Source organism: Brienomyrus brachyistius, chromosome 13, assembly GCF_023856365.1.
Source record: "Brienomyrus brachyistius isolate T26 chromosome 13, BBRACH_0.4, whole genome shotgun sequence".
NCBI lineage: Eukaryota > Metazoa > Chordata > Actinopteri > Osteoglossiformes > Mormyridae > Brienomyrus > Brienomyrus brachyistius.
In genome coordinates, this window is record NC_064545.1 from 14346566 (window position 1) to 14490744 (window position 144179).

The 144179-nt window shown below is 45.0% G+C and overlaps 3 protein-coding genes across 9 annotated transcripts; all 3 read left to right on the forward strand.

Annotated features, from left to right (window-relative positions):
* The first annotated feature begins 3762 nt into the window (after window positions 1-3762).
* On the forward strand, window positions 3763-6356 carry LOC125706802 (uncharacterized). The gene is made up of 5 exons (XM_048973636.1): window positions 3763-3776; window positions 3922-3966; window positions 5038-5349; window positions 5539-5601; window positions 5665-6356. The coding sequence occupies exons 1-5, from the start codon at window positions 3763-3765 to the stop codon at window positions 6218-6220; spliced, it is 990 nt and encodes a 329-aa protein (XP_048829593.1). The 3' UTR covers window positions 6221-6356.
* Window positions 6357-7226: 870 nt separating this feature from the next.
* Window positions 7227-55670, forward strand: LOC125705937 (myocyte-specific enhancer factor 2A-like). 4 transcript variants are annotated; one of them, XM_048972311.1, is made up of 9 exons: window positions 7227-7429; window positions 14913-15116; window positions 38680-38781; window positions 38870-39004; window positions 40029-40245; window positions 47133-47317; window positions 51207-51333; window positions 51466-51592; window positions 51958-55670. In XM_048972311.1, exons 1-9 carry the CDS (start codon window positions 7376-7378, stop codon window positions 52289-52291), a joined length of 1485 nt encoding a protein of 494 aa, XP_048828268.1. In that variant the 5' UTR covers window positions 7227-7375; the 3' UTR covers window positions 52292-55670. The 4 variants fall into 4 exon arrangements, with proteins under 4 accessions (XP_048828268.1, XP_048828270.1, XP_048828269.1 ...); XM_048972313.1 differs by lacking the exon at window positions 38870-39004 and having other exon boundaries at window positions 38680-38802; XM_048972312.1 differs by lacking the exon at window positions 38680-38781 and having other exon boundaries at window positions 7228-7429.
* A 1372-nt stretch (window positions 55671-57042) lies between these two features.
* LOC125706014 (multiple C2 and transmembrane domain-containing protein 2-like) lies at window positions 57043-116600 on the forward strand. 4 transcript variants are annotated; one of them, XM_048972437.1, is made up of 24 exons: window positions 57043-57180; window positions 62435-62543; window positions 66112-66536; window positions 71646-71705; window positions 72241-72349; window positions 77851-77993; window positions 78256-78332; window positions 78464-78578; window positions 78694-78732; window positions 81830-81997; window positions 82150-82280; window positions 82451-82637; window positions 84021-84114; window positions 84213-84315; window positions 84527-84629; window positions 85117-85218; window positions 85926-86000; window positions 87180-87299; window positions 99049-99162; window positions 99849-99890; window positions 104030-104139; window positions 104390-104499; window positions 110343-110440; window positions 115666-116600. In XM_048972437.1, exons 3-24 carry the CDS (start codon window positions 66150-66152, stop codon window positions 115732-115734), a joined length of 2556 nt encoding a protein of 851 aa, XP_048828394.1. In that variant the 5' UTR covers window positions 57043-57180; window positions 62435-62543; window positions 66112-66149; the 3' UTR covers window positions 115735-116600. The 4 variants fall into 4 exon arrangements, with proteins under 4 accessions (XP_048828394.1, XP_048828393.1, XP_048828395.1 ...); XM_048972436.1 differs by lacking the exon at window positions 62435-62543; XM_048972438.1 differs by lacking the exon at window positions 62435-62543 and having other exon boundaries at window positions 71649-71705.
* Window positions 116601-144179: the final 27579 nt, after the last annotated feature.

A 144179-nucleotide genomic window follows, 5' to 3' on the forward strand; every position in this document is an offset into this window, starting at 1 on the left:
CACTACAGCTCAGGTTGCAGTTCAGAATGTGGCCATTCCATTTTCCATTAGTTTTGATGGGCATTTTTGCAGTAGCTCCATAGCCTGGAATTGTTGTGTGTGAGAACGGGCAGGGCTTCAGTTAGTCTATCTTAGTGAGCCGCCACGCACGTATTCTTCTGGTTTGTTAGGTGCCTGTGATTTGCCATTTGCCAGCTGTTTCGTGCTTCTCCAATCAGGGCTTATCTGCTCTTTGAGGTGCCCTGTAATTTTAACTGTGAGCGAGCTAGCGGATTGGCAGGACCAGAACCAATCACAAACCACCAATCACCTCCCCTTTCTGGCTGATGATATTGATACCTTTGATACTGAACTGTAAATCACTACTTTTGACAACAGTGCTGGTATGGGGTCGGTGTTAATTTTGACATTGTGTTTTGAGGTTATTACTGAATCTTTATTACTCAATCTTTACTTGCCAAGTGCAGAGAAGTACAAGGAATTTAGTTCTGGTCTGAGTTTTCTGACGAAAATGCAATTTAATTGTAGAAAAAAAAATGTAATCTAGTTTTAGTCAGCAAAAATGACAAGATATTGAGTCAACTGAATTTACTTTTGATTTAGTTGACCAAATCTACAGTACATGCAGTCAGTGAAACCGGTTTAGTCATAGTCTAATACATCATTTTCACATATATTTGAAAATTTCACTTAATTTTCTGTACAAACACACACACACACACACACACACACACACATACAATGATGCACCTACTTCCTTCTGCTCTAGAAACATCAGTAAAGCAGTTACTGTGGGATTAGGTTTGAACATGTGATCTTTAAGGACACATTTGCAAAGGTTGTAATATAAAACCTTGCACTAATTCAAAAATCACTTTATATAAATTTAACTAATAAATAAAAACATACTTTAGTCGGAAGCAAATTGCTTGCATATGATTTGTATTAAAAGAAAAAACACCACTGCATATAACATAAATACAGAAAATTCAAATCCTCTCTCAGAAACTTAAACGCACATCAAACTAGTGAAAACCAACTGGGGTGTGTGTATGCACCTAGTTCAGTTCATGTCAGTGTTCTATTTTAACACATTAAAAGCAAAAAAATCTAATATTTTTTTCTATTTTCATCATGCTTTTAATTTGTGATTTTTTTTTTCTTCCCTCCCTTGCCATTCTGTACAGCTTGGGTCTTTTGTTTTGCATCAAATGTGAAATTTACCCATATTTTCTTTTCTACCTTAAGCCATCCATGGTCCCAACCAGGTTTGGGTGGTTTGTGATATTTCATACCATCATACTTTCCTGAGATATTGTATGGTGCCCCACGATAAGTTTCCCAAGCCTAGCACTGACGTAACAAGTTTACAGACAGACTTTACAGACAGAACTGCATGGTTTTTGTGCTTGAAGCCGTTGATCTAAACATTATTCAATCATGCATGACTACAGTCAGCAATAAAGATACTGCTTCTGATTGGATTGTTTTCCCAATTCATCTCTTCCTGACATTTGTCTTGGCTTTCATCAATGAATAAAAACAGTACATTTCTTCAGTTTTTGGCATCATGAGTTATTTTTTATCTTGTTTTTTGTCATTTAATAATCTCTCACAGATTTCTAATCATAATTTTTGTTGACATAATGAACACTGGATTGGGGTATTTAATACCACTGTTGGTTATGATAATAAGCAGCCTCATACATTTTTACCACCTCAGAGGACCCGGAGTAATTGAAAGTTAGACTTGCTTTACAAACAGAACAAATAAGCTGGAACAGTATGTTTTACATGTTTCAGTTTTACATGTTTTACACCGTGACCCCTTTGGGGTGAAAAGCGACAGATTTTGGGCAGTCAGCTGCTGTCTTTACGATCTCTCTGACTTTGCCAGCATCAGTTGTGTTGTTTCCAGCTAGTGTGCAAAACCATGCCTTGCAGATAACTTATTTAATGACTCAAATTGCACTCCGTAAGGAAGTTATTTATTTAGGTTCATGCAGCCTTCTGAACACCACTAAATGATTAGCTCAGGATAAATAACGTGAAGAAGTACTGTGATGAATACTGCACTAAGCACGGGTGGAAAGTGTCCGTTTTAAATGAGGAGCAGAGAAATAGAAGCCTGCATCATATTCATAGCTCTGTTCTGATGTGGTTTTAAGGAAATTCGTCTTGGGTTTTATGTGGTCGGAGTTTCCTATCGCTGATAGACTTGCTGCCAACCTACATGCATCCATCTCAATAATATTTGTTAGAAATCATTGTTTCAGGGGAGCAACTCGTACACCACGGGGCCTGAAAGACAGATGCTCTATCTCTAGTCTGATAAGTGGAAAATATCATTACAGCATCCAGTTTGTGAAACTTCAAAAATTTCAGCTGCCACACTAACACTTTACATTTTACAGTATTTAATGATGCCGACTTGGGCAACCGCTGTAGAGCGTATACTTCTTTGTCCTACTTTATTGTTGCTTCTTGTTCCCATACACATTTTCATCACCAAATATGAAGGTTCTAGCAATAGGGTTGCTATAGAGGAAACATTTTCCTGGGCTCAGAAAGCAGGAGACTATGAACAAAGTACTAGCATGCCACGTTCCGTGTCTTGCACCGGTGTAAAGGGCTTGGATCCAGGTCGATCTCTGCTATCAGGCCACGTTTCCTTCTCATGCACAGGTATAAAGGCCTTGTATCCAGGTCAGTCTCTGCTAGCAGGCCATGTTTCCTTCTCCTACACCACTATAAAGGGCTTGGATCCAGGTCGATCTCTGCTAGCAGGCCACGGTTCCTTCTTTTGCACCAGTGGAAAGGGCTTGGATACCGGTCGATCTCTGCTAGCAGGCCACGTTTCCTTCTCCTGCACTGCTGTAAATGGCTTGGATCTAGGTTGATCTCTGCTAGCAGGCCACGTTTCATTCTCCTGCACTGCTGTAAATGGCTTGGATCCAGTTCGATCTCTGCTAGCAGGCCACGTTTCCTTCTCCTGCACTGCTGTAAATGGCTTGGATCCAGTTCGATCTCTGCTAGCAGGCCACGTTTCCTTCTCCTGCACTGCTGTAAATGGCTTGGATCCAGTTCGATCTCTGCTAGCAGGCCACGTTTCCTTCTCCTGCACTGCTGTAAATGGCTTGGATCTAGGTTGATCTCTGCTAGCAGGCCACGTTTCATTCTCCTGCACTGCTGTAAATGGCTTGGATCCAGTTCGATCTCTGCTAGCAGGCCACGTTTCCTTCTCCTGCACTGCTGTAAATGGCTTGGATCCAGTTCGATCTCTGCTAGCAGGCCACGTTTCCTTCTCCTGCACTGCTGTAAATGGCTTGGATCCAGTTCGATCTCTGCTAGCAGGCCACGTTTCCTTCTCCTGCACTGCTGTAAATGGCTTGGATCTAGGTTGATCTCTGATAGCAGGCCACGTTTTCTTCTCCTGCACTGCTGTAAATGGCTTGGATCTAGGTTGATCTCTGCTAGCAGGCCACGTTTCATTCTCCTGCACTGCTGTAAATGGCTTGGATCCAGTTCGATCTCTGCTAGCAGGCCACGTTTCATTCTCCTGCACTGCTGTAACTGGCTTGGATCCAGGTCGGTCTCTGCTAGCAGGCCACGTTTCCTTCTCCTGCACTGCTGTAAATGGCTTGGATCCAGTTCGATCTCTGCTAGCAGGCCACGATTCCTTCTCCTGCACTGCTGTAAAGGGTCTGGACACAGGTCGATCTCTGCTAGCAGGCCACGATTCCTTCTCCTGCACTGCTGTAAATGGCTTGGATCCAGTTCGATCTCTGCTAGCAGACCACGTTTCCTTCTCCTGCACTGCTGTAAAGGGTCTGGACCCAGGTCGATCTCTACTAGCAGGCCACGTTTCCTTCTCTTGCACCAGTGGAAAGGGCTTGGATCCAGGTCGATCTCTGTTAGCAGGCCACGTTTCCTTCTCCTGCACTGCTGTAAAGGGCTTGGATCCAGGTCGATCTCTACTAGCAGGCCACGTTTCCTTCTCCTGCACTGCTGTAAATGGCTTGGATCTAGGTTGATCTCTGATAGCAGGCCACGTTTTCTTCTCTTGCACTGCTGTAAATGGCTTGGATCCAGTTCGATCTCTGCTAGCAGGCCACGTTTCATTCTCCTGCACTGCTGTAAATGGCTTGGATCCAGTTCGATCTCTGCTAGCAGGCCACGTTTCATTCTCCTGCACTGCTGTAAATGGCTTGGATCCAGTTCGATCTCTGCTAGCAGGCCACGTTTCCTTCTCCTGCACTGCTGTAAATGGCTTGGATCCAGTTCGATCTCTGCTAGCAGGCCACGTTTCCTTCTCCTGCACTGCTGTAAATGGCTTGGATCCAGTTCGATCTCTGCTAGCAGGCCACGTTTCCTTCTCCTGCATTGCTGTAAATGGCTTGGATCTAGGTTGATCTCTGCTAGCAGGCCACGTTTCCTTCTCCTGCACCGGTATAAAGGGTCTGGACACAGGTCGATCTCTACTAGCAGACCACGTTTCCTTCTCCTGCACCAGTGGAAAGGGCTTGGATCCAGTTCGATCTCTGCTAGTAGGCCACGTTTCCTTCTCCTGCAATGCTGTAAAGGGTTTGGACCCAGTTCGATCTCTGCTAGCAGACCACGTTTCCTTCTCCTGCACCAGTGGAAAGGGCTTGGATCCAGTTCGATCTCTGCTAGTAGGCCACGTTTCCTTCTCCTGCACTGCTGTAAATGGCTTGGATCCAGTTCGATCTCTGCTAGCAGACCACGTTTCCTTCTCCTGCACTGCTGTAAAGGGTCTGGACCCAGGTCGATCTCTACTAGCAGGCCACGTTTCCTTCTCTTGCACCAGTGGAAAGGGCTTGGATCCAGGTCGATCTCTGCTAGCAGGCCACGTTTCCTTCTCTTGCACCAGTAGAAAGGGCTTGAATCCAGGTCGATCTCTGCTAGCAGGCCACGTTTCCTTCTCCTGCACTGCTGTAAAGGGCTTGGATCCAGGTCGATCTCTACTAGCAGGCCACGTTTCCTTCTCTTTCACCAGTGGAAAGGGCTTGGATCCAGGTCGATCTCTGCTAGCAGGCCACGTTTCCTTCTCCTGCACTGCTGTAAAGGGCTTGGATCCAGGTCGATCTCTGCTAGCAGGCCATGTTTCCTTCTGCACCGGTATAAAGGGCTTGGATCCAGGTCGATCTCTACTAGCAGGCCACATTTCCTTCTCCTGCACTGCTGTAAAGGGCTTGGATCCAGTTCGATATCTACTAGCAGGCCACGTTTCCTTCTCCTGCACTGCTGTAAAGGGCTTGGATCCAGGTCGATCTCTGCTAGCTGGCCACGTTTCCTTCTCTTTCACCAGTGGAAAGGGCTTGGATCCAGGTCGATCTTTGCTAGCAGGCCACGTTTCCTTCTCCTGCACTGCTGTAAAGGGCTTGGATCCAGGTCGATCTCTACTAGCAGGCCACGTTTCCTTCTCTTTCACCAGTGGAAAGGGCTTGGATCCAGGTCGATCTCTGCTAGCAGGCCACGTTTCCTTTTCCTGCACTGCTGTAAAGGGCTTGGATCCAGGTCGATCTCTGCTAGCAGGCCACGTTTCCTTCTCCTGCACTGCTGTAAAGGGCTTGGATCCAGGTCGATCTCTGCTAGCAGGCCACGTTTCCTTCTCCTGCGCTGCTGTAAAGGGCTTGGATCCAGGTCGATCTCTGCTAGCAGGCCATGTTTCCTTCTGCACCGGTATAAAGGGCTTGGATCCAGGTCGATATCTACTAGCAGGCCACGTTTCCTTCTCCTGCACTGCTGTAAAGGGCTTGGATCCAGGTCGATCTCTGCTAGCAGGCCACGTTTCCTTCTCCTGCACTGCTGTAAAGGGCTTGGATCCAGGTCGATCTCTGCTAGCAGGCCATGTTTCCTTCTGCACCGGTATAAAGGGCTTGGATCCAGGTCGATCTCTACTAGCAGGCCACGTTTCCTTCTCCTGTACCGGTGTAAAGGGCTTGGATCCAGTTTGATTTCTGCTAGTAGGCCACGATTCCTTCTCCTGTACCGGTGTAAAAGGCTTCGATCCAGGTTGATCTCTGATAGCAGGCCACCTTTCCTTCTCCTGCAATGGTGGCAAGGGCTTGGATCCAGGTCGATCTCTGTTAGCAGGCCACATTTCCTTCTCTTGCACCGGTGTAAATGGCTTGGATTCAGGTTGATCTCTGCTGAAGCTTCCCTCTTTAGCTTGCCTTATGTGGATGGATTATTATAAACACTGAAGGCGTGGGGAAGCACCTTTTTACATAGTGCTCCTGCAGGCCTTCTGCTTCCCTGTCTATGTTGAAGGGTGATGGTAGATTTTATTGATCCACTTGTACCAGCCAGCGTGTGATGAATTCCCCCTCCACTGCCATCCACTGGAATGGTGAACGTGTAAGGGATGGGAGTGGGGTGGGTGTAGGTGATTTCTGGGGGACTGCTTATGAGAGTGTTTATGGGCTTGAACCATCATTGACAGTTACACCCACACTCTCACACTATGAACAATTTAGTCACAGCAGTTTCCCTAACAATTTACTCCTGGACTGCGGGGAGGACCCTTCCAACGATGGGGAGAGTTTACAAAGGGCACACCCTGACCTAGGGGCACCCCCCAGCCCTGGAGGTGTGCAGTACAGCAGCACAGAAGGTATGAATAAGAGAAAGTACTGTAGTACAGCACAGAGACAGTACTGCAGTATTGTATTCTATAGAGTATATACAGTGCAAAGTTTCCTAGTCACTTTAAGGTCAGAAATATTACCGTTTCACAGTCTTGCTGTTTTTATGTATCTCTTGCTCTTTTGGGATTTATCCTAAATTTACTGTGCTTTGTTCTCAGTGCTCGAACTTTGCATGAATGAATACTTTGTTTTACCGGAAAGGCCGTAACTTTGCTTGATGAATAGTGCTGTGAATCACATGTGGCTCGTCTCTCTGTGCCAGGACGTTTATGACTTAAAAGTGGGATAACGTCATTATTGCCTTGACAGAAGTGGGAATTGCATGCTGGGTCAGCCGAGCGTGATGAGTACCTAGAGGTGGGTGAATGGTACCCAAAAGCAAAACCAGCAAAGACAAGGACACTGAGGGAGAAGTGGACCATGGGGGAAGTGGTGGGGAAGCAGCGGGAGTTATGAGGAGCAAGGAGAAGTAGGGGGGTTAACAGCCTTCTTTAACAGGGAGGAGGAAGAGGAGCAGAGCTGCAGAGGCTGAGCCCCCTGGCCTGCGCACACATCACAGCGCTCCTTCCCTCTGTCTTCCAGGTCAGGCCAGGAGACGCGGGACAGCACAGCGGGGTGGACAATGTGCTAGAGGGGAGACGGAAGGCAAGCTCTGGTGTTTTCCTGATTTATTCTGGGAAGTCAGAGACCACAGGAACGGCAAGATGGGACGGAAGAAGATCCAGATCACGCGGATCATGGATGAGCGGAACCGACAGGTAGGCATTGCCCTTCCTGCACAATCATGACATGGATTCCAAACTTATGTGTGTGTGAAGTTTATGATCTGTTATGGATGTATGTATACAGTTGGTAGCTAGTATGTAGTTATTCTAGTCTGCCAGAGCATGTTCAGTGTTTTATGATGCTGGAATTATATTTTGAAATAGAACCACATTTGAGATGTATTACTACAACACCTTCAGATTGAAAAAGTCATTTTCAGTTACCATGGTGAATAATGCTTCTTGGCCATTGGACGGGCACGGCAGGGGGTGGGACACTGCAGAGCTGTTTGCAAGGTGATGGCCTTGGGGGGCAGGGAAGGGCCACTGAACTGTCCTCTGCAGCCCTAATCTCAGCACTACGAGCAAGTAGCTGCTGTCTCCCGAGCGTGTCTGAGCGAAACTGGCCTGGGGGACCTTCCAGAAGGGGGCTTCCCAATAGGCCCCCAAGGTCCACCTGTAACTGTAGCCCCCACCAGTCTGGAATATACCTAGGGTGGGCGCAGCTCATGGGTGGAACACGGCTGTAACTTTGTGAAACTTTTTAGCCATTTTTATCAAATGTCCAATGATTTATATCTATTACAGTAGCCATTTATACAGCTGATATTAAACTAGAACAAGTCTGCCTGGTACATAGTTCCAGGGGATCAACAGCTCTCCTGGGGTTCAGAGCAGTAGCTTTGAGGCTGTAAATCCTTCCCCACTATTTTTATACATGTGTGTGGCTGTAGGTGGTCCCCAGGTCTGTCCCCTAAGTCGTCTTTAAGTTGAATTTGTAGGAAAGTCAAAAGAATAATAAAAGTACATAATAGTAATAATAATACAGTAATAATAAAAGTACCTATATGTATCACTGTACTGCACCTCCAGCCGACGAACTGCTGAAGCTGCCTAGTATTTTCTCGAGCTTGACATACGTCAAACCATGTATTTAACCTGAATGTCTAATATGCTAGGTTTCATGGCAGTCCGTTTAGTAATTATGAGTTGCCCATAAGTCAGACGTTCTTAACATGAGGACTGCCTGTTTAGTATTACAGGATTTTGTTGTAGCTCTTCAGTGGTATCCTTTTGTACTCGGTTTCACTTAAAGTCCAAGCCCAAGTTCCATTAGGAGAATGCTGAGTTACACCTTCTCAAAACATTATTAGCACTTTGTGCTGTCTCGTCTTGTGCGAAGGGCTAATTGAAGCCGTCTTCACTCCCCAGGCTGCAGCGACTTTAGTAACGATGCCCCACACTTCTTAACCATCTCCCCAACACAATTCCTCATGCTGTCTATTGCCATGTAGATGCCAGTTTCCCCCAAGTGAGAAAACTAATCTGCACGTTGGGCCAATTATCAGTGTCGTGTCAGCGTAGCACTGGTTGCCTGCTGAGTGAGTGAGAGCCCTATGCTTGCAGTCCAAACTCGCTTACTCAGTTCTGCACTGACCTGTGACATCAGTACAGATTGACTGCTGGTGGCGGCTGACAACTGAGAAGGATTAATCTAAAAGAAAGGAAAAAAAAAAAACGACATCACTCAAGGGCGCATAGTTCACATCTCACAGGAATTTGGTGTGAATTACAAGATTATATGGTCTTGCAGGAAGAGATTAAAGGTATCACAAGCTAAAAAGATGAGTCCATTTCAGTTTTACATGCACGTGTTGTCCCACACGCGCTCACATGCACAGGTACATCCGAACATAGATGCAGAGTTAAGCACTGCATGCATGGTGAATTTTCAGAACCTTACTGTATTGCCTACGCAGATTCGTCTACTGATCTTCACCTTGATCAAAGTCACAACTTGGAGCCGGCAGGGCAGAAGCACACTTCCTGTTCAGGGGATATTTTTTATTTGTTTTTCTCTGCTGTCTGGCCTGCCTCTGTGTCAGTCATTAACTGTCAGAGGTGCTCTCCTCGCAAACAAAGGCCGGCTCTATGGCGGACAGTCTAGCAGAAGCTGTGGTACATTTGTCTACGACCAGCTCAAGACGAGCTCTCTGGGATGCGCCGGCGGCCCAGGGGAGTAGGAATTAGCATATCCTCTCCGTTCGAACGACAATTAGAAGCTTTATCTCCACGCCAGTGCCTCAGGTGTTTTGTACTGGCAGCGCTAAATGAAAGATCGCTTTAAGTGGGCTAATTAAATACTGTGGCATCGCGGCGCTCTGTGCTGGGATGTCGTCCTTCTTGCAGCTTTACTTTGATGAAGCTGTTGACCTTCCTTTTCAAATATGCATGAGAGAACTGGGGCACAGCTTTGAAATTTGTAAACAGTGTTTGAAAGGCCCACTGCAGGTACCTCCCCATTCTTTAACATTGAAGGCATGCATACAAAAAATATTTTTTTCTGTGCTTAAATTAAACACATTATACCATTGTAAAGAAAATAAATGTGTCTTTTAACAAGGTGAGTTAAAAATATATTGTAGAACAGTTCTACAAAAGAAATGTATGACACCACTGCACCGAGGCCTTGTATCAGTCTCCTGTTACATATGTGACATGTTGGTTTTATTTCAGACTAATGGTGAGAAAATGATTGTTACAGCAAGCTTAATTTCCGCAGTCATTTATCTGTAGGGGCAGCTTACAATTTTCCCTTCATAAAACTGACTTATTGGGGAGGGTTCATGCACTCACTGGTCATGGTTGGTAAAAGGCCTACAGCCTTGGATGAATATTATTTTAATGTTTACTTTCAGCAGGCTAACGTCAGATCCCTCAGAGCCGGAGAGTCCCTTGGTTTTCCCTTCTGCTTCTGACATGCTCATTTTACAGAAGCTAGGAGAAACAAGCAAACAGTGATAATGCCCTCAGTCACAGGGCCGCCCACATCCCCATCCCTATCCATATCCCTGTCTCTGTCCACATCCCTGTCCCCATCCCTATCCAGATCCCCATCTCTGTCCACATCCCTGTCCCCATCCCTATCAAGATCCCCGTCTCTGTCCACATCCCTGTCCCCATCCCTATCCAGACACAGTGGGGGGACCCATTTTTTGCAATTTATTCTTGTGGCGGACGGTTTTGGTGCGAGACTAGACTTGTGGAACTTTTTTTTTTTTTTTTTTACTGTCAGAAGGATTGTAAATAAAGTGTCATTATTGTTATTGTTATTACCAAGTGTGAATTGAAAAGTGTTTGGTAATATGGTGATGGACAAACAGAAATGCACATGGTTAATCACCATATTAAGAGGGAGATGTGTAGATGGAAGAGCAGGGTGAACCATAGACTAAACCATTTCTGTTGGATCTGAGATTAAAACTCGCTGTTTTTTCCCAGACATGACTGTCAATATGTGAGTGCATTCAGGTCCCCAATCGCAAGATTGTGTTTCAGTATATAGTTACATTTGCTAAAACCTAAAGTTCCTGGACTATGGCTCAGCCTTATATTGTCCTTATATGTTACATTGTTTTAAAATCATTTCCTAAGCTCTCTAGATTTTTTCCCTTCTGGATTTAAAATGATGGCGCCACTGGAATTGCTTTCTAACCCTGCAAGAGTACAGGCTAATCAGTCATATCTGTGCAGAATTCATATGTATGGGTATGTCTGAAATCAAGCATGGAGGGGGCATGGAAACCATCTCCGATAAAGCAGGAAGGACTGTGTGTATGTGTACAGCAGCAGGAAGGACGCGCTGCCTTGCAGAACTCACTGAGCACCCGGCCTGACATGCTAATTACTAACCAGTGTCCGTGTCAACGGGAAAATGGCACCAGACAACAGCATTGCCCTAGAAGGCATTCTCTGCTTCTGTACAAGATCACGCTGATACTGGGTCCTGTAATTACAGTCATTAACAATGACGTATACCTGTCTCATTTAGGGAAAAACTGCCATGGGCTTTCTGTGCTACGAATATTTTTAGATGATTCTCGAGCGAAATTAGCCTTAATTATTGCAGTGCGTGCACTGCCCCTGCATGTTCTGCATGGCTGACCTGGGAAGCGGCTGCGTTGCATAAGCGGTTACTCTCGAAATCGTGGGAAGCGCGGCTGGAGACGTCGTCAGCCCGGCCACCCCATTAGCTACAGTAGCTAGAGCCATTTATTTGGTGCTAGTCTCCATGGGTGGAGTTGGTATAATTGGATTCTGGGAGGTGTACTCAAGGTTTCTTGGAGAGGACACGAGGGGGTGGATGCTTGAGGAGCCTCTGGCGGTGGGTTACTGGGAGAGCTGCCAGTGCTCATGCTGGAGAGCCCATGTGCTGCAGTAAGAGCTGCATGGATAACTCAGTCTAGTTGATACTTTTTCACTCGATTCTGAAAGCTGGATGTCAGAGTTTGAGCAGCTATAGCTGGGTATAGAATGCATGTTTCACACTGTGGTGACTGGCTGACCTGAGGTGATGGGAGAGCTTAGCTCTCTGTTGGTAGCGGAATGCCGGAGGCCAGGAAGACGAACAGTCACAGCTAGTAAGAGTTAAACAAAAAAAAACATGAAACAAACAAATGAAACTGATGCAGATGATGGTCAGACCGGTGCCAGGAAGTGGGGGTGCACAGTCCTGTTAGATCCGAAGGGTGTCTGCAAGTGTGTGACTTGTACAATGCAGACTGTAGAAGTCAGACACAGAAGCAGCTCTCTGAAGGCCATATTTCATGCATCTTTGATAAAAAAAAAAAAAAAAAAACTGAGGGAGTTGCTTATACACGGAAGATTCTTGAAAGGCAGTTATGATGGAGTCCTGCAGGCCGTGGTATTGGGTGGGCGGCTGCTTGTGATGTTGCAGATGACTCAGATTAAACCTGTATTGGAAAATATAGGATACATAAATCTGTAAAAGACAGATGCATTTGTGTTTGTTACAATTAGAGATCCTAGCTGGATTATTTTACCGAGGAGCATCCCATGAGGATCCCAGATTTTTTGCGCTGTCTCACTGTTGTCGAAGGCATATTGATTCTGATACACCAGCTCAGTATCACCACAGAAGAATGTTTAAATTATGGTGACTATGTAATTCCAAGAAATGACCTGGAGCAATCACCCATTGCTTTCAAGGAAAACATCATAAACTGAATTGAGATGCACAGCTCACTGGATGGAGAACCAGTGGGACTTCTTCAGTGGAAATGTGAGAACATTTTCCATAACAATATACAATAACACACAAGTAGGGCAACAAGGTGAATGATTGAATGAATGTTTCATTTATATAGCACTTTTCAAACACCCAAAGCGCTTTACAGAACCACTGGGGAGCCACCTGAAACACCCTCACTGTGTAGCACCCACATGGATGATGTAGTTAACATGCTTATGACTGTTGGGAAGAAGCTGTTCTGAGTCTTGAAGCACGTGCCCTGATGGACCTATGGTGTTTTCTGGAGAGAAGATGAAGGCTTAAGAGAGAAATGAGATTGAGGCTTTTGGAAGTTTGGAGGAACTTCTGAGGCTGGTATGTGAGCCTAGAGAAGGATCAAATGGGAGAGTGTCACTGACCGTCTTCCTGGTCATTCTCTTTGTCTGTCTGTCTGTCCTCCTGTCTGCCTGTCTGTCTGCCTGGTCACCCCGTCTGTCTGTCTGTCTGTCTGCCTGTCTGTCTGCCTGGTCACCCCATCTGTCTGCCTGGTCACCCTGTCTGTCTGTCTGTCCTCCTGTCTGTCTGCCTGTCTGTCTGCCTCGTCACCCCGTCTGTCTGTCTGTCTGCCTGTCTGTCTGCCTGGTCACCCCGTCTGTCTGTCTGTCTGCCTGTCTGTCTGCCTGGTCACCCCGTCTGTCTGTCTGTCTGCCTGTCTGTCTGCCTGGTCACCCCGTCTGTCTGTCTGTCCGCCTGTCTGTCTGCCTGGTCACCCCGTCTGTCTGTCTGTCTGCCTGTCTGTCTGCCTGGTCACCCCGTCTGTCTGTCTGTCCTCCTGTCTGTCTGCCTGGTCACCCCGTCTGTCTGTCTGCCTGTCTGTCTGCCTGGTCACCCCGTCTGTCTGTCTGTCCTCCTGTCTGTCTGCCTGCCTGTCTGCCTGGTCACCCCGTCTGTCTGTCTGCCTGGTATTTTATGCTTGTACATTTTCCCAGGAATAATTATAAATTAAGATTTTCTATTGTTCTTGGGCTGGAACATTTAAGCAAAACACAATTGAATTCAGAGAGCCAGTTGAGCACAGGTCACAAATTATGTTCATTTTTAATGTTTTGCTGCTGAAATTTGAAGAGCCAATATGCCTTGAATCTGCAAATGTGATTGTCTTCTTTTGTTGAATTTTTTTATAGGACACGGGAAAATAAATCATTGATGTATTTGGATATTTTATGATAGAACTAGCTCATATTTAGTAGGTAACATTGGAGTTCAAATAAGATTTTATTACTAATAGTGCTGGCTGTGACTAATCACATATCATCTGACTAGGTTAGTAGAATTGCCAGTGTGGAATATTGACACATTAAATTATCAATGACCTGAAATGCAACATTTACTGGAAATAATTTCAGTCGGTAGATATTAGGGAGTGTATGGTAGGCACATCTATACTTTTCTTGACATGATCAAAAGTGGACTGTTTATGAACTATTCATTTGAGTTAACCATTATTTCTTTAGAGAAGGATAATGAGAATGACTGACTGTGAATGCATTTGAAGCAGACACTGCTACAGCGATCTTCATAAAGGCTGTGTAGCCCTCTGCTTGAAGGTGACTGGGCTCGGTTACGTTTCTTCCCAACTGGCTGCCCTTGTTTTCGCAGCACAGGGACAGGATTCTAATGGTGCTCCTGATGCCCTAAAGACACACTGCTGTGCATGTATGTGACTTTCTAGTGGCAGGATGCTCAAGACACAGTAGAGCAGGTCTGTTTGGCGTGCTAAAGGCAGGCTGCAAAGTGCGTGTTTGACATTGTGAAGGTAGGGAATAGAGTGTGTGTTTGACATGCTGAAGGAGGGGTGCTAAGCATGCATTTGGCTGCGACGATGCCGAGCGTGCCAGTGTCTGAGAGGCAGCTGGGTCCCAGTGACAAGACCAGCAGCTCCCCAGATCACATTCAGTTACAGTCACGCGCTACGCTTACCAAGCAGCTTCTGGTGTGTCCCAGGGTCGACCCCTTGCCTGCTAGCGACTGACACAGACAGGCTGGCGGGCGGGCGGGCGGGGGGGGGGGGGGGCGTGGAACAGCCGTGACAGAGGGTGAGAAAGAGCTGCTTTAGGTGAGGAAAACGCCGCACTTCTAGAGTCGACATGCGCGGGCGGCTTCAGCCCAAAGCTGTGAGAATTGGTGTTGAAAGTACATTTTAATCACTTTTTCAGCTTGTTTTAACTTCAGTTAATCTGCTTAGGTTTATCCCTAGGGCCTGTGCTGAAAATAGACACGTGCCGTTTAAACCATGGTGCAGTTTTCCAAACATACTGTCACTTCTGCCTGTTCAGTGACATTCTATAGAATTCCACGGCAATAACTCCTCAAGCATGAAAGCGGCAATTCTTTGTCACACGTTATTGAGGCTGCTGGTTTCCATTCTTGGCGCATGTCTTGCAGGTAACGTTCACGAAGAGGAAGTTCGGGCTGATGAAGAAGGCCTACGAGCTGAGCGTGCTCTGTGACTGTGAAATAGCACTCATCATTTTCAACAGCTCCAACAAGCTGTTTCAGTACGCCAGCACCGACATGGACAAAGTACTGCTGAAGTACACAGAGTACAACGAGCCACATGAGAGCAGAACCAACTCTGACATTGTGGAGGTGAGTCGGCTGCTGCATAGTCTGACACGGAACCAGCACAGACGCCCTATTAAATCTGAGTAGACAAGTATAGGTCACACTGCATGTACACATGCAGGTCTTATGGAAGACCTTGATTGTTTTCTTTTCCTGGGTAACACTTGGGAGAGGAAGGATAGAGCTCTCTATGCATGGATATTGCCAAAGCTTTTCACTTTCCCCTTTCATCTGACATGTCAATAATCAGGGGCAAATGCTGAGAATTGTTGCTCTGAAGAAACATCCACGTTTAGCATTTTGAGGTCGAACTCATCTCCTGGAGTTAAGCTCTCACCCATCTTACTGAAGTTTGTTATTCACCAGACATTTTGGAGGAATATGCAGAAATCTTGTGTCCCCTCATTAGGGCTCTCGCGATACAAGAGCGATACCGCGATACTGACAAGCAACCACCACAACTGACACGTTCGTTTTTTTTTCCTTTTGTGATCAGGCTATCACCAGTAGTCCCGGAAATTGGTCAAAAATGTCAAAAAACACTGTTTTATTTTTTAAATAATTAAGTCTGACAATGATTGCATAATGAAAATATAAATGTTTCCATCATTCTTAAAACATTTTCTGATTATAATACCATTAGAATGAAATATATTTAAAATACTTCATCATGGATAGCAGTCAAAATGTGCACTTTATTTACATGAATAACAAAACACCGGCTAACATCGGTGTCCGTACCTCCGTAAGGGTCCGATGATCAATATCTGTAACAATCCTTTTATTCAAACAACAAGTTAAATTGGGCAAACAAAAACAACCCCCCCCACTTATTCCTTGTCGGTGATGGCATGCGTGTGTAACACACTTATTACATGGACACTGACGAGCGTTAGTGTGTGGAATTAACTTTACAAATTATGATATTAAGCCAGAAGTGGAATGCAGAAGGAAAAACTACAATTAAACGCAGGTAAAGTATTTTTTGACACTTTCTATCCAGTCTGTTTGCTGATCACCAGGCTACTGAAAAGTCCAAAGGAAAACCCAAAATCATCTTGGGCAGCGCAAAAATTTTAGTTACTTGTATGGATAGAAAGAAATACTGTAACACTTTTAGAAATCAGGTGTCCTGTTAACATTTTGTGACTGTTAGTGTTTAAACCAGTCCTTATGAATTTAGTGTATGTGGTTCAAGAGTAAATACATATTTTATTTTGGGTAGGTCCTATTTTTTTGTATGTTTTTTAAATTGGGGTATTTGTCAAGTTTGGGATGTGTAATTGGAAAGAAGAAAAAAAAAATGGCAAAAATATTTCACACAGCAATTGAGCCCAAATCAGCACGACAGCCCTCCCTCCTTGTCTGTTTATCTGACGCGGCACTTTTGGCACAGTCAATTGCTAAAGGACAAGTCGCTGATCCCACCTAGTCACTGCATGTCTGATGTCTGCAGAGACCGATAACTTCATGCTGGCTTCAGTCCAGCAACTGATGAAATGCTAAATCTACGGCTTAGCAGCTCTCCTGTAATGGTTGTGCTTGCAAGCTGGAAACCATGGAAACCAGCTTCCTCCAGTTCCTCTTTTGTAACGTCCAGTGCCTCGTAACTCGAACTGGAACACGCTTAGATGAAATCCTTAGGATATTCTTATGTGCTTTTGTTTAGAGCCGTCTGCAACAAATTTCCACATCAGTACCCCCCCCTCAATCCATGCATAGATGCCTAGTTTGACCTTTTCTCTAAAAATCTATGTTATTCAGCAATTAGTGCCATTAGCTTGAATTTTGCACTTGCATCTGTGGGCAGCATAATTGTTTGTGAGTATTTCAGACTAGAGTCTGTTGTTGGTACACAATAATAATGCACTTTGATTCATTTTCAGTGTTCCAGATCGGAGATTAACATTTAGCATGACTTTTCAAACCAAGAATCACGATCCATTGAATTTATTGACTGATAACTGGTCCTTGGACTTGAAACCTAATTTGATCTCTGTTGCCTTCGGCCCTTCAGCCACTAAGAGATGAAGGCACAGCCGGAGGTTCTGTGTATTCCCTGAAACATTTCGGGGGCCTTTGTCCTCTTCTCTGACTAAAATGAAAAGCAAACACATTCTGGCTGATTCTGAAATAACAATATATGGTTGTATTTGCTTTTAAAGCTGATATTCAGATGTGATTTAAACACAGGCTCTGTGTTTTAAGTTGAACCTAAATATTTTTATTAATGTCAGACTCATGAACAGCTAATCTGCAGTTTGACCTTGTTTTGAATCATATTTACCTGTAGTATCTAATTTTATCTGAGGAGACAACAATGTGGTGTGCAAACACACCCCCAAGGCCACATGAATGTTCTCCCAGAGCGAGCTGTCGCCTAGCTGTTTTCAAAACTACACTAAAACTAGAATGCTAATGTAGCGGTGCTTATTCTAAAGCTGCCTCGCTGGATCAGTGCACCCTTCGTCCAGGACCTGGGCTACGCCTTCCTCGTATGAAAAAGGCCTGGATTGTAAGTTAATTTTATTAAATAGAAGGCCAGGCTCTTTCCTCTCTTTATAACTTATGGAATTGTGGCATCACCTTTGTTTTATCGTTGGTAGTTTTATTCATTTTTACATTTGGATGTGTTTGAGAGAATTCATCTTAAAATCCTTACTCAAGGATATAGCACACCAGATTTGTGTTCCACCTGAGTCAGTCTTCTTGTGACTGAATATTATAGGTAAGAAACTATGGTGCTTATGAACGAAGTGGTGAATTTCTGAAGGAAACGTATGAGAAAGGTATCAGTAAATGCCTAGTTAAAGCATGCGCACCTCTTTAATGTAAAAAGCGCGGCTTTTAGATTAAGTATAGGAAGGAGAGTTAGGCTAATTACAGGCAGCCCCCACGTTAAGAGTATCCGGCTTTCGGACGCTGACCCTAACCCGGCTCTCGGACGCTGACCCTAACCCAAGTCATTCTTATGAACAGACCTCCATAAAGCCTGTTATGTAAAAAATTTGAGCAGAATACAATAGTTTGTAGTGATTCACTACTTTGTGACACTCATGAAAACATCGTGCGGCTTCAGCGGTTCATTGACTCGAGGTTCAGTACTGTAACATATGTAGTCACTTTTATCATTACTGTATAACAACAACAATAATAATAATTTTATTTTAGTATTATTCTTCAGATTTACCTACAAATTGGACTTAAAGATAGACTTAATGAATGGATCTCATTCTTAATATACAGATTGTCACAGACTTCATGATATTTGTGTTGTTTTCACCAGAATAGGACATTTAAAATAAACATTTTTTTTTCGGAGGGAGGGCAGCTTAAAAATGTGGGCATTTTACAAAATGCAGCTGTGAAAGTCGCGATGGTGCCGATGCCGTGGGGAAGCAGACCGTCTGTAGCCACTCCCACTTTATTTGATTTTGGATGAGCGCCTTCATTTAAAAATCAAATTGGTCTCTGCCAGGTATCGTGACAGCGTTACGCAGCAGTACCTAGTTACATAACGTTGTGTATGTATGTATGTTGTGAACAACAGTGCTGTTTGTGTCGGAGACGGAAATGGAAATTAAATGAAACAAATAAAAATAAATGGCTCGGATTAGGATATTGGCCTAAACTGGGTGCTCAGGGCGACACCACGTTCACCCCGTGACCATCTGCAGAAATAGTCCAACATGGCGGTCGGGTTTGGTGGGATGGGGGGGTACCCATCCCAGTGGCGGGTGCTGGGATTGGAAATCCACCCCTGAAACACAGCTGGCAGGAGTTGGGCACCAACAGAGTTGGCCTACTGCTTTCCATTATGCACCCTTCTGTCACCTGGAGAAGTGGCAGCGTGCCCGACCTGCTGTGTCACTAATCCTGCTTTGAATACCGGCACAGAGATTCCAGTGCTGCCCCCAACAGCCCAGTGCTCCTGGGTGCCAGTCTGGGTGCCCCCCCAATTCATCTGGGATGCTGCATTGTGCTGTCTGCTGAAGTGCACCCGCTGCCCCATGCTGCGTGCCCGCAGCCCTCTGCCAGTAACTCTTGCTGTTCTAACCTTTCCATGAAATGTAGTGATGCGAACCATCTGGTCTCAAAAGAAGAGCAGGAGCCTGCCTACTCCATCACTCAGCTCGCACTGAGCGAATCGCACGGACGGGGAATTCTGAGGGAACATGCTTTTTCTCTCACGCCTCAGAGAGAAAAAAGGAAGAATGATCTCATCTGATCCTCTCTAAACTTGCTGTTTAGTCTCTTAAAAAAATGTCTGTGACATATGTGATGAGTCAAAAAAACATAGTTTTTCTCATTCATGCAGCCAGTGAGTTTCCTAGAGCAACTCAGGGTTAAGTAGCTTGTTAAAGTTAGTCCAGGGAAACCAGTAAAGTTAGTAGGGAAATGGGCCTTGGATGGGAGGCGGGGCGGACAGCAGGTCTCCATGATCGTGGAGAGTCTCTCCTGTGCTGTCAGCTGGTGCGGGTCCACAAAGCGACAAGCTTAACGTGGTTCTGGTCATGGCCATGCACGCTTCCTGGGTCTGGAGGCCCAGATAATCCGTTGCCAGGAACTAAGGAGCAGAACCTTTCAGTTTGTTAAAAAGCAAACTGAAATTTGATTTTAAAAAAAAAAGTCTGAAATAAAAAAGAAAAAAGTACCACAATGCAGCCAGTGGTTTTGGCATTAACTGGATTTAATGTCAACTGCAAAAGGAAAAAAACAATAAATCTCCTGTCAGTAATTACAGTGATGTCATTCTACCTGGGAAATAATGTGTCTGAGTGATAACTTAAGGGTGTACATACTCGCAATGCCCAGTCTGTACTGAACTGGCACGTCTGACCCCCAAAGTACAGCTTGTTTGACTAGTGTGATCGCTGTATACTGTGCTGGGGCGCAGTGCACTTAACCAGGCCCAGGCCCGGATAGTCAATACTCAGGCACGGTACATATCCAGTGAGCACAGAACTCGGACATGATGCCAATGATGCGACTGGCACATCCATGTGCAAACGTACACTCTGTTAACTTGACTAGAAGGAACCAGTTAGGTAGATTGTACAGATCGGGAAGCGACAAACATATAGCAAGCACTGCAGCAAAGGGATCGTTTCGATCTATGGCAGAAGTGCAGTGTTTGCTGGAAATTTGGACTGATGACAACTGGAACAACTGGATGCAACACACAAAAACACCTGAGATATTTGGTAAAATATGGAACTGTCTTATGTGCAGCACGATTAAATGAAATGCATATTCAATAAACGTATTAGAGTACCATGTGTCATTGCACCCAGAACAACTCCAAATAAGCCACAAAATAAGGACATTAATCTTGAAATCCATTGTGCTGTATGATAGCGCTTTTCTTCCTATGTTTACTTCAGCACAAAAAAGTTGCATGATGATAAAAGCGTGCTTGGGCCAGGATCATTAAAGTTCAGTGTGAGCCCAGACCAGTGGGGGAGGGGGGAAATCGTGCTCGGACGTGGTACAAGGCAGCCGAGCCTAGTGTGAGTACGCCCTTATTCCTGCATAATTTTTGTAATCATACCAACCCCCCCCAAGTGTGCTGTTGCACAAATGCCGTTTGTTTGCGTCTTCATGGGCTTTTCTCACTGATCCTTATAATATGGCTGCCATCTTTGCCAGCATTTTGATACTTTGATACGTACATTTAACCTGTGCAAAGTCCTAGTGTCTAACGTAATGCTGAGACGGGTAACTTTATTAAATGAATGACTCTTTTTCTTTCTCTGAAGACAGAGGTGTTTCTTTATTCAAATCTGTATCTGCAATGTTATTTAAATAGTATATCCAAAAGTTGCAAATAGCATGACCAGTATGTAAACAAGGCAACCTCTTGGTTTAAAGGTCTTTTCATGTAAAATGGGTTCTGCCATGCCTCTCCTGTATGCCAAACAAATCGGGGCCTGATGCAGGCAAATTAAGCTTTTGGTAATGACAGGCAAAGACGACACAAGGCATTGTCCTTCTTTCGTGTGGTTTTGAAATACAAGCATATTTTACAGACTCCCGGCTCGACTATCAAAACAAGTACAAAGCTATTATAAATTTAAAGATCCACATCTGTGTTTTTCTCCAAGAAAACCCAAATGAGAACACACAACAAGGTATGTTTTATTCTAAAGTAATAGTTGAGCAAGTCTTTTTTTTGTCAATTAGTGTTACAGGGCATGTTTCATTTAGTATAAAAAAAGTTATTATAACCGGTTTGAGCTCCAGTACGTATGAATAAGTGTTTGTAGGATATAGCTGTTGGGAGCCCTATTTAAAGAAGTGAGCATTTCCTTTTATAATTCATAGATGTTGGTATTTTCCACTGTGGTTATCGGTTGAGGCTCTCCCTGTTGCTTTCGACTTGTGCCCTGGGGTTGTGCCACGTGTTTACGTGTGAGCCGACATAACCCGTGTACAGTAAGCGATTTGTAATGCGAGCCTTACAGTAGATAGGCTGTCGAAGGGCTGAGTTTAGCGGGGTAGGCGGCTCTTACCTAGGGAGGGAGATTTTACTGATAAATTGTGGGGAAAACAGGTGCCTTGACTTTGTGGTGAGTAGCCCACTCTGACACGTCGATGGTGCCGCTGTCGCGCTCTCACAAAGTGGCCTGTCAGCAGGTGAAGGAGCAAGATTCCATGCAGTACTGACTCTGACATTGTATCCTAGGGCGTGGTTCTGTACTTCAGTTATTCTCGCAGAAAAAGGAAAGGGATTTTCCCACAAACACAACATGCTAGATTTACCTGAAATTAGGTGTCTCATAAATAAACAGGTAACACAAAAACTGCCAGAGTGATGCAAATTCAGATGCAGGGCTCTTCCTGGTGGGTTTCTACATGCCACAGATAGTTGGCGAGCAGCTCGATCGCATGTATATGCCACAGGTTGGCTGCATGCTGCCCTGCATTACTCTTCTTGGCCTTTATTTCCTGGGGTCATTTAATACAGTTAAAAATTTCTGTGTTATAACTGTTACACAGGAAAGTAAACATTTTTGAAATACCAAGAGAGTAGCCAGCACCAGTTACACACTCACATTACACAGACTACTGTATCTCTGTCTGTATGTCTCTCTGTGTGTGTCTGTACGTCTCTGTGTGTGATCATGTGTATGTGTGTGTCTCTCTGTGATTGTGCTATATATACTGAGGACCCAGTTAGCACAGACCTATGCAGTGCTGCCCAGTTTCAGTGCTACACATCGTTCAGATTAAAAGGAAGTACAAGGCCAGCAGACGGACAGAGCCTGACACTCAGTGCTCCCTGAGGTCTAAGGACCTTTGTCTCTTTGCCCCCTAACAAACAAATTGGCATCACTGCCACTTTTTCCAGTGCTTTGGCAGATTGTGGTCATAAATGTCATGCTTTGTGCCAGTGTATTTTCAGTGAAGTTTAGAGCACTTCACAAAAGAAAATGCCTTCAAAACTGGGGGGTGGGCGGACTCTGAATGTCAACTGAAATAGTGCAGCAAATCAGGACATTCGCTCTCTTAATGAATGCAAATTAAGCACATCTGCCGCTATGAGCGAGTCGCCCAGACTGGCCAATTAGCGTGATTGATCAATTATACTTGTCAGAATGATGGGAAGAACGGCAACGTGAGTGTAGCACTGAGCTCCACAGTCCTCGTCAGCAGCCTGTACTCCTGTTAAATCACAAATACTGAAAGCGTTTCCCTCAGCAGTCCAAGATGGAAGACGTGGAGTTCCTAAATGATTTTTTTGCAAGAACATAAATGATTTAATTTTCAAGAATATAAAAGGGATACTAAAAGTGTTTACACTGACATATTTCTAGGAAGCCTAACCACCTGGGTGAAAATGAAAGGTGGGTAATTTACCATTAAAGTGGATTATCCTGACCTTTAATGTAAGTGGCAGTGCTGATATTTGATTTGCACAACAGCTGCACACATCAGGCAAACCTCAGAACCTGCCAATCTTCTGCTGAAGCTCACTATACTGCCATATTTAATCTTAACAATTAACACCATATTTATTCAGTGCTCTGGTTCTGTTTTTCTGTAATTTCTTTACTGTCAGTCTCATGTCCGCATTAAATAATTATTTTTCTATCCGGTCCCCCTCCACTACAGTTAGCCTCAGTCCGTCAGTCTGTCTGAGTTTATAATAGCTGATGTAAAAATTTGATAAGCTGTTCTTTGTCATGCATGCAGAATAGTCTCTTGATTGTGATATTGTTCATGTAACCCAGTTGGCTTCACCGGTTAAGTAAGCAAAGCTGACCTATATCGAATAACACGTAATGTAAGAGCCGATGCATCAGCTTTCAGATTTGGGTGATGCTGATATGAATGGTCTTAATGAGCCTGACTGCCACATTGATGGTCACGCATAGATTCTTGTGATTGCCTGTTGCCTTTCTTCAGTCTGCTGTTTTTCTTGGTGGTGCTTAATCACTTCAGTAACGACACTGGCCAATCCAGTGATGCGCGCATCTGATGGCGCATGTCATTTTCGGTAGGACAGCTGGCCTCACGCCGGCGCCCTTTCACCTGCTCAGCTGGCGTGCGCTGCTCTGCAGCGCCCCCCATCTGCAGAGCAGTGCTTAGCTCTCTCGTATCTAGCTTCTCCAACTTCGGCTGTCAACCAGCTGACGAATGAACTAGCAAGAGGATGACTGGCAGCACCGCTTGTGTTTGAAGTGAGCAGACGACAGGAGAAGGTCTGACTTATACTGGAAGGAGGCCTGCACTGGTTATGCTGATTCTAGGCTGACAGGGGTCCCATTTCCCTTCCTGTTCCAGTAAATCCTCATTTATCCTTTGGAAAGGCTGAGTGGTGTGCGCAGGGTCAAAGGGCTATTTTATGCTAGTCAGCATAGACACACTTATTTCACCAGGTAGTAAATTTATTTTTGCTATTTCACTTGTATATTTTCTCACATTGAATGTTTTGATTCACTGGATGCTCTTTTGCTTCTCAGTGGTGTGTGTGTGTGTGTGTGTTTGTGCGGCCTCTGCTGTGTCTCCTAGGTTTCCTCTAGGAACTGCACTTTACTCCTGTAGCCTGAAGATGAGCAATTAGGGTAATTTGTGTCTCTCTTCATACCGGAGTATGATGGTGTGCGTCTTGCCGTGGTCTGGTATCACATCCAGCTGTATCCCAGCCTAATGCCCCGTGCTAATAGGCATATCAGAGACCCTGACCAGGACAGGTGCTTAGAAGACAGAATCATCCAAAACACAGAGAAATTAGGTCATTGATGGTATTAGTCTGGGGTGGGAAAATTCATACCTTGAGAGCTGTTAAGTAATTATTCTTGTTCATAGCTGTTCATCGAATTAATTTGCGTAATTTATGTCCTCAACTAATATATTTAGTTTCATGTTCTATTCTTCAGTCTTCTACTAAATCTGAAGTAGTTGGACGTGTATTAGCATGAAGTCTAAAATAAAACTTCTTTGTTGTATCTTGTTATAAGATTCTTATTGAAATCTAAATAAATTTGGTTAAATGATTTGACTTTTATTTGTTTAATATCATGACATGTATTCCTCAGTTGTTTCTCAAAGTTTTATTTTACAAAAATTTTTATATATAACTTAATTTGAATCGGTTAAGGGGGCGGCAGGTGGTGGTGCAGTGGTTGGCATTGTTGCCTCACACCTCTGGGACCCGGGTTCAAGTCTCCGCCTGGGTCACCTGTGTGTGGAGTTTGCATGTTCTCCCCATGTCGTCGTGGGGTTTCCTCCAGGTACTCTGGTTTCCCCTCACAGTCCAAAGACATGCTGAGGCTAATTGAAGTTGCCTAATTGCCCATAGGAGTACATGTGTGAGTAACTGTTGTGTGAGTGTGCCCTGCGATGGGCTGGCCCCCCATCCTGGGTTGTTCCCTGCCTCGTGCCCATTGCTTCCGGGATAGGCTCCGGACCCCCCGCGACCCCCCAGTAGGATAAGCAGTTTGTAAAATGGATGGATGGATGAGTCAGTTAATCAAGCTAATAGCTGAATTAGCATCTTAATTCTGAGCTCAGTGTATCCACCAGTCTGTGAAGCCTGGACTTGCCCACCAGTGGTGTAGCTTACAAGACACATGCCGTCTTGATCCAGGTGATGTAATTAACTGATCCAGCTCTTAAACTGTGAAAATCATACAATTTTTTAGTTCAAGTTCAGTACGATTAGGTTTCACATTACTTTGTAATAAATTACAATCCAAGGTGTTTGCCCTCACATTAGCAATCTGAGTTTTCCTGGATTTGAAAGTTAGTAGTAGGAAATTTGGTGGCTAACATTTTACGGTGCTGTTGATAATCACATACAATAGAGAATCGGTTTCAAATGATTTGTAAATATTTTACTGCGTAGTGATTCTCTTCGTTGGCGTCACATTTGCAATGTCGGGTGAGCTGCTCGTGCCTGAAATGCTTGCAGCAGCTTGTTCTGTGAAGCACTTTGGCCGGTTCTGGTCCTGGTTCCAGCCCAGCTCTGGAATGGGTCTTACCTTACCATTTGTGACCGTGTATTATTGACCCAGGTAAGAATAGAAGTGTCACTTTTGTCTTATTAGACGAAAATAATCATGGCTCTCTTCGTGAGTGTCTGAGAATGCAGTCTGGCTTATAACAGTTGCTTGACTTTTTTGGGGATTTTTAATTTTGGGAATTAAATATGGGCTGGTGGGGTAATTAGGACACTCCGATCTGATGAAGATCTGTTGAGAAATATACTTGCCTTTTTTCTTGTCTGAGGTCATTTCAATGTTGACGGTCTGTTTTGTCATCTGTATATAAAACACTTCTTTGGAAGGGTGATTGCAGATTGGGATTCTCCTTTTAAATTTTTTTTAGTGTTTTTGTCTGCTGAATATATAGTATGTACCGTTTCTGTAGGGAATGTAGTATATACAGCATGTGACTCAGTGGGCTATGCCTCTGTGCCTGTGATCGGAAGTCGCCAGTGTGAGTTTGGCCTTGGCATACGTGTGGGCTCTTGGGCAGGGTCCTTAACCCGCAGCCCTCTGGGTGCTGCTATGGGTGACTGCCCTTCACAGCCAACTTGCTCTCACCTACAGAGAGCAAATTGTGGGGGGGGGGGTGGGAGCGAATTTTCCCACAGGAATTAATAAAGTCTCTTCTTATTATTTATTTATTTTATTTTATTTAGGTCTGCGTGTCATATCTATAAGAAGGGCTGTGACAAGTTCAGGCGTTTTCCTTTCGTTTATCCAAGGAAGGCATCATGGGAGACCTCCTTTTAGCTACGGTAACCTGCCAAAAATCCTACCTTTTGTAAGTTTGCAAGCAGAAGTAGCTGGATTTGCTCCTAGAGAAGAAGGAAAAATTCCACTCCACTCACAGGATTGTCATCGTGACAGTTTGACTGTCTATCTACTGAGAGAGATTTTTTTTTATCATTTATAATACGTCCGCTGACATTGTAAGCATATACGTAACAGTGTTCAGCGCACTGAGACGTGTGTGTGCGCTGCTCCTGTACGTGTCTGGATGGAGGCCATGTATCGTAGCTGTATGGAGAGTGAAGCTCTTCACTGCAGGAAAGGTCAGTGCTGGGATTACCTCGCTCTATCGGTCCACACGATCAAAACAAACACCCAACCGCAAGTGTGCTATCTATGTTTGGAGGAAAACATCGTCGTAAGCTTCTACTAAAAATAAAGCACTACGAATGTATACATTGACAACAGATACAGTCATGCTATCTTTCTAGGGCAGGGAGAGCTCTTTAATAACCCCTTCCCTTCCCTTGGCAGGCAGTGATAAGCTCTGGGTTTTTGCCATTTGCACACCGAAGAAAATCCATCTTTGGAAAAGGGAAAAGCCAGGAAGACTTTGACAGTTGCCTTTGACTAAGGATATATGTGATGCCTAATTATAGTTTTGAGGTTATAGTTTTAGTGTTTGGAGCAAGGTTGGCAGCTCCTCAACACGGGAAGTCACCAGAGATCCAGACTCATTCGCAGATGGGAGACGTTCAGTCTCTCTAATTTATCTCGTTAGTACAGAATTTGCCATTGCAGAAGCCATTTCTTCATTGACTGTCCTTGGGCCGGCTGGAAGCTCTGAGCGGGGGGAGGGGGTGACGGCATACAACTGATGGGGGGGTTTGTCGCTGCAAGAATTCCCCGTTCTCCACGTCTCCGGTGGTGCTGTGCAGAGGATATGTGGGCGCAGCACAGTAACATGATGGGCATGCAGCGTGCGAGCAAGGGAGAGTCACAGCTGTCAGCTTTACAAAGCACAGCGAAACTCACAAAAACACACAAGGAGCAGATATAGCAGAAAGCCGCAGAAAACCTATGTAGAGAGAAGAGTTTCACTTCCATCAGCGATGCTAGTAAACGGCCCCTCCGCTCTGCCCTCTCTGGTGGTGACATAGATTAGATTTGAATATAAAATTTAATACCTTCTTTCACTTGGAGGTGATTTGATTCCACATTGGTGTTCTGTGTGCCACAGCTTGCTTTTTCAGGTCCTGCTGTTTTAGCCATGCACATTTAAATAGTGTTTCGTTTCTTTAAGCCAGTATCACTGGAGGACTTGGAGGATGTTTCCATTTTTTATGGAAGTGGGTGATGTTTCTTTAATGGCTTCATACTGTTGCAAAATAAAAAAATCTTGTACTTGTCTTATCTGTGCATGAGGTTCAACGGGCACTTTAGGGGGATGTTACTGTAACATTGTAACAAGCTCCTCTTCGCTTCGGAGATCCACTGTCCAAAGTAAAACCCAGCTTCACACACATCCTTATTCATTTTCATCTTTTGTTCTTTTTTACATCATACATTTAAATTGGTAATTTCTTCCGTCTACGGTATTATTGTATTATGGTTTCTATGGAAACAAGTGTTTTCCTACACCAGTAAACAATCAGTACGAAGAAAACAGATTGCTTAAAATAGCAACAGGGCAGGAAAGGATACTTAGTCTTATTCTGCATTGAAGACCCAGTTACTGTTAGCTGACAAACCATATCAAATGTGGGATTACTACAATGCTTTTATTGTTCATTTTATTTTTAGTTGTATATTTTAAAAAAATCCATGTCACAAGCAGACCTGAAAGTGTACAGGTGTGTGCAGAGATGTGCTGTAAAAATCTGTTTCTCTGCCGATTCAATTAGATGGGAATAAATGCATCTTCTTGTGTTTGACGAGAGCTCCATCCTCTTCGCTGTGTGTGGGATACGGTCCAGCAAACTCCCTGGTTACCTAGCTACCTCATGTTTCATTGACGTAAATTCTTTTTGTCCACAACTTCGGGTTCTTCGTTTTAAAAGCTGGTTCCTTTCAATGGGGTAGAATAGGCAAAGCATCCCAGCCTCCTTGCGTTCAGTAAACAGTACTTCTCAATGACATTAATGAGGGAGATATTCCTATCTCAAGTGCTTATTCATAACAGAGTCTGGTGTTATGTGTTCGAGCTGAGCTCTCATTAAAAGGCGTAATGGAGGAGATGCTTTACAAATATGTGTTTGTTAACCAGCTAATTTAATTTTAGTGTAATATGTTCCTGCGATAGGCTGGCCCCCCATCCTGGGTTGTTCCCTGCCTCGTGCCCATTGCTTCCGCGATGGCCTCCGGACCCCCCGTGACCCAGTAGGATAAGCGGTTTGGAAGATGGATGGATGGATGGATGTAATATGTTCGTTATTCTCCTCTTTCTTTTTTCCTGTCATATTTTTCTGTGGGAAAAAAAAGTTGTTTTCCACTAAAACTTTTTCTGTGCTTGGAGGTTATAGCAGAAGTACAGCCTAAGTTTGGCTCTGGCTCGATGTGGGCCTGCCTGTTTTTGGTACATTCTCAGCTTGTCACACAGCTGCCATCTTTGCTATGGTGTAAATCTGGTTTTGTTGGGAACGTGATCTCTAGGTTCGGGGGGGTGGGGGGTGGGTGGGGGTGAATGTCGAGCACCTCAGCCCATTTTGCAGCTCGGAAAAGCTCAGATGTGTTTTGATGCCTTTGCACCTGAACGTGTTATAGTGACAGTCCATTAGTTTTGAAATTTTCATGCCTGGGTTTTTAGTGAGCCAGCAGCGCTTCATTTATTATTAAAAGAACAAGGCAAAGTTAGTGAAGCTTAGTTTGCTGTTTTTTTTAATTATTGTGGGATCGGCTGCCAAAGGGAGCTGTTTGGAGCACCTCTCGCCGTAAGGTGTAAACCCTGGTGGCGGGGAGCATTTTCTGCATGCTACATGTGTGTCGTCCGCTGTCTGAGTGTGTGGTCTGCCTGGGGACCCTCTTGCAGTATCATCATCCAGTCATATGGACCTGTTATTTCTGTGAAACCTGACCTCAGTTGGTGCTGAGGTCCACTCCTGGTAACTGCATGTTTCCTCGATGCCTTTTCACTTCAGCCTTAGCCGGTTTTCAGTCGCAGGCAAGTCCCTCTGACTCCAGTCTGTCTCTGATGGATACTTTTCTCTCTCTTGGGCCCCAGAAGGAAACCAGCATGACAACTGAGAAACATAATTTACTCCGAATCAATAACAGCAGGATTTAAATAATCTACAAGCATCGCAATTTCTCCAACACTAACTAATCCATTGTTCTGGAGTTTATTCTCATGTTTCTGCTTGGAATTTCCTTGGGATGATACAACCATGACAACCACAAACACTATCATTGACATAGATGGATGTGATCATAATTTCTTTTTTTTGTGTATTAGCAGAGAATGAAAATTTCGGAATGAAAATGTGAATGCCTTTCTTACAGTTTGGATTAACATTCTTTTGTGACCCGTGTAATTGCTTTACACAGAAGACATTTTCGTATAAAGTCCACCGCTAATGTGCTTTGGAAAAAAAAGCACCTTGGAATTATTTGAAACGGTAATTAATTTAGCTGTAACTTTAAAGCATCAGAAAAGAAAAAGAGAGGAAAAAAACACGAGTGTATCACTTGAAGTCGTATTTGCCCATTTTAGCACTGAAGCATGTTTAACCTCCGATTTGCATGCTACTATTTTCTGTTGTATCTATTTACTGATGAAGCTACGATCAGCAACAGTTTTTATTAAGCAAAGAGTTATGTTTTCCGTCTGTGGCCGAGAGAGGGGCCTTTATTCAGATTATAAAAATGGAGGGAGGAAACAACTTGCAGTTCCAGTCGGTTGGGTTCCTGAATCGAGGTACCTACATTCATTCCCTTACCCAAGGATGTGTCGAGATGGTCTCCCCAAGCACGTACGGTGAGCAGAACCAGCAGATCAGCAAGGGTTCCACCTCAATTCATCCTGTCTTGGTGATTATTTCATTGTGGAATGCTGAAATAAAACTGCTCAAATGTGTGGGTGATTCTGTGGGTGGACAAGTTTGAGCTGAATTGGAAATGACTAAATTGAGGGTGAAAATAAGAAGAAATAAAATGTTCAGACTTTCAGTGGTCTCCTGCCTGCCATCTTTGCAAAATGGTTGGATACAGGTATAAAATTCATGTTTTAGGACAGATAAACATGAATCCTAAAACATGTCCATGTAAAATAAATAATATTTTAACATGTTGTGTGTAATTTACACTGATGTATATTATATGGGGTTTTGGTTTTTGGTCAAATTGTATTTTTAATTATATACAGGCATAGATTTATTGACAGGCTATATCTTATGTATTGTTTACGTTTTTTTCTGACTTGTTGAAAGTTACTCGTAAGCAGTACTTTTAGGCCCAGTAGAGTTAAGGGTCTTGTTTTTCGGTTTCAATTGTCCAACTAAAATGGATCATAAGCTGACCTATTTCGGTATGAACTATATTCTATATAGAGCTTCTATTCTTGATGTTTGATGTTGAATTGATGCCTTTCGCACGGAGCGATCACCATGACCTTGTCTTTTTGTCTGCGTCTCATGTTCAGTCTCATTTTCTCGACATCTTGTTGGTGGGAGGCGTAGTATTGCTGGGAATTTAGGCGCTTGTCCACATTGGTAATGGTCGATCGGCGAAGAGGGTCCCTGTTAAATCCTTCCTTGTCAGTCGTCCACCTCTGTCTACGTCCTGGGGCGGCAAGTCACTTTCTCAAAGCTAAACCGGTGTCAGATCACGGGCAGAACACTGCTGTCACGCCATGCCTACCCAGTGGCACATGAGACATGGGTGTGACGGTGGTGAGAGGGGGCGTCACATGACACCCATGCCATTGGCTGCCCGCAAACTGATGAGAGCAGGGTGTCCATGTACCAAGCCCTCCCTGGCCCCGGCGGAACCCTTAATTGTCCTCATACATATTTTAGCGGGGCACGAGGACAGGCCGTGGGCGTACGGTTTCGGGAACCTTGGCTCCCGTGACAGTTAAGACTGCGTTTCCATGGCTTAGAAAATGTGGTTTCCCTTCTGTAACTTGGTACCTGGTCTAATGCACCTTCAGTCAGATGTTTCTGAGGCTCACAATCACAGTAGCGGCAGCCACTCTTGGACTTCCACTCACTGTTCTTCTGTCTCCCAGTCTAGTCCCTTAACCACTATGTCTGTGTCCGCGCAGTAATGGTGACGCTTTTAATTTGGCTGTTCTAAGGTTTTTTATTTCACATCACGTAACAAGTAAAGCATAACATGGGGAAGAGTATATGGTGAACACAAGCAGCACCCAGCTTTGTTTTTGGCAGTATGGAGGGCATGTGGAAGCCGCTCTCTCTCTCTCTCTCTCTCTCTCTTGCAGTCGCTCCCATTAAGGCCGATGTGGAAATGTGACATTCAGGTGACTCCTGCTTCTCCACCTGTGTTCTCATATTCCCAGCTTGCAGGTGTCTGAAAATACCCAGAGCTCCTGATTGAAAGTGTGTCCGGCTAAGAGCTTCGTCACGCTCGTCATTTAGAAAAGCATATTTTTATCAGCTGCTGGGTGAGGCCGCTACACACCGTGGCATGATGGATTCACAGTAGGCGGGTTGAAGGGCTGTATTAATCAGAGTGACAATCTAGGCCACCATTGACTAGCAATTATCTTTAGTATATCAGTCTGAATATGGCCGGCCTGCGACCTGCCAGCTGCCTGGCTTTTTCTTGAAGGCGGCGTGGAGCCGTTGGCAGGTGACCGGTTTGGATGGGCTCTCTGTGGCATCTTATGTCGGCTGACTTGGGTTTAGAGCCCGTCTGTCTGCCGATGGCTTTGCGGCGGATATACCAGCAGGCTGTGATGGGATTTCTCATCTTCCCTACTCCTCAGATAATTAACACTTCCGTGTGTCTTCTGCTTCCAGAAAAGGAAATATTCTGTTGCATATGTTTCCGCGTCTTTGTACAATCATTTCAAAACATTTGCCCATCACCAGGAAACATGGGATTCAGCATCACTTGTTTTAAGTTCTATATTCAAGTTTCATGATTAAAGAACATCAGCATTATATGCAGGGTGACGTGTCTCAGTGTCAGCAACATGGATTTTTCAGAGAAAATGGCGCAGAGATTATATGAGTCACAGCTGATGAACTCTCTACATTTCTGTTCATGAATTATATGGTGGGAACATGAAGTGGTTACAGTCCTGTTCTCTGTAAGCGAGAAGGCGGGGGACCCATGTGACTCGCATTCGAGTGCGGCTGCAGTCTTGCATGTAGGAGCCCATGACCCAGCAGGGAGCCGCTGCTCTTGCACTAAATGAGTTGTCTCCTCAAAGGCTGCAGAGCAGACGGCATTTCCGGCCTGAGGTGTTTGTCTCCACTCACAGGAGCTCCTTGATAAGCATGTTAAATGACTGGGCCTGAATAGACTGCAGCATGTAATTGGCAGCCCAGCACCAGCCCCATAGGGGGCGACATGACACTTGCTCAGGTGCCAATCCATCATGAAATAACCATAGAACAAGGAAACTGTCTGTCTTTTTTTAATTATTTGAGATGGAAATATTTTTACCCTAGTTAGTATTAAAATCACATTATAGATACATTATAGTTTTGTAAATGTATGATGCATGATTTCTTCCAGAATAGGCAGCAGCTGAGAGACGGCACACGTTATTCCCATGTTTTGATTGGTGTCACGGTGTGTGTCACTTCAAACATGCCTGCTCCCCTGCCCCGCTGGGCCATGTCATTTCCTCATGCGCTGCTGCCCTGACATCGCCTCCTGTTCTGCCTGCACAGGGCCTGCCTGCACCCCAATGTTCGCCGCCTCCACAGAGGAGCGGGGCTCCCCGCAGAGCGTGGTCCATGCTCTATCTTGGCCTTCGCAATCACGCCTTGTCCTGCTTCTTTCTGCATATATCTACTTTTATTTCCAGCAAGAGGGCACTCGTTGCCAGCTACTTTGGAACTTCCTGTGTGAATGCATGCATAGATCATGTGGGTAAAAGCTTTTGTTGTGACGTGTGATGCTTCTCCTCAGCGTACAGAATGTTTCCAGTGCTTCCAGTTGGCTGAAAGTGCTTCTCCTGGCTCTGCGGGCAGTTTATGCAATAATGCTGAGCATACACTATTTTTACCTTGTAATGCCATATCTAGGACAATCTCTGTCAGTTTAGCTTTCAGTTTAAAAGGCAACAAAAGCTTGTTTTCTGCATTTACAGTATGCAAATGTAATGGTGTCCTTCTGAAATTTTGACTTATTTTGCTATTTGAATGTGTAGCCACACTCTAGCAAAAAAAGTTCAGATGGAGTGGTAGAAATTACATTAATCTGAACGTGGTGAAAGGTCATGCGACTATCACAATGAGTGTTATATCAGCTCAAATGGACAACAGAGTTGGCAATATAGGCACAGTGTTGGTCCCATGTCAGTGCCACTCAGTGTCATTCAGCTGTTGTATCCTCTCCTGCGGCAAGTCTCACCACAGCTGGTGTAACTGACCCTCAAGATCCTGTAAATTGGCACTGGGTCTGAGTTGATCCCACACATGGTCGTTTTGAGAAATATTGGGGGACCAGGCTGGCCATAGGATTATGTATTGAATAGTGTTGTCTTGTTGAAAGACTGTGCCAGAGTGTTGTCTCAGGTGGGGTAAGACATGCAGACGCAGGATGACATTGATGCAGCACTGTGCCTTTAGGGTCCCCTGACTCACTACCAGAGATGACCTGAAGTCATACCCTATGGCTCCCCACACCATGAAGTCATACCCTATGGCTCCCCACACCATGATGCCAGGAGTAACGCTGGTCTGTCAATCCACAACATCAGCAGGACTGGTCCTTTCCCCTCGGTGCTGCCATACACACATGACGGTCATCCGTGGTAATGCAGAACCGAGATTCATCACTGAACATGGTACGACGCCACTTGTCAACAGGCCATGGCTCCCAGTTACAGCACCACTCCAAACTCTGCTGTCTCTGCGCTGGTGTTAATGGCAGCCTATGCATGGGATGGTGAACCCGTAGTCTGGCTGTTGCCAGTCGTCGAGACGACATAGTGCAGGATGACACGAGGTGTTGTAGAGAGTCCAATACCTGTATCCGGAAGGCAGGCACATATGTCATGGGGTTCTTAAAGCTTGGCATACAATACGGTGATCCTCCCTTGGTGTGGTCTGTCTTGGGTGACCGGAACCTTCACCACATGTGTAGGTGCCCTCATGTGCCCATTGGTTCCAAAATCGGGCGACTGTGACATTTGCATGCCCCATATGCTAAGCAATTGCTCGATACGACCACCTGGTCTCATGCAAACCCACAACGCGACCCATATCAAACTCTGTCAAGTGCTGGTAATGCTGTCTAATGCATCAATGAGGCATCCTCTGTGTCTGGTGACTAGATGTGCCAGCTCCTTGCAAATCAAATTTTTTACATACCCATCATTGGTTTGTACATGTACAAAAATACATCCAAATCAGACCATTACTTCTGGGTGCTTAATTTTTTTTTGTAACTGAGTATATATATTTTTTTGTTCCAGGGTTGTGCTCATGGCTGAGTTATTTACAAAGCAACAGTTCTGTAGTTGAGGAATGAATGTTACCCAAAGGCTGACAGGGTGTAGCAGTCCTCGTGTTCAAGTACTTACCTGAATTAGTGCAGTAAAATAACCATCTTTATAAATGGCTCCAGAACTGTAAATTGCTTTGGGTATCATAAGCTCAGCAATTCAAATGCATTTCTACTTGGAGAAGGGGTAGTAAATACAGGAATCTTATGAAGCCCACCTGGGTTGATAAATGATGAATGGGGCAGTTGTGAATGATGATTGAGTGGGGATGTCTATTGTAATACAGGAGAGGATGACAGGATGTTTTCATTGTAGTAATGGAGAGGATGACTGATTGTGAATGTTGTAAGGAAGTGGATGACTGACTGTGCATGTTGTAGTTGTAGGAAAGGAGAGGATGACTACTTGAGAATGTCATTGTTGGTGTAATGTGGAAGATGACTGACTGAGTGTCTTGTAGTAAAGGAGAGGATGACTGAGCATGTCATAGTATTAAGGGAGAGGATTAACACTATAGTACAGTACAGTGTCAAATCCTATCAGTAGTGCTATGTAAGTCTGAGAGATAGTGGAGAAAGCCTCCTCTCCCACTACCCTCCCTGGGCTTTGTTAGCTTGTTAACAGATTATGGAATTATGCTTGTTACTCCTCCCACAGGTCCACTCCCCACCCACTTCATTCCCCCTGACAAACAAACACGCACACACAGTACAAACACACACACACACACACACAGGTTTGTAATTCTATCTTTTTGGGGGCTCTCCATTCATTTCCCGGGGGGATTCTCTAATCCCAGCACGACAACCTTAACCCCTACCTAGCTCTAACCTTAACCATAAGTAACTTAATAAAATACAAGACTTTTGGCATTTATAGTTTTTTGATTGCTGTCACAGATTTTTACAAAATTGAGTTTCCCCTTGCGGGGACTGAAAAAATGATCCTCATAACATCAAAATAACAGGTTTTTATCACATTGTGGGAACATTTGACAGGCGTGCTCGTCACAATTGCCGATTTCCTCTTCTGCAGTTTGATTCCTTAGGAAAACAGCTGTCAGTGCTGCTAGGAAATGTGAAATCCGAGCTTTGTAAGTTTGATTTTTCGATCTAAAGGGGTAGACGTACAGCAGTCTACACAAAAGCAGAAGAAATACCAGAATGTTTGCAGTAGGCTGGATGTGACCCTAAATATTACGGTGTAGATCTGTATGCCGCGCCACACAAGCTGTCAGATATACCAGCTGTAGCAGTGCTGACATATCACTGTTAGGAAGCAAGTGGGGGGTGGGGTCACGACCACTGACCTTCAGGCTCTGGCACGCAACTCCTTCTATGGCTGAGGGGAGGTACAGTGCGGCCTGATTGGCCAACGTGGTGCGCGTGTGGCTGACAGGTGCTGCAGAGAGGGACACCTGTTTTGCCATGTGCTGATTTACTGATCCGTTTAGGGGGCGCCGCAGGCAGTGTCTGTGGGAGACTTCACAGTCGCCAAGGCGCTTAAGTGGAGCAGAGCTTCACTCGCTCCTTGACCCTCAGTCTTTAAATGCAAAGGAGCACTTTTTAGGGGGTATTTATTACATATGATTCATATCACATGGGGATTTCTCAGTAACGGGACTGTGACCTGTACACCGCGGTTCAGTTAATATTTTCTTCTGATTGCCATCATTGGACTATGTGGCTGCATTTCATCAGGCAGCTTATTTGAACTGTGAAGTCGATGTGTGTTATACATGCTTTTATTCTTACTGAAATAGAACTGAATGTGCTAGAAAGCAGCAGAGTTGCCTTCACTTAGCAAATGTTTTTATCCAAAGCGATTTTTTTTTTTTTCTTTCTTTTTTTTTTTCTTTTTTTTTTGAGGGAAAGTTGGGTCAGACAGTCCCTGGAGCAGTCGTGGGCTATAAGGGCCTGGCTCAGGAGCCTGACGCTGATACAGACAGTCCCTGCAGCAGTCGTGGGCTATAAGGGCCTGGCTCAGGAGCCTGACGCTGACACAGACAGTCCCTGCGGCAGTCGTGGGCTATAAGGGCCTGGCTCAGGAGCCTGACGCTGACACAGACAGTCCCTGCGGCAGTCGTGGGCTATAAGGGCCTGGCTCAGGAGCCTGACGCTGATACAGACAGTCCCTGCGGCAGTTGTGGGCTATAAGGGCCTGGCTCAGGAGCCTGACGCTGATACAGACAGTCCCTGCGGCAGTCGTGGGCTATAAGGGCCTGGCTCAGGAGCCTGACGCTGATACAGACAGTCCCTGCGGCAGTCGTGGGCTATAAGTAAATATGGCGTCCTGACCATAATGACACTGTCCTGACACGGGATGCACATGCATTTGGCGTTTTTTCTGTTGTAGCATTGCTGAAAGAAGTTTGGCTTTTGCAGCTTCTATTTTCTGTGAGCTTGTCTGCCGTCTCTTACTCTCTTCACTTCTGTACCATCCTGGCCGCTTGGCTTCCCTGGGGGTCGCCTGTGGCAAAGCCCCCCCTTACCAGTCTTCCCCTGCCCCCCCCTTCCGGCCGCTCAAACAACTCAGATAATGGGCAGGTTGGAGCTCTAATTTGTAGTTGCAACCCACTTCGCTGAACCTTGGCAGGTGACGTGCACGGTTCCACAGTAAACAAGGGGGTTGTTAGGACCTGAAGTAAAGACGAGCTTTCAGTAAACAGGAAATAGCCCACAGGAAATAGCCCACAAAGGCATTTTCGCAGAAGGAGAAATAAAAGTACAGCAAAGCAGACTGGTGTGTGTATGAAAATATACTGTCGACATGGTCTTACATTTATCACCAGAGAGATTTTCTTCAATGGAAATCAGCCTGAAATCTTTGCAGAAAATGGGGACGCTTGCTAATATTATGTTGGGTGTACGCACATGTGCCTATTCTATTATAGGCTGGTACGTTAAATCTTTATGTACTTATTGCGAAAGTAAAGTTTGCTTGAACTCTGGACTTTTACTATTAAAATTGTGTTCTTTTCTATATCCATACATTTTCTTTTTATTCGTCGATTAAATAAAACTAGGATCAAATGGCCATTCTGGGTTTGCTTCCCAGTGTGGTTACAGCGGCTGCTTGGGAAGCAGATGTTATGAAGTCATGCAGATCGGATGCGAGCAGCTTATGGGACATGGCAGAAAGCGGCGATAGGCGGGTTGTGCATGTCACAGGCACCGTCATGCTCACGGCCGTGGAGCCCATTGGTACAGAGAAGGCAGACTTCACTTGTTCTCCAGCTATCCAGAGAAGGGCAGTGAGCCTGAAAATTCTTGGGGCATGGTGACAAAACGGCCGAGGAAACGTCTGGAATCTGCTCCTAAGCAGCTCCATAGTGTGACATCATCTGTAACGACAGAGCTTCAGATCCTTGATTACAAATGAAATGCATTCCTGTGTGTAATGTTTACCTCCAGTCATGTCAGACCAGATAACAGTCTCTGCTTTTCATATCCAACATTTTGCTGCATTAATACAGATGCAATAATACGGCCAGCTGTATACGAGTTATCAGCAATACACATTTCAATTGTTAAGACTGTGAAGGTTGTGTTTACAAAGATTACGATTTTTTTGGTCAAGCTGTTTTTATTTTCAGGTGCAAACAAGTCAAAGTTAGAATGAAGCCTTTATGGTCTCATTTATGACTCTCATTTTCAGAGCTGATGCTGTCAGTTCTGGGCTGTGTTTTATGTGCCTATGTGTGAGATCTTCGATTTTATTGCAGAAATTAAGAAACAAGGGCCACAGTGACTGTGCCAGCCCTGAACCCGATGACTGTTTTGGGCACAGCCCCTTCGTGGACGACCGTTCAGGCAAAGACAGTGATGTAATGTTCACGCGCTGTGCTGTAAGTACTGTCTCCCCTCGGGCCCGCTTTGTGTTGATTGGCTCTTCTATGTTGATGTCCACCACAGGCGCTAAACAAGAAAGAGCACAGAGGCTGCGATAGCCCGGACCCAGACGCCTCCTATGTCCTCACCCCCCACACTGAAGAAAAGTATAAAAAAATTAATGAGGAGTTTGATAATATGATGAGAAATCATAAAATCGTAAGTAATTGCCACGTTCTTGCTTGGTTTTGTGGAAAAAAGGATTTCACCTTTTTTCCGTTCTAACAACCCCCTCCCCCCCCCCCCACACACACGCACACTCATATATAAACACACCCATTATCTGGAAAAGGCCCCGTCAGTTTAAAATAGGTCTCTGTTTAATTCTTTTGTCAGTTTTTCATTCTGCCCACCCCTAGTAAGATCACGCTGTCCTTAAGACCTCACTTCGCCTCCTGGCTGGTCACTAACACCATCCCCCCTTGGGTTACATACATGCCACTCTGCAGAACATCAGCCTCCTGGCAGACAAGTGATGGCCGCATTTCCCTTGAGGTGGTCATCTGCTTGCATAAATGTTAGCGGCCGTCTGCGTGCCACTGAGTCCCACTGAATCTCAATGTGGTCGACAGCCATGATGGTCCCACACTAAGCTGAGCTGTTTCCGCACTCCGGAAGCCCCCCATAGCCCCCATTAATGCACTAATGAAGGCACTAACTTGCTAGCTCTGCACCTCTCCGGAGCCACTGACCCAGGCTTTGGTCGTCAGCACTGTGGTGGTAGGATGCTGGGAGTCAGGGAGGTCCTACAGAAACACCAGCCAGTGCTGATTGCCACAGAGTGCCTGCCTGCATGGCCTGCGTGCGGTGCGGCTTATTTCTCAGGAGTGGCCTGCAGAGGAGAGCAGGCCTGGGGGGGTCGCCGAATCGCCACTGTTCTTCAGCCAGCAGCCGTTTGGTGTGAGGCTCTCCCAAGGTCACAAACACCCCCCACCCCCATCGTTTAGTAAGAGGCGCTGCGGTCCGGGTATCTCTCCCTGCTGCTGAAAGGTCCCAAACCCGCCGTCTTCACACGGAGCCTCTGTTTGTCTCTGCCATGTTGGATTCCTAACAGATTCCTGGTTTTCCCGTCCGCCTGCGATGGCGGCCACGTGACTGGCAGGAGCCAATTGGGTGGCTGCTACCGGCCTTCACTGATGCCCTCCGTGTCTCTCCCCCCCCCCACCCTGCCCCCACCCTCCAGCCGGCTCCCCTGCCCCAGCAGAGCTTCTCCATGCACGTGGCCGTACCAGTGAGCAGCCCCAGTGGCCTGCCCTACAGCCCCGGCAGCACCCTGGGGGCCCCCGCCCCCCCGGTCCCTCTCAGCGACGCCGGCATGCTCTCACCCCCTCCGGGGTCCATGCACCGCAACATGGGGTCCCCCGGAGGCCCCCAGCGTCCCCCCAGCACAGGCAGTGCAGGTCAGTGCCAGCTCTGAGCTGGGCTCCATATTACCCTCCTCACTTGTTATGACAGCATGTGCTCAGAGTGGAAGTTACGGGCAGTGGCTTGCTCTGAAGAGAAGCGCATGGCGTGTTTGTTTGTGAGATGAGTGTCACACTTCACACCTTTGCGAGCGTCCCTGCCCACTAGCGGATGCAAGATAATTGAGCAAAACCACAAAGTGGCCTGCGATGGGAGCAGATGTCTGGGTGCACAAGGCTGGTCTGACACGGTGGCCTATGTGGTGGGCTTCCGCAGGCAGCGTGCACTCGGGGTAGAGCGCGCCCTCAGCAGGGCGTCCGTTGTGAAGGCTCTGTAAGTCTTTCGATAAGCAGTGTGAACACGTTACCCACCAAGCCATTCATAAAGTGAGTTTGCTGTAGTCTAGTGTGTGCTCTTGAAAGAATGGTTTTCTTTTTACAAGTTGTGATCCTGCTGTTTTAGAATGGAGATCACAAACACCTTATGAGAGCACAGAGTCGAAACATGGGAGTGGTTACTAGTCTTCATCACACCTGGATCCTATGAACTCATTTGAACGGTTCAGTTTTTAACATCTCCAAATTTAGCTTTAAACTCGAGTGCATTCACATGCTGATTCATGCTGTCTTAAAGACTGAGATGTTACCGCAAACTATAGCACGTAATTGACGGCTGTGACCGCCTTGGCTTTCTGCGGTAATGGCTGCTTGTTTGTGCCTTTTCATGCTTGTGGAAAATGTCACGAGATAGAAGTGGAAAGTGTCTTTCTCTCTTCGTTTTGCTCTCAGTGAAACTCGTAGAGTTTTCTGCTTCTTTACGAAACAGTCTGCTGGTTTTCCCAGCTCACCATCTCACCATCTCTAACCACAGCAGAATCCAAAGACAGACTTTGCACATCTGCCTGTTTCACTGAAAGTAGATAATGAATGTTTATTGTCTACAAAATATTTGCTTCCAGTGCCAGCTTTTCAGCAATGCCTGACAGAATATTTAGATTTAACTAGAAATATCATATCACATATATAAAATTTGAATAACGTTGTTACATATTCTGATTTACAAATGGCTGGAAATAAAAGGCATGTGAAAATCATTTAATAAATAGCTGCATTTTATATTTTAGTTATTCATAGCAGTCATTTTCTGGAACCTTCTTTTTCTGTAGTTCTCAGAATGATTTCCAGTTTTAATTTTACCTCCAGAAGCCTTGAGGTGCGTTCAAGTCGGGTCTCTGTGACTGTTACAGCGACTGTGCACTTAGCTGTATTGTCCGGTGGTGGCTTGTGGGAGGCACTTGGGTCTGCCTGTCTGTAGAAGGGGATCCTGTGAAAACCCAGACATCATATGTAATCCTAACGCAAGATAAATATTACTAATGGGAGGCTCATTCTAGGCAAAGAAGCAGGCAAATCACATAAAGTTCGAAACGTAAAGTTTTAAAGAAATGTGAGCCATGGAACTCGGAGATGCAAGGCTGCAGAGTAGTAATATTTACAGTATATTCATAGCTTGTAGTATGTTTTGAAGCTCATTGGCAAGGTGGACTCAGTTATCTCCAGTACCTCTGGAATTAGTGAGTTCTGAGGTGGGGTTAATTGAAGGGAATAATTAAGCTAGCTTCTTTTGAGCGGATGGGGCACACTCTCACGTGCATTGACATCATCACGGTGGGGGGAAATGGGGCAGCTGTTGATGGCTCCATTATGTGTACATGCAGAGGAACACAAGGTCGCCCCAAAGGTTATATGTCCGCCTTATCGGTAACTGACATCATCATCATACGTGTTAGCCTTCAGGTCATCGGGCTAAAGTCCTGTGGGATGATTTATACCTCAGGTCAGCAGGGAAAACTTTTCAGATGACTGTTGGATATAGTTCTAAAAGCCTGTTGCCATATTTAAACAGTTAGTCAAGAGCAACGCTGTAATGCAGTGCTGCAGATGACGTGGAAACTGTGAGCAAGAAGCTCGGAAGTGACTTTTAATCTTTGTTTCTCATCTGCTTTTCATTCAGCGCTGGGCTCATGTTTGTGCTAGAAGAAGAAAACATTTCTGGCCTCTTGTTTTAATTGGTTCTTCAAGGTCAGAATTCTGTTTTGCCAGACATTGTGATTGGTTCTTATCTCAGATTTTATTTATACTAGACATTAAAGACCTAACTGGGAAATCTCTCTAGACTTTTTTTTCTTGCGACACATTGTATAGTAAATAATTGGAGCATTTCTTTAAGTGTGATCTCTCTCTCCTCTCCCCCATAAGTGTGGTCTCTCTCTCTCCTCTCCCCTGTAAGTGTGGTCTCTCTCCCCCGTTATCATTTGGACATTTCCTTCCCTCAGTTGACAGAGTACACCCTGGTCAGGATGTCTGTCCATCACAGGGCACATATAGAAAATCATGGGCAATTTAGATGCTAATTAGCCTTGCAAGAATACTAGGAGGAAATCCACACCACATAGGGAGACTATGCAAGATCCAGACACACAGCAGAGGCTGGACTCGAAATCCCCCCCCGCATCCCCCAGCATTAGCCACTGAGCCCCCAGCTGCTGCTGTTGGCTGCCTCCTGTTCTCTGCACCCTCCGTGACAGAGCCCCCATCTGCCGATTTTGGGTCTCTGTACTTCTGCTCCACTTTGATTTCCTCTACTCATGTGGTCATCCATCCATCCATCCATCCATCCACCCTTTCTCTAAATGTCAGTCTTGATACTGTGAGGCCACAATGTTTACAATAACTTTAAAAGAAAAGTGTTTTATAGTGATAAAATTCTTGGTGGGATTTGGCGGCAATTTTAGTTTTCAAAATAGTTTGCATGTCCAGTACGTCAATTTGCATGAGGATGTTTTGGTAAACGGTGGCCTGTATATCCGACGGAGGCCGTATTGCATTGTAATGGAGCTGAGAAATTCCTGCCGCCTGGTCACGTCACAGCACAGCACATTACTCACGCGTTTGTGGGGATGCTGGTGTAAACCAACCTACTGCGCTGCAAGTCACATAAAAGTACAGTGCATACAATTACCTACAGTACATAATACTTAACAATAATAAACAAGTATGTTGCTGGTTTATGTATTTACTGTACTTTTTATTGGCATTTAGGCTACACCATATAGCCCAGGTGTGTAGTAAGCTGTACCACCTAGGTTTGTGTAAGTACAAGCTGATGTTCGCACAAGGACACAATCACTTCACAAAGCGTTTCTCAGATCGTGTCCCCGTTGTTAAGCGTCGCATGACTGTATATTAATTTCAACCTAAAACCCCAGCCATATCGGCAAGTAGCTCAGCTGAAGGCTTTCTCTCCCATCTGAGTCTGGCATGGCCCTCCTGCCTTCCCGGCTGCTGTGGACGTCACGGAGACGCTGGCGCCCGACGGCGGCGCCGCCCGCACGTTATGAATGGCAGTAGAGTCTGAGCACAAGCTCCTGCATTCTCTTATGTAAGCAGCCAGGGAGCTGAGCACATTTGCTCATTAATATTGAAGAGTCGCAAGCTCTTGAACAGCAATTACACCAGCTATTTATATACCAAAATAAGCTCATTTTGGGCGCTCTGGGACGACAGGCTTTGAGCTGTACATGTGCCCAAGCTGTAGAGGGCGTCTGGAACAGCAGCACGGTCAATTAAATCCATTTTCTTTAAGGGGCTCTCTGAGTAAAATGTGGATGTAGGTGCTGGAGGAGCTACTGAGTAGTTTGTCTGTGCCCAGGTCTCACATTTATTTCTGAGCTTTGCCAGCCGAAACCAAACTTAAGCTCCCCTTTGAGCAGTCAAACTATTAAAGCTATAAACATTTGAAAACATTTAAAACTCATAAATGAAGGAAATCATTGGGCATTTTCATGTGTCACTTTTCCTTTGTATCCAAAGTAATGGAATTTTAATCCAAGCTTTATCATTCCAAGATGTGTGATGCATTCCAGCAAAAATACTTTTTTTTTCCTTTCTTATTAGAAAGACTGTTTTTGTTTTACAAGAACAAAATGTCTGTGTTGTTAAACCATTTTATTATGTAACACTCTTTCAAAAGAGCTTTTAATTATTTACAGCTCTGTTTTAAAAATGTATAGTGTTTTAATGGAAGGCCCATCCTCATGGACCCCTCTGGTCAGGATTCACTCAGAAACCAAAAAAAAAGAAAAAATACTCTAATTCATCTGTGCAAAGATCAGTAAGTGTTACTGTCTTGTGAGGCTGGTTCACTTCAGGTTAATAGAAATTCAGGGTGAGACCAAGCCAGGCCATCTGCAGGAGGTCACAGAGCTGGTTCTTGGGGAGGCCCATGCACCCATGCCACCTTCTCCCTGCTTGACTCTGACGTCCTTGACGACACCCATTGCCCTCCATAGCAGTACTTCCCACCCTGGTCTTTAGGGGCCTCCAAATAGTCCATGTTTTAGCTCAGATGGTCAGACAAAAACATGGACTTTATTGGGGTCCCCAATGGCCGCTTTGAGATACGCTGATTGCTCTATGTACAGGGGTGGACTTTTCAAAGATGGCTGCCAGCAGGCACTCACCGCTCAGCTGCGTGGCTGAATGGTAAAGCTCAGCTGTGATGCGGGTTCTGTGTGGAGTATGTGAGCAGCAGAGGCCCCCCGCTTCCTGCCCGAAGCGCTTGTGCTCTTTTTACCAGATGCATACCTTTGCTGAGAGCAGAGGTGCTGCTCTGCCAGGCGCTGGCTGCCTGCCTTCCGTCTGAAGAGCCATGTACGTACTCTGGCTTGGGTAATATCTCCCCAAACACCCCTTTTCCAATGAAAACATAACAGTTTTCTTATTTTACTATTTTTTTCTTAATACGACCCAACATGCCTTTAGTCCATAACGTTGTGTTTGTTTGGACTGAAATGGTTCCATTGGTCAGCCCCTCGTAATTTGATGCATCACTCTTCAGGAATGTCGTGTGGCATTTTGACCAGATTACATATGACATTGGACTCCTCTGTTTTTATGCATGTGTAAAACACAGCTCCATCTAACATTTAATATGTAGTCTGCCTGTAGCAAAAAAGTCATATCCTTGACAAATGTCCCTTAACTTTCCACTGTAATACTCAGCTTTCTAAATGGATAATATGCTTCTTGCCATCTTCTGACACCAACAGAATAATAATTACTTCAAAGATACTCAACAGATGCATGAAAACTGTGAATCATTAACCTGCCCAATATATTGTCATGCTTAAGGAATCTGTATGTAAAGCTAAATGACAAGAGTACACTCAACTCTAAGCAGTGTCTTAAATCTTATCACTTTACTGTCCAAAGTCTATTTTAATACTCCAACTGCACTTTCTTCTAAAAACTGATTTCCAGCACATTATATACTTTTCATTACCGAAAAGAGAGTTCCAGTGTACGGAATTTGAAATTTAATCCCAAATATTGATTCTTCTGTTATTGTTTGCAGGCGTCTGACTTTTAATGACGCTTCATAATGCACTCCATCTGATTTTACTCTTTAACAGTTAGAAGCCTGTGAAACATTTCTGTTTCGGATGTTGAGTTATGCTGTGTGGAACTGAAACAACTCCAAATGCTCTGTGTTATGCCCATTTAGCTTGCATCATTGAGTATTATTACAGAGTAATTTTATTAGTATAGACTCAGAGCTGCAGTTGTTGCCCTCTGTGCATTTGAACGGCTGCCTGGTGCCTTTAGGAATGTGTGTAGCTTTTGGATGCCTGTTTGTTTTTGATGATACAATGCAGCTCATAAGTGTGGAAATGGGCCAGTATTTTTTGTGGGAGACTAGAGGTATCTGTACATTTCAGTCAAATACTGTTCACTCACACACATATTTATTTAGATGTGTATGAATGCTAATTAATTTCCTGCCAAGGTAGAATGTAAAGTCATTATACATTCACACTATTTTTTGTCAAATGTACTACACATTAAAAGGTATTTTCTGGAACTTTTCTATCCTGATACTGATTTATATTCAGGAAACTCTGACTAATTCCTGTGTTTGTCTGTATAAACCACATATTCATTTTTTTCTGAATTATTGTTGTATTGTTGCTCGCTGTACCATAGCAAGCTGCTGTAGGAAGTTCGGACAATGTATAGTAGCAGATGTTACGATGGCACCTGTGCTGCCAGGTTTGGAATCGTGGGAAGATTTGATACACTGTCAGGATATGATATCACTAAGGAATGATAGGGTCTGTCTGAAAACTGACCCAGCACACTGATCTCAGTAACACTGAGCAACAGTTTTTCATCCCTGCAGTCATGCATCTTCAATAATTGCTTTAATGTAAAGTACAATAAAATTTAAATATTCACAGTTCTTCTGAACTGCAGTTTCTTGCATATGACTTCAAAATTTTGATCACACAAAATGCAATGCAGGCTGAAAGCTGAGAATTGCAGATGAAGAGCGCATTCTGCGTCTGCGCTTGTTCTGTAAAGCTTTGCTGCAGGGACGCTGTTTGGCTGGCGCTCTCAGGGAAAAGAGGCCCTGCTTGGAGTTCTGTGGAGACTCGGGTGCTTTTTCAACATTGAAAAATCTCATTGAAGGGTCTAAAAAATAAAATTTCTAAATATCAATTCTCCTCAAGGTCTCAGAAGTTTATCGTCACAGTGGAGACTGTTCTGATCTCAATCTAAAATCAGTTATTTCTAACAGGACTCACTGACATCTCTTACTTGAACTTCCTATTTTGCAAATAATTTCTTTGATACCACTTTCAAGATGAATTATTTAGACAACAGCTCTGTGGCAGTGAGTGCTTCTGTGTTTCTTCTGACAGATAAGCGCAGTGTTTAGTGTGTAGTTAAGTGTGTAGTGTGTCTTACTGGCTGGCTGCAGCTCTCCACTGATCTGCCCTTAGCCAGCTGATGGATGCCTTCCTCCTCGTATGTCCACTCAGGAAACGGCTTTGTCAACCCACGTGGATCCCCTGGACTCCTGGGCACCCCCAGCGGCAACGGCCTGGGCAAGAGCATGCCCACGAAGTCCCCCCCCCCACCAGGGGGCAGCTTGGGCATGAGCAACCGCAAGCCAGAACTGCGCGTAGTCATCCCCCCCACCAGCAAGGGCATGATGCCACCACTGGTGAGTATGACCCATAGGGGCCCGTCTGGTCACAGTGCTGTATGCGTCGTGGTCCAACAGACCCTGAATGGGGTCACGTCTGGCCTCCTGTGCTTCTCAGAATTCGCTGTATAGATTTTCCTCTGCTGTTCCCTCCCAACAAACAAGCGCTCGAAGGCTTCCCTGGTGACTGTTGCTAATACAGCATTCTCATAGCAGGTCCTGAGATGGCTGTCCATTGGAATATCTCCAAGAGCCCAGGTGCTTTACAGCCAGTTACTCAAACTGAAACTTTTCTTTAATTACTGTAATTAAAGCCAAAATGCTTCTGACTGCAGTGAGCACCTGAGGCTTCATGAGTTGATGCTGTACACCAGAAAATTTGGGAAAATTCCGCCTGTTAGCCTCTGTCTACTTTCTTGAGTTAACATTGGCTTTCGCAAGGAGCCGTGCTGGTTTGGTAAATATTTTCTGGGTTTCCTGGGTACCGCTGTTCTAGCCCAGAGCCAGAAACAAATATCCAGTTACCATGCCGATGTCAGTTTGATTCATGTCTGTCATAAAAATTAAACTTGAGATGCAGGGAAAGGAAACATTTGTAGATGATAGCAGTGAGACTAAGCTTAGCATGTCACTGAAGTGTTTGTGCATGTTGGCTAATTGAGTATAAATTACGGTAGGTTTCCTTGTTGAAGTACCTGCCAACTTAAAATATTTTATGTAACAGAATATCTGCTGTCAGTCAGCATCTCATTAGGTCATGAAGGATTAACCTGATCTTACAGATGAAAATCTTTCTGGTCTGACTGGTGAAGTCTTGTTGCTGGCCACACCCAGCTCACACAGAGGTGATGTGTAAGGACAGCCACAGCCCCATAGGACACCCAATAAAACCAGGCGTGCCCCCCAGCTAACGCACCCCAATTATGAGCCCCAAGCCCACCCCCTGCCTGCTTTGGCTATATTTTCAATTAAAGTAAATGGTAAGGCTTATAAGTAAGTGAGAGCCTGGAGGATTGATCATGTTATTGAATTGACTGTTAAGCTTGTTGATAGAAGTGCCGACAGAGTAACGTGAGTAACCCCATTCATGGCTGTGTCGCTGTAGGGCTTGGCCTAGTCACCCCAGCCCAGGGGCCATATCTAGCCTCAAGGCGCAAACCTGCGGACGCTGCTCTGCGGGGGCCTTCGTGCTGCAGTCCCCCCAGATCTGTGCGAATGATAAGGAGGCGCCCCGACCTCGGGGACACTCTTGTTTTCTCCCTTTATTCTGTGATGAGAGCAAACGGAGGAGGAGACGGGATTGATGGTGGGGTCTGGTGAAGAAAATGGGTACAAATATTTCAGAGTTCACTTGGAGGAAAAATAAATAGAAAATATAAAGTCAGACTGGGCCTTGAGGCCTGAAGGAGCTTCTCTGTTTGGCTGCTGGGATGAGATTGAGATGCTTGGTGTCAGGATGAGCAGTGTCTGTGTCTGTGGCCTTAACATGCATGTAGATCAGCTTGAGGGGGTGGATTGGTGGGCCAGGATCAGCACTCCCTCACATGTCACCAAGACCCCCCTCCACCGCCAGTCACTGCACCCGCTGGTCATTGCAAGCACTGCCCTGAATTTGTCTCACTGTTTATCTGTCTGTTTATTTTTACAGCAAAATCAATGTACACCTTTGGACTGCAACTAATGCCTAGACCATGTTGTTCCATTGAAATAGCAAGTCCTACAAAACACCTGAGAAAAGTGGAACAAGTGCTCACTGGCTTTCCAGGGGGTTGGCTGGGTGGAGCCACACTAAACCAAATGCTCCCCACACAGCTTCTCTCTGCTCCTCATGCGGGCCTGTTTTCCTGTCGGTTTCAAATGACCTCCTTCAGGGATGAGAGAGCAGGAGCTGCACAGGTGCAGGAGCCGCTCTCAGGCTGGCCTGATGCCTACTGACTTGCTCAGTCCAAGCAGAAATACCGCAGAACGATCATCTCGTCCACCTGAAATATCTGGGACTTTATAAACTAGACAGGCCGTTTCATTTCAGGACCAACATGGAGATTCTACCACCAACAGGGTTCCTCTGAAATAACCACAAAGTTTTATTTCCTCTTTTGTTTTTCTTTTATTAATTTCTTAAAATGAACAGGGTGACCTCATCTGGGATGATGTCACCCACCAAATGTCTAAACAGAGTGCTTTCATCTGGGTGGAAAGAGCAGCAATATGCAGTCACACGTCTGCGTGGAAAAGGAAGGAAGAGAACAGGCTTAATTCCCTCTGTTTCTAACAGTCTATAGTGGAGCTGTATGTGGCTGTTTTGAGGAAGTGAGGTGGAACCAGCCAAGTCACATCTGTCTCTTAAATGAACATTAAAACAAAGCATTATTCAGACACTCGTGCTAGACTTTATTCACAGACATTTTTGTGGCATTATGAGTCTGAAAATAAACTCCACAATAGTAGCAGTAGTAATGTGCTTCTGTCAGCACACATACAGGTCTAAGCGGAAGGGCAAGTTCGAGGGCGGATACTGATATAACAGAGAACTTAAACAAAGGAGAATGATCACAGGTGAGTGTATTTGAGGGACTTTTTGTCAGGCAAGACCCAGTCACTGGGAGAGTCCCTACTCTGGCTGAAATAGCGAGAGGCAGAACCGATGCAGCAATCCAGCAACCAGCCCAACAATGATTCTTTAGAGTCACGTTTTCTGCTGAAGCCAATTCATGTTGCATTGCGATTATAAATAACTGTGTTAGCTACTAATTATTGATCGACTCAGATGAGAATGCAAGTGTATTGATTATTTGGGGATACCTTTGCAAACTGAGATAGACTTCCTGACTGCTTTGCCCCTATCGGTGATATTTTTGCAGTCACACAGACTCCCAAACACACATGCGCTCACACACTAACCTGCGGAGACTTCCTTTGGTTATAACTGGTTAAAACTGTGACTCCAGGTACCCTGTGCTGGCTTCATGTTGCCTGGCAGCAGCCTTCTGTGTTCACCGGACCTGGGTGTGGCCTTGTACCCCCTCGCCTGTTTGCCTGGATGTTCTGGCGGGTGCTGTTAGTGGGAGGTTGTGAATGTCGTTTGCACAGGCGAGGTGCAGTGCTACAGTATTGCTCGCTTTTCTGGAAATCCTTAAGGATCACACTCTGATTATGCTGTTTGCTCTCTGTTGCTCTGAGTTTTGAAACTCTCCTGAACACAATTGGGCTCTTAGTGAAGAACATGGGACACAGAGGCTAATGACACATCATTCGGCTTCTTCGTCTACCACTACACACTCTAGCTAAGCTTAAAAATCATACCGGCACAGTCTTTATTATTTAGTAAAAATTTATGCATAATGGAAGGATTAGCTATGCTAAAAAAGTTTTTTTTTAATTTTTGCATGCCAGCGAGTTCTTGTATTTTTTTTTGTGTGATTAATGTATTGTTCTTTTAAAGAAAACACTAAAAGGTTCTATAATCAAAAACATTTTTCAGTGGAGCCATAGCGCCTACCAGTGGTGGAATTTTGAATTGCATCTTTTGTACTAGTCTTATAAAAACTGCCCTGTGCTTTACATAGGTATCAGATGGCTGTCTTCATACTTAACGAAGGATGCAAAAATACCAGTATCATTATTATATATTATTTTAGTTGCTTTACTTGTCAAATATTAATACAAATAGATTTACTTGTGGTTATAATTGTTCTTCTGCTAAGCTTTGATTTGCATGTTTTTTTTTTTACAGGATTAAGCAAAGGCTCCTTGTACTTTTAAACCAAATATAAAATACCTAGTTGCACATGGTCAGCTCCCAGTGGCTCCACTGCTTCTCTCTTGGCTGTGCTGCATAAGCACTGGGCACCCTCTGTTTCTATGCAACCCTTAGCCAGCTGACCGTCTGCTCTATGCCTTTTCGCAGAACCCCCAGAGAATAAGCAGTTCCCAGGCCACCCAGCCGCTCGCCACCCCAGTGGTGTCTGTCACCACCCCCAGCCTGCCCCCGCAGAGCCTTGTCTATTCTGCCATGCCAACTGCCTACAACAGTGGTAAGACAGTGGTGGAGTTATTGAGCACGTGTCTGACTAGTTATGGTGTCAGAATCCCTGACTCTGCGAGACTCCCCGAGTGACTCTGCGCTTGTCGTTGACGGCCGCGTGTGCCTTCCCTGTGCATTTCAGAGTACTCCCTGAACAGCGCTGAGCTCTCCTCCATGCAGGGCTTCACCTCACCCGGGGGCCTCTCTCTAGGCTCTATGTCGGCATGGCAACAGCATCAGCTTGGCCAGGCCGCCCTCAGTTCACTGGTGTAAGTATCCCTCTCACAGCAGGTAAAGATGTGAAAATATGTTGAATAGAGATTTGACTAGGAGGGTCTAAGTTATGGATACCTTCAAGTACAGTTTTTACTAATAAGAGTAGAATTTTGAATATCTCTGACTAGCAAAAATACAATTAATTGGCGTAGGTACTAAAAGGGGTTCTGGAACTGCCTGTGAGGAACTACGGTTGGGCCAAGTTCCTGCAGTGTGAACACAACCGAAATCCCTGTTTCTGGGAGTTTCTGCCCCCTGAAAAAAGTACCTGTGGTGCGAAAGTGCTTAAGGTCTTGAGCTGTACTTTGCTGGGTTGACACTAAGGGGCAATTCCATACCTGACTGTGCTTCATCGCAGTGGGAGCAGCCACCTAACTCAGGGTGCCAGCCTCTCCATCAACACCAATCAGAATATCAGCATCAAGTCGGAGCCCATATCTCCTCCCCGCGAGCGCCTGGGCCCCTCAGGCGGATTCCAGCCACCCGCGCCTGTGTCCGCACGCCAGGATGTGGGCCGCTCGCCCGTCGACAGCCTCAGCTCATCCTGCAGCTCATACGACGGCAGCGACCGCGAGGACCCGCCACGTGCTGATTTCCACTCCCCCCTGGGCATGGGGCGGCCGCCAGTGGGGGCGGAGGAGCGGGGCAGCCCCTCCGTCAAGCGCATGCGGATGGATGCCTGGGTTACATAGAATCTCCCCAAGCACCAGCTAGTCCACCTCTGAAGGGGGTATCGCGGGCAGGGGGGCAGCTCTGCTTTTTATGATATTATTGTTATTATGTTATTTAACTTTATTTTGTTTTGTAAGTAGAACAAAGGCAAGGTGTTGGAAAACGCGTCCAATCTGAGTAGGTTTCACAACCAAAAACAAACACGCAATGGACTCATGCATTCGAACAAAAGTGATCAGGCACCCCGTGCTCACATACTTAAGCAGTGCAGCATCTACAGAAGCTGCGACGCAGCAGAGGCAGTCTTAGTCACCGGGCCGGTCCTGGGCCAGATGGCACTGTGCTCACGCCGGTGCATCTGCACGTTGTGGTCGCTTCGTAGTCCCAATACGGGGCTCACGTGTCCAGTCTGGTTACCTCACCTTTTACTAGATATCACATAATGAAACCTGCAATGTTAAAAATTGGAAGAACCGGCAGAGATGTATGGTGGCAATGGGTCAGGTGAGCGGCAGGTGGGAGAGCTGGAACGGGACCGGTACTGCGGTACAATTTTATGCTTTCGGGTCTATTTACCAGAATTGGCTAAGCTTGTGGAACACACACAAATTAATGTTTAAAAGACACACATAGAATAATATATTAATTTATAATTGGGAATTTGACTGAAATTATTTATATTTATGTTTACCTGAAGTTTGTAAACTTAAAAAAATTATTTGAACCCTGGATATTTTGTCAGTGAAATATTTTGCCTGGTCACAATGTTAGTTGTGTAGGAACAGAGCCAGAATGAATTATTTATGTAAGCCAAAGCTGTACGTTAGTTATTTTGTTTAGTTTTGGATTGATATTTTCTGGCTAAAACTAGTTTAATTTGAAATTGTTTTAGCATTTTTGCTTTATTACAAACAACAATGTAATGTGTAAGCAAGACCTCAAATGAAGCCATGAATATTTGCTGTTCTGTTTGTAAATTCAAAATTGAGCCAAACTTTACTTTTTGTTGTGTATATAGCAACTTTAATATATATATATATATCACCTTGGTGTAAGTACTTATGTATTGTACCTTCACCAGATTTAAGAAAAGAAAGTATATTTTTGTGGGTTTACCGCCAAGTTTACAAGGCGACATCCTTTACTCAGTAGAATATTCACTGGTTAATATTTACTATTTTGTTAAATATGCTGTACTTTCTTCGAAATTGAATTAATATGGTAAATAAGCATTTTTTCTGAGGGTAGTTTCTGGGTCGTTTTCCCTTTAATGGTGGTGAACATCTGTCTGTACCATAGGGTTTGGCTTTCTGCGTTTTTCTGTAAAGGGTGATTGTAGTGCACAGGATAGCGGGGATAGTGCATAGGGGCTTTTGGATGAACAACCCCTGTCCGAAAAACTGGCATCCAGCTGCTTAATTCCCAGATTTCACTTTTCTAACACCCAGGGTCAAGCCTCCCCACGGAACATGGAAGCATAAAATATGAACTTAACATATAAGGTATCCTCTCTTAGTAAAAAACAAAAACAAAAAAAAAAAAAAACTCACTTTTCTGATGAATATGTCTTGCGTGTAGCAGTGATACTCATGGAGTGGCACTTTTTACGTAATCTTTAAAAACAGATTAGAAATGCACACAAATGTGAATTGAAGACATCTGGAAAATCTTGGGTCAGGTTCCTGTGATTTGGCTCAGTGAATTTTAATCTTTTCTTGCATCCATCCATCCATTCCTCCATCCATCAGGTTTCATTCATTGTTGGTTTCACAGGGACCCAAAGCCAAACCACATGTTATGGGTGGGGGCTGTGCTGTAACACTGCAGATGTCATTGGTATTTATCGGTATTGGGTATGTTTTTATCGTGCACACGAGGTCACAGGATCGATCAGACAGGGGGGTCTCCGCTTGGTGCCGGTTGTGGCCCATCACATTTGCTTCTTGCACCCTTTAAATGCGCGCGTGTAGTTCGCTGCATGGAAGGGTCCTTCCTTTGCATTTGCTGTCTATTTCTTTGTGTGTTCCCTATGCATAGGCAACCTCACTCGCCACCCAGTCAAACCATAGCGCCCAAAATGATCTATGCACTCTGTATCCCAGTTGGTGTCCACTTTCAGCTTATTGTACATTACTCGGTTAAGTGCACCCTTGTCTTGTATCTCATCATACTCACCCTTATGAGCGAGTCAGTTTCCCAACCACACAGAATGCGACTGTTACCTGTCACCCTTAAAACGTCACCAAGGTCATTAAAGGACAGAAAAAAGCTGTCGTCATCATCATCATCGCACGCCCAACCAACACTAATCTCTACCTCCGCATGTTTAACCCGATGGCCTGAATCCTTGCACAACCAATACATGTTCTGCTGATTATTAGGGGGGGAGTGCAGGCAGTGCAGTGCACAGGTTATACAGCTGCCTGGAACATGGAATTCACCAGCGCCTAATATTGAACATGAAAAGTTCTCATGATAAACTCGTATTGCGTCATGCATTTTAACTGAACATGAGAATATCTTACAATTTTATGCATTCAAAAGGTTATTCATTTATTATAAAAGCAGCAATAATTGAAACATTTATAACAGTAGTTTGAGTAATGAATAGTAAGAAGCAGCATCTAAATAACACCCAAAGAAATATTTAATGGCTCTCTTTTCAGAATCAGGTAGCTTACATCTAGTTTTGTATATTTAGAAATGGAGCCTTGTTCGAAAGAACAAGTGTCGTTTTCATAAAAAAAAAAAAAAAAAATTAAATCTCTGAGCACTTTGTGCTACCGTGGATATATCCCTCCGACTGGGAGCCAACAATGGACAAGAAGTACTGGTGTTGATCTCAGGCTGCTCCTCTGCTGTTCCCCAGTGTTTTAATTCCTATGTTGTGTGCACACAAGAAATACATAGTAAATTTAAAGAAAGCATAATGTGCTGATACACACTCCTTGGGTCTGTTTGCTGTTATTGAAACCGAAAGATGCACTAAACGTGGAATGTGAACAATGGTGGGGGGGAGAAGAAGATGGACAGTTTCACTTTTTGCTGTGCGACAGTACACTGCTTTGCTCTTCGGCTTTTATAAACAGAAGTGCGCATCTCGTGTTTGTTTGTAGCTGATAGTTCCCTTGAGAAGCTGTTTGCGGTTTGGAAACTCAGACCGTTTGGCGGCACAAGCTGGACTTTGTTGCCATGGATGAAACAAAATGTTTCGAGATCAACAGAGAATTTTAAGTTAATCTTGCATTTTATTTCCCTGAATGTGTTGTTTTATCTTCATTATACAATAAATATTCTAGTGAACTTTTTATTGAATGACTAAAATATTACAATAGAGATTGTTGTACAAATTTGTATCCTGCATTCACTAAAGTAAAGATATTGGCTTTTACTGTGTAATTAGACTGTCTTCTTTATTCTGTGGAAAAATTAATTGAAATGCACACATGCTTCACCATAATGGAGTTTTAGTTTTTAAAATGCAGGTTTATGCCCGACACGACCACTGGCTTATGTGTCGTTTGCAGCAATACAAACACTAGCGGTCTATGTCATGTGATGAATCTTCTTATGTCCCTCTGCCCTACTGTGTGCACCGGCAGCATCAATCCAGCTCATACAACAGCGGTGTAAATAGAATAGGGAAAAGTGAAGTGCCAGTTCTACTAGGCAACACCAAGGCTTGTTTGTTGCACTGTACGGAATGAATTGAGCTTTGGACTCATCTCAAAGTAAGGTCTGCTTGGTTTCAGAAGTATGCATTTCCAACTATGCAATGCTAGTTCTACCACAAGTTAGTCACCACGCCCACATTCTGTAGCTTGCGGTTAGCTGACATCATTTTCTGCGTTCCTGTCTTGAGTAACTTAGCCTTATAATACCATTAAAGGGATTGTGACACTTATTTGGTCCATTTTCTTCACGTGGAATGAGTGTATGAAGAATTAGCTGATTTAGAACTATTACGGTACTCTGATGTAAAATTTTAAACTTTTAACTAAAGGGTTAAGACAAAAATGGAACGTTGACTTTTCAGACTCTCGTAGGAGACGTATATTGTGTCAAGCAATAGATCAATTAAAATGGAAGGGATCTTTCTAGGACGAACCATTAATCTGGAACCGCCAGTAAATAAGTTCACGTGGGGAGATGACATAATTAACAATCATGCCTGTAAGCCGCCATCACCATCTTACCAGCAGATGGCAGCAGACTCAAGGATTAAATGAAAAGTTCAACTCGCCAAACCTGACTCTGGAACTGAAAATACAAGTTTCGCACCTTTGTGCATGCAACTAGTTCCCCACAAAACAGTGACTGAAGGTATGTTGGCAATAATTTAATTAACAGAAAAAGAACATTCATGCACATATAGTACTTATGAATCGCCTATGCATGTATTTATTTTGATCGTAGAATTTATTTGTTACATCTCATACTTTTCGGAAATAATCGATTGTGGATCACATACACTTCTGTGCAGAATACATGCAGCAAAACGATAAAATATTTTCTCCGTCACTTGTAATGAACTAAACCAATGAAGAAAACTAAATTAGAAAACAAAAGACAAAACAGTCCCATTTTATACACCATACACATATTAAAGAAAATATATATATATAAATACACACACAATTAAAATCTTCACTTTACAGAATTTAATTGTTATAGAATACACAAATACATAGACTTGCACATTGTACAAATTTACGTCGGCCGAAATGTGTTCCGGTAAGACCCATGCCCTTTAAATTCAGTATTTCAATGGATGAGGAAGTCGACCTCTCCTACCACTGATGTTTGCAGATGTTTCTCAGTTCCAGTTTATAAAACGTGATCCGGTCATCACGGCTTTTATTGGATTATGAGGCTTTGGGACGGAGCATGGTTTAGCAGCGAGAAACAGGTACTTTTTTAATGTGATATTTTTGAGAGATACCCATGTGGGAGATATGAAGTGAATTTCTCAGATGTATACGCATTGGTTTGTTTCCAATATCCAGGTGTGTTTGAGGCTGTCTTACCTGGGACATTTTCAATATACGTGGGAGTTACTAAGGGTTTGTGTTTTTGATATATCTGGAGCATTTTATGTAAACGTAAACGACATTTCACAGCTCAACCGACAGCCTAATTTAGGTTTGTACGATCAAACTTTGAAAATAAGGTAACGCAGATGTATAGTTGTATTATAAGCTTTACGGTAATCCATTGTGTTCTGACCTGCAAGATAGATGGGGCGTGTAAACGTTTTTGAAGTATGGTACAGTAGTATAGCCCACTGAAATCTTTCTGCAATGACGAAAAATTAACATTCTCCAAACTACAACAAAGCCCGATTCTAATTAGTCTACTTTGAGAATAATCGACAAAACAAATCTGTTCAGCCACAATGCAAGAATAAATAATTTACTTATTAATTGGTAAAATATTCATAAACTATATAAGTAAATAAAATAAGTAAAAAAATAAAAATGCTATTTTTCATTTTTAAACGATTGCCAATAATAATAATAATAATAATAATAATAATAATATTAATAATGATAGTTATAAATAAATATAAAACATAAATAAATGGAGATTAGAAAAATATATACATTCAAACATGAACCTTTTAATATGAATGCATATAATCTATGATAAATGACGAAATCATATTATTTCGACAATAGAAGATCAAACCGAAAAGCAAAACATAGGTGGCTTTTTGGAACTTACAGGCTGAATAGCAAGGTCACATGACAGTTTAAATATTTCTCGTGACATTTAACTCACAAACCCAAGCGCACGCCTTCACACCCTTAGCAGTTGCACTATACGCATGTCATCTAATTATAATGATGTGTCCGACGCTCCAAATGGATTCTGCTGTACGTTCAGACACCTGGCAAGTTTGTTTCACACTGTTTGGGCAGGCAGAGGTGAAGTAAGCAAGGAGATTTGATAGCCTCCACCGGCCTAGGACATGCTGTCTAGTACTCTGAAGGTTGTACTCTGGAAAGGCTGTATTTACAAATTATATCCTCTTGATAGAGAAAAGCCACATTTTATGCTAAGATAAGAGCAGTGTGCTGATGGACTCCTTTAATCTAAAATGTAAATGTGTGATTGAAAAATGCAGAAATGGAGCTGGGTGATTACAGTTAAAGTGGCGGATGTAGCCTCACTTTAGTGGAGATTTAAACAAGGAAAATTAGTTTATGTTTTGTCTGGTAGGAATGCAACATTTCCTGGATCGTTATTAGGGGAGTTCTTAGAGAAGAAGCAGACTTCAAGCGTTTTCGGAGAGCCTTTTCTAAAGCGTTTATGTGTGTTTTTACTTGGGATTGTAACCCTGCATATCAGTCTTATGGATTTGCACAAACTCTGAAGTCTGGCTGTAAAAATCTCATATGAAATAAAATGCAAAGTCTCCAATGAGCCAGTTAATGCATGATCAGAGAAATGGAATTTGTTACTTTATCATTAACGTCTGCAGTCATGCCCCTATGCCTGACCAAGCTCCACGTCTTGTCTTAGTGTTTATTCTAAAGTGAAAGGTCCTCCTACTTTTTGTGAAGTGGAGTAGCTGGTGAGGAATTTTCACTGGTGATAGGCAAAGTAAGTTGGCTTTTAACGTCACCAAACGTAGGGCCCTATGATTTCCATGATGCGGAAAACGTGGAGAGAGTCGAGGCATGAAACAGCATTTACTTAAAAACATGGAATCATGCCGAATTCGGGGATTTTCCGTTGCCATTTTAAATGTCTAATTTTTTTCACATTTTGCGATTGTCCAGATAGTATGATACATTCTCACAGTCAGCATAGTCAGCTTCACGGTGGCCCGAATGTTTATGGGGACGCCTCCCCCCGATCAGCCCTTTCAGCCTTTTGTGTCTTCATGTTGGCAACCAGTGATGCAGGTGTCCATTCACGAGCGACCAGAAATTGCCCGATACTCTTATTAAACTCGACCACAACGCGAACCGCTAGGCCTAATGTTCATACAGACAGAAAGATGCCCGATCCGCCCTTTATACTTAAATTTTATGTTTACATTTTAACTGACCCGCCCACAAATGACCCATATATCATTTGAAATACTTCTCTCTTTTGAAAACTAGCCATGTGACTCAGTCTAAGCCCTTTGAATAAGTACATGGGTCAGGAAGAAACACACACACACACACACACACAGACACACACAGATATTTCCCTGCTGCAGAAAAAAGTCGTACGAATGTCAGCACACCTGTTTGTTAAAGCCCAGTTTCTTATCAGGACAATATCAGGTGATTTCGACATTTTTAAAAACATAATTGTTATCCATTTTAGAAGGAAGATTTAAATGTAATGGAATGTTAAAGAGAGAAATTAAAACAAGAAAAAATCAAGCAAACGACAGCATTTTAAAATACTAACTCTAGTAACTAACTCTGTTTATTTTGTTCACAACTGGCCTTAAAGCCAGGGCTGTGATTCCAAGACTGCTGTCTGTCCGTGAAGCCTGAGAGGCTCACACTCATGACGCGTCCTCAGACGAGTCTTACAGAGGCCTGAGCAATATTGCTGTGATATTATGATTGAATATTTGTCTTGCCAGCCTATATTCTTATTTCAGTGGAAAAGGACTACAGCTAATGTACTGAGTACTTTGATATAGGTTCTATGAATCCTGCAGTAGATTAAAAGTACTCCACGATGCATTTCTGTCCAGTAATACTTATGTTTGATTCCATTCTTACAGTACATGCGTAAATGGAAACATTCTCCAGTTAAAACATGGAAGGTTACTTTGGCAAATACAGTCATGTAGAGCTGTCATTTACATATACGTCCGCTCAGCAGTGGGCACTTTATTAGGTACAATTGCTTGTTGAACAAAACATCTACTCAGCCAATCACATGTTAGCAACACAATGTGTAAAATCATGCAGATAGAGGTCAGGAGCTGCAGTTAATGTTCGCATCAAACACCGGAATGCAGAAGAAAGGTGACTTAAGTGACTCTGAACGTGGCGTGGTTCTTGGTGCAGGGTGGCCTGGTATGAGTATTTCAGAACCTGCAGATCTGCTGGGATTTTCATGCACAGCCATCTCTGAGGTTTACAGGGACTGGGCCGAAAAAGAAAAACATACAGTGAGCCGCGGTTCTCTGGGTGAAAATGCCTTGTTGATGGCAGAGGTCTGAGGAAAATGGCAAGACTGACTCAGGCTTATAGAAATACAACAGCAACTCAAATAACCACTCATTACAAGCACGGTATGCAGAAGAACATCTCTGAATGCACAACACATCGAACCTTGAGGCAGATGGGCTGCAGCAGCAGAAGACAACACCGGGGTCAGCTAAAGACAGGAAACTGAGGCTAAAGTGGGCACGAGGTCACCAAAACTGGCCAATGGAAGGTTGGAAAAACCTCAGAGACATGCAGATGGTAGGGTCAGAATTTGGTGGTGGTGTAATGGTGTTATTACATGTTTTTGGACAGTTGAACAGTGTTGATAACTTAGCGACTTTGTCATTAGACTTAGCGACATTTAAGAACTCTTTAGCAATTTTTCTCCTTCAGAAAAGCGACTGACTTTTCTAGCAACTATCACGACAAACATAACTTTCTCTCCGAGTGATCATTTTGTGTGTAAATATCACTGAAATCACTGGATAACTGTTGTTTTTTATTAGGTATAAGGTGATTTTGTCAGAAGCTTTTGCAGAAATGACTTGGAAGTGGGTTCAGCTTAAGTCTTTGCGGTCTGAGGTCTCTCAGCCCCTTTCCTGCTAGTCTGACATGCCTTGACATTTTTGCATATTTCACTTACATAAAAGATATTTATCCCAAAGAGCTACAAATGCTTTTATTCAGCACAAACTCAGCACCAATAATCTGAGACCATTTAGAATGTCATTGTGCTATTTTTTATTAAAATCAGCTTTAAACATACACTTTTGTATGTTTACATTTTGTATGTAAACATAAACCTGTTTTCCAAGGTGCTGTGAAATTGTAAAGAAATCACATTATAAACATTTCTAGCCCAGGCTATTGAGCTCCATAGCTTGTAAACACAGAGGTTGGCTGCACAGAGGTGCATGAGAATGACTATAAATTTCATATAGTTTGATTACTTACGTGTTAGAACTTTGGAGTGACGCTATAAGTCAGTGGCTTACACAATGAATATCGATGAGATAGGTGTCAGTACACCTATAATAGTTTGCATAATGTCAATGGCCCATCAGGCTGGAATGTCAGTGTCAATGCCCCCCACACCAATCACTTTGGAAAGTCAGTAACTACGTTTACATGCACAGCTAAGTCGATTTACGGTCATAGTTTGACAACACCATTTAATCGGACTACTGTCCTTGTCCCTGTATACATACAAGAAAGGGGAATAGAATTATTGGGTGAAGTATGTGTGACTCCGATACAATAGGTGGCGATATGCACCTGTTAGCTTGTTAGTATTGGGCTTTTTCTGGTTGACAGATTACATCATACATGTAAAAGACAACAAAACAAAAACTAATAACAATGGGTGTGTGAACAAATGAAGTGATACGAGCTTTAACTGCGATCTGGTCAGAAGAACAGATACAACATCAGGACAGCATAACAAGAAATAAGGTATCCTGTATAATATACTACTGTATGATAGCATGATACTGGACATTCTTCAAATACTGCAATGTGATTTTGTTGTAATAAATATTGGGGTATTTATGAAACAAAAAAAGGAGCCCAACATAAATTTTCCATGAACCCCTCTAGGAGCGATTTAAACAGCAAGGATGAAAATGATTATGATTGTCTCAGAAAATGCATGCAGTGCTCATGCCAAAGCAGTGGAGGTGAACTTTAAACTGATTTTTAAACATACACTAGACCAGGCAGATGCACGGTTTAGTCCCACCCTCCGGAAAGACCAGGCCAGCACGTGGGCGTCCCCTTGGCCTGGTCCAGCCACTTGGGTCCCCAGCAACGAGGATCCTGCGAGCCGTGTCGGTTGTCGCATGTATGTACATGTTGCAGGTTATATAAATAAAATACACTCCCCCAATAACAAATAAAATGACTTGTTTAGCCAACATTGTTATGAGGTGTAGTTTCATATGAAATATCGTGTGATGTGTAGCCTACAAGCTTTTCGTGTCTCCCATGCTTATTTAGCATAAAGATCCCAGTTCCTGTTGTGCAGTGGAAGTGGCCAGGAACTACAAAAGTCCCAGGTCGAGATGGCCCAGGAACTCAGAACCCGCAACTAGGATCCTTGACTAAGGTGGGAAAGCACCTAATGGCTGCCCCTGCCAGGAAGGGCCCTGATGTTGTGCCTTTGAGCAGGATACCCAACCTGAATTTGTTCTGTGGGATTATGTACATAGTGGGTAGCTGTGTAAATAGACACACTTACAGTAAGTGCCTCCATGCATAGGTCAGATTCCCATTGAGATGCAGTCAGGTTTGTCAGGGAGGGACTTCAGCTGGTTGGAAAGGAAGCGATCATTGCTGCTTCAGTCCCAGCCTCTGGGGACAGTGAAGGCAGGAATACAGACGTGGGGTTCATGTACCTTAATGAAGAAACAGGGTCTAGTAGGTTTCTACTGCAGTGCCCAGAGAGCGCTCAGGGCGACAGCTTGTACTGATGCTGCCCACAGGATGGCATGCTGGTGATGGCACTGATTTTGAGGCAGCTGAGGCTTCGTTGTTTAGTTGTCGTCTCAAAAATCAGGAGAGATATAATGTAAAAATCTTCACCCACAAGTTATGAGTTACCTGTCAATTATAACCGCTGAGAATATTTTCCATCTAATAGTTCTCACATAATCCGTTTTCAATAATGTGGCCATACACAGTACCTGAAGGATTATAAGTGAATGTATCTTGCCAAGGCTGGTTTGTGTCTCAGTGGACGGCACTGTATCCTCACACTGCATGCTGTGGGTTAAGCTCCTTCCCCCAGCTGTATGACTGTGGGTGAGTGTGTACCCTGCAGTGGGCTGACGTCCACAGACCTGTGCCCTGTACTTCATGGGAGATGCTTCACGTCCACAATGGCCCTGAACTGGATCAGTGTTTAGGAAATCGGATGGATGCATAGATGGGTATCTTATCCATGGGAATAAACATTAAATTAAATTGTCCCCAAACAATTTACCCAGCAGCCTCTGCCTCCAGTTGATCCTGTGCTAGCAGCACTTAGCTGTGCGGCTCTGTGTGTTTCTGTCTGGGGAGAGTAACAGTGCCTTTCTGAAAAGGACGTTCTCATCATTTGCGCAGCATCATCGACTTGCATTTTCAGTGCTGCCACAGGCACGCAGATCCCGCATGCACTCACGAAATTAGTTTTATCAGAATATACTATCTTTTCTACAATGTTTATCTAATGTACAGATTCAGACGCTAGATAAAGAGAAGGCATTTCCTCACCATTTCCTTACCAGCTGCCTCTCCTCCTCCGGGCCAGAACAGGCGGAGCAAACTTATCCCATTCTTGCCTGAAGCCGTAAGCCAGTAAGTCATCTGAGAAATGCAGGGCACAGCAACACCCCTACCTCACCCAAAAAACACACCTACATGGAGTTAAAGGCCAAGTACATCTTAGCTTTTTCATTAGTTGAAAAGAGTAAACATGAATATTAATAAAAGGAATTTTCTTCATGGGATATTTAATGGGATATATGAATGGCTTTTTGTTTCAATGTCTGATGGTATTTAAGACAAATTCCATTGATAGCCATAAACTGCAAAACCCATACAATTGAAGAATTCTGTTGCAGCAATATATACATAAAAAAGTACAATTTAAAAAATTCAAACCATTAAGTTATTTTTTATTACTATTTAAGAACCTTCGGAAAGCAATGCAAAACAAGTTAAGTCCATAAAATGTACAGATGATCCTTGACTTTAGATGGGGCTACGTTCTGATGAATCCACTGTAAGTTGAAAATGACACACGGGCATTTTCTGTGTGAGGTTAATATTGATATCTTGTGGTTTGCACATGTAGTTGGTGCAAGATGCAAGGATTGTGATGGTCTTCTGGGATGAAACCATCAATATGATACTAACCAAAAGCGAGCGATTTGTCGGTACTGCTTTGTGACCGCTGGCTGTTCAACGTCTTCTTATAAGATGTATTTGCATTGCAGTCTGATGTTTAAGTTCTGCTTTGCAGTTCTGACTGATGACTGCATTTTCATTCACTTTCCACATGAAATGCTTCCACTGAACTGATGCTTTCGCTCTTTATTTGGACCTTCATCCAGGGACGGATTACGGACCGGGCCAGCGGGGCCGCTGCCCAGGGGCCCTTGGGGTGCAGGGGGCCCGTGGGGCCCCTAGCCCAAAACAATTTGCAACGCTTATCAACAATGCATTTACGTTTGTCTATTTTAAAGGGCCTACATTCTTTGATCCTCTGCCTACAAGGGCCCCTGACCCTATAGGGAGGGCGTTTGGCTGCCAAGGGCCCTTGAATTGTGGTGGTTGTGGTGGTGGTGCTGGTGGTGGTGGTGGTGGGGGGGGGCCTCGCGAATGTTTTTCCCAGGGGCCCACACAACCCATAATCCGTCCCTGCCTTCATCCACTAGGTGCCATCTTCCTTCTGCCATGTTGCCGAGTAATTGAGTAGAAAAATTTCAATCAGTTATTTTTTTTGCTTAAATCGAGTAATCGAGCTCAGTAGAGTAATCATGACAGCTCATATTACATGGGTGGAAGCTTATGGTTAGAGGGTATTCTAATAAGGGAAGTAGCACAGCACACAGTTCCTGCATGCTTGCATTGGAAACTCTTCAGGCCTGTCTGAGACTTGCATATGTGCCAACAGCTTCATTACTTAACCTCTGATATTCCGATCACAGACACAGTATTCTAGCCTGCAGACCCATGCAGCCCATAGAACGAATCGCAAGTTAAGTGTTGACTTCCTGAGTCGGTTTTCTTAGCTTATATTTACTGGCTCCACATTCCAGACATTAAAGTCCTGCCCTTACATATCTTCAGAAGGTTACAGACCATCCCTGTTACCTACAGTGAACTTTTCAGAGTCTGAATCTCACCATGGTCGCACATTTGACACAGAATACTGACCCTCACCTCCTGGGTAATATATCCTGACTAGAGTTACAGGATGTGAGCTGTCACACCGAATATGAAGGGCCTGGACAGCGATTGGCGCACTACCTGAATGTGCGGTTTGACTTCTGCTGCTTGCGTCATATCCTTAATTGTGTTAAGTCACCCGGATAGTTTTTGTGGACACATGGGATTTGTTATTATGGGAATAAGGCCACAAGGATTAACTAACAAAAATAAAGCAAAGATGAATTCACATACAGTATACATACCATATACCAGCCCCGATAAACTGCTGGTGAATCTCTGCTCAGAGACTCCTATACCTCATTTACACATGGGGGTTGTTTGATTGGTTTCATTTTGTGTTAATTCTAGCTGACATAGTGTTTGATTGAGTTTTACAGCTTTACCCACTATGCTTAAAATGACCCTTGTTCAAATAGTTTTTCAATATTGCATAACTCACATTACTTTTTTTCACTGTAATCAATCTGGTTTTATACGAATGTACTCTAGGTGTGTGGAATAGGTACAATTTGTAGTGGTTTCCTCGTGTATATTAAATTATTTTTTATTATTTGTTTCTGTTACATGCTGAACAGATTTATTTTAGGGCTGCAACGATTCATCGAGTAACTCGAATAACTCGATTACAAAAATCCTCTTTGCTTCGATGCTTCGTGTAACCCGCACGACTACGTACTGCTTAGTGATCACGGTGTTTCTCTTCATTTTGCTAAATGGAAAATTTTGCTTTGTTGTAGTAATTAAGACCTTAAAAGTTCAAGGACGGGCCCCCAGGATGGCGGGAAAGAAGTCCAGCATTTTGGGAAACCTACGGCAGAAGGCAAGGCCGTTCTTTGGGAACTTGCGCAGCCAAGGGGGCGGCAGCAGGCTTGAGGCGTCCCGGCGAAAGCAAGTGCCGGACTCCAGAAAAAGCACCGCTGCGGCAGACATACGCCGTGCTCAAGCAAGGGATGCAGATGCCCCTGACAGCCTGCATGCAGCCTGCATGCAGTCTGCACCTGACTCTAGCAACACTACCGAGTGGGCTTCTGAGGAGTCCATTTACAGGATGGCCTCCCAGGAGCAGGACTCGGCACCGGCTGAGGCGCTGGACGACCCAGACTCAGCGGAGACTGTCTCCATAGCAACAGGAGAACCACCATCTGAGGAAGTATCTCAGGAGGTCAGAAATACTTCTACTATATGAGTCCTGCATGACATATTCCTTCATTTATTTGCACAGTACATGTTATAGCTTTCAGTTTATCAATAATGTAACTTAGTATATTTTTTGAAAACAATTACATGGCAAAGCAACAGTATCAGGTCCATTCCTTGTATGTGAATTCTTTGGTGATGATAGCAGGTTTTGCTGCAGAATTCGTTTCTTTAAGGAGGATTTATTCCAGTGACACCATGCAGATTTGCAAAACAAAGCCTTTAAAAATCTAAAGTGATATTGGATTTTCATTTGCTTCATAGTTCTGTGAGGTAGCTGCTGTTGTCATTGTGCATTTAGCCTGTGAAATGTCTGTGGGAATCATTTATTTATTCAGATAGCGTACGTATATTTGGCTTCTTTGTTTGTGGTATCAGTCATCTTCTATCCGTCAGCTAAACCAGTTCCCAACAAGTATAAGAAGTGCCCTTTACTTGGTGGATGGATCCCTTTAGCGATATTGCCGTGCCTTTTGCCCTGCTGTGGAGGCTGATCCCTGGGTCACCAGTCAGCTTGGGAACGCAAAACTCTGTTGGGATGGGAAACTTTCAGGCCAGCGTTGAAACATCAAACAAGATCACAAAGATCCTGCACTTTCCCTAGATTCAATCAGAAGATTTTCATTTGAGATGAGGGCAGAAACAAAAATATGGTATTTTCACATCAAAGCAATCAATTCGTTTAAGACTTTATTGTAAGTAATATGCCAGGTGAAGCTAATAAGGACACTTTCAGCTTATATGAATGAATGAGCAGGTATGTGCTAAAGATTACACATTCAATAAATCTGTATGTTTGCTGAAAATGACAATATGTCTGGTTATAGCAAAAGTATTGTTGAATCAGGTAAAGTCATTCAGCCTACATACACTAATCTTATTGCAGTCGCTAGCTGAATCTACATTACTAGCAAATTGGTTTTTTAAAGGTTTGGCTACAGGCCTTATTTGTGCAGCAGGATGTTGGCTTCTCTGGGAACACTGAAAGCTGCAGAAAGACAACATCCCTCGCTGCTTGGGTTCTGGGCAAAGCTGGTTTGTCACCTAATCTTTCCAAAGGAATCACTGCTGACGAGAAGTTTGTGCCTCTTCAGAAGACTCTAGACCAGTGACACCCTATTTCCTCTCTAAGTTTTAATGCTAGTCTCTCTGACTGTGGCTGTTTATGTTGAGTGAGAAACAGCTAAGAAGGTGTTAAATTACTGACTGGTTATATGGCTGTACCTCGTACATAGGAGAATGGGAAACATTAAGTGGTGTGAATGGGACTGGTTTGTTGTCTGCAAGTAATACAGCTCTGGAAAAAATTCAGAGACCACAGCAAAACTTTCTGTTTCACTCATTTATGGGTGTGCATCTGTGTAAATACACTTTTTCTTTGCAAACTCCAGCCTGGCTCTTCCCTGTTTCTCATTAGTGAAGGGCTTCTTCCTTGCTTTATGGGAATACAGTCCTGCTTCTAGGAGCCTGTAATGAACTGTCCTAGTTGTGTGCTTCACACCACTCAATGTTTCCCACTCCACTATGTACAAGGTACTGCCGTATAAATTGATGGTCATCTCTGCCGTTAGAAAGTCTCTCTGATCTGCCCTCTGCCTAGCTGGTTTCTGGCGGTTCCCTCTGTCTTCTGCTTCACTTAGTGTGTCGTGTACTACTGTCTTAGCAAGCAGCAGCCTGCTATGCAACATCGTCTTCTGCCAGCAGAACCAGGATTACACCAGGATTTTAAAATGCAGATTTTTTAGAAATATAGAGTGGTCTCTTATCTATTAGCAATGGTGTAAGTGAACACCAATCAGTCATAATATTAAAAATAGGTAAAGCGAATAACATTTATCATCAGTATTAATAGTAAGAAGATTTTGATCCCATCCAAGCTTGAGTTTTGAGTGCCTCTCCCAGAATGTGTATGGAATTTGAATTCTACATGTTTGTGTGGGTTTCCTTTAGATACTCTGGCATCCTCCTGCAGTATATAAAGATGTAGTCAGGAAAATAATATATAAATTGCCCATAGTGTGTGATTGTATGTACCTCAGTCCTTGACAGCCCGTCCATGGTGTCTACAGCCTTTGTCTAATGCTTCCTGGGATCGGCTACAGACTCACCGTAATGCTGCACTTGATACGCAGTTATAGAAGATGGATAGTTAACGCCTCAGCATGTGTCTTCCTTGAGGAGAAAACCCAACCAAACTATGGATGTTTTATTAATTTATATGGTCAGTTGTAAAGTATTTTCTACAATTGTTAATTAAGTACTACACATTCAGTATTTTTTTATATTGCATGATGCTATCTATATACTCGGGTCACGTTAGATGAAAATTTTGGTTTGAATACCTCATTCGGACACAAGGAGCTTCCCCTTCCAAGATAAGGCTTAAGCTGAGGTTTAATGTGAGTGTTTTACCAGGTCACTGCATTTAATGCGTGTCTGTATTTTATGGTAGTTAATTATACTGCCATATTTCCCACTGCATTGCACTGTCCTGACCTTTGCCATGTTGTCTCCCTGTATAACTGATACATGGTAAAATGACCATAAAGTTCACCTCGACTTTGAGAGTTCCACAAACACATTTCTCCAGGGTGAGAGCCCCATCACAACAGGCTAACAGTTACTGGCCCATGTGAACGGGCCAACAATGATGCATGCCTGGGGAAGCATCTGTAAGAGCCAGAGAGGCCTCAAGATTCTTCAGGTCAGAATGAAGTGCTTGGAACTAGTGACTGAGGGGCAGCACACAGGACTTGAAGCTGGTCAGATGCCTGAAAAGCCTGACCAGGATTCTTCCCAAGAGCCCAGTCCCTCCAACACTACAGCCGCTCAGCCTAGGAACTGAAATTTGACAACAAAATGACCCCTAGCCATCTATCAAAAAGGAATGGAACCAGCCATGCAGAGATGTTTGCGACATCCTTGAAGCCGCAGCTAAGGGAGACGTGGACAGCTGATTCAAAATGATGATGACCATCATCATCAGCTATGATTCCTAGAGGATTAGCTACATTGAAGAAGGTAAAACTAAGCCCAACTAAACAGCGCATAGCTGCTAGATTATGCTGGCTGTGACACAATCTAAAAACCCCAGAAAGGGTTAAAAAAAACAACAACTGAAAGCTAAGCTGTGAAACACCTTGAGGAAGAAGATGATGACCCACTGCAGGGCTGAGTGGCTGCCGAGAGAGGAGATAAAGAGCAAGGAAATCAGAAGACTGATGCCTTCTGGAAATAGTGCCTTTTTCAAGCTAATGCCAGTCAGATGTTGTAACTTGCTGCAGTGGTAGTTCAGGATTAGATCATTGATTTTACTGGAATCGTGGTGGCAGTGCTCTGTGAGGTCAAGCAGTCTGTGTGGGATGGAGCTATAAGCATTCAAGCCAGGTCCAACCACAGGACAACCTGGTCTCCTTTGTTCTCATACAGTTAACTTGAAATAACAAGGTGGTAAAGAATGAATAGTTAACATGTTATAGAAACAGGAAAGCGTTTACTTTAGTTTTCTTTACACTGATCAAACGGCATGCTTCAAACAATGCACACTCATGTTACCTGTTCTTTGGCATGATGAACCTTTCCTCTTCTGCAGGCGTGCCTTTCAGTACTCAGAGCTGGTATGGCACGGCCTTCTCACTGTGAAGCACATACCTCAGGCGGCTTAGTAGAACTCAAGTGCTGTAGTCAAATCAGTAAAACACTGGACTGTGTTGAACGGCTACACTAGGGTTGTAAATAGACAAACAGGTTACAAAAAGCCGAGTGCAACCAGGAAAAAAGAACAAGTTAAACTCAAGTCAAAACCAGAAACAAACTTCAAATTAGAGAACCAACTTCGAAAAATAAGGAATCGGAAAACCAGAAAGCCAATCCAGCAAACCAGAATACTACTGAGCGTACAGAACTACAGAGACGCATCTAGGCTTAGGCAAATTTGGCAGCTGCTCAAGGCCTAATTGGCAAAGTTTGTCAAGGGGAACCCCCCTGAAATTTCTTTCTGGATACCAGACTTGTAGTCCAGTAGGCAGATCCGGGTTGGAGAACCAAAGACATTCACCAGACATAACTTTAATGTTGGCAATCAGTTAATGAGATGTTCCTGAGGTGGGCATGGTTATGAGGGTTACTTTATAATCCATCCATCCATCCATTTTCCAAACCGCTTATCCTATTGGGTCCTGGGGGGTCCGGAGCCTATCCCGGAAGCAATGGGCATGAGGCAGGGAACAACCCAGGATGGGGGGCCAGCCCATCGCAGGGCACACTCACACACCATTCACTCACACATGCACACCTATGGGGAATTTAGTAACTCTAATTAGCCTCAGCATGTTTATGGACTGTGGGGGGTAACCGGAGTACCCGGAGGAAACCCCACGACGACATGGGGAGAACATGCAAACTCCGCACACATGTGACCCAGGCGGAGACTCGAACCCGGGTCCCAGAGGTGTGAGGCAACAGTGCTAACCACTGCACCACCATGCCGCCCCGTTACTTTATAATATTGTTATAAAATGAATAGAAAAACATGACTAAATTGACAATAATTGACAATTATTTATATACACTCAGCCAAAATTTCATGATTGTGACAGTCCTACTTATTTTCTTATTAAGTGGCTTTTGTAACTGAAGACGAATAAACAGGTTAATGATGCATTTTGGTTCCTGTATATAATGAAAGACATTCTCCTTTTCCAGAAATAGGCTCCACTCTGTAGAGCTCCCCTGTGATGGTGGCATTTCATTTTTAAACAAAAACACTTCCTGCCAGCATAATTTGTACAAGTCATTTTTGAAGAAGACATCGTGCCATTTTCTGAGTCCCCGCAAGCATGAATTCACCTCCCGTTCATTGTCTGCACACTTATTCTTCTTACAGCCCAACTTACCTTAATATAGCATAAGTATCTTATGTCATGCATTTGATGGAAACTGAGTGTGTTTTATCACAAACTAATAAAAGCTTATGAATGTAATGTGTAATAAGATGATGTTGTATAGATGATATTGAAACGTGATGTTATATGACTATTCAAAAACGCCAACCTTCTTCTCTCTGTGTCCACAGCAGGAAAACAGCAGCTGCGAGCGTAATGTCAACAGATGTCAGGGCCTGGAGGGTAGCAGTGTGAGTACCATGGAGCACAGGTCTCACTGGCTGCCTGTTACCTCGGTTATTTCTGTTTGAGAGATGAGATTGGGAAGCATTAAGGTTTGTAGTGGAGGCGGCAGCGGTGCTGGGGGTGAACACACTCAAATGTGCCATTAGCCTGAGCGACTGCTTCGGGCCGAGCTCAGGTCAGCTTGCTGCTAAGGGAGCATCTTGCCAAACATCACAGGGCACACTGGGAAGTTTTATGCACTTCTGTTCAAACCACGATCAGTTGGGTGTTGGAAAATCCCCTTTAAGATTATACCAATTACAGAGACAGAAAATATTTTTGTTACGTTGTGGTTAGGGTTTACGTTCTAAATAGGTCTGTGGGTTTGAGTCTCTACAGAAACTCCGAACAGGCCACCAGTAACTTAGCAATGCCACAGCTAGGCAGTTAAACTCTTTTTGTCATGCTTTTTGTGAAAGTTTGTCCTGAAACTGGTCAACGCCAGAGAAAAAAATATAAATAAGAGGAATCCATCCCTCTAAGTGCCTTGTGTCCACCCAGGTCATGGAGACAGGTCGTGGAGAGGCCCCAGCTGTACCTCAGAAGATCCTCTACCTGCTCACTGTCAACCTAAAAGAAGGTCGAGACCTGGTCGTCCGGGATCGCTGTGGTATGGAGTCTTTCTACGTTTAACCAGGGTTTAGCTAGTACATAATTAAATCATTAAAAAGCATAATAATAATCAGGATGGCATTGCTTACTCTCATCCAAAGCTGATTACCCATCTGTACGGTTGGATATTTTACTGGAGCAGTCTAGGCTTGTAGCTTCATTCAAAGGCACACAGAAAACTTCCTCTGAGACTGCAACCCAGCTGACCCTGAGCCTAGCAGAGCCCTTTCATGACATCTTTAGCAGTAGAGGAAGTGAGGAAGCTCAGTAATGACAGGCACACACATCGGAATCATGGCCAGCAGTCTCCAGATGGCATTAGATCAGCGCTGCGTGTGTAAGTGGGTATAGAACACAGACATATTGCATTGAGTTATCTTCTGTAGTAATCAATAAATTCATTTAGCAATTTTCCAAGTCATATATTTAATAAACAAACAAACCATGAAGTGTCTTCCTGTCGCAGCTGAATAATATACAGGAATTGAGGAGTATTTTGTACTGACACTCACAACTTATAAAAATTCTCAATGCTATAAAATGCGAGGAAGGTTAGGAAGTTTTGCTGTGTTACACAGGATTCGCTTTGGCTGATGAGGTGAATCTACAAACACAATATCTGACTCATGTGGTCTTGGCTCCAGGGTGGAAGGGTGGCTATAAATTAGTACAGTGGCAGCTTATTGGGTCATTGGGGTTTAGCCACTTGGTTTAACAGTGTGTTTCACCTCAGAAGCTCAGCCTGGAGTCTCCGCAAACTTGACATGTCTGATCACTCGAGGTTGTCGGCCATCAGGGTCCCGATTGACATGTCAGAGGTTGCATGACATCCATCCATCCATCCATCCTTTTTCCAAACCGCTTATCCTATTGGGTCGCGGGGGGTCCGGAGCCTATCCCGGAAGCAATGGGCACGAGGCTGGGAACAACCCAGGATGGGGGGCCAGCCCATCGCAGGGCACACTCACACACCATTCACTCTCACATGCATTCCTACGGGCAATTTAGCAAGTCCAATTAGCCTCAACATGTTTTTTGGACTGTGGGGGGAAACCGGAGTACCCGGAGGAAACCCCACGACAACATGGGGAGAACATGCAAACTCCACACACATGTGACCCAGGCGGAGATTCGAACCCGGGTCCCAGAGGCTGCTAACCACTGCACCACCATGCCGCCCCGGTTGCATGACAGCGTACTGTAATCACTGAAAGTCCAATTTAACCGAGCCAAACTATGGGTCAGGAGTCAAGCATCATCCAGTGATAATGCACTATGCTTTTACACCATGGCATAGTGAGTGCTTAGTCTCAGCCGTGACATGTGACACACCGTTCCCCTAGAGTTAGCACTCTCAGAACCAAGAAGTAATCAAAACATTGTATTCACTGGGTAAAAACAAAATACACCGATCACGATTCAAAACCAAAATGCAGAGATTAGTCCGAATCTATCTAAAGTGGCCACATACAGGAACCATTGTGCCTTTCATCCACAAAATGACTTATGTATACAAAATGTAGCAATGCATTACTTAATTTCATCAATAAATAATGCTTTTGTGGCACAGAATGTATTCTGTGCAGGAAAATAAGAGCTGGACACGTGGATCCCCTATCAGCCGATGTTTCCCACTGCAGGAGGGCCAGCTCAGTAAAGGTACTGCTGACTTTGGAGAGCTACAGCGACGTAATACCGAGGAGACACTCATTTACTTTTCATACATTCTACATTTTCTGGTAGCATGACTGCTAGAAAAAATATAATATTAGCATCAAACGGTAGCAGAATTATCATTCTCTAGTGTCCTTTACCCACGACCCAGTAGGATAAGCGGTTTGGAAAATAGATGGATGGATGGATAGTATCCTTGAATGTGCCCTTAATACTTAAAGTATTCCATGCATATCGACGCAGATCACTGGTATCTCCATGCATTTCAACCAGTCAGACAGTGGTGATGCAGCCAGCTTGGTTTAGTCACAATTCCAGCTAGAAGAGAGCACTGACACTCTATTCATTCCAGTGAAGAAACTGTCCCTTTCCCATATCCCATCTTGCTCCCTATGAGACATACAGGTGACAGCAAATTTCAGGGTCATAGCGCAATGTTATCCAGTGTACAGAACCCCTGGCGCTGGGGGTTAAGGGCCTTGCTCAGGGGCCCGATGGTGACATTCAGTTCAGTTTTATTTGTATAGAGCATTCTAACAGCATTATAGGGAAACAAAATGCTTTACATTATCCCTGCCCAAAGCCCCCTGAGATCAAGCCAGAGGTGACAGTGGCAAGGAGAAAACTCCCTATAAAGAAGAAACCTTGAGAGGAACAACGTTCAAAAGGGGAAGCCCCTCCTTCAGGGACAGGCCGAGGAAGTCAAGTGATCAGGATGGCAGAATCCAAAGTTACATCACTTTGCTGGTTGCGGGGTTGGAACCAGCAACTCTAATGACAGGCTCAGACTCCGAACCCACAGAGCCGCACTCTGCCCCAATGGGGAAGGTGCATATTTTCACATGGTTGTTTGTTTTTCTTTCAGACTGGAGTTAATGTGTCATTTACAGTATGCATGTATTGTATGACAGTCTATTGAACCTTTAGGTGTATTGATAAACTGTGATGACAGTGGTTTTCAGATTGTGTAGAAATGTATGCGTTAATGAAGGACATTAGTCTATGTGTGGAGGTAACTGCTCAGAAATTGTTTCTCATAACACGAGCGTACAGAAGCAAATTTGGTGGTACAGTAAGAGATGTTTTTCATATTCAAGTCAAATGAGGCCTTTATTCAGCCGGGCCTATTCTTCAGTGTAGCTGACCAGAAACCTGTCAGATCAGACTGAATGTGTCATCAGGCAGTGTGTCAGTAAATGTTAGTTTGGGCCTTCCTTGGAGTGATTGGGCTTAACAGATCAGAATTAGCTGTGCTGTTTGACCTCAGGGAGCCAGCAGGTCATTGCTGTATGAATGAGAAGGCTGCAGCCAATCAACGTGTTTCACTATAGTGACACAGAAACATTTAAAACTGTATTAGAAGCTTTTTAATCAAAGTTCTGAAGGTGCCAGTACACATACAATAAGGTGTCTTAAATGATTTCTACGAGGTCGGTCTGTCTGTCCGTCCGTCCGTCTCCCCCCCCACCCCGCCCCCACAAATATTGCATGGCTCTGTATTGTGGCCAACCTTTTCAGAGTGGGGCTCAGCTAACAGCCAGGCTCCCAAGCCAAAGTCTCCTGGAAGCTGCTACACCATGTATGGTCTTTCCTAAATAGATCCTCTTACACTTTGTTCTCCGGCTTTCTATACCAGGACAGGGTCGTGGTCTGACCCAGAGAGTGAAAGAGGGAGTTGAGATATTTCTTGACACACGCACTATATGTACAATAGTATTAGGACACATTTCGTAACCATTGAATTTGGGTGCTTCATTCAGACCCATTTCCACAGGTGTATAAAATCAAGAATGTAGCCATGCAGTCAGGATTAGAAACATTTGTGAAAGAATGAGTCGTTCTGAAGAGCGCAGTGAATTCATGAATGGTGCTGTCATAGGATGCCACCTTTGGATGTCAGTCCGTGAAATTTCTTCCCTGTTAACTGTCAACTGTAAGTGGGATTATTGCACAGTGGAAGCGTTTAGGAGAAATAGAAACTCAGCCATGAAATGGCAGAGCATGTAAAGTAACAGAGCGGGGCTGCCGAGTGCCAAAGCAGATGGTGCGTAAAAGTCACCATTCTCTGTTGACTCAATAACTGTAGAGTTTTCCATCACTTCTGCCAAGGTCATGTCGTGTATGTTTTTTGGTAAATTCTTGTTTTTGCACAATGACAATGTAAATATGCAGTCAGTGTTTGATGATGACAACCTTTCAGGCTCTTCATTAAATTTGGAGTTGCTGCCACCTGCTGGCAATAATTATATGATTATCTAACCCTTAAGCTTATCAGTAAACAAGTGGCATACATTTGATTGAAAAAATTGATGATCAATGGGTGCAGTGTTAATAAAAATACAGGAAAGAACACAGGAACCTATTTCAGCACAGAGGCTTCCTTTTGAATGCACAAAAACTTTTGCATAATACTCACAAGGGTTGCAACTGTGACAATTCCAGGCTTGACAGCTTGCTCAAGTTGTGTTTCAGGAAGCTTAGCTGTAATGTAAGGCATTTGTGCTATGAGCTGCTAACCATGTGATTGGCAGTGTAATGATGCACAGCCATCATGTTTTTGCCACCAAGATCATTGGCCCTGCCAGTGACACATGCAGTGCATCACATTTTTGCCACATCATAGACCCTGCCAGTGATACATGCAGTGCATTCAGACATTGCTCAGGCTCCACCTTTTTCACATTTTTCTTTTCTTACATCATTCTTGCAGCCTTATGCTAAAATTGTTTAGATTTCTTTTCCTCATCAGTCTATAGACAATACTACAATACTAAATTCTAATTCTAATATAGCTGTAACTCCATTGCTAATTTGCTTTCATTGGAAGCTCGGCCTTGCAACACTTACACCTAGCCATCTCCTTGACTGCTGTATACTTGTCGTGTACCACCTGCCTCACTTGTTTATAATTTTGGACAAAATTTGCCTGTTAAGCAAATGTAAATATAACATCTACAGTTTGTCTTTGGTCTACGAGGCCATATAGCGTGTTGCTGGCTCTCTTTCTGGACTATAGACAAGGAGAGGCTCTTGAAGAACCTTGCCAAGGCCATCACTTGTTTGTGCTCCATCTTAGACTTTCCAGTTGAGACCATCACTTTGCCTGGTTTCATGACACTTTTAGGCTCTGGTGCCCCTGGACACTGACCTTCAGTACTTGCCTAATAATGAAGGGTGCCTGAAACTCTCAGGGTTTTTACTTCTTACTTTTGGAAGCTCTACTGCCACTGGCTAGAGAATCATGCTCCTGTCAGCTGGGCCTGAGGTTTTCCTCTCGAACCCGGCCCACGGAGAGCTGGTGTGCGATGTACTTCAGCCTGACAGCTGGTCCCAAGAGAGTCTTCGTCGACTGATTGGGCCTCCCGTCGTTTTTAAAAGCACCCCTTTATCCTCCCCTGTTCATGAAGCCATGCTGTCCTCATTTATTTCTTTCGGCCAATGAGCACGCCGTGCTGGACAAAGCTGCCGCCGCCCCCTGCCATCCTCCCGGCGGGGGGGGAAGCAGGCTCCCCAGACGCACTGGCAGATTAACACCAGTTGCTTCTGCTTTTTGCCTTTATTCTCCACTTATCTCTGGGTGCCAAACGTTCCCCCCCCACCCCCCCCTTTGTAATTAAACAGCTACTGTGTCCTGTGTCTTCAAGCAGTGTTCATATCACCTGCAGTAGTTCAAAAGCTCTCTTAATGCAAAAGGAACCCTGGGAGATGGAAGAATATTTCACTCTGGGTAGCTGGAGCTCGCAGCCTGTCACTGCTGTAAGTGGTCTCTGCTGGATGTATGCCTTCATTTACACTTCACTGTCTCTTTTTGTGTATTTGTTATAGGCACAAGTGACCCCTACGTGAAATTTAAATTAGACGGGAAAACAGTTTACAAAAGCAAAGTCGTTTACAAGAGCCTCAACCCAACATGGAATGAGTCGTTCTCCTATCCTGTGCACGAGCTGGAGAAGGCACTGCTGCTTAAGGTATGCTGAGATTGCAGCTTACCTGGCTTTAGCTGATTAACTTGCTCTTTGGGATGCTAGTCTAGTTAGTCATATAAAACATCCCTATTTGTTATCCTGCTCAGTGATACTCAGCAACGGGCTGCTAAGGTTTTACTTGGTTGGAAATAATTTGCTGCTTTTGAATATTTTTAACCAGAAATGGAGAATTTTACATAAATGTGGATGCACTTGTGATGTTTAGCTAATTTTTCCTGATTGCCGTGTCCTTGAAACGGCGTAGGTGTACGACCGGGACCTGACCACAGACGATTTCATGGGAGAGAGCAGCATCTCCCTGAATACGCTGGAACTTAGCAGGTGAGCATGCAGAGAGAGAGAGAGTATCTCTGTTTGCAGTCCTGTCGACAGGTCTGATTGCTGTGTGTCATGTGCTCTGAGCCCTTTCTCTAAGCCTTACCTGAACGAGCAAGAACATTGTCCTTTTACAGAACACGCGAGATGAAGTTGTATCTAGGAGACCCAAACAGTCTGGAAAATGACATGGGTGTGATAGTCGTGGATGTTTGCCTGTCACTCAGAGGCAGCGGGGACAGGAGTCCCATGGTAAAAAACCTCCCCAAGACTTTACTTTTATTCCTATTCCTTTTGATCTCTTTTAGTCATTTTGTTCTTCTGTATAATGGAGTTAATTTACTTGCTATTGGTTCATCCTTTCTAGGATCTGAAGGTGGTTCCGAAAGGAAGAAAGTCCACAAGGGTAACATTTGCTATGCAAGCATCCTCTCCTCTTAAGCACTCCTGTTCACCTATTACTCTAAAAAAACTTCTCCACTCCTATAGCACAACCTGTAGAATATTTCTGTATGACTTCAATCATTAGTGCTGCTCGAGCATATGTGTAAAAGTTGTGGTCAGTTCATTTAGTTTGATCACCAGTCTGGTCCAGCTTAAATTCAGGCAGAGTTACATAGAGATAAGCTTGCCAGTGAAGTTCATGGCCGAAACAAATCACTGTACAAGGCAAACACCGCTCGTATATCTGTAGGACATTTCAAGGGCGTCACCCTCTGTCCTAAAGTCTGCCTTGAGCGCAGACACACTGAGGCCAAAGACACATGTAACATAAATAATGCACCACTAGGTCTCCACAGTTACTGCTGATGTCACAGTTACCCATCTATCAATGGGTCATGAGCACCAGACGTGCTGCCTGTGCCCAACGGCTCTACTGCATCCTGTATTGATACTAAAGATTGGTTCCTATGAATAATTCACCTATGCAATAACATGGATTTCCTCAAGTGGCTGACAAGCTCAAAGGTAATTTAAAACAAAAGTCTTCTAAAAACAGACAAAGCATTAATCCAGTTCACATTTTAGCAATAGATCACCAGTAATTCATGATTTTATCACAAGGGGGCAGTAGATCATTAGTTCTTGAGTAAATGATGAAAAGTAACAAAGTTTCTATTGGTTACTGCAGGCAGGGACTGGCAATCAGGAAGTTCGAGAGTTCGAGCTGGTCTTTCTTAAACTCCGGCATTATATAGCCTATATGTAGCCATATATTGTGTAGCCTATACATGGCCCTATATCATGTAGCTGTTGCTTGATTGCCCACCTCCCCCCCCCAACCAGCAGTCAGCAGCAGCATTGCTTTTTGATGCCAATCCACTAGTAGTTTAGCATAGCGTGGGGGGGCAGAGGGCTGCTGATGAGCTGTGCTCTGTGCCGCACTGAGTAATCACTTTTAGTTTAAATGGTGCATTACAGTAAACTACTCGTGTCACATGATCTTATTTGCATTTTAATTGGCCAAAAAAAGAACAAAGCCTTATTGCAGTTTACAGCAGATACTGTTTAATCTCACCTTTTTTTTTCCCAAGCAATAAGTGATAAATTAAATTCATTTAGGCTAAAATCGGAAGCAGTTAAAAAGAAAATTCTCGGCTGAAGTTCTTAAGTTTTTATTATCTTATGGGTTTTTATATTGCCAGTCAGTTTGCCTATATGTCTGCCTGTCTTTAGTCTGTAGATTAGGCTGCTAGATGAATTTGCCAGTCAGTTTGCCTAAACATCTGCCTGTCTTTAATCTGTAGATTAGGCTGCTAGATGGATTTCAGTTTGGTTTTAATTAGACTGAAAAAGACCAAGCAGTCTTCATTTGCGCGCTCTGTACGCAGAGAGATGCACAGGCAGGAGAGGAAGATCAGCACTGCTGCTCTAATTACAGTAACGGAATATCTGAAGCAGGGCCCTAGATAAAGCTGGGATGTAGACGTGAGCCGATTCACTGCACAATGTCTGATTTTTTTTCCTCCCCTGAAGTGAGAACTCGTTTATCTTTTGACACGGAAAGGCGAGGCCATGAATGGAATCTTGCAGCTATTCTCCGTCTAAACAGCCGCTAATATACAGTATAATTACCCCAGAGGATGGAAACGGGGCTTGTATGACTGGCGTTGTTTTCTTTTGGGAGGGGCGGTTGATTTCGCAGATGCGTGAGGTGGGGGCTCCTCTGCTTTGCAAACTCCTGTGTAAGCGAGGAGATCAGGGTGTGAAGCGCCAGTGCTTCCCGAGCAATAATCCAGATGCTGGAGCGTAATGTCCCAGCTGTCCATGGACGCAGCCGCCTGTCCGTCCCGTGTTGCTCCGCACCATATGGAAGCAGTCTCAGTCTCTGTTTAATGACCAAGACTAGGTACTGTTTAGGGGCCCCTGGTGATTAAGTGGGCCTGTTTTATTGGCCAGAGAGATGGAAGTAAGTCCAAGATAAACTCTTGGGGATGTCATGGCTTGGCTGCCCCCCCCCCCCCCCCCCCCACATTACTGGGCCTGAGTGAGAGCGGGAGATGGGAGGTGGGGGGGCTGCCATTCTGGAGCCGTAGCAGAGCGGTGAGTGTGCGATTCGGCAGTCAGCCTGTCCCGCCTTCCCCCTCGGCCGCGGCTCGATGCCATGCCGTCTCCCGCTTAATCGCGACTCTCATGAAGGTCACAGCCAGCATCGCTTGCAGTGCTGCCGAAAGACTAAGGCAATCACTGCTGAATGGTATAAGCTCCCTGTCAAATTCAGTATTATGTGGCTCTGTGGGCCGGACAGGACAGCTCTTGAACCCGCTACATTTAAATGAAACTTATTTTGAAAAAATCAGGTTTTAAAATATACCTGTGTCTGTGATAGATATCATACCATCAGCGCTCTGCTCAAGGGCTGATGTCATAAATGCTTACGGGTATTTTGCCACACACTGCTTGTCTGTTGTTGGCCACATAAAATAGTCTCTCATATCTCTGCCTGCAGACTCTGTTTCCAGGTGCTATCATTCGACTGTATCTTCCCGTTGTGTTTCAGGGTTGTGCTTTTAGACCCATGTTATCATAAACTAAACACAGGAAAACCTAAATTTTCACTGGACTGAGCCGTAAGATAACAAGACAGAATTTCTTTCTGCCCTTACAACTCAATGGCAAACAAATGCATTGTGTTTAAACTAACTTAGGAAAGCTGTCTCCTTTTCATCCCTGTTCCACTAGATGTGCTAAACTACCGAGGATCAATTTTATCCAGTTGAAAACTCATGTTTATGCTAAAATAACATGACAGTGAACTTGTCTGTCACCAGTAGGTTGTTTCAGTAGGTCAAGTTTACTGGCTGTGGGTGTTTGGCTGCATGTGAGACCTGTTATTTTAGATTAATTGCTTTTATTTATTGCCCCCACACCCCAGTCTCCATTCTGACATCCAGAGGGACGTCTTTGTGTCATTTTTAGAGCCAAAAAAAAAAAAAAAAGTCTGTTCTGAGAGAATGAGAGGCAGGAACACTGACTCCACAAGTGTGACTGTACTCCCACAGCCGGCCTTGGGGGGTCACCGTGGAGCACTCTCCGAGTCCATGAGGATGCAGCAGCTGTGGAGCAGCGTGGCTCAGGTGACACTCGTGGAGCTTCGAGAACCGCCAGCTGATGGACCTGCTGATGTCTTTGTGCTCTTTAGACTCGGGGCCCAGAAGTACAGGAGCAAGGTAATCATGTAATGGAGCCCCTGGGCTCTGGGGGTGGGCGGCTAACATGCTAACATGCACATACATGAATCCAGTCTCACCACAAGGTTGACCGATATAAGTTTGACACTCACTGTAATGTAACTCTCATGCCTCCTCGCTTGTTCTCTCAGATTGTGTGCAAACAATCCAGTCTACAGTGGAAGGAGAGATTTGACTTCAATCACTTCATACATGGACCTGATACGCTGGAGGTGGAAGTCTGGGCCCGGGATGGGCGAAAGCATAAAGACAGCCTGGCCATGTGAGCTTCACCTCTTGGTGTTTTAGGCTTCGCTTATTTTCCAGACATAAGTGGCACGTGGCAGATGGTCGGCATATAGCCAAAGAGTTAACACTTCCCCACTGACAAGCTGGGGGGCTCTTCCTCCCACCCAGACCAATGGCATGGAGCGGTTTTCTCTCTGTGTACAGGTTTACGGTGGACCTGTCCCAGATTCCCATCAACCAGCAGCAGATCTATACACAGGTTCTGGATGATGGCACGGCCTCTGTGGTGTTCCTGATCACACGGATACCCGCCTTTGGGGTCTTCATCTCAGACCTCTGGGCCTCACCCCTGAAGGACGCCAGTGAGAGGAAGCAGCTGGAGGACAGATATGTTAGTTACGCACCCCACACCCGGCTGTCAATCAGAGTAACACCAGTGAGCAGATAAGCAGACTCCTAATCATACCACTTTACCCAGCAGCCCAGTCGACCCTGTTGGGCTACACTGGGCTGTGACTGACAGCATATGCTAACCTCACTTGCCACCACGCTATAAAAAAGCACAGTGTAGCTGGAAGCACATGTCTGTCGAGATAAATGCTCTTGGCAAGTGCCTGGAGAGGCCATAGCCATGAAAAACCTGCTTTATCAAACTTAGTAAAGTAACTATACTTTCTTTATATGCAGATTATTCACACAAAAATACTTTTGCAATCCCATAAAAGGTTAAGAATAAAAACAAGTTTTCAGTTTAGAATTCTTGCGATAAAAGAACAAAAGATCCAACCCTAAAAATGTGTGAAATAGTTTCTGAACTTTTCACTGGTTCACAGGACCACTTTCAGCTGGTCAGAGTGTGTGGTTCAAAAAAAAAATGGCTTCCTGCCAGCACCCCACAAAATACATTTGGTTCAAAGATTTAAAAACAATTGTGTCGTGACGTGAAAAATGTGGGTCCAGTGGATTAGCAGTGGATTAGACAGACATGCCTGATAAGGAACTATAATAAATGTGCACTCCATGGGAAACTGCCGACATAACCAGCAGAGATGGGAGGAAGGAACTTTACCCAGGGAGGGAGCAAAGCAGCAGGGAGAAATAAAATGGCCATCAGGCAGAGGGGAAGGATGCAACTAGGAAAGGAGATGGGGGGGGCATCAGAGCATTGAAAGGGGCGTCAGAGCGTGGGGAGGGGCGTCAGAGTGTCACATGGGGCGTCAGAGCATTGGGAGGGGCATCAGAGCATCGGGAGGGGCGTCACGTAGGGCATCAGAGCATTGAAAGGGGCGTCAGAGCGTGGGGAGGGGCGTCAGAGTGTCACATGGGGCGTCAGAGCATTGGGAGGGGCGTCAGAGCATTGGGAGGGGCATCAGAGCATCGGGAGGGGCGTCACATAGGGCATCAGAGCGTCGCGTGGGGCTTCAGAACATTGGGAGGGGCGACAGGGCATCGGGGGGGGCGACAGAGCGTGTGTGGGGCGTCAGAGCGTGTGTGGGGCGTCAGAGCGTGTGTGGGGCGTCAGAGCGTGTGTGGGGCGTCAGAGCGTGTGTGGGGCGTCAGAGCGTGTGTGGGGCGTCAGAGCGTGTGTGGGGCGTCAGAGCGTGTGTGGCTTACCGAGGGCGAGAGCAACAACATCCCAAACTGTCAGAATGAGTCAGAAAAAGAATCGTGTGAAGCAAAGGAGCTGGCTTGATTTTACCCCCCATGTCCAGACCCCTCCACCACCACTGTCTCACAAAATGAAATGCTGATTTCAATTTGAATGTCTCTGCAGTATTTGAAGAACACCTTCAGAAATGTTCAAGACGTCGGTTTCCTCCAGGCCAAGATTATCAAAGCTGCGGATCTGTCAGCAGCTGATCTGAATGGTACGGAGAGTCTGACTCCCTTCACTGTTGCTGATCTCTAAAGGAGTTTGACAGTATCTTCTTTAGATTTATCCTTACATGTGTTTTTGTTTTGTCAGGAAAGAGCGACCCATTCTGCGTTGTACAGTTAGGGAATGACAGGCTTCAAACTCATACTGTCTACAAGACCTTGAACCCAGAGTGGAACACTGTGTTTTCCTTGTAAGTAGAAGAGCTTTCTTATTATTTGTTTCTTTTTGGCACATTATAACCGAAAAATAATATATAAAGTACTCTGCTGTAATCTGTTGTATGAGTACTACTCATATATTTGCCATGTATCTCTCAGTTTATTTGTTGCTGTCAGTACATCGGTAATGTTCATAATATTCGAGATAGTAAACAAAAATAATAATAAAAATCTGTTTTTTAGGCCCGTCAAAGATATTCATGAAAGTCTGGAAGTGACAGTCTTTGATGAAGACGGAGACAAACCTCCCGACTTCCTGGGGAAAGTGCTTATTCCTTTGCTGTCTGTAAGTGAGGTCGCACAGTGCCCGTTCGGGCTGAAATGTGTACTTATCCTAAGAGGTTAATAAGGTCCTAGAGAGGGCATTTTTGTGGCTGTGTTAGCTACGAATAAACATACTTTTATAATGGTGTTGATCAGTAGTCACCAACTGGCAGACTCCAGGCCGTATTCAGACCGAAAAACAGTTGAATCCGGACCGCACGATCGACTAATTCGCTTGCGGGCGGGATTGGGCGTGTCCAGTATTAAACTTGTGGAATAAATGCAGGATGATAAATTATTGTTATTATACTCAATGAAACTCCAGTGTAAACTCTAAGAAAAAAAATAGATGATACATACTTACCTGTACATCAGGAAGAATGTTTCCCTGTTGCCCCCTTGCCCCAGATGCAGTGAACCTTGGCTTTGTCAGGAAAAATAGCTGAGGACTCCTGATGTCGATTTGTTAAAAGCATTCATTACTGTTTCATTCTGTTTTTGCATTTTAGATACAAAATGGTGTACAGAACTCTTACCTGTTAAAAACACATGACTTGGGGAGGCTGTCAAAAGGAATAATATGTCTGGAATTGGATGTGTTTTTTAACCCGGTAAGTATCATACCTCCACTGGCAATTAAGGTGTATAATACATGGTGATTACAGGCTGCTTCATCTTGGCTGCAATTGCCATCTGTGTCACACTCGGAGAGGCAGATCAGGAAGACAGGCCCAGCACAGCCCACATTCTGGGAACAGATGGCCCAGAGATTGACCAATCAAAATGCTCAGGTCCAGGACTGAGACTGTATGGGCGTTTGCCTTTGGCAAATGTAGTTCTGGCTCTAAAATAAACCTTCCTAACAGACTGCACTAATGGACACAGCTTCTACTCCAGGTCTGACTGTATCTGCACTGAGCTAGTATGTTCCCAATAGTTTAATATGTTGGTGACCATCAATGCTGAGTTTATGGCATGAAACCTCTCACTTTTGAAAAGTGGAGAATAATTCCAGTTTTCCAGCAATGTTTGAATATGATCATGGTGTTCTGAACTGGATATGATTCCTGTACAGTCAGAAAAGAAGAGTCCAGCCCTACTACAGGTTTGTTTCCCAAGGTACAAACAGCATTACTGTACCCTCAATGGCACAAAAATGGTCCTCAGAGTCCATTTCTGTACCATGAAAGGTACGTTTACCTACAGCTAGGGTACAGTTGGGAGCCTCCTGAGGGTAAATGTACTGTCAGAGGTACAAATTGTCCCCTTTTTCTGACAGTACAGCAGCTTTACATTCTTGTATTTATCACACTCATAGGTCAGAGCAGGCATCAGAACCTTCAAGCCGAAAGAGACAAAGTTCATTGAGGACAATCCCAAATTCTCCAAGAAGGTTTGTGTTATTCATGGATGTGACGGTATACCAGCAGCTACACTAGACGCTGAGCATACAGGGGGTTTCCTCACTCGGTGCTTAGGGTTGCTGAACCTTCATGAGCTGCTCTGGGCTTCATGTGCTTCATAGCAGAGAGCACAGCTATACAGTTGCTTTTCTTCCAAAGCGAAGTGCAGACTGCTCAGAGACCGCTTATGTGCCCCCGCTCCTGTGCCTTGCTTATGAGCTCCTGCTCCTGTGCCTTGCTTATCTGCCCCCCGCTCCTGTGCCTTGCTTATAAGCTCCCGCTCCTGTGCCTTGCTTATGTGCCCCCGCTCCTGTGCCTTGCTCATGAGCCCCCGCTCCTGTGCCTTGCTTATAAGTTCCCGCTCCTGTGCCTTGCTTATGTGCCCCCGCTCCTGTGCCTTGCTTATGAGCCCCCGCTCCTGTGCCTTGCTTATAAGTTCCCGCTCCTGTGCCTTGCTTATGTGCCCCTGCTCCTGTGCCTTGCTTATAAGCTCCCGCTCCTGTGCCTTGCTTATGTGCCCCCTCTCCTGTGCCTTGCTTATGTGCCCCCGCTCCTGTGCCTTGCTTATAAGTTCCCGCTCCTGTGCCTTGCTTATGTGCCCCCGCTCCTGTGCCTTGCTTATGAGCCCCCGCTCCTGTGCCTTGCTTATAAGTTCCCGCTCCTGTGCCTTGCTTATGAGCCCCCGCTCCTGTGCCTTGCTTATGAGCCCCCGCTCCTGTGCCTTGCTTATGTGCCCCCCGCTCCTGTGCCTTGCTTATGTGCCCCCGCTCCTGTGCCTTGCTTATGAGCCCCCGCTCCTGTGCCTTGCTTATGAGCCCCCCGCTCCTGTGCCTTGCTTATGAGCCCCCGCTCCTGTGCCTTGCTTATGAGCCCCCCGCTCCTGTGCCTTGCTTATGAGCTCCCGCTCCTGTGCCTTGCTTATGTGCCCCCCGCTCCTGTGCCTTGCTAGTTGGGATTCAAAACAGCACCCTTCCCATCACAGGCACAGTGTCTTTGCCATCTGAGCCACATGCCCCCATTTCCCCCTGATTCACTACAAAATTTCCAATCCTACATTAATCAAAATGGATTTCATATTATTTGTACTTGATAGGTGCATACCTTAAATAAGCAAATAAACTGTTAGCAAAATGTCCTCTCTCCTCAGTTTCATATTTCTCATCTGTCAGGTGTTACAGCGGAATGTGTACCGTGTTCGGAAGATGAGCCGCTCCATCCTCTACACGCTGCAGTACATTAAAAGCTGCTTTCAGTGGCAGAACACGCAACGGAGTCTGATAGCTTTTGTGGTGAGTCCCTCTCGCGTGTGACCCATGTCAACTGCGTCTTCTGATTGGCTGTTGCATCTGCCAGGGAGAGAGCCATCCCCCACACTGCATCCCTGCCAAATGGCCCTTGTTTCCCTCAGCCTCGCCCCTTGCATACGATCTCCGTGATATTTCAAGAAAAATCTACCATGTTTCCCAATTAGGAGTTGAGCCTGCTGCCTCAAAGAGCCGCCACCCGATGCCTTTTAACCTGATATGTCGGTACTGTTCCCTCTGGTGTCACCCGGTCCCATCCGTTTATCTGACATCTCTGTCTTTTCTGTGTTGCAATGCCAACTGTAAATAATTGGCCAGCTCTCATCCCTGCCCTCTGAATGATGTAAGTTTCACTAACAAGTAACTGCCTTTTCTGCTCTTGCTGCTAAAATTGGCTTGGGGTAGTTTCAGCAGTGCCTCCGTAGGCATTACTAATGAGTCCCTGTGAACCAGTGCCCTGTATAACCCCAGTGATCTGAAATAATCTGCACTTGACCCAATCCTCCCTCCTCCAGTAGACCCATCTTATAATTGGAAGGATCTCCGGTAGGGTAGATCTCTGCCTGTGGTTCATAGGTCTTCTATATATTATGTGTCTTACGAGCTGTTACGTGTCTTATGGGTTTCTGTATTTCCTTGGAAAAATGAAAGTCCATTGAAGATGACTGAATGGCATGTGGAAAGGCAGGCAGTCATACACAGACAGAGAGACAGACAAAGCCAAGCAGATAAAGACAGGCACGTTCAATCAGACCCCCTGCAGGTGACCAGAGAGTCGCAGATTGAGCTTTTCACAGACATGTTTCTCAGAAGATGGCAGTCTGTGTGACCTCTTGAATTGCCAGGGATTTTCATTTGCATGAGTAATAATACTCAAAGTGTAATTCTCCATTCTGAAAGCCCAGAGTCTGCCTACCTGCCTGTAATACATGTCATTTTAGAAACCCTTTTAATAATACTCAAATAATAATACTAAAAGTGTAACTCTCCAGTCTGAAAGCCCAGAGTTTACCTACCTGCCTCTAATACATGTCATTTTAGAAACCCTTTTAATAATACTCAAATAGTAATACTCAAAGTGTAACTCTCCAGTCTGAAAGCCCAGAGTCTACCTGCCTGCCTGCAATACATGTCATTTTAGAATCCCTTTTAATAATACTCAAATAATAATACTCAAAGTGTAACTCTCCTGCCTGAAAGCCCAGAGTCTACCTGCCTGCCTGCAATACATGTCATTTTAGAATCCCTTTTAATAATACTCAAATAATAATACTCAAAGTGTAACTCTCCGGTCTGAAAGCCCAGAGTCTACTTGCCTGCCTGTAATAAATGTCATTTTAGAATCCCTTTTAATAATACTCAAATAATAATACTCAAAGTGTAACTCTCCAGTCTGAAAGCCCAGAGTCTACCTGCCTGCCTGCAATACATGTCATTTTAGAATCCCTTTCTATGTATATTAAATTCAAAAGCCACACTGCAGTCTTGCTTTGCTCTGACTAGCGGATGTGCACTGTGAAGAGGTCGCTGATTAGACTCCTCCAAACGCTCACGAGAAAAGCAGGCAGGCTTCCGCCTGGCTCCAGTGAGGATATGGAGCTTTGGCACCTCCTGTCAGAGCAGTGCTGGCAATGAAGGTCTCCTTTGCTGAATCCTGACAAATAGAATGCAAAGGAAAACATGAAGATTATAATAATTCTTGATGTTTTGCTACAGTTTATGCATGGGTGACTTGCTAGTTTTTGACTAACAATATGTGCTATATTTTTATTTAGACATATGACATAAAAGTAAAGTGTATATACAGGGAAATTGGTATGTGAGTAGAGTGAGTATGTATATGGGACCAATAATGAAGAAAGTGTGAGTATACATACATGGAGATCAGTGCATGGAGTGTGAGTATGTGTACAGGGAGATGGCTATGTAAGTAGAGTGTGAGTATATAGACGGGGAAATGGGCAGGTGAGTAGAGTTTGAGTATATAGACGAGGAAATGGGCAGGTGAGTAGAGTGTGAGTGTATAGACGGGGAAATGGGCAGGTGAGTAGAGTGTGAGTATGTATATGGGAAGGTGGGTGTGTAAGTAGTGTGTAAGTATATAGATGGGGAGATAGGCAGGTGAGTAGAGTGTGAGTATATAGACGGGGAGATGGCTATGTTAGTAGAGTGTGAGTATATAGATGGGGAAATGGGAAGGTGCGTAGAGTGTGAGTATATAGGCAGGGACATGGGCAGGTGACTGGAGTGTGAGTATATAGACGGGGAGATGGGTGTGTGAGTAGTGTGTTAGTATATAAACGGGGAGATGGGCAGGTGAGTAGAGTATGAGTATATAGACGGAGAGATGGCTATGTGAGTAGAGTGTGAGTATATAGACGGGGAGATGGCTATGTGAGTAGAGTGTGAGTATATAGACGGGGAGATGGGCAGGTGAGTAGAGTGTGAGTATATAGACGGGGAGATGGCTATGTTAGTAGAGTGTGAGTATATAGACGAGGAAATGGGCAGATGAGTAGAGTGTGAGTATATAGACGAGGAAATGGGCAGGTGAGTAGAGTGTGAGTATATAGATGAGGAAATGGGCAGGTGAGTAGAGTGTGAGTATATAGACGGGGAGATGGCTATGTGAGTAGAGTGTGAGTATATAGACGGGGAGATGGGCAGGTGAGTAGAGTGTGAGTATATAGACGGGGAGATGGCTATGTGAGTAGAGTGTGAGTATATAGATGGGGAGATGGGCAGGTGAGTAGAGTGTGAGTATATAGACGGGGAGATGGCTATGTTAGTAGAGTGTGAGTATATAGATGGGGAAATGGGCAGGTGAGTAGAGTGTGAGTATATAGACGGGGAGATGGGCAGGTGAGTGGAGTGTGAGTATAGACGGGGAGATGGGTGTGTGAGTAGTGTGTTAGTATATAGACGGGGAGATGGGCAGGTGAGTAGAGTGTGAGTATATAAACGGAGAGATGGCTATGTGAGTAGAGTGTGAGTATATAGACGGGGAGATGGCTATGTGAGTAGAGTGTGAGTATATAGATGGAGAGATGGGCAGGTGAGTGGAGTGTGAGTATATAGACGGGGAGATGGCTATGTGAGTAGAGTGGGAGTATATAGATGGGCAGATGGGCAGGTGAGTAGAGTGTGAGTATATAGACGGGGAGATGGCTATGTTAGTAGAGTGTGAGTATAGAGATGGGGAAATGGGCAGGTGAGTAGAGTGTGAGTATATAGACGGTGACATGGGCAGGTGAGTGGAGTGTGAGTATATAGACGGGGAGATGGGTGTGTGAGTAGTGTGTTAGTATATAGACGGGGAGATGAGCAGGTGAGTAGAGTGTGAGTATATAGACGGAGAGATGGCTATGTGAGTAGAGTGTGAGTATATAGACGGGGAGATGGCTATCTGAGTAGAGTGTGAGTATATAGACGGAGAGATGGGCAGGTGAGTGGAGTGTGAGTATATAGACGGGGAGATGGGCAGGTGAGTAGGTGTGAGTGTGTATATAGGAAGAAGGGTGTGTGAGTAGTGTGTTAGTATATAGACGGGGAGATGGGCAGGTGAGTAGAGTGTGAGTATATAGACGGAGAGATGGCTATGTGAGTAGAGTGTGAGTATATAGACGGGGAGATGGGCAGGTGACTAAAGTGTGAGTATATAGACGGGGAGATGGGCAGGTGAGTAGAGTGTGAGTATATAGACGGGGAGATGGCTATGTTAGTAGAGTGTGAGTATATAGATGGGGAAATGGGCAGGTGAGTAGAGTGTGAGTATATAGACAGGGAGATGGCTATGTGAGTAGAGTGTGAGTATATAGACGGGAAGATGGGCAGGTGAGTAGAGTGCGAGTATGTATATGGGAAGACGGGTGTGTGAGTAGAGGGTAAGTATGTATATGGGGAGATGAGTATGTAAGTGTGAGCGCTTGCTGTGTCCTTTGGAAAGCACTCTACATCTGTGTTCGTGTCTGTAGGCAGTGCTGATAGGGGAAGCAGTTTGGGTTCTACCCACGTCTCTGAAGTGCGTAATACATGTATAATTACAGGCTTTCTCTCCGCTATGCTTCTTAGGGTTTGTCCGGATTCTTGTAGCTCCGAGGCAGCTTGTGTTCCATGCACGTCGCAGTATTAATTTGTCCTGCACACTGCTGCATCCTGCAGCCTTGCTTTTGGCTGAGATGTCTTGTATTTTTGGCTAGGCTGCGAAAATGAGGTAAGGATTTGGACCAAAAAGTACAGCGGTACTGCCCCGCTTGGCATTCAACCCCCCACCCTAACAAAGCTCACCCTCCCAAAACAATGGTGTAATCCACTAAATGTAAATACTCCATCTGATCTGTTTCAGTCTTGTGTATTTCACGTTTTCTGGCAGTATAGTGTCCATCTGATTGCAGTGACAGATGTCATTAGATATGAATAGCTGGGCTGAACAGGGAGCAGGGCAAAGGAATCCCTCCAAAGAAGTGCACCTCCCAGTCCCTTAAGTCATGCACTTAATATAATCTTTTTGTGGCTTGTGCTGACCAAGCTGCAAAGCCCATTTTATTTCAGTCACCCGAAAACTATGACCTCACTCAAGGTTTCAGCACATGATCTGCGCTGATCAGCAGCAAGCCTGCAGTGGTTCTGGCCGAGTCGAGCCTTTCTCTGAACAGTAGTTACATTTTGGGGTTATCGTCATTGTTTTTGATTGCATGATATGCTCTATTAGCAGGGGAGATGCTATTCTCTTTGATGCTGGTTCGACTTGCCATTTGTGAAAATAAGAAATCATTGGAAAGTTTCCTAATTAGGTTTTTATGCCTTATAAAAACTTTTCAGTTTTATAAAATCTTCATCACCCCCAAAGAACAAACAAAGTGTTTGTTTCACGGCTAGTGCACGACGTGTGCTCCTCAGTGTTTGACCCAGCAAGAGGTGGGGGTGACAGCCTAATAAAATGTTGCCCTTTTAAATCTGCTTTTCCATAAGACTTTGCTGGATGAATACTGTGTACATCACCAAGCACTCTCCAAAGGGGTCAAATAGAGTTCCTTTCTGCACTGCACACTTTAGCCTGTAGATGGAGTTAGAGCACTGCCAAACTGGCAATCTTGAGCGCCTACAAGCTGTTGGAGAATTGGGAGGGTGGGGAGGGGGTTGGCCAAGGGAATGTTGTGAAAGTGGAAATTTCTATTGTGTGCCTTCAACAAACTTTGAACGTGAAATAATTCCGTTACACTGAATAGCTCTAAGAAGCCAGGAGCAGTACTGCTTCACACCCTGAGATGAATTTTGAGGTGAACAGAGAAAGAAAAATCATTTTCAAAAAGTGGAAGGTAAAGATCATTTCTACACAAAAGCTGAGCTTACAGCTTTTGGTCATTCGGGTGCTTTAAATAGATATAATGTTTTAAAGGTAGGGAGCCTGTCAGCAGTTTGGAATATAAAGCACCTGCCTGCAGATCCTGGCGCCTGTCTGCCACGCCACCAGGTAACGGCGGCTTCAGAAGCTGTTTGACAGCCTGTGAAATGCTGACTGTCACACATCACAGGCCGCCAACATGGCGTAGGATGAAGCTTTTATGGCACGCCATTATAATTGAAGTCAGCATGCACAGTAGATTGACATGGCCGAGGGGTGGGACCACCTAGGTCGGAGATGCTACCCCTGGTACCCTGGGCGCATAGCAATACCAGTGGTGGTGCAGACCTTAGGGATGTGAGGGGGGCAGCTGGGATCTCCTGGTTCTGTTTGCTGCATTGCAGCACAGCCCTGGCTGGCCCGGCCTGTTAGCCCTGGCTGGATAGTGCACTCTGCTCGTGTGTTGGAGACTCACCTGCCTTGCTGAACGTCCCGTCTCTCCTGAACTATCCTTACTGGAGGACGTGTGACTTGGGGTGGTATGGGGAGCTCCGCACGACAAGTGAAGCCGAGAGCCCTTAGCCCATGTGGGCTGCCTACGCCTTGCTAGAATTACAGCTAATGCTCTTAAGATTTTAATAGCGGCGGTGATTCTGTGTTTGAGGCTCTGTGTTGTTTGGAGGATCCCTTTGCCTTATTTTGGCATGTGTGCGTGTTTTTTTTTTTTTTTTTTTGCGCACTCTTTCAGCATCATGTCCTTGAATGTCTGGGATTAGCTCTCAATCCACACCCGGCTCTCTGGGCTGGCCGAATGCCGCCTCCACGATCTGCAGTCCACGGAACAGCACCGTGAGCTTCAAGAGCGTCACAGGTCCGACGCGATCACCGGTCTGCCTGCCCTGGTGAGAAAATCCCCGTAAACCTCTGCTGTCCACTGAGTGTCCTCTGCGTAATGCATGCAGAGTTATGGGTTTAATTTCCATTGCGGAAGCCATGTGTAAATGACGTGATGAGGGGAGATGATGGCACGCGTGACGCCCACTTCCGGAGGATTTAGCTGGAGGACGGCCTGTGGAAGGCTCTCTGCATTTAAGCTGTGCCATGCCAAGAGCGAGTCCAAGATGCCCACCACCTTCTGAGGGCAGAGAGGACATATCTTCCATGGTGATGGTGCCGGGGACACATGCACACTAGGTGGGGGGGGGGTCCAACCATGCAGGGCTGGGACCAGCGCTATTCTGCTGCCTGCTCCCCCGGGGGGCAGTGCTCTGCTGCGCTGGCCTGTCGCCTGCCGGGTCAGCCTGTGTCACAGGGTGAGATATGCCCTCCAACCTCCCCCGTGAATAAGGGGCACTGACTGCTGCCTGCCCCCCCAGTCCACCATTTGACAGAAGGCCACAGCTACCCTGCAGGAGGTCTCTAAAGGAAAAAGCATCCAACCACATCTCTTTTCCCTCTGAAGTCCAACCCGTCAGTGGAAGTCCTCTAAAAATCCTGAATGTACATATTTTTTCTTAATTTCAGATTTTATCAGACCACTTAGGTGATTAATTAAAGTGTAATGAAATGCACCTCAACACACCCCGCTATTACAGCTCCCCCTGCAGGCGGGTGTTAGCGCAGCACAATCCTCCTGCCGAGGGGCTTTCATTTATGATTTATCCTTCTCTTTTCCTGTATTTAAATTGAGAAGGCATTGCAGATTACTTCAGCTGCCCCTTAGTTCACCCGGAAAAGTGAATGTAGATTTCAGCAATGATTATACAGGGTTTTCACTTCTACTTTGGATGCTTTTAAATCCCCGACTCTCCAGGTAGGGCCTGGAGTCAGGCTTGTTAAACCTGCTTAGCTCTGTTAAGTTAATCAGCGACAATCAGGCTGGCATCACGGCCCCCCCCACGCCCCTTCCCACCTCAGCCCTGCACTGCCCCCCGCGAGCACTGTCTGGCATGCTCAGACCCCAATATGGGACATGGGTAATGTGTGAAAGAGTGTGACTCTGTGAAAATGAAACCATTAGTGTTCCAGTTGGCCTGCGTGGCCATGACTGTACCTCTTACAGGAACTGTAACTGAGAACAAGACCACCAGGTGGCATGACTGTTGTGGAGCAGAATTCTTAAATGGACAATCTTGTCTCAGGACTCTGTTGAGGAAAACACAAGACCAAGTTAAACTGTCTAAATATTGGTTTGCAGTGGTTCTCAAACTGTGGTATATCTACCATCAGTGGTACTCGGAGTGCACCCAGGCGGTACACGTACCGTCAGCGGTACTCGGAGTGCGCTCAGATGGTATGTGTACCATCACCAGTACTCGTAGTGTGCCCAGGCAGTATGTGTATCTTCAGTGGTACTTGGAGTGTGCCAAGGCGGCACGCATACCATCAGCGGTACTCATAGTGTGCCAAGGCGGCACGCATACCATCAGCGGTACTCGTAGTGTGCCCAGGTGGTACGTCTACCGTCAGCGGTACTCGGAGTGCGCTCAGATGGTATGTGTACCATCACCAGTACTCGTAGTGTGCCCAGGCAGTATGTGTATCTTCAGTGGTACTTGGATTGTGCCCAGGCGGCACGCATACCATCAGCAGTACTCGTAGTGTGCCCAGGCAGTATGCGTTCCATCAGCCGTACTAGGAGTGTGCCCAGGCGTTACGCATGCCATCAGCGGTAGTCGGAGTGCGCTCCGGTGGTCCATGTACTATCAGTGGTACTAGGAGTGCGCCCAGGTGTTACGCATAGCATCAGCGGTAGTCTGAGTGCGCTCCGGTGGTCCGTGTACTGTCATTGGTATTAGGAGTATGCCCAGGCGGTACGTGTACCATCAGCGGTAGTCGGAGTGCGCTCCGGGGGTCCGTGTACTATCAGTGGTACTCGGAGTGCGCCCAGGTGTTACGCATACCATCAGCGGTAGTCGGAGTGCGCTCCGGGGGTCCGTGTACTATCAGTGGTAGTCGGAGTGCACCCAGGCAGTACGTGTACCATCAGCAGTACTTGGAGTGTACTCCGGTGGTCAGTGTACTATCAGATGTACTAGGAGTGCGCCTAGGCGGTACGTGTACCATCAGCGGTAGTCGGAGTGTGCTCCAGGGGTCCGTGTACTATCAGTGGTATTCGGAGTGTACCCAGGCAGTACGTGTACCATCAGCAGTACTTGGAGTGTACTCCGGTGGTCAGTGTACTATCAGATGTACTTGGAGTGCGCCCAGGCGGTATGTGTACCATCAGTGGTACTTGGAGTGTGCTCCGGTGGTTGGTGTACCATCAGTTGTACATGGAATGCGCTCTGGTGGTATGCACATCGTCATCAGTACCCAAAGTGCACCCAGGTGTTATGCCTGCCATCAGTAATACTCAGAGTGTGCCCAGGTGGTGTACAAGAAGAAACATGCTAATTTGTTATTGCAATTCACGTTACTGTGATTTTTTTCACACGTGGTACTTGGCTGCTTTGGTTTTATCCGATCTGGTACTTGGTCCAAAATGTTTGAGTATGGCAGCGAGCATGCTTAGTGTGTTGTGAGCGGGAGTTCATAGGTAATCTGGCTTATACAGCTAACTGGACCATAGAAAATAACAGCTATTACTTAGTGAGCTCTGATGGCAAGTAAACAGCCCTTCCGGGTGAACTGTAGAAATTTCCATGATAAGAACAGTGGGGCACTCCAGCAGCCAATTGTAAATGAGAGGCAGCCTCGCATATAAAATGCTGACATCCCACACTCCACTTCTCCATGTCCTCGCTAGCAGGTAGGTGGATGTAGCATCTTCCCCTTTGTAGAGTGGAAAAATATTTAGTGGGATTTGAAAAAACTCTGGCTGGGGTCACAAGTATGCGGCTGTCCCCGGGCGATGCCGAGTCCTCCGGGAAGAGAGGGGGCGGTATGTGCAGCTTTAAGACAGGTTTATCCACAGTCCTACACTGAAACTTTTTCTCTAGAGTCGTGTTAACAGAACCACAGAAAAATCCTGTCGGCTTGCCTCTGACCTACTAGCCGTCTACTGCTGTGCCCCCTCTTCACGTATTCAGATGAACATTCATGCAGACACTCATATAGATGTGTGTTTGTGGGTAATGATGAGTTACACTTCCACTTTTTCATAAACATTTTCAGTCTGTTTTACTTTTTATGGGAGACGATGCTTAGATGATGTATTTCTTATACATAAATGAAAGAGGCTGACAGCTAATGCATCTGATTTTAGTATCAGTGTGACATCTGGCTGGATTTCAATGCTAAGCGAGGGTGGGGGGGCTTAGGGCCTAATTAAAAGCTGGATTTTTTTCAGTGCAAACTCACACTTTACCCCACCGGCACGCCTTCCCAGCCTTCCTTAAATGACCCCCCTCGCTGCTAATAAAACATAAAGCAGGGAATTAGCAAAGTAGCAGAAAATGTGAGAAGAAAAGGAGACGTGAGCGACATAGCCCTGTTATCGTGTGCGATCTGCTGTGCTTCATGCATCCCGCTCATCGGAGCACCATGGCTAAGTTTTACTTTTTTATTAGCTTATAAAACCATGCAAATCCTCTCTACTCTGAGCAACACCCTGCCTGAGAGAGTGCAGGAGAATTCTGACTGGTCTAGTTTATACCCTCATTTAGGCATGTGGTTTAGACACAACAAATTATACTTCTGTACATTTTCATGTTTTGTCTGAGCCGTGCCCAGTTAGTGGAATTTGCATTAGTAGACAATTATGACTACCTGTGACAGATCCTCTCTGTCGACTCCCTGGGTGGAAATGAATTGCCTCCCCATGTTAACTCACACGGCCAGACAGAGACCAGGCAATTAGAGTTTAGTGGTTAATGTAGCCGCTTCTCGGCGAGGGCGGCCAGGTTCAGCCCTCCAGCTGGGCTGGAGTCAGCTAGCAGACTCACTTTGAAGCGCATCTCTGCGAATGACAGGCCCCTCTGTCCTTAAGCCCAGAGAACTCTTCCTGCGGCGAGGACAGCCACCTGGAAACACGGGTTATCCACAGCTGAAAAAAAAATGCAGACACTGTGACCGTGCCAACCAGTCATGCATATTCATATTTATTTAAATATATACCTGAATTACAATTATGGTGCTGTTCTGTTTAATGTTTTGGTGGTATCTGATGACAAGTGTGATATTTTAGAAAGCAAGCTGATGCGGCTAACAGGCTTTGGTGTGGGCCCTGCGTGTCGCCCCGCCTGGAACACGCAGCCCACATACGTACAGCCCCGGGCCCCGTTTAGTTCACAGCCCTGACATGCGCTTGCAGCCACGCACCGCTCGGGGTTTTCGTGCCACATTACTGTAGGTGTGAGTGCTGAGAAGAGTTGGGCCTCTTTTTTCACACATATACTGAGATGTTATTTTAACCGTTTAAAGAAATAATATGATGCATCACTACCAATAGCACTATGGCAGCTGTAATGTGCTCCTTAACATGTTTGGATGTCAGCGAGTTTATAATCTTGTCTGTGAGTTAAACAGGATAACAGAAAGGCTCTATAGCATTATATTCCAAGGAATATCCCCAAGTGCTTTACTAATAAACAGCTTATTTTCGAGGTTAATGTGTGTTTTTGGCTTTTTTCTTCTGTGAAGCCATCTCACCTGTGAAGGCATTGTCTGAGTGGAAACTCTTAGTGAATATTAGCCTGACTCATTAGGTCATCAATAAATCATTTTAAACATTCTGTTCCAGTTATTGTACAGCTGTGAACTGTGGTGAATTGTACTCTGAGCTGAGAGCTGGCTCAATGCACAATGATGGAGGACTGTTTGGTGTGATTTGTCTCCTTTGTCCTGGGACTCGTTACTGTTCTTTGGTACTGAGATGGGAGCAGGAGGCATGTGCGGCAAACATTCCCGCAGTAACCATGTGTGCGGAGCCAGTAAAGGGTATGTGCGGTGCCCATCTGAGATGTGCGGCAAACGTTCCCGCGGTAACCACGTGTGCGGAGCCAGTAAAGGGTATGTGCGGTGCCCATCTGAGATGTGCGGAAAACATTCCCGCGCTAACCACGTGTGCGGAGCCAGTAAAGGGTATGTGCGGTGCCCATCTGAGATGTGCGGCAAACATTCCCGGTATGTGTAACTATGTGTGCGGAGCCAGCGACAGGCAGGATGATCTGCCGCTCATCGCGCCACCTGGGGCAAACCGCCTGTCCTTGCCATGTCGCCGTTTCCCTCCCTCTCAGAAACGCATGCTGCCAGGCTCGCAAATTGGATTCTGGGACGTCGGGGAGCCGTGCAGTAAGCTGCCTGAATGTGAGAGCTAACACACAGGGACACATCAGGAGTGTGGAGAAGCTCCGCCGAAGAGTGAAAATGGGTGAACCTTCATTGTCTGCAGGAGGTGCTGGGACTAGCCTGTAACATCTCTCCCCCCCCACTGCGGTGTCATTTCAGATTTTCCTGGTCATGGTGTGGCACTGGGAACTCTTCATGCTGCCACTCTCCCTTCTCCTCCTCATCGCCTGGAACTACTTCCAGGTCACCTCTGAGAAGGTCAGCCACGATCTGGTGAGCACTATTTAAATTTAGTCTTTGTAAATAGTATTAAATCCATTTCACTGTATTATCCTTAGGGTTCCTGAATGTTTTGTCTTGAAGAGAATGCAGACACAATCTAATCTGGGCTTTAAGAATTGGTCTCCTAGCCTTATGAATGAGACGTGGATTGTGGCCTGCTGACTTGCCTGGGCCCCACAGGGATGATGTTACCCCAAATAAGGAGCTGTGTCACAGACTAAGGACAGCGGGGCCATCCTGGGGCAATGTTAAAGTCCTGGGTGACTTAGATCGCCCTGCCTGCAATGGCTGTGACCTTCTGCGAGGCCAGGTCACGGTGCACTCAACAGACAGAGGTTTGAGGGGAAAGCTTGATATAAAATGATCTGGGCAGCCCCCCCCCAGATGAGATGTGCTGTCCTATCAGTTCTGTCCCCTCCTCGCAGTTGTTTTGTGGAGGCTTTAGATTGCTTCGCCGTGACACTGCTCGGGTGAAGATAGCTGTCTCACCTTGCCTTTTGTGCGAGGCGAGTGCCGGCTGGGGCCGTGTTTATGAACCAGCCCTCCTCCCGATGGCTTGGATGTTCAAGCAGAGATTTCCATTATCTTTTTGGGCTTGAGAAAAGAAACATGTGGCCCAAGTGACTTGCACCTTCACGAGAAATGCTCACCTTTCCATTCCGCACTGTCTGCTGTAGGACCACATAGACCTGGGTGATGATGAAGACGAGGATGAAAAGGTAATTTATTCATTTATACCAGGAGCTACTGCTTTCATCTCTTCATTGCTGCACAGTTTTCAACCACTTTTTAAAGGCTATTATTATGCCCCCAAAATCATGCTAAACTGACTGCACTTTCAATGGCCACTATGTGTCAGAGGTGGACGGTAGGCAGGATTTAATGCGGCATTGCAAATATCATAATCAACAGTCCAAGTCAAATTTAATGAAATCCAAACAACATCCAAGTTGGCATGCAAATTCAGAATCCGGTAGGGGGACCATTGTCAGGCGATGAGTGAAAACCAGGGTTGTTGGGCAGGTCCAGGATCAAGCGAGGTGCGTCGTCAGTAATGGGGCAAACTGAAAACTCAAAGCCTGAAGGCCGAAATGGTGTCAGACAAAACCAGACAGGCAAGAACAGACTGCACTAGAAAACTGTCAAACTCAAGGAAAACCAAGAAGATCTCGCTTTTGGTGCTTGCACCAGATGCAAAGAAATAGAGAAGTCAGTTACTGCTATCGATCACAACTGGGAAGGGGCATGATCGCCGGACGAGCTCCACTGGTAATCAGGGCGTAAGCCTGGCAAGCTTTCCTGACTGGGCAATTCTCACACATTGGGATTCCCTGGGAGGCGTGGCTGTAGAGAGTTCTTTGCATGACGTCGTTGGGGCATCCCTGGGCTGGGCCACGACACTGTGATGTCAAAGACAATATACTTCCTCTCATCAAAAAGACAGAAAGATTTGGGTCTTATCTATCTCCATTTCCATGTCAGAGCGGGCCATCTGAATTTCTGTGTACTGCTGGTATTGAAGTGGCCTCCTCAGTATCACATATCAAGTCATCTCTGCCTTAGGCTCTTTGTCTATATCCTGCTCAATGCTATCTGACGTCTGTTTTCTATTTTATATTTCCATTTCAGATTTGGCAGAAATGTAAATATGCTAACTGTACACCCAATACATCCTTCTGCCATGATATTTTATGTCATATAAGAGTAACTGTCGTGAGCACAAATGTAGTAATTAAATGTGTCACAAATAGGCAGCTAATTCTTATATGGAAGCACTGCAATACACGTGCATGAGCTTGTAAGGATGCTGTGAGAGGATGTCTGAAGTCTTCCCATAATTACCCCTTTGTCACTGAACACAGGCCTGGGAAGCAAACACATTATTTATTGTGAATACGTACAGAAAATATGTACCACCAATATGATAAATTATTAACATGGTTTGTTTTCTCTTCTACGTTGCTGGAGAAATTACTGACATATATAGGTTTTTATGATCATTTTATAATCAACTGCGGAAGATTTTAAAAACATTTTTAAATTCCTGTACCTTAAAACACCCCTATTATCAGTAAAACTTTGCCAGTCTCAGGTGTTAATTGAGTTTATTTAAGTATGATGTTCTTCTTCAAATTAAATTGCTCTTATATGAATAACGTAATTACCAATTGCTTGAATCTATCTCAAAGTTTAGGTACTAGTTTTGAAAGTTTTGTTTAATAGTGCTGGCGGCCAGCGTGTGACGGCATGCAGGAGAGCATGTACTTCTGTCTGAAAGACTGATTAGTATTAAATCTGACGGCTAACCAGGATGTTTCCCAAAGAGTGTGATTTTAGTAGCCGACATCGGCTGAAATGATTTAGTATGATTGGCTTAGTATGGAGAGCATAGACATATTAGTATTATTTTTCCCTTTTAAGAATAAATAGCTTACCACAAATTGGCTTCTCAAAACAGTGATCTTGCTGTCCTAGTCTGAAAACCAACATATAACTAAAAACTGTAAAAAAAAAATCCTTGCCTCCCTGATATGATGGTTGTCCCTGCTGTCCCCACTAATTTGATTGGAGGCCATTCCTCATTGGGAGGGGTCAAAGGTTACCTTCATCACATGCGAGAGGTGTGCATCTTGATGGGGCGATAGCACCGCAGTGCTCTGTCCGCGTCCAGTCTGTACCGCAGTGCTCTGTCCACGTCCAGTCTGTACTGCAGTGCTCTGTCCACGACCAGTCTGTACCTCAGTGTACTGCAGTGCTCTGTCCGTATCCAGTGTGTATGGATCTGGAGCACTGCCACTACCATGGGGTCACATGATACGCTTTTGCGCTCCTTCCTTCCCGATGAAGGTGTCTCACAAGAAAATCGATTGTATTACAAGGACAAGGATAGTCACATTTGATACAATTTACTATAATTAGAGGAGTGATGACTCTGCTTCTCCTCTGCATTTTGTTGATGCCCATAACCCCCGTGGAATCACACTCGCAATTTAACTTTGTGCTCCAGATGAAATCATTAGCTAAAATTCCATCTTAAACTATTGCAAGTATGTTATATTTTAATCTCAAATATAAATGATCTGAAACAGGTTTTATAATGACTGCTAAAGGCTATTCCTTGCAATACCCCATCCTGCTTCTGGTGCTTCCTGCTTTATATTTTGTTTTCCTGGAGTAATGAACAAGCTGAACAAGGAAATTTGGAAAGATTAAGATCATCAAATGAGCAACGTGAGATTTGGAGCATGGACTTCAAAGGTGGTGAGGGATATGAGGGAAGATAATCCTGCTAGCTCCTCCACACAGACGGCGAGCCAGCTTCTGTTTGTATTCTGTCCTGTTTATTAACATGAAAGCTGTGCTGTGTCGTTTTTTATCTTTCAGAAGCACTCTTTGACACAGCTTGCCTTATGTGCAGTTTGGTCGCCTATAAACTTGTCTCCCTTGGTGGGTTTTACTCTCATGTGAGGCTCAGGCAGGTTTAGACAGCCTGGGTTGTCCTCCCAGTTCCTGCAGACGCCAAAGTGTTGTTCCCAGGCCAGTTAGTGAGGGGGGTGTTCAAAGGCTGTCTTCCTCATCGGCCTCATTTCGGGCACTTTCTGTCCGCTTTACCGCTGAGCAGTGAGACCTGGATGTCATTGACTTCTTCTGAACTGAAGGGAAAATGAGTTTACTTCTCAGCTCCTTCTGAAGATAGCATGTGTTTGCAGAGAGAGTCTTAGAGTCCTTATCCTCTGCAGCATCGTATAGTTATGAATAAGTGTAGTAAATATCTGATCAAACATGTGGTGGATCTCAGCACTGACATAAGCTTGCTGATGTATGAGAAGGGACAGCCTCTGGCACCCTCATTATCATAGAGGGGAAACTGTGGATGAGGTGCAGCGTAGCGTCTGGCCGGTTGCAATGCTGCACCACTGTCAAAGAAGGGAGACTGTGGATGAGGTGCAGCGTAGCGTCTGACTGGTCGCAACGCTGTGCCACTGTCGTAGAAGGGAGACTGTGGATGAGGTGCAGCTTAGTGTCTGGCTGGTCTGACTGTCGTCAGGGGCTCCCTTGGGCCAGATGATGAGAGGCTGATAAAGGGCCCTGTCTGGGCTCCATTGTGCGAAGAGGCTGGGGTCATTTTTAACAGTGATGTGCAGGTCTTCCGAGCCTCCAGTGACAAAGTCCATCAGATAACATCCCCATGCTGTCCTCTTTCTATCTTGTCATGCTTTTCATTATTTCCCTGTTTGATGTCTGGAATTCCCACCCCTGTGGCCCCTGCCATACTTCTGATATCTCCGTGAGGGAGCACCCCCCCCCCTCGCTCTAGTTTACCCCAGAAGGAAGCCAGATCCTATGAGCTCTTGGGTTGCCTTAAAACCCTGCTGATCCAGATACAGGACTCATTTCAGTCTGGGCTTCCCAGGGTTAACTAGGAGATACTGCGTAATGCACCGCTATGAAACATTAAATACCCAAGATGTGGAACTGAACTGTGGGTAAATAATGCACAGAGATGCACTGAAGTTGAACCTGGAACGTGGTAATGCAAGTCGCTGAAATGAAGAAGAAAATCGGAAAGATGTGCCGGGGGGGGGGGGGGGGAGTTGTGGTCAACCACTTAGTGTGCGACAGGGTGGAATTTCACAGGTTCCACACAGGATGCTAAACATGACTCTCATCTCTTATTGGCACTTCTGGGGTAAATATGCCAAACTATTCTTTGTTTTTTCACATATTACTTTCTCACTGGATCATGATTTGTGTAAATCTGGTCATATGTTTATGCGTGATATAAAAAAAACTGCTACTGTGTAGTTTTCCACTGGGAGATGATGATCTCTGCTAATATAACTCTGTTTATTCACAGGAAACGGAAAGAAGGGGTCTGATGGAGAAAATCCACATGGTCCAAGAGATCGTGGTCAGCGTTCAGAGTCTACTGGAGGAGACTGCATGCCTCGGGGAGAGGATCAAAAAGTGCGGGCAGGGAGAGTATGCGACAGTGACACATGCAGCATTTGCTCACTTAGTCTGTTTTTGGGTTAATTCTCAGCCTGACACCCTAACCCTAACAATTCATTGGTGTCAGACTAAAATAATGGCAGTTTTTGTTCTGTTATATAATGTAAAGTAATATTTAAAAAAAAAAAAAAATGCTGACAAATATTCCATGATCAAATTTTCAGGATGTCGATTTTTAATTCTTTTTCAAACCTTTAAATTTTAGCACTTTCAACTGGTCCGTGCCATTCCTGTCAACCCTGGCCTGCTTGGTTCTGTTCATCGTGACGGTTATATTGTACTACATCCCACTCCGCTACATCATCCTGATATGGGGTAAGACCGCACTCGGCGTCTGAACCGAGCCCCTGCCGCCGCCTCGCGCATCTCGCTCTTTTAGCTGCCACTCTGCCTGCTGCGCTTTCTGACACAGACGGGGCTCGACAGGCGCCGCCAGACTCCCACAGAATCTCCCGTCGACAGATTGAAGGGGGCGGATTAGGCGCAAAGAGGCATCGGAACTGTACGTCCGTGTTTACGCGCTGCGCTCCCTGCAGCCACACAGAAAATAGCTATAAAGACGTAAAACAACCTAAGATCCCTCAGCCGTAGTGCAAGGTGCATCAGAGGCGGCAGGTGAGACGTAATTTATGTATCAGGCTGACGCGAACCAATACGTTTTTTTTTATATTTATATATATTGCACACATTTTTTTCTCTACACGGGCTATGATGCCTGCTGTTAACACTGACTTGTTTAGAGTCTTGTGATACGAACGGCCTTCTCAGAGCGTGAGACACAGCCCTCTGGTCAGGATGGTGATTTAATCTGAGCAGAAGCGTGAGGTAGAGTGTGTATCTGGAATAATGCGGTAAAGCATATTATTCGTCGTTTCATAGGCACTGGCAGCGGCTCAGTGACGCCAAAGTAATGTGCCTGAGCGGCTCTACCGTGGCCCGGGGTGTGAGCTCTCTGTGACGCCAGGAGAGCACAGGGCAGGGTTTAATGCATCTGTCCTGTGGCAATGACATCCAGTGCTTTTCATGCCTGTCCTCCTCTTAACTGGAGCAGTGGTATAAAAACCTTTTTTTATACCGGTGAAAGTATAGGACCGTCATGTGTAGTCAGACCCCAAAACAAACTCAGTCGTTCACAAGTCTTATTGCGAAAAACAGACTTTTAAATTTCAAAGAAAAGATATTAACGGCTTTTGTTAATGTTTAAAGGTATAAAAAAACTTTAGCTGCCTTTCTTAAATGGCCAGAAAAAAACTGGCTCAACACTATTAATAGTTTATATGAGGATGGGGTGTTTGCAACAGTCACAATCCTATCAGTCAAGCATAACATGCCAAAGAAACATCTGTTTCATTTATTTCAAAGCAGACACTTTGTGCAAAAGTTGTTTCCTCATTTCCCTAACGGCCACCAGCATTGGATGGTCCTTAAAGACCTTTCATAAGACTTGGGGGCCCTGTCCTGAGGTTTATCAAAGACCAGGTTCTCACACTAGGGGAGACCGATGCTGTTTAAGTACTAGATGGGTTCACCCCTGCAATGAGATACGTAGCATTTGAAGATGTATAGATCGTAAAACTTCTTGTACAGTATACGCCCATCAAGTGTTGGAGGGGCTGGCGTGTATCCATTTTAAAAGGATGAGGTGCCTAGCCAGTAAGGGGGGGGGGCATGGTATCAGATGGTAGAATGTCGAACAGGAGCTCAGTTAATTGGTACCGTGATAGGATACCACCAGTGCATTAAGTCCATTTGTGAAATTTTGCTATTAAATATTCCATGGTGAACTGTGGCATTATAACAAAGTGAAATAATGACAGCAACTCATGGAACGGATATCCATGGCCAAGCAGCTGCATCCAAGCCTTACATCACCAAGTGCAATGCAAAGCGTCGGATGCAGTGATGGAAAACACGCTGCTACGTGGTTGTTTCTCAGAGGTTGGGCTTGGCCCCTTAGTTCCAGTGATAGGAACTCTTTATGCTGCAGCATTCAAAGCCATTCTGGACAATTTCATGCTCCCAACATTGTGAGGACAGTTTGGGGATGGCCCCTTCCTAATCCAACATTGACTGCGCACCAGTGTACAAAGGTCCATAAGGACATGGATGAGCGAGTCTGGTGTGGAGGAACTTGACTGGCCTGCACAGAGCCCTGACCTCAATCCTACAGAACACCTTTGGGATGAATCAGTGCGGGGACCCCGAGCCAGGCCTTCTCGTCCAACATCAGTGCCTCACCTCACAAATTGTTCTCCTGGAAGAATTGTCAAAAAATTCCCATAAACACACTCCTAACCCTTGTGAACAGCCTTCCCAGAAGAATTGAAGCTGTTATAGCTGCAATGGGTGGGCCAACTCCATATTAAAGTCTATGTATTAAGAATGGGATGTCATTAAAATTCATGTGTGTGTAAAGGCAGGTGTCCCAATTCTGAGGGGCCACATAGCAAGTTGGATCCGGGTAAAAAGTTGTTCAGAAATCGCCACAAATGCGTAAACTGGATCTGCTCTGACCCGTACGTGTTTGAGAGTCAAAATTACAAAAATATGAGTTTCGAATGGGACTGGTGAGTGGCTCAGTGGGCTAAGTCGCTGCGCTTGTGATCGCCTCACAGAGACAGGTGCTACATATGTGAGAATCCTTTATTTGGCAAGAAAAAAAAACAGCCTTGGCATTAGAGATAGGTGGTACATGTGTGTGAACCCCTTATTTGGCAAGATAGGGAAAAAAAAAAAAAAACATATATACGAAAATCAGTGCATACAAGCAGGGGTGGCGAGTGGCGCTGCAGGCTAAGCCTCTGCATCTGTGAGCAGAAGGTTGCTGGTTCAAGCCCAGCCTTGGCAGAGTAGACAGAGGAGGGGCCACAGAGAGACAGGTGGGACATGAGTGTGAATTGTGAAAAAGAAAAAAAAAAAAAACAAAAAATCAATTTTTTTTTTTCCAAAAAAGGGCTGGTGAGTGGCTAATCTCTGTGCTTGTGATCCGGTCAGTGTGCTCAAGCCTGCCCTCAGAGGAATAGTTATAGGGCAGGCCCTTGAGCACACTGACTGATCCTGCTCTCTCACTCTCTCTCTCATACGCACGCACGCACACACACACACCACACTCCTCCACACACCACCACACTGCAGGGTCAGCCAGCGCATCCAAGGACCCATCCTGTAACCACCCTGCTGAGGGCGGGCTTGAACCGCCAACCTCAACTTTCCGATCACATGCGCAGCGACTTAGCCCACTGAGCCACTCACCAGTCCCATTCGAAACTCATATTTTCGTAATTTTGACTCTCAAACACATACGGGTCAGAGCAGATCCAGTTTACGCATCTGTGGCGATTTCTGAACAACTTTTTACCCGAATCCGGTTCAGACTCAACTTGCTATGTGGCCCCTCAGAATTGGGACGCCTGCCTTTACACACACATGAACTTTAATGACATCCCATTCTTAATACATAGGCTTTAATATGGAGTTGGCCCACCCTTTGCAGATATAACAGCTTCAACTCTTCTGGGAAGGCTGTTCACAAGGGTTAGGAGTGTGTTTATGGGAATTTTTGACCATTCTTCCAGGAGAGCATTTGTGAGGTCAGGCACTGATGTTGGATGAGAAGGCCTGGCTCGGGGTCTCCGCACTGATTCATCTCAAAGGTGTTCTGTCGGATTGAGGTCAGGGCTCTGTGCAGGCCAGTCAAGTTCCTCCACACCAGACTCGCTCATCCATGTCCTTATGGACCTTGCTTTGTGCACTGGTGCGCAGTCAATGTTGGATTAGGAAGGGGCCATCCCCAAACTGTCCTCACAATGTTGGGAGCATGAAATTGTCCAGAATGGCTTTGAGTGCTGCAGCATAAAGAGTTCCTATCACTGGAACTAAGGGGCTAAGCCCAACCTCTGAGAAACAACCACGTAGCAGCGTGTTTTCCATCACTGCATCCGACGCTTTGCATTGCACTTGGTGATGTAAGGTTTGGATGCAGCTGCTTGGCCATGGACATCCGTTCCATGAAGTTCTCTACGCACTGTTCTTGAGCTAATCTGAAGCCCACATGAAGTTTGGAGGTCTGCAGCTACTGACTTTGCAGACAGTTGGCGACTTCTGCACACTGTGTGCCTCAGCATGTGTTGTCCCCGCTCTGTGATTTTACATGGCCTACCACTTTGTGGCTGAGTTGCTGTCATTATTCCACTTTGTTATAATGCCACTAACAGTTCACCATGAAATATTTAATAGCAAAATTTCACAAATGGACTTATTGCACTGGTGGTATCCTATCACGGTACCAATTAACTGAGCTCCTGTTCGACATTCTACCATCCGATACCATGCCCCCCTCCCTTACTGGCTAGGCACCTCATCCTTTTAAAATGGATACACGCCAGCCCCTCCAACACGTGACGGGTGTATACAAGAAGTTTTACGATCTATACATCTTCAAATGCTACGTATCTCATTGCAGGGGTGAACCCATCTAGTACTTAAACAGCATCGGTCTCCCCTAGTGTGAGAACCTGGTCTTTGATAAACCTCAGGACAGGGCCCCCAAGTCTTATGAAAGGTCTTTAAGGACCATCCAATGCTGGTGGCCGTTAGGGAAATGAGGAAACAACTTTTGCACAAAGTGTCTGCTTTGAAATAAATTAAACAGATGTTTCTCTGGCATGTTAAACAACCCGTGGCTATGGCCAGACGACCCCCGCTGGACGTTTATGTGCTAGCTTGCATTCATCCCGCTATATGTTTCATTATTCCTTAACGTAATTAAAAGTAAAACATAAATAAATACATATAATGTGTTTCTATTCTATTAAAGTTTAATGGCAACCCTTATCTCCCAAGCCATATGGCCCCCTATCGGCAACACATGGCATAAGCATGTATGATACCATATATGGACATAACCCCTTGACCAATCAGAATAAGGGATATGCCCCCTTGCTTGTGACGTCAGAAGCAGAGCCAAATTAAGCTCTGCCCAAGGTACTAGGTAACATCTCTGACAGTGTTACCAAGGGACAAACAGTGTTACCAGGGAATGAACAACATTACCAGGGGACAGATAATACTATCTGGGGGAAGTACAGCATTACCAGGGGAAGGAGAGTGTTACCAAGGGACAGATAGTATTATCAGGTGGACTGACAGCGTTACCAGGACATGAACAGTGTTACCAGGGAATGAAAAACATTACCAGGAGACAGATAGTATTATCTGGGGGACAGACAGTGTTGCCAGGGGATGGACAGCATTACCAAGGGACATATAGTATTATCTGGGAGATGGACAGCGTAACCAGGGGATGGACAGTGTTACCCGGGCATGAACAGCATTACCAGGGGACAGATAGTATTATCTGGGGGACAGACAGTGTTGCCAGGGGATGGACAGCATTACCAAGGGACATATAGTATTATCTGGGAGATGGACAGCGTAACCAGGGGATGGACAGTATTACCCGGGCATGAACAGCATTACCAGGGGACAGATAGTATTATCTGGGGGATGGACAGCGTAACCAGGCGTCGAGCAGCGTAACCAGGGGACAGGCAGGGTTACCAGGGGACAGACAGCATTACCAGTGGATTGACACCGTTACCAGGGAATGGATAGTGTTACCAGGGGACAGACAGCGTTACCAGGGGACGCCACTGCAGTTCCTAGCAGGTCTTTCAGGTTTGCCCCCAGAGCTGCTGTTCGTCAGGCGGCACCTAATTGCTACTCAAAATGCAGAGGCCATGAAAAGAAAAGGGAGGGGAAGTGATAGACAAACACATGGACAGCACCCCTCCCCCGGCCCGGGGCACAGCCTGCATGCATCTTCGAAGTCGTTTAGTCCACCTTATCAGCCGAATGTTTAGCGGAACTATAACAGAAATCTTCTTGCCTCAGCAGTTTTCTTCTGTAGCTCATGTTTGTTTTCAGCCTGTTTATTTGCTTATTTCCCTTCTGCCACTCTGGCTATTATTTACTTCAGTTTATTTTGGGTTGATTAAACTGTTCTGGGACTAGATGAAATAATACCATTTTGGATGGCTTGCTTTCCTAGATATAAATGGATTCTATGTCAGGAAGGATTTGCCTTATTAAAAGCATGTGAGCTTGGGGTATATTTTGGACTAAATGATTTATTTATCTGCATATTCTCATCTTTGTAGGAATTAACAAATTCACCAAGAAGCTCAGAAACCCCTATGCCATTGACAACAATGAGATCCTCGATTTTCTCCAGAGGGTTCCTTCTGATGTTCAAAAGGTAAGGAGAAGAAGACAGTTCCACACACTGATTTTTAATTAGCCATCTCCATAAGATTTACACGTGTTAAGAAAGTGTTTTCCCATGCCTGGCTGGGCCATTTATCGATCTGTAGTTTCAGTGTGTGTAGTTGAAGCGTCTCGTTGCATAGCTGTCTTGGGGAGCAGCCGGACCTGCGCTCTGCTGCATTCCCCCGAGTCCCGCCGTGCATTATCAGTTTTGTTTGCCCATGATAAAAGCTGCTCTCTCTCCGAGAACGAGGCTGGCCTGCTGCCCATCGTGGCGGATGTCTCCAGCCATCCTTCCAGGGCTTTCTCAGCCAAGGAGCAAAAGCGCTCCTGGCACATCAGGCTTGGAGGAGTCAATTAATGAACTTGTGGGCCGCGGCTGTCCTGCTGTGTGCCGTATGCGGCTGACCGCCGTGCCGTTTGCAGCCGGGTCACGTGTCCCGAGATCCTGCCAGCCCAGAAAGGATTTGCTTTGCGATGATGGGAGGGGGCCCGGGCTGCTGGCCGATTGCTCGGCCCTCGAGGCCAGGAATCTGGGCGGCGGCACAAACAGCCCATTCGGGGAAGCCGGGGCTGCTCTCTGGCTTCTAATTTCCAAGCCCCTCAAGGTGGTCTTTCCCCAAGAGGACCTGCCAAATTTCTATCCATGTCATCTAAGGAAGCCCTTTCAGTCAGGAGAGCCTTGACTGAGTGATGCGAGTTGGCAGAGCGAGGTGCTTAACATCCTGTATTCATAGGCCTGTGAATGCTTGCTTCTCTGAGGGATACAGTTACTGATCTGAAAAATCCTCACTTTAGATTTGATAATAGGAAACAGAAGAAACAATATTCACTTAAACAAAACACAGGCGAAAAACACATCGAGACACCTACAGTATATAAACGCATAGTTTGGATAACTATCTGAAGTAAAGTGATTTCTTTTCCTATTGTGTGTTTCAAGATAACAATATGCAAATTCCATGGTTGGGATGATGTTTTTAACACCCTGTGTGAGGTAAAAGACACAATGCAGCCTCCGCACAGCCTGATATAATAAGTCAGAGCTGACACTGGTCTTTCAGCACAAATAGCTCAGTAATTAGAGCCCATGTGGGAAATACAAAGTCACCTTAAGCCAGTGAGGGCTGCTTTTCCATCTTCCCCATCCTGGTAGGTGTAGCATCTGCCACTTCTAAGGAGGGATTCCCCTTTAGGTGCAGCTGGCAGACACTTTGTTCTATGCTTCTTTACATTTTAAACAGGCCTAAATAATTAGAATCTGTAGAGTCTGTACCTTAATGCACTAAAACTCTGCATCCGGCATATGAAAATGAAAACATAAATGAAATAATAATTTTGTTTTTAAATGTAGCAATTTCTGTTCCTCTGAGTTCATGTGCTCACGCACAACTACTTGCCGCTCCTAAATTAACATTAGCTGCTGACTTAAAAACCAAAACGGGAGCACAGATATCACTCTTATACAGGCAATCAACCTTCTGTATCCAAGATTCAGCCAACCATGGACTGAAAACACTAACTAAACATTTGGAAAAAAAAATCCAGAAAGTTCGAAAAAGCTACACTGGAACTTTATGCACACCAAGCACTGAGCTGTATCCGTGCGAGCACAGTGATGCGTAGGCATACCCTTCTGACGGATCTGCAAGCGTTCTCCAGCCCTCGTTGTTTGACCAGTGTTCATCTTCTTCATTCGCCACTCCTGTTGTTTGCACCCTTTGTTTCTGTGAACAAAATAGCAGCTATTTACATAGAATTTACATTGTGTACATGTTACATTGTATCGGTATTACAAGTAATCAAGAGATGATTTAAAGTGTACGGAATGATATGTATAGATTTTATGCAAATACTACACCATTTTATATATGGGACTTGAGCATCCTCGGATTTTGGAACCAATTCCCCCCAGATACTGAGGGCCAACTGTATTCAAAAAGGAAAAGAACAGAATGTATTAATAGTATTAAACTTTCTAAATACCTTTTAGTATTTAGTAATAACTCCTACATATCTCAATAAAGATTTTTATTAAGGTATTCCATATAAAAAATAATAAGCGTAGAATCTTCCTGCGTGTGCACTGAGTGGGTTTAACAGTTGACCTTTTTTTGTTTTGGTGTTACAAATTTTGAGTGAGTAACACAGTTTGCAGTTTTCACTTTCCTTTGGGTTGCTAAGCAGCTGTGTGGCTTAAATAGCTACTATTCTTTTAGAGACATCACATGGTGGGATGGTGTTTTTTAACAATGTATTTTTCTGGAATGGCACTAGATATTTGCATATAAGGTATCTAACCTTGTACATTAACATTTGATATGGCAGACGGCAGGGGGGTTTGTTTGGCTGGATTTCCTCCTGCTTCGGCAGAAGTTGATTGTCTGCTTCCATGGCTATATAACATGCGTAGCTCCGTGGGAACATCGCGGGGGGAGAACGTGGGAGACAGATGAAGGGATGCAAACGTCTTCCTGGCGTTTGCTTTTCTGTCAATCCCCAAATTCACCTCTGAAGCCAAGTGGCTCAGTCCTGCTGTTGATATTCTTAAATGTGGAGGTAACCTTCCCTGCTCCTAGTGGGTTAGTCAACATCATCGATTCAGTCTGCATGATAATTCTGAACATTACTTTTGACACTGAGGATGTGTTCCAGTGCATCTAGGAGATGTTTCTTGTATTGATAAACCTGCCACAGCCAGTGACTCCTAGGACAACCAAAGTATAGTTTGGGGGACTACTGGAGGGACAGTTGACAGCACGGAAAGACGGCATCGGGGACAGTATGGGTTAGCACCCCCAATCTTTGTGTCTTTAGTGAGGAAGAAACCCAACATGCTACAGAAAGCCCTAAAGAGTGATACCCCCAGGAGATCCCGAGGTGTGTGTGTGGGGGGGGGGGGGGCAGAAATGTTTGGGGAAGGAGAATGAGGTGCAGCACACAGGTCCTAGACCTGGTGAGATGCAGGAAGAGCCTGCCCAGAAGACAACCCATGGAGCCCAGTCCCTCCACTTACCTGAGCCTCCCAATCCCAGCAGAATAGTTCCACAGTAGCGGATTAAATGGCCCCCAGCCAGCAAATTGAGAGAGTGGTTGCAGTTCGATCAGGATGTGCCTAACATCATCCAAGCCACAGCCAAAGGAGGTGTGGACAGTCGACTACAAACAATGTCCACGATCATCATCTGCAATGCCTCCGAGAGGTTCGACCGGATAGAGAAGGGCAAGACTAAGTTCACTCCATACACCATGAACCACATCACTCTGCATAGTGCTCACATGGCTGGGCATTACAGGAGCGGCCAAGAAGAGGGCCATTCAAGCCGCAAGTGAAGCCACAGAGAAAGCCACAAGGTGTCTTTGGTTGAAGAGGGCTGATCTGTGGATGGCTGCTGGGACGCAAGTTGGGGCCTGATCAGCCCCGGCTGGGTCGCCTGGGTGAGGGTGTGTGATGCTACGTGACCCAAAACACCCGATGACCTTAGGATACATCACTGAGGATGTGCTCCAGTGTATCTAGGATGTTTCTTGTATTGTGCTGCTACATACAAACAAATAAATGAAGCAGACCAAATAAATGAAGCAAGCTCTGCCTCAAATATCGCAGGTTCAGTGATGGACAGGCAGAGTCTAATGGCGATTATAGCTAGAAAGGTGATGAGAGTTTATGCCGAGGATGACAGTTTCCCATGAGCAAGGTCTAGAAGTACTGGGCTTCATCAGAGCTCTGCACTGCCTCTCTGTGTGAGTGGTGCCCAGTGCAGCTGATGGGCTGTGGGGTTCAGGCGGGGGTGCTGTGATCACCTGATCTTATCGTTACAGATGAAGCAAACTGTGGTAGGAGATCTGTCACCGTGTCCTTAATGACACTGTTAACATCCAGTTAACCAGTGTGCACTGCAGAAGCCAGCCCTAAATATTCCTACTACTGTTAAGACTGAAGAGATGTGGCCCACTTTGTGTAGCGCCAAGTGAGTTGGCAGTTTGTTGTTCTGTTTTTATTTTGGGTTCACTGGGAAGAAAAGCACTCGAGTTGACTTTTTAACAACTCCAGTGGATGTCAGCTAAACTGTCCTGTTTTCGGCGAACATCAGCTAACGGAATGCTGGTGCCACAGAGGAGCAGAGTGTGCTTATCCAGAGTTGCCATTCATGGCAGTTTATTAGTCCTGGTCTGCAAGAGTCTTTGTACATTCAAGGCAATTACAAATCCAGATGGGTCTTCTGACACAGCAGGGCACGGCCCTCCGTCAGTATGACTGACATCTCCCAGGTGCCTCAGGGCTTACGGAAGATGCTACAGAGGAACCTCACTGCTCTGTACTTCTATGAGAGGCGAACCCTGAACGTCTTACTGACTGTACATGAATATATGCATAAGCGATTCTGTGTAGGTCCAATCAAATTACTCTACTGTTGCTCTACTTCAAAGGGTGACAAATGCACATTATTCTTTTATAAGACACTGATTAGCAAACAACTGATAAGCAGTCTATTACCATGACCTGTAACAAAAAGCATGAATAAATATTTAATATAAGGTATACACCACATTAGGGGCGCATTCAGGACAAGCCATCTCTACAGTATTAATGGCTGATGAATACATCATTACATACACCATTCATACTTCAAAAAATAATGTTCTTGTAGGCAGTCTTGAAATCTGCATTTGAAAGAATGATCTGTGACTAAGTATCTCCAAATCCAGTAGAATCTGACTTATAGGAAACCGGGTGAAAGTTTGGGTCAAATTCCAGGCCTGTTTTTACTGTTGAAATAAAAGAGGCAAACATGAGCCTCGGGTGGAAACAGAAGAGCTCAGCTTAACACAACTTCTAAATGGTGCACGTCCTGGACCGGGCGTCCAAGATGAAGTATGCCTGTGTCGGAGGTCAGCCCTGGCTCTGATTAAGCTCTCTTTGAAACGACGCAACTGGCAATGAGCCATTATACATTTTACAAGCCTCTCACAAGCAGATCCTCTCAACGGTCAGATTCTGCTTTTAATATTGGGATTTCAGAGGAACCAGCGTTAGGGAAGCCCTGAGATCTCCAGTGCTCCTTCCCTGTGATTAATCCCCTCTGTGTCCTGATTCATTACTGGTGAGGGCGCACATGCATCTCCTGGCCAGGCCCTCCGCAGGGGGACCATTACCGCTCTCTAGCTGAGCTCGGATTACCGCTGTCCAACCGCCATGCCCTCATGTTTTCACAGGTGCAGTTCAGTGAGGGGAGAATGTCTGCCAACCAGAGCCCACTGAAGAAGAAGAGGACTTCTCCATAGGCACGGTGTGAGAACTCTCTCCGCTCAGCCTCCATGAACCAGGAAGCCTCCACCTCTCTCTTCTCTGGTCTGGCAGGGGTGAAGGGAGTCCACCGGCTCGGAAGAATTTGCCAGGGGCCATCGCATCAAGCTGTGTCTCACTGTCTGGGAGGACAGTTCTGAGACTCTGTGGATGGGAATGGCTGCTTTCACTTTCAGTGCCTCAGTCCCTCTGAGACCTTCGCAGTAGCAAAGCTGGCTTTTTTTACTATATACTTCTCATAAGAACGTAAGAAATTTACAAATGAGAGGAGGCCAATCGGCCCATCAAGCTCGTTTGGGGAGAACTTAACTAATAGCTCAGAGTTAGAATCTTATCTAGCTCTGCTTTAAAGGAACCCAGGGCTTTAGCTTGCACTACACTAGCAGGAAGACTGTTCCATACTCTAACTACACGCTGTGCAGTTCATTACAGTAAACGGCACACCAATTTAGTGAAGGTCTTCCACTTTGAAAGTGAATGTATAAAATCACTCTGCAAATTAGAATTAGAATTGTGTCAAACCTTATCTGAGAAAATATGGTTTCTTGCAAGTAAACTATGTATGACCTAGTCAGCAGGCTATTACTATGTGATGATTTTTAAGGATACCACTAAATAACTTTGTTTTGTTACATACCATCAGTTTATCATTCCTACCCACAAAACATCCTACAGATTCAGCAGGATTCAAAGGGTCAAGTTCTCTTTTATTACTGACTGTACAGTTATGTTATTATTCAGATTTATATATAATTATATATGTTTCTCTCCCTTGTTCTTAGTCTTCAGAAAACCAAAGGGTTTTATTGTAAATAATATTAAATAAATAAATAAATAAAAGGTAGGGTTTTGTCCTTTTTTGTTGGATACCGAGGTATCTTGATTTGTCCTTGGGGTGGAGCGGAGCCAAACACTAACTGAGCGCAGCTGATTGGCTGGCATGATCCTGTCATATGACAGTCTCATCCAGCCAGGGCCCTTGGTCCTCAATGCTGAAACAGACATGCAAAGTGACCCAGAATGAGCTTTGTCGTCCCTCACGCAGGAACACATGCTGGATGAGGACCTTGTCACAGAGAGCACTTCAGTGCCCTTAATTTCCATTAAAATCAACTGGGAATCCTGTGACTCTATGTAAATGTATCTCCACAATAGTATTAGTAACAAAGATCTTAATTACAGTAAAGATGAATTCATTCAGGGTGTCTTCACTGTCTTTTTGTGTATTTATGTAAAAGGTTATATTTGACTCTTCGAATTGTGTGACTGGGTCGAGCATCCTTCCCGTCACTCCCTTTGATAAGCAATATGCAAGAAATACTCTGGAGACTTATATATAAACAAATAACAAAGCAGATTTGTTACATTCCTTAAGTTTGCTGGTGAAATGAGCATTGGTGGTGTCCCTGCTAGCGCCCCCTGATGACAGTCCATGGTGCTCAGCATATCTGTCTGTTCATTCACCCTGCCCCCCATGCAGGCCATCCAGGGTGGCAGGGAAGCATGGGGGGGAGGCTGGAGAAGACTGACTGGCTCAAAGGGACCTGCTGGAGCCCCAGGCACTCCCCCCCCCTCCCCCCTGACAGGCTGATAGAGACATCACGGGGCCCTCAAAGGAGCTGCCACGGGGTGGGGAGGTGCTTCAAAGCGAGGGGGGTCCATGTGACCCTACCAGTATCTGTGTGTGGATTATGTTTATATTACATTGTGGGGACCAAATGACCCCCACAATGTGATAAGAACCTGTAATTTTGACGCTGTGGGAAGTATTTTTCAAGGATGAAATCAAAAAACTAAAAATGTCAAAAAAGTCTCATATTTTGTTTGGTTACTCATGGTTAAGGTTAGGCCTGGCTGGGGGTTAAGGTCGTCACGTTTGGATTTGAGTTTTCCCCATAGAAATGAATGGAGAGTCCCCACAAAGATATAATTACAAACCTGTGTGTGTGTGTGTGTGTGTGTGTGTGTGTGTGTGTGTGGAGGGCGGCGGGGATGTCAAACCCACCCACTCAGGAAAGCTATCGTCGGGCAGCCTTCCCCAAACCGCCCATGCCTGAGCAGACAGGGAGGCTAATTGACACATGATTAATGTCTAATAATTACACTCCTAATAAGTGTGCAGCATTCAGCGGAATAAGCATTTCAAGTGTTATTAATATGTTATGGGTTAAGGCTCTGTAAGTCAGGATTTTTGTCATAATGTGAGGCATTTTCCAAAAAAATATATTTGCCTTACACAGAAATATTGATGATTAGTTCAACATACTCATTTCTCAACGACAACCTGCCTATTTACAACAATGTGTGTGACTGACAGTTTCCTTTTGGACAACGATTTATTTTATTCCAAAAACACCAAGCTGATCTACAAGGCTAAAAATCGATAAATACAGATGCATGGCTTTGTGGAGCCAGGAAGAGGTTGGGCCTGTCAGCAAGCAGGATTATTACTGGGTTAAATAACTCTCCAGGCATTAACAGGGGTGAGAGCCAATGGCATCTTGCGCTCCCACCTGTCACGTTAACCGAGCTGAACCTGGGACTGGTCTTTTCTCTTTAACCAGATGGAGGAGTAGTCCAACAAGGAGGACGATGTCTCACGGTGTCTCAAGAGCGGCCTGTTGTGTCGTCAGTGGACGTTCACAGCCCTCAGTATGCGGGTGACCATGCTCAGGGATATGATCGTTATAAATTAACTGGCCCTCGTGGGACACGCACATGAATATAAGCGCCGCCATCTAAGGACGTATCAAAGTCCCCTTGGTACAAACGAGAGAGTTTCAGCTACAAAGCAGCTAACACGGGTTGGATAGATTGCTGTGTGTTGCGCGCGGTCGGCGCAGTGCGGCGCTGATGTCTTCATCGGCCTGTCAGGGGCGCGTCAGCAGCTGTGCCCGATCCCCAAGAGCTTGTCACACTCCTTGTTTCCACGGTAGTCCTTCAGGCAGCCCGACGGCAGGCTGTGCGCAAGGACCCCTGCAACCTGTTTTTTTTCCGCCTGCCACTCTCTGATGTGCGTCCCCGAAGCGGCCATCAAACTAGCGGGCAAGAAAAACGTACCCAGTGCCCCCCCCCCCCCCCGCAGGTGCACATTCTACACAGCGGCTGTAGGCGAAGATGTGCTTCTAATAACTGTCGGTGTCCCTCGTCCCACTGCTGTTCCATTTTAACTTTAATTACTGCGACAGGCGTCTCCGTCAGGGGTTCCCTGACCTCGCCGAGGTGGGTGCGGCTCTTTCCCAGGGAATCTCGTGAAGCAGTGAATATGGGCCTATTAATTTGTTTCATTTACCCCTCAAAGATACTGACAGTCTGAGCTCCTGTGTGCCAGAGCACCGACATGGAAACCAAAATGGAGAAACAATATTTTACTGCAATCATACTTAAAATAAGCAAGCTTAGATTATTTTGTATTGTCATTTTATTTTGATATTATATTGCCAAAGATTTTTACCTGCAGTTTTCACTTGTTACTGAGTCCGTCCAAACTAACATACCTCAAACGTCAAATGCTTACATTATTACAAATTATACTAAATATTCTGATATACTGATTAATATAAACTCAACGTAATGGTTAAAAAAAAGGTGGTTTCAGATAGATTTTAACAGCACCGTGTTGAATAATGTGTTTTACTAGGGTTTACAAATGATCTGCACTGTACAGCACAAACTCAGGACCATAATTCCCTGTTATAGATTTTGTAGGAGGTGGAGAAGGTAGCCTTTGGGGCTTAAATTAAATCACTGGCCTTTAGAAGAATCTCTCAGTGGGGCAGATCACATTAATAAAGTCCACTGATTCTGCTTTAATATTATGCAGGAAGCTTTGATAGGAAGCAAAGCCTGCCACTCTCTGGATCAGGGCCAGCCGGGGGGTGCCACCGGGGCCGGCCTGGGGGGGGGGGGGCACCAGGGCCGGCTGTCTTGCTAACGGGCTGAGTGCGCGGCTGTAGCGGGCCTCAATCTGCAGGTGCCAAGGTTCCCATCACACGAACGTGGGCCCTGTCGTCTAGTCAAGGAGCAAACATGTGGGGCCACCTAAGCCACGTGAAAGGAATAAAGACGCCGAGATGTCGTTATGTAACAGAGGCATAAGCACTGTGCGGGAATAATGTAAACTGCTCCCTGTATGTCAGGTACATTTGTCAAGTATCTGTAAACCTCCATAAATACTGTGACTTAATCATGGGATGTATGAGGCATGTTATGTTTCTGTGAGAGGATGGACTTCAGGCCTGTTTAAAGGCAGTGCTCTTCTAAAGATGACTCACTGTAACAGTAGCACACTTACCAGGAGCCAGTTGGATGTCTTATGGTGTTATGTTCCTACTTTGAGCCGTCACTCTAAAGCTCTAATGGAAAGAGCAGCTTGCAGTCTCTGGGCATTTTCGCCTGCAAACCACCAGGAAAAGCTCAAGAGGGTGAAGGCTTTACTAACTGTTACGTCTCCTGTGTGAATTTTAATATGCGTGCTCTCATCAGGCTGTAATGCACAGAATCATTTGCCCGCGTTTCTCATTTTAATGAACACTGATATAACGCAGCGTGACTCATGTTCTCCAGAGAAAATAGCGTGGCATTCGGTAAATACGCCGATGCACAGACAGCCACCGGCGGGGAATCGGCAGTCATTAAAGACACACACAGATCCACTTTTTGTCTCTCAGAGAGGATGACAAAAGCCAAGGTTCTCCCCAGTCCTGGATCACGGGTGACCAGAGAGTGTTCAATATTAATGACTTTTCATCAAGGATGCAATTAGCACTGCTCTGTTTTACATAGTATGCACTATCCAGATGAATATGTATGCAGTGAGATCGTGCAGAATTACCAAGTAAAATCACTAGGCAGCTGGTAAGAAAAGAATACAGATGTATTGTACGTATATAGTACATACACACACTGTAGGGAGAACTTATGCATTTTGGTTGCCTGTGAACTAAGCATTTTCCATCTGTCATAGGGCATATTAAATGCATGGAGAATAGTGCTAACTGTAAACACGAATGCAGGCAAATATGTCTTCAGAGTATTATTTTGCCAGTGAAGTCAGCCAGCATAAACCAGTAATTTCATCCTGTGTAAATGTATTTATTCAAATATGTATATCCAGGCTTTTTTGCCCCACACCCCCCTAATTTTAACATGAATTTTTTTTAGCTTTAAATTTAGTTTTTATCAAGATACATGTCATATTAGCTGACCAAAATTTATTCAAGAATATCAGTAAATGAATTATCAGTCACAGAGCAAATGAAAGCACGCACCCTCCCTCTGCGTTGCGTAACACGCGAGAGCACATTGAGTCTGAGCATTATTTTTAAAATGCAAATGCAGCGACAGAACTTCCTGCTTTAGCGGCGGCGCCATGTGCCGATCCCGCGCGCGTCGTAACAGACCACGCGCGGCCACGACCGATCCTCACACGGAGCTTTACGTCTGCCTCATCAGATCCCGTCCTGCTGTCTCATTGGGGGGACATCAGCCCCGCTTAACTCTCCCCCCTTTGCCATCTGCCTCTCTAGCCATGTCCGTGGCTGTCCCGCTCTCGCTGAGGCTGTGCCGCGTGTTCCGAAAGTCCGGCTAAAGCCTCCGAGTGTCCGTGCTGCACCTGTCTCAGAGGACCTGACCTCCAAACATGGTCTCTGGGCCTGTTTCAGGCTGAGCTGATTTTTAGGAGAGCATCATTTGTTATTGGGAGTTTCTTCCGGCGGGCTGCACTGATTTTTCCCTGACTGTGCCTTTCAATTGCTTAATTGGAGTCATTATTTCGATGGTGCCTAATCTCACCTGATGGTCCAGGTGTAAATAAACTAGTGATTGAAAGGTCCACTGCTGGGGCCCTTATTGTGCTGGAGATGAGTGTGGTGAAGCTGTCTTGCTGGTTTACTGGGTGCCTGACCCCTGAGGAACACGCTGGCATTCATTCCAGCTATACCTGCTTCTCAGGAACAGAAGACTGTTACAAAGATGATCTAATTGCCCATCTCTGAAAGGTCCTTAACCACTTAGGCAAATTTCACTTTCATTCGTGATTAAAAATTGGTTTTAAAAAGAGGAATTAATTATGTACAGACAAAAAAATGCTTGAGACCCAGGGTAATTAGACAGGTCCTTTATAGCGGCTGACTGCTCTGTGATCAAGGTTTAAAAAGTACAGCGGCAGAGACGGTGGATGGTGTTTGTTTTAATTACGCTGCCACAGTGTCACCCACCAGGGTCCAATTAGCCTGTGACTGCTGCTTCTGTGGGCTGCGCCTGCCCGCCTTTGACGAGGAATGAAAGCTCGTTCATCTCATCCCTTCACTGACCCTGACCCCCCATCCATAACATAGACCGGGCCGGAGTTTGCTGAGGGCCGTCGGCTCGTACCACGTCCATCTGACTGAAGTTGCCCCCCCCATACACACAAACACCAATGGGGATCGCTACATAACACTGTCCCTTCGCAAGCATCCTTTTGGCCACCAATGCATGATGGGAATAATGACACAGCGGTTAACGCTGAAGGGATGTATGGAGCCTAAGGCTGATGTATAAGACTGTCAGGGCTGCTAGATATCACACCTCTCGTTTCAAACCCTCGGTAACATGCACTAGCTGTACAGGGAATGTCTTCTGCAAGACGATTATTAAGTTGCTATGTGCTAACAGCTGAATAGAAGTCTCACTAAGCATGATCACTGCCATCACATGGTTTCAGAAACAGAGCTGAAGACACTTTATCAGCATCGTTTAGAGAATTACCTGGTACAATTAAACTGAAATTTACCAATTAGTTTTCTCCCAAGCGATGTTGTGCACTAAATTGTCTCTTACATGCCCAAGGCATGCAGTTTTTCAGAGGTACTTAGCAAAAGTGACAGAGAAGATAAGACAGAGATGTCTATTTTTAGCGGCAGGTCTTTGAAATGTGTATCAGTTACAAATTGATAAACCTATTAAGAAGATGAAATATTTACCGAACACTTTGTCTAAATGTACGTGGCTTGTTTTCATTTTTTCACATCTGGCTGCATTAAAGGTACAGAGAAATGGTACAGACTGTTCCAGAATGTTGACGGACTGGGCCATACGTTGGGAAAAAACAAACGAATAGACTAGTTCATATAAGAGCACAGTAAGACAATTATGGGAATATTGGGAACAAAGTTTGTGTTAATTATATGGGTCAATATCTCACTCCGAATTGAGAAAGTAATACAATTTGCAAATTAGCTGGTGAAAACCCGGAAATAAGCTAGCTGTCCGAAAAAAGTTCAACTTGGATTTGAGCAAGAGACAGCCCATGAAACAATTCACAGCTGCAGCTACTCCCTGACTTATTAACTAACTTTGAAAATGAAAATATGCAGCAATCCTGCTAAAATTTAGAGAACACTGTTATTTAAAGGAAGCTCATTTTTCACTTCTAATCATGTAGCGTATTTGGGTTTGGCTGCTCTCCTCGACCACATCATGTCATTAAGTCCGCTACAGGCAGTTCGCTTTAAGATGAAGGGGAAATAACAGAGAGGACCTGAAAGCAGCAGGATCTACGAGCAGCCAGCCAGAGACCAATTAGCAACTATCTGTTTTTTTTTTTTTTTTTTACCTTTTCTTTCCTTTCTGTCTAAATGAATGTGAGGGAGCGGGAGAGGAAAGGAGTGCAAGGGAGAGACAGGCGGGGGGTGGGGGGTGGACAAGGCCCCCTCTTCTCTCTCTGCTCGACTCCCCGGCTGTGATTTCTGCAGCCCTGGCCAGCCATCAGTATGCACGGTGCTGGCTCCCCCGTCTACGCCCGGGGCGATGGCTGCTGGCCTTGGGCTGTGGAATACGTTACTCCAGCACGCCGGCCTGGCTCTCTGTGCTGCCAAACCCTCAGGAAAATCCAGAGACTTGATTAAAAAACAGAAAAAAGCAAAGCAACCACCTGAATGAGAATCAGAGCGGCCGAGATCCGCTCGCTCTTTGTTAAATAGGCATTAAACTGCCTCATCTTCATATGATATCATCACATAATCAACGTTTGGCATTTGGTCGGCATGGAAACATCACATGCGGGGGTCGCGACACCGGCAACAACAAAGAGGTAGTCTGCTGTTTTCTGCTGTCATACTGCTACGTGGGACGCATGCAAGCTCATGAGGACATGAGAACAATGCTAAATATACCACTAAAGTATCGCGCATCCATTTGTATCGCGTCATTCATAAAGACAGCATGTTCCTGCAGATGCCAAAATCAAACACCTGCTGACATTAGCTGCAGATTGTCAATCTACACAAGGACATATCTGCGTGAGCATAGCCTCCCATCACATCAAAGATCTGTACGACAATCAGTGTGCGAAGACGTACCTTCACCTTAAATTTAGGCCTGTGTGCTGAGTCTCTAGCAAAGAGTGTTGCTCTCCAGTGTGTTTCTTAAGGCTTCTTGTCAGGAAACTAAACTTAACTCTTCTTTAGATGCTTACATTTATGATGCTTCAGGGATATGTATTTGTAAACTCTATGGGGGAAAATCACAGTGAGTTACAGTCCATGAAGTTTAATAAGTTCATTTGAGTGATTTAAAAATTTCATGAGCTCATATAAAACTAAGTTAATTTATAAGCAGCAAGATAAAGGAAATGACAACTGAAGGAAGTGTGGAACACGTACAGTATAAATAGTAAAAATGGTTCAGTTATGTCCATATTAATCATATTTTGCTGGCTTCTGCCGCATTGCTGTGTGTTCGCATTGTGACACGCAGCTAGAGCGTAGAATCAGGCAACGAGAGCGAAGTCATCCTCAACTGTGGGTTTCTCTCTGCGCTTGTTTAGAGATGCAAACTTCAGTAAAAATGAGGCTGGCATAGGAGCTGGACACAAGAAAACCAGCTCTCAGCAAAGCCAAATCGAGATAAAGCCCACACTATACCAAAGACGTGGGCTCGCCGTGTTTGGGACGTGAATGTTCCTATAATCCCTTTCTGTTTCCCACAAAACTGCATAATAATTGATTGCTACACCATTTAATGTAGCAGTGAATCAATTCTCAGAAACTCCGGCATAGGGTTTGGAAGAGCGGGGGTGGTGGTATGAGATACTGAACGTGAGGAAATGTGTCTGTGATTCTGGCCCTCGGAGTCTGCCGGAGATCAAGCCACTGCGCTCAATGATACCCCAACTGAAAATAAAAGTAGACGCAGTGGAGGCCGTCCGCCCTGCTGGGTCATGTACGGGAACCAGAATTAATTCTGGGATATTCAATCTAATTTAAGAAACCAAAGATGAGAATTTCATGGCACAGATTTTGACAAGTTTGTACATCCTGAGTCTAATGCATTAATGTATTTTGGCGTAGCCTTTGATCTGAAGCTGCTGCCCTTCCACATTCAGCATGATGGTTCAGGTCACGCACCTCCCTCAGGGAACCAGAAGCAAGGCTCCTCCTGGGACTTGAACCAGCAACATTCAAGTAACATATCAAGGTCTTTAACTACTGTACTCCCGTTCTGCATATGGGCACGATTAGCAGAATTTTCTGGAAGGCCCACCAAAGCCACATATAACAGCAATCAATAGAAGATAAGAAGTTGCAAGTGACTTTGGGAAAGTTCATTAGTGTAGGCGGTAGGGGAAGGTCGGGCGCGTCAGTAGGAGCACTGAGCTGAAGGGCCAGCTGGGGGGGGGCTTCTCCCAGCCACGGCGCAGAAGTTAAGAGCCCCGCCTTGAAGGACCCCTACCTTACACATCCCCAGCGTAGTTCCCCTCAGCGGCACACCCCCCCACCCCACCGACTCCCCAGCTTTGCACCTGCACCAGCCGTCTGCCACCATGCCTCTAATATCATCTGCATCATGTGACTCCTGTGCAGGACTCTCACATGCGTGAGGCTCAAGTGCTTCACCGCCATGAAAGAATTCTGAACATACATTCAGGAGAAATAAGACCACAAGCTGAGGGGATAATGCATCGCCTCATACTCCATACGTGGTCTTACTCATGTGTTCCATAATGACAACATAGACGGTTTGTCCAGTTTACCATTCTTATTCCTTAGGTCCACGAAGAGATCCCACAGTTTTGCTTGGTGCCATCAGCAGTGGCTCTGGGTTCCTTTTGTGGCAGGTAATTGATGGTCCTTAAAGCCCTTCAGACAGCAGTTTGTGGAATGTAGCTCCTAGATATTCTCCTGTCTGACTGACATTACATCAGCTTTAATTGGATCCACTGGACATCCCACGGCAAAGCATGTGCACATCTCACAGGGCAGCAAAGCGTCTGACTCTGCTGAACAATCCATAGCAAATAATCTTGTTTTTCCCTAAATTGTTTATCGCTAATTGTGTCTCATTCTCCGGGATAATTAAGATGGTGCCGTGTTGTCCCTGTTTGGCTAGCATATCCCACCAGGACCAAAAGCAGGTGTTTTTCCAAGGGGGACAGACCGGCTGATGGGAGCTGTCAGACAGTCCTAAAGAGTTCTTCATTTCTGCCACTCTGAGCACCAATGCTCCTTTGTCACTTTATACTGAGAAGCCCAGGGTCTAACCAGGAAGGGAACAGCGGCAGGCTGTCCAGGAGAATCACAAGGCCTGTCTTCTGATAATGAAAGGTTGCTTGCCACACATGTTAAGTGCTTATTTTGATGGGGGTTGCATTTTGTGGGGCTCACCTATTAAGGCCTGCCTTTGGATTATTATAGGATTGTCTGTCTCCCCTGTGGTGCCCCCGGTCAGTCACATCCAGCACGCGCACACCGTGGTACGTCTGTCTGTAAGAGCTTCTGCTCATTTTTCAACATAAAAATCCTAGGGTGGGCCTAGGGTGGGCCTAGGGTGTGCTTAGGGTGGGCCTAGGGTAGGTCTAGGGTGGGCCTAGGGTAGGTCTAGGGTGGGCCTAGGGTAGGTCTAGGGTGTGCCTAGGGTGGGCCTAGGGTAGGTCTAGGGTGTGCCTAGGGTGGGCCTAGGGTAGGTCTAGGGTGTGCCTAGGGTGGGCCTAGGGTAGGTCTAGGGTGTGCCTAGGGTGTCCTAGGGTAGGTATAGGGTGGGCCTAGCTAGGGTGGGTACGATACTTCTGGCTGCTTCAGATGATTTTTTGTCTTATAGGTACCGCTGAGAAACTCATTGGTTATGGATTCGTAGCATGGAGGGTCAGTGGGAATCTGAGCATCGTAATAAAAAACAACACACTGCGTCTTTGAGGATCACGGGAGGAGACGGCTTTTCTTATTCGTACAGCTGACCATAGGGGTGCTGTCATGCAATGTGAAGATGGGGAGCCGTGATGACGGGGGCAACAAAAGGTGATCACGGATGGGGGTTTCCGCCTGGGCAGGCCAGCCAGCCAAATGTCAGTGGAGGTTGGGAGTCTGGGTGGTATCTCTGGGGTGGGATTTACCAGCTAACTTAAGATGTGCTACAAAGCGCCACTGACAGCCAGGTGCAGATAAGCCACCAGCGACACAGTCACCCGACTCAGCGACACAGTCACCCGACTCAGCGACACAGTCACCCGACTCAGCGACACAGTCACCTGACTCAGCGACACAGTCACCCGACTCAGCGACAGTGTCACCCGACTCAGCGACACAGTCACCCGACTCAGCGACACAGTCACCCGACTCAGCGACAGTCACCCGTCTCAGCAACAGTGTCAACCGACTCAGCGACAGTCACCCGTCTCAGCGAGTCACCCGTCTCAGCGACATAGTCACCCGACTCAGCGACAGTGTCAACTGACTCATCGACAGTGTCACCCGACTCAGCGACAGTGTCACCCGACTCAGCGACAGTGTCACCCGACTCAGCGACACAGTCACCCGACTCAGCGACACAGTCACCCGACTCAGCGACAGTCACCCGTCTCAGCAACAGTGTCAACCGACTCAGCGACAGTCACCCGTCTCAGCAAGTCACCCGACTCAGCAAGTCACCAGACTCAGCAAGTCACCCGACTCAGCGACAGTCGCCCGTCTCAGCGACACAGTCACCCAACTCAGTCTCCATAAATCACAGGTGTCTCTGCTCCTCATAAAGATGATGCAAGATGTTTAAAAGTTCAAGCACACAAATTCTGCCTCTTAAATAAACAAAATGCCTCAATTGCATCTAACTGTAACAAGCATTTGAATTGTGCATTGGGCAAAAACTCCAAAAACTTGCCTTCTAAATGAAAATGAAGTGAAATGTTGTGCATGTGTGTTTCAGATTTAAGTACTGATATAAAAACAAAATCAGTGAAATCAGGAAAGAATATTAATGAATGAACATCATTAAAATGACCTCTGTAATGAATATTTTCACATCATATGAAAACTATTCCATTTGAATTAAGTATAACTAACAAGTCATTATATCCAGAGTCATAATTTCCACAGTAAAAATAAATCAAATCTGCGCTTAAATCTGCTGTCTGTGTGATTTTGCTCTGTTATACTCATTTAAATTAATACCTGTTTAACAGAATAGTTTTAATTATGACTGCTGTTTAAAGCACTGTTACTGTTTCATACACTAATTCAACATAATACCTCGGATACATACATTTTCCAGTGTCTGAGACACATTTCGCCATAAACAGACCCGTTCAACTGCTGTTATAGGGAGAAAGTGCCTGTGGGCGCTGGAACGCAGGAGCGGGTCTGAGGTATCATAGCAACCGGCAGCCGTCACAGAAACGTGAGACAGAGAGGCACTTTTAGGGGATCCAACTGGCCCATTCGCCGCTTTGAGGAAGGGTTAATCATTTCAGCATCTGAGCTGATTTAGTGCTGCTAACATTTCGCACAACAAGCAGGCGGGAGGCTGCACTGACGCATTCTGAAATAACTCGAAAAGAAAGACACAGTTTATTTACTTTCCATTTAGTCATGATTATTACTGAGGGTCTCCCTGCTCTGTTTTAAGCGCAGGTGGAGAGGCATAAACCCAGCATGTGTGGTGCTCCGATGGGATACACAGTGTGCATGTCAGGCCTAGGGGCTCTTGCATGGCTACAAGGCCCAACCGTGAGATCAATCAGGTCAGGAAACACCGCCGTTCTTCCTGGTTCTTCAGCTCCATGCTTTTTTTATCTCCCATTAGTGCTATGATTCAAAAACATAGCAGCTGACCACATCCCATAACCTCTGCTAAGGTAAACAATGGACCTTTCAGAAGTACTTGATGGGAAATATTTCTTTCGGAGCTGAAAACTTTTTGCATTTCAGTCTGATCATTGCGGAAAAAAAACATAGCAGAAAAAGGCACATAGAAATGAGTGTGAATTCAAAACAATTTTGTGCCATTGAAATCTACCTAAGAATAAAATAACCTCATAGAGTAATTAGCTTCTGCTTAGTTGGCAATTGGCAGTTGCTATTAAAGGTTAAGCACCGTCTGATAAGGATTAAGACATAAGAACGAGTAAATAGTAAAGAAGAGCCCATCAGATTCAACTGAAGGGAACATTTACTTAAGTTATACTGAGGGCAACATTGTTCATTTGGCTCATGTGTTAACCTCAGGAAATATATAAACATTCCATCTGTGTCTCTGTGTTCCACTTTCCCGCCTGTAGGTGGCACTACTGTACCACAGAAAGACGCAGGCCCGCTGTGCCGCGCGTATCTCAGTGGGATCAGGTCTGAGGCTACTTTCTGGATCTAATTAGACAGAAGCATATTTTTACATGTTGGTTTGCCGGTTGTCATCCAGCCATTTCCACACAGTGTGATGCGAAAGGCGTCTTGCTGCAACTTACAGGCGAACGGAAGCGGCGGCATCTGAGTGTTTCTCCCCAGCTCCGGTGGGTAATCATGTGAACAACTAATTATGGCAAATAACCGGCATTATCATTTCCAAACCAGTGTGCTTAAAAGCAATTGCTGTGATATACACTTATTTTGTTTATGTTATGTGAACACAATAAAGATATAACAAAAAAGAGAGAAATGGACATGTTTCATCTTGAATGGCATTTTTACCTTTACAGGGTTTCTTAGAAGATCGCTGAAGGTGACACTTGAGTGGAAAGGGCCAAAAATGATTCCTAGACATTAGCTATGTACCAGTACCCTGAGTGTAACATGCCAGAAGAAAAGCAAAACAGGCCTGTTTCTGATTGGGGAGCTCTGCCGATTCAACAGCTTTATAACCAGGTCAAGTTCCTGAAGATGTTAGTGGGCCTGCTGTAGAATCTCACAACAAAGGAGTGAATGGCGAGCGGCCTGCGTGGGAGGCCATGCCGAGGTGATGTTAGGCAGGGAAGACAATCAGCCAGCAAGGCGAAGAAGACGCTCCTTTCCAAATTAATTAAAGGAAGGCTCAATTAAGAGCACCGTGAAAAGCAGCCTGCGTCGCACGCCTAGCCAATCAAGGCCTGCCACGCCGAGCTGTGCTCGCGCACCGCTCATTTTTATCTTGCCAAACTTAATTGTGATTTTTCAGGACGGACGAGGCGATTGGAATGACAGGGTGAAATTAGCGGCATGTGTACCGGCAGTCAGCCGGTCTTAGAGAGACAGACGCGGCTTGCTACTTCTCAGAGCCTGCAGCGGCTTGTCCAGAAGCGAACGCACGGCGCTAATTCCCTGTCCTTCCACCCATTTATTCCGCGTCTACGTCTTTATGCTCACCTTTATTATGGTAATTCCCCACACTCGAAGTGCGGCTGTGTGTAAAGCCAACATTGTTTTTTTTTTTTTTTTCTTTTTTGCTGAATTGCAAAACCATTTCCACCGGTAGCATTGTGTCCTTCTCTATGCACTTTTAAAGGGTTATATGTTGATACAATGAAGGATTAAATTTGCATATAATGACTTTGTCCTCATAGTTCACAATGCATTCCCTGTATAGACACTATATGGATTATGAAGTGTGCGTGAAGGTATGAACATCGCCAGTGCTGGGACACAAACCTGCAATAAACACCAAAGAATGGGCTAAAGCCAACAGGAAATAAATGTAATGTCACAATTTATTTTGTTTCCCCTAGAAATACACAGAGAAAGTAAACAGCAGAAAAGCAGCGAAAATGCCTGTGTGACTTTTAACCTCTGAAGAAACAAACACAGGCAATTCTTTTTTATCGTTCTGAAATGACGCCTCGGGGAAGTTTATTAAGCAACCCTGACACCGTGTCCCTAAGCAGGATGCTCAATGCATAAATGGAGTCCAGACACCGGCGTGACCCGGTACCAAGGCAACGCCATGGAAACAGCTCCGCAGCTGAGACGGTCAGAGAGCCGGGCAGCACAGGCAGTTGTCAGAATGTTTGCTTGTTTTTAATAATTTATCTCCTCTAGTTATTACAACAACATTAGCTAAGATTAAACACACATTGCTCATTGCCTTGGGAGGACAGGCCACCAAGCGCTCATTTCCTGCTAAAGAACGCTGCCCAACCCCGACTGACCTTATGATATTCCCATCACCGTCTCCCTATTTTTAAGACAAAGCTTATTGAGCTACCTCAGCTGTAGCCTGTGTGAGGAATTTATCATCCAAAAAGGTCCCATATTAATTAGAAACATTTATTCCTCCAGTATCATCAGCAGTGAGTCCCGCAGACATACTTAAGCAGCATTTTCGAATCAAAGCTGCTTAAATGAAAATACACAATCCACTTTAGGATTATTTTGAAAAAAATACCCACTCTGTACGTTTGTAAGTTGGAGTTTATACTTTTGCAGTGATGGTGGTGGTGGGGGTTGGGGGAGGGCGCGATGTTTTTAAATATTGCCTCCAGGTGATATTTTTTGATGAAAAGTGCCACGTGCTGGATTAGCCCTATGGTAATTTTTAGAGTAGCTAAATAACTCCTTTAATTCCCCCAGAGTTGGGAAACAACCATGAAATTCCATCTAATATCACAAAGAACTGCACGGGGGGGGAGGGGGGCAGGCCTGCAGACAGTCGGGCCCGCAGCCACGAGGCCACATCACCGACGGCCAGGCCCACAGACAGTTAGGCCCACAGACAGTCAGGTCCGCAGACAGTCAGGCCCACAGCCCCGAGGTGATATCACTGACGGCCAGGCCTGCAGACAGTCAGGCCCGTAGACAGTCAGGCCCGCAGCCATGAGGCCACATCACCAACGGCCAGGCCTGCAGACAGTCTGAGGGGCTTACAGTAAGATGCGTGCCTGATCTACGGAGACAAAACATGTATCTACTCAATGAGGTTCAGACGCAGCGGGCAGCTGCACACCAGTCCCTGTACATCAACTACCTCTGTCTCTTACAATTATTTAGCCACATTTTACAAAATATTAAGTAAATTATGTATTTTTAACTATCTGCTTGGCATCATTTTCTTATCTCTCATGAAACTGCTGCCGAATTTGTTCTAAAAAAAAAACCTTATAAACAAAACAAAAGCATAGATTAATCCAAACCAACAAAGTAATCAGATCTTATAAATTGTGACTTAAAGGCAGTGGCCAGTTTTTTTCTCCAACCTTCACTGTGGTTGAAACAGAAAGTGCCAGTTGCCTATATACACATTTAATTTGGAACCATTCGCTTCGATTGAACCGATCGCCATGACAGGGAAGTAGCAGATAATCTGACAGCATGAACATTCATCAGTATGAGGCTGAACTGTGTGAAACAGAATAAGCAGGAGTTTAATGTGCATTGGTCTGCGGCCTTAAAGCGAGGCCAGCGTACAGTCATTTGTTTCAAAATGGTAACTTAATGCAATAATGTTTTGAAGCCTGTTGTTTTGATTAGGTAAGAACACCCACTAGAACTCCACTTACAGGGTGAGAACATAATATTCATGTCCATCATTTTAAGTAGCTCGCTAGTACAGGTTTCAGTGTTCGGAAATCAAATTAGCCTCCTAGACATCCAATTTGTGTTTTTGTTTAGTCAAATGCGCCTGCTGCCGTATAGCTGGCTGTAGGGGACAGAGGGGGGCAAATTCAATCCTAACTACCCTGCCCTCTAGAGGCCTGGGTTTACTCTGCGGTACCTTTTTAAGAATCCAGTTGACTTAAACCATGATCAGATTATGTGAACAAATATACACAGTGCCCCAAGATTTTTGAGTGTTTCTCTTTCGCAGAAAGGTCCTATTTACCTGAAGACTCCTCCATTCCTTCCTTGAAATTCAGCAGAGAACATCCATGGGTCATGTGCTTCCATGCTGTTTGACTGGCTATTGACATGTCTCTGTCGATGACATCACCCTAGAAGGCTTAGGCATTTGCACAGTGACTGATTGATTAATTGACTGCTTTTTAACGGACACATAATTGGCGACAAGGACCTTTCAATGGAGTGTCATTAGCTTGGATGTTCAGGATCTAATTTTCCATTGGCTGCAATCCCAGAGAGAGGATAATGAGACCAAACGAAACTGTCATTCTTCATGTTTACTTACACGGAGAACAGAAGCACATGATCTATCTGTTAAGGTATCATTTGAATCGATTTTTCAAAATGAAAAGAAATAAAATCCTGAGAATGATAATTATTCAGTATAAACCTGGGATCCGATTAATCAGAGCAGAAAGTCCAATCTCAGAAGGTGCATAGGTGTAGAGTTGCCGTGCATATTCCTAAATGCATAATTTATTTATGGCTTCAGCTCTGTCCGACTCTTCCAAGGTGGTGTCCCTCTTTCCCATGGCGCTAAGAGACTTGATCGATTAAGTTGTTGATAGTTATCAGTTATAGGTCTATCTTCCTGCTCCAAACTCTAATCACTTACTGCTGGAAAGGGAGCACAGAAAACCTACGGGAACATATTAGCCTTTGAAGCGGAAGGTTTTACCCCCAGTGCTACACTGTTAGCTCAGTATTTAGAAAGACTGTACATTTAGTCTGCAGGTCAATCCTATCAATTCTAATACAGCGGACAAACAGTAGCTTACCTATTTAAGTTTATACCTGAATGCTGCAGTAATACATCAGTCTGTGGCTGACTTTTTACTCTCCTTGACAGTGTCAGAATCAGGTCACTGTGGATGTCCTATAGCAACATGCAATGCTGCCTCATGCTCATCACAGTGCTGTACCAATTTCAAAGAAAAGCAAATATTTCCTTCTAGAAATTACTGAGCAACAAATAACTCCTACATCTGCATAGCACATCTTGCTTGCACGCAGCACAATTTGCAAAAGGCTTTGTGAATGCTGTGTTGTATCAGTAGCAGTTCCTTCCATGACAGTGTGGGGGGCAGGGGAGCGTTCTGCCGGCCGGATACGCGCTCAGTACACAAAGAGCAGGCGCTTGCAGAGGGCCGCGGTGTCTGTGACACCCCCACCATGGGCGCACCCCATTGAAGGCCCCGCTCCAGCCTGCTGCATGGACTCTTTTTTAACATCCATTAATGTGGAATTACTCCAATTACAAGCCTCCCTTGCACCACGGCCCCCGTCCACCACCCGCACGAGATGCCGTGCGCCTTCTGGAGCCAATCAGCCGTCTCCTCACTGCCGCCAGCAGATGTAAGCAATTTACTTCTGATTTCTTCATATTCAGTGTGAGACGAGCTCCTGGTGACCCCTGACCCCAGAGCCTGCTGGATTCTAACCCTATCAAATTAAACTTCTCTGCTCACTTATTCCCCAGCGCTGTGTTGGTGCTAAGCAGCCACCCCGCTGCATAGCAACGCCGGCCGGACGTGCCTGCTCATACACCAAGGCTCATCAGCCGCTATTAAGGAAAGTATACAGTGCTCTAATTGGACGAGATTCAGCTAAGGAAGTACAGTTAAAGGTCCTTTTCTACCGTGCGCCTGTAGCTCTTCAGAATAATTTCTTTGTCCCCCGTAGCTGGTGCCTGTTAAACAACAGGGCCAAAGTTACAATCCTGCCTGTTTCCTGGAGCTGGGGAATGAGAACCATTGCACTGGGAGGAGAGTCTGGCATCATGTAAATAGCAGCCCAGGGCCTTGACCATTTTGCTCTCTGACAGCAGCGGATCTTGCTTTATGTAGCTGAAAATACAGCCCCCCCCCCCCCCCCCCCCACACACACACACACACCATCTTCTGTTACCTGGCCTTTCTGCTAAGCAGTTTTAAATATTTTCACTAAATTTATCAGGAATTATGCATAAATGACTCAGAGCCGTCATCTGCTGTTACAATAACAATGTTGAATGTAGGCCTTTAATTAGTATCTAGGTTGTTTTAATTATTTTAATGTTCTGTCCACACTACACAGACACGGGTGTTTAACAGCTGAATCGTCTGGGCCACAAACAATTGATTTATTTCCCTTTTGAACTGGTTGTGGTAATAGCATATCCCAGTGGCTTCAGAAAGATAAATATTTTCATTTTTGTCAGTGTAGAAAAAAACTGAAAATCAATACACAGTTTGCCATTCTCCAAGTATAGGAAAACATTATTAAACATTTTCAATGAAATCTGATTCTCCTAAATCGCTTCTTATCTTTGCATAAACAAGAGTGTTTAGTTGATTATAAATTAAGCAGTCAAAGATAGAAACGCACAGTATGTATTTCCAGTTAAGAACTTATCTATTACTTGTCTCTTAGCTAAGTACCATCACCAAATTTTTTATCTACAATCCAGGAATTTTTAAGTGAATAAAAACCAACACAGACAGACACAGGCTATTTAAATGTGACAAAGATGAGCTTGCTGAGAAAAAGGTAATTATTCATGTCGGATCATCCTATACGAGCACTATTGTACAAGTGGAAAGCCCGCGCACTCAAGGACTAACTGGAGCGTAATAAACGCTGCCATTTTGTGCGTAAGCGAGGCTCAGGGTTTCACCTCTGGCTGTCAGCCAGCATTACAGCACGGGGCTGCTGGAACAAGGAGGTTTCCTAGAGCTGTGGAACCGCGGCTAAAGGCTGCCGCTTGCTGTTGTGAGCAAATATGCGGCAGCGGTAGAAGCCAGGCTGCAAGATGGTCGCTTCCTTGTGGAGTGCGGTGAATGTGGCCCCATTTCAGAGAGACAGCTATGCTACACAGAGAAGAACTGGGGAATGTGCTCGTCTACCATCCAGCGATTCACCCTCTTTGAAATGCAACTCTTAAACTTCATTTTGCTCGGGCAGAGCGAAGCAGGTCAGCTAATGGGAAATATGCAGCGGCAGCCGCAACCTCTGTGACACGGAAACGCACTGCGTTTCGACACCGGCGTCTCCGAAGGCAATCACCACGCTCCACGGATGCGCACGGAGCTATAAAACAAGCAAATAACACCTGTCTGGGCCACCCTTTGGGACATGGCTGGAGATCGCTCTGCTACGCTCCGGCGGGGGCAGCAAGGCGGGCAGGTTTCCTCCTGCAATTCTCCTTCTGTCTGGCCTTCACCTTTGGAGACAAGGCGCTTCCAGAGGCGCCCCGGGTGTCACCGTGGACACAGAGTGCGCTAACAAGCACCAATCGAAACAGCCCCGAGCGCAAAGGGCTAAGCGGCACGCTCGAGCCCACGCGGCCGACCCCAGCTGACCCCGCACCCCCCAGCCGTGATCCTCATTTACAAGTCGGTCACCTTTGCAACAACTGGCATTTACAAGGGTCTATATCAAATTTCTGTCATAGAAACTGCACTAAAAGCCAAGGGATCATTCTAATAAAGTTCTCCCAGTCCCTAGATCCATGACTTTGACATGCGGGTTGTGAGTGCATGACCCGCATTAGAAAACAATACCTGGTACATAAAACTGAAAGAAGGGATATTTAGTTGAAGGCTCATGCAAGCGTCAAATTGAGAACGGATGATGTGGCCATGCTGAATTCCTCCATGTTTGAGCTCTGGTCTTCTCTTTCTTTGGAAAATAGGTATGTATCATCTGCCACATCACATTCATACATCTGTGGAACCAGGCTAAAGGGAGGATATATCTTTGAAATTTTAATTCTCCTAAACACTCTCTCTCTCTCTCTCTATATATATATATATATATATATATATATATATATATATATATATACACACACACACACACACACACACACACACACACACACACACACACACACACACACACACACATATACACATGTGTGTGTGTGTGTGTGTGTGTATTTTTTCCCCCAATTTTTTAAAAGAAAGCTATTGTTACTCATTTATATTCTCTGTTCATTTAATGTGACAGGGAATGAAAACCCTGTTTACTTTTTTGAGAAAAAAAAAACAATTACCTTGAAACTGTCTGTTTAATAAATTAATTTGTTTTTTGGACTCTATTCCATTAGGTCTCTCATCATCAAGCTAAAAAGCCCAAACCCTTCGTTTTTAAGTTTAAATGTTAAGCTTGAAATTACAACAATTAACTGTATCTAATTCAACTGTGTCATTTTTTCCCCTAAATATCCTAAATTGGTGCAGTGTGCCAAGAGCCCCCCAAATCTGCATTCACAGCAGTTAATAGTTTAAAAGATGCCAAATGTGTCAGTCAGTAGAGCCCTGACAGGCGACAGAAGTGTATTGTTGTCAGCAGCCTTTCCCTGGCATATGTGCGGAGCCTAACAGAGCTGTTACTGCAGAGACATCTCAATAAAAGTGAAAAAGAGGTTTCTGGCACTGACCTTCTGGCAAATTCTAAATGCCCCTAATAGGGGTGACATAATGGTCCATTTTATGGCTAATCAAATTCCCACGGAGCTAAAGAGCCGTAAAGAACCCAGGATCTGCGTTTGGACAGGTGTTGGCCAATGTTCGGCCGTTTCCCATTAAATGGGTATTTTGTTATCATGGTGGAAAAAAAAATCATATTTTTATTTGATTTTTATACTGCTGTGCACACAGCGCAATCGTCTACGGCCCAGCTGGACATTTGGGCCCCTGAATTTCAGTACTAAGCGTTAACCCCTTTGAGCGCTGACAAGCCAGAGGCACATGTCAACAACGGACAGTCATTTTATAATACACTCGGTAAAGCGATTGCTACGTGACACTTATAGAAATGAGGGGGAGTTCCTGTAATACCGAATCGGCAATATAGGAGGGAAAGGGCCAGTTATTACTGTACGAACTTCCCCACAGTGTTAAGTCTTCTATAATGGCATGTATGGAAGAGCAGTATTACATTAATGTGCATTACAGATGCTTTTCAGGAAGCGACACTTCCGGAAATCCAAATTTTATTGGGTTCATTTTTAACACACTATCTTGTGAAAGTGTATGGAGACACACACACACACACGGGCTCAGGCACGCACCCACAGACACGTGCACGCACACACACACGCACGCACACACACACATGCACTAATCCTTAAAGAAAGACCCAGATGCCTGCCACAACAGGCTCACATCGGGGTCTGACAGAGGGGGTTCAATCCCCGGTCAGTCGAGGCGGTTGAAGATGAATCTGTGCACAGGCCGGGCCCTGTGTGCAGGTGCCCTCGCGATGCCCTGCACGCTTTCATCCCCGTCCACTCCCACGCGGCCCCGTCGGCCCCGCCTGCAACCCACCAATCAGGGCACAGGGGGGTGGCGGCTCGACGGGGGCACATCAAAGCACCCTCTCGGCGCGAGGCTCAGGGCTAATGCTGTGGCACGACAGAGAGGAGCGGAGAAGAAAGTAAAAAAAAAAAAAAAAAAAAACTCCAAATGGACCCTTTCTTGCAGAAGGGCACCCAGAGAACAAAACCCTTTCATTCTCCTCAGAGCCCCCCCCATTATACCAGCCTCACATACAGCCACCGAGATGAGGTTTCAGGCGCCTTAGCCAAAGGCCCCCTTGAGTGTATGAACAAGAGGGATAATTTAATAAAGAAAATCCAATCTTCCAGTTTGGAGAACAAAGTTGGTTTTGAATGAGGCCTGTATGTCTCCTTTTTCTTTTTCAAATGATCATTTCATAGCTGCAATCCAAAGATCCAGATGCCGTGTGTCTGAGGCTGGCCCCCGTGCAACGGGCGGCGTGGGCCGCAGTGCTGAATGGGCCGCGCGGGTGGAGCACACCGTGATCCACCCCAGCAAGCATGCACCAGTCCCTTTATAAAAAGCATGCAGGGGAAAACGGGCATGGGAACCGAAGAATGGGGGGTGTGTGGACCTTGGGTTCCTGTCAATAACACACATTGACAGTGCTGCGGGTCAGGCTTAAGGTCAGGAGGTCAGGTGACAGCACAGCACAGCAGGAAGGCGACTGACAGGGATGTGGAGCGGGGGAGCGTGCCCTCAGTCAGGAAGCAGAGAGCAGGCTTCCATCATCTCAAGTCAAATGTCACGCATTTCAACAGGAGAGTTACCTCTAGAGCCTTTTCTATTCCTAATGAAATAAAATCTGAATAACCTATAAAATATTCAATAAAGATACTTGAGAGGCATTTAAGATTTAATATGAACAAAAAAATGTCACTTAGGAAATGTCACCATTCCTCAGTCTCTGCATTCAGTCTAATTCCACTTCTACCTAAAAGAACAAAGCATGAGAACTGCGAAAAACACATTTAAATATGCGTACGTACAAATTCACACAAATCAAATCTAAACTGAAAAACCGTGTGTACTGATACCACAGAAATGACATTTTATACCATTATGCTAACAAGTTAAACATCAGTACAAGAGCGATTCTAACCTGTCACTATTCTCTGCCATGTCTCATAAGCAAATCTGAGAGAAGTTCAGTCAAAACTAATATTTGTTTAGAAAAACTTTGTTATATAATTAAAATAAGCGATTGTTTGCATGTATAATGGAAGAAAGCCAGCTTGGGTGGAGAATGCCTTACAGTCTGAAAGCTTGACATGAGAGTGGCGCACAAGGAATGAGGAATTTACAGCACGGCAAATGGCAGTAAAATCAGCAGCTATCCTGTTTGTGTCGTTACAGAAACACAAAGTGACATCCATCTTTCCTCCAACGACCCATGTGAGGATTTAACAATTCCCTGCTTGTTGTAAACATTTCAGAGCATAATCTGAAATTGCAAGCTGGTCTTTTACAAAATGGCCTGGTTTTGATTTTACAGTGTCTTTTCCAATCCTGTCCCTGCTGGGAGGAACAGGCCAGCCTGGAATCGATACAGAAATGCAGCGTAATAATAGAGCAACGCCTTACGCTGTTATGTACAGATGAGAGTGGGACAAAAGAAGATTGCTGAATTCATGCTTACTTCAAGACACTTACAAGAAGCTTTCCCTCAGCATGAATAAAATGAGAGTGCTTTGATGCTGATAAATAGTGTTTGCACTGGTGGAACATCAGAGTGAGAAATCACAAGGTCAATCTGTTAAATTCATGAGTTGTTCGCGAAGGATAATAGGTAAACAGACCACACCCCAAACTACTGACTGATCCTCTGACCCTACTGCCAACCTAACAGACCACACCCCAAACTACTGACTGATGATCTCATCCTACTGCCAACCTAACAGACCACACCCCAAACTACTGACTGATCTTCTGACCCTCCTGTCAACCTAACAGACCACACCCCAAACTACTGACTGATCCTCTGACCCTACTGACAACCTAACAGACCACACCCCAAACTACTGACTGATCATCTGATCCTACTGACAACCTAACAGACCACACCCCAAACTACTGACTGATCCTGACCCTACTGTCAACCTAACAGACCACACCCCAAACTACTGACTGATCCTCTGACCCTACTGACAACCTAACAGACCACACCCCAAACTACTGACTGATCATCTGATCCTACTGACAACCTAACAGACCACACCCCACACTACTGACTGATCCTCTGACCCTACTGACAACCTAACAGACCACACCCCAAACTACTGACTGATCCTCTGACCCTACTGACAACCTCTGCACTTGGCCCTGTGAGGTGGTGAAGAGTAAATCACTATTACTTGCTATACCACTATTTGCATTAGTGGAGAAATTAGGCAATATTGATGGGAATCAGTAATCAGGAGGCTAGGGATTAGGCTTAGGACCATATGCTTCCCTTTGAGTAATAAAGCAGACAAAATATTGGTCACTTTATTAGGTAGATTTTGCTAGTACCAGGTTGGACCCCCTTTCTCCTTCAGAACTCCTTCAATTTTACTTAATTCTTGGCCATTTGAGTGCAGTGAACTCATTGTCATGATCAAGAAACCAGCCAGAGATGATATGAGCTTTGTGACATGGCGTGCTATCCTACTCGAAGTAGCCATTAGAAGCTGAATACACTCTGGTCATGAAGGGATGGACATGGTCAGCAACAATACTCAGGTAGACTACGGCATATAAATGATGCTCAGTTGGTACTATGGGGCCCAAAGTGTGCCAACAAAATACCACACCACTACAACACCACTACAACACCAGCAGCAGCCTGAAGGCAGGATAGATCCATGCGTTCATGTTGTCCACGCCAAATTCTGACCATACCATCTGAATTTTGCAACAGAAATTAAGACTCATCTGAGCAGACAATGCTTTTCCAATCTTCCATTGTCCAATTTCAGTGAGCCCGTGCCCACCTTAGCCTCAGTGTCCCTGCAATGGTCCATCTGTTTCAAGGTCCGATGTGCATACAGACACATTCTTCTGCATACCTTGGTTCTTCTCCATTCTGGTGTTTGATGTGAACACTGACCATGTGTCTGCATGATTTTATACATAGTGCTACTGACATGATTGGTTGATTAGATACTTGCTTCAATGAGCAGTTGAACAGATGTACCTAATAAAGAGGCCAATGATTGTAAGCCACAGTTGGCTTATTGATTCCTGATTCCGTATACATCAAATTAATGTTGATTACTTATGCTATTATGCATATTACACACAATATCTGATGTTACAGTGACAAGGTGGTCATTAAAATGACCAAGTTACTGCATATTTCAGATAGGTAAGAGGTGAAAGTTATGACATTAAACTTAAAATGGCATAAGTTACAACACAAGACAAGACCATAATCCTTGGAGCAGCAAAATGTTATGTCATCCAGCAAGTTGCCAGAGTGCCATGTAAAGGGTAGACTGGCATTTTTGCATTAGCCCCCGTTCTGTTTTGACTCCCGAGGTGCCATGCTGTCCTGGCTATGGCTTGGCGGGGGTTGGTCTACGGAATCCCAGCATTAGTGTCAGGGTGCCGCCATTGCAGGTCTGCCAGCGCCGTGGAGGGAAGCATGCAAGTCTGAGCTGCGTGAGATGCCCCAGAGGAAGTGTACCACCTTGGTGTCTTGGCTAGTGAGGACGGTGCAATGCCCAGGTTGCTGGCTTTGGCAGGAGGTGACCTTCCCCGCCTCCTGGCCGGTGGGCGTGCGTGCGATGGCCGGTCACTGAGTACGGCCTATCACTCTTCCCTCATTGTTTGCTGAGGTGACAGCTGGCATCGGGCGATTTGTAAAAGCCCTTTAAAAACATGCAGGGCCTCCATCCCCAGCTACATTAAAGTAATTAGCTGCCAAGCCAGTGGAAGGCACTCCCCCCGCTGCGTGCCAGCGAGGCTCCGGATTGAAGCTGCCGTCCTGTTTGACACATCTGGGCATGGGAGAGTAATGAAAACAGCTGCTTCACCACATATGGCAAAGCTAGAGCTGGCAGTGTGGCAGCGCCTCGTGCCAACCTCGGGCAAATTATCCGTCATTAATCCCGGGATCTGAGCGGCATATAAGCCACTGCTAATCGAAACATCTGGGGGTCTGGGTGGAAGACGTGTCTAAGCTGGAAAAAAAAAATAAACATCATTAAAGCTGGTCAACAAAGAGCCAGGGCAGATCGTGTTAAAATCACAGAGGGCTGAGAAGGTACCTGGGCATTTAGACATGAGCAGTGCTGTAAAGCGCAGGAGAAGGGTCGTGTTTTGGGGCATTGGAGTGCAGCCTAAAAGATTTAAGCGCAACAGGGAAAAACGATCTCACAGCTGTGGGCCTGAATCTTTTGGCTTGGTGAAAAGGACATTGAGGAAAAAGCCCATGAGATTCACTGAAGACTTTTCTTGTTTCTTTATATTATAGTGTCTGGAGAGGCTACATATATGTGAAGATTTCACATGCAGTAAAAGAGCAATATCAGAGGCAAATGCCCTGGTACGTAAAAGCCAGGCAGATAAAGGAAGACAAAAAGAGGGTGACATCCTGTAAGGTGACTCCCAGAAAGCATCATGACGGATGCATAGGGACCTCGGTGATGTTTATACCAGACTCAGAGAATCCAGTCACAGGAAAGATCCACCTTAAATTACTGAGTTTTTGTGAATGAAATTTTGCACTTGTAGACTTGGGTTGTAGACTTTTGAGATTAGAAAAGACGCTGGCTTAGGATGGAAAATATGGATCACATTTTGTGTGAACTCCTTCCACCTATTAGATGTATTTCACTTAGAATAATGAAGGATAAAAACACTTATGTACGTTAGGTCTGGACAGGTGGAGTCTCAAGGTTGAACCTTAATTAACATATATTACTGGGGGAAAAAATGATAGTACATACTGTGTAAAATGTGAAAAAGCAGAATGCAATGATTTACAAATCACATAACCCCATATTTAACTGAAAATAGAACAAAGACAACATATGCAATATTGAAAGAGATATGTTATTGTTTTATGACAAATATATGCCGAATTTGAATTTGAAGCCAGCAACACATTACACAAAGGTTAGATTAAGTGGGATGGGGCCATGTTGACTGTGTTGAATCACCTCTTATTTTAATAACACTCTGTAAACATTTGGGAACTGAGGAGACCAGTTGCTGGAGTTATGAAAGTGAAATTTTCTCCCATTCTTGCATGATACAGGGTTCAGTATTTTCAAAGGGTGACAGGTCTGGACTGCAGGCAGGCCAGTCTAGCACCTGGACCGTTTTACTATAAAGCCACGTTATTGTAATGCACACAGAATGCGGTTTTGCATTGTCTTGCTGAAATATGCAAGGTCTTCTCTGAAAAAGACATCTGGATGGCAGCATATGTTGCTCCAAAACCTGTATATAGCGTTCAGCATTAATGGTGCCTTCCCATATGTGCAAGCTACCCAAGCCATGGGCACTAATGCACCCCCATAGGGTCACGGATGCTGGCTTTGGAACTGTCCACTGATAACAAGCTGGATGGTCCCTCTCCTCTTTAGCCTGGAGGACGCGATGTCCATGATTTCCAAACAGAATCTGAAGTTTTGATTCGTCAGAACGCAGGATAGTTTTCCATTTTCCCTCAGTCCATGTTAAATGAGCTTGGACCCAGAGAAGTTGGTGGCATTTCTGGATCTCGTTTAGGTTTCTTCTTTGCATGGTAGAATTTCATCTTGCTCTTGTGGATGCAGTGATGAACTGTGTTCACAGACAGTGGTTTTCAGTAGTCTTCCTGTGCCCATGCAGGGATTTCCACTAGAATTGTATCTGTTTTTAATGCAGTGCTGCCTGAGGACCCAAAGTACACAGCTATCCAGTATTGGTTTTCGGTCTTGTGCCTCGCATAGAGATTTCTCTGGATCTTTTAAGTGAATGATATTATGTACCATAGATGATGAAATTTACAAATTCTTATTACTTTGTAATATCACATTGAGGAACATTGCTCTTAAATTGCTGCACTATTTGCCC

Bases quoted from the DNA above. Each gene is read 5' to 3' on its own strand.
- LOC125706802 (XM_048973636.1), top strand. The intron at 3,967-5,037 runs GTCGATCTCTAC...GCTTGGATCCAG, and splicing joins TGTAAAGGGCTTGGATCCAG to GTCGATCTCTGCTAGCAGGC. The intron at 5,602-5,664 runs GTCGATCTCTGC...GCTTGGATCCAG, and splicing joins TGTAAAGGGCTTGGATCCAG to GTCGATCTCTGCTAGCAGGC.
- LOC125705937 (XM_048972311.1), top strand. From the start codon at position 7,376: ATGGGACGGAAGAAGATCCAGATCACGCGGATCATGGATGAGCGGAAC. The intron at 38,782-38,869 runs GTAATGTTCACG...TGTCCACCACAG, and splicing joins GTTCAGGCAAAGACAGTGAT to GCGCTAAACAAGAAAGAGCA. The intron at 39,005-40,028 runs GTAAGTAATTGC...CCCACCCTCCAG, and splicing joins TGATGAGAAATCATAAAATC to CCGGCTCCCCTGCCCCAGCA.
- LOC125706014 (XM_048972437.1), top strand. From the start codon at position 66,150: ATGGCGGGAAAGAAGTCCAGCATTTTGGGAAACCTACGGCAGAAGGCA. The intron at 81,998-82,149 runs GTAATCATGTAA...TTGTTCTCTCAG, and splicing joins CCCAGAAGTACAGGAGCAAG to ATTGTGTGCAAACAATCCAG. The intron at 84,316-84,526 runs GTAAGTAGAAGA...TCTGTTTTTTAG, and splicing joins TGGAACACTGTGTTTTCCTT to GCCCGTCAAAGATATTCATG.